The sequence below is a fragment of the Cololabis saira genome, chromosome 9, assembly GCF_033807715.1.
Source record: "Cololabis saira isolate AMF1-May2022 chromosome 9, fColSai1.1, whole genome shotgun sequence".
NCBI lineage: Eukaryota > Metazoa > Chordata > Actinopteri > Beloniformes > Belonidae > Cololabis > Cololabis saira.
The window spans coordinates 30,199,034-30,322,264 of NC_084595.1; the positions used below are offsets into that span (position 1 = coordinate 30,199,034).

Sequence of the window (123,231 nt, forward strand, 5' to 3'; positions counted from 1 at the left end):
ACAGGAGGCAGAGCTGGAGGGAGCAGAGATGAAGATGCTGAGGTTCTCTATGGGAGTGACAAGATTGGATAGGATCAGGAATGAGTCTGCATCAGAAAGACAGCACATGTTAGAGGGTTTGGAGATAAAGTCAGGGAGGCCAGACTGAGATGGTTGGGACATGTCCAGAGGAGAGATAGTGAATATATTGGTAGAAGGATGCTGAGTTTTGAACTTCCAGGCAGGAGGCCCAGAGGAAGACCAAAGAGGAGGTTTATAGATGTAGTCAAAGAGGACATGAAGGTAGTTAAGGTAAGAGAAGAGGATGCAGAAGACAGGCTCAGATGAAATCAACTGATTCGCTGTGGCGACCTCTGAAGGGAAAGGTCGAAAGGAGAAGAAGAAGTAAAGTGCATCTCTGGTGAACCTACACTACGTAAATCATCACCTGGACTGCATCCTAATCCTGAGGAAGAAAAAAAAACCCTTCTTATCGTCTTGTGTATGGTGTTTGTCCATTTCTGTTCAGCTGCGTTAGACTTTCAAAGACAATTTAATGTCAAACAAATGCAATCTAAGAAATAGAAAATACCCATATAAATCATATAAATTAAAGCAAAGATGTCATCAAATACATAATTCCCCTGGGTTTATTAGTTAGACAAGTTTAGCCCTGGAAAAGCTGTTGTCTTGACTGCTGTGCCAACAAGTCATGAATCCTTTCAGTAAAGTGTTATTTTAGTCGACACTTGAACCAGACCGCTCCCAATCGTAGTGTCTCTGATGGATTGAGTAGCTTTTCATGTCTTGCTGGATGACGCAGCTGCATTTTTGTTTAATCTCACTAACCACGATGGAAGAACATTCTTGTGTGTGTGTGTGTGTGTGTGTGTGTGTGTGTGTGTGTGTGTGTGTGTGTGTGTGTGTGTGTGTGTGTGTGTGTGTGTGTGTGTGTGTGTGTGTGTGTGTGTGTTTAAAGAAAACTTTATTGTAAGTCAACATTATTTCTTTCCTCCTGTTCATGATAGGGAAGACGTCTTCCTCAAGGCCAAAAATAGAAACGGCGAGACACCACGTGGGACTGCCGAGAATTCAGGCACACGAATACTGTGGTTTACACTTCGCAGCACAAAAACATTGTGTTTGTTTAAAAAGGATAAAAACTTTAAGAAGAAGAACAGAATAATGTTACGTTAATGAATAAAGTCATAACCATTTAGCTAGAATTTAGCTTTCAAGCCTAAGTTTATATTTTAATTACTTAAGTATGGCCACAGAATATCCTAACCACTAAGGCTCTGCTGCAGTTACATACATTTGAAACTCTCCATGAAGTAACTGATAATATTATGCCTTTTGTTCCTACAGGTGATATTTCCGCTTCAGCAGGGAGGAGTGACGCATGCCAACTTTAAGTTAAAAATTTCAGCCAATAGTTTTGATTTTACTTCATAGTGTGGTACAGCACATATGCAACACAATTATTAATTCAGTTTACGATATATGTAATCAAGTAATGTTTAAAGAACCAAGAAAGAAACCAGTTAAGCGATGAGGATTTGCATCACGTCCTTCTTTCCACCACTTTTCTTTATGACAGATTTATTAGTTAAAGCGACAGAGAGAAATAAAGAGAAAGGAAAGAAACACGAAACACACCCACAAAATGTACGGTGAAGTGTTCTCAAAAGTCACCTTGTCTGATGCTGCTTTGTTTTCTGCTTATTGTAAAGATGACAACCTATTCATCTGTCATCAAGAAGAGTGATGGAAAGAAGGAAGTCAAGCTAAGGTACAGAAAGAATTTTCCGCCCGCATACATGCTATATTTTTAGACTATTACAGAAGAAATTACTTTGTCCGTCAGACCTTCTGCTTTATAGTCACTTTAACAATCAATGCTAGGCTACTTATATCTAGTAACTCATTCTAAATGGATGATCTGTTGTAGCAGAATATAAAAAAGTTAGAAACTTCATGTCTGTGAATTAAAGTTGGTGGTGCATCAGCTGTCCCTGAAAGCAGAAGCGGAAATATCACTTCTTGGAAGCAAAGTGATGGCATTGAGCTTTTACTTGGAATATTTATTCCTTATTGGTACCGAGAAACATGAGTTTTTTTTTTGTCTTGTAAAGGGTAAAGCATCAGGAAGCCTTTTTATTTGTCTTTTTTACATCAGCATCTAACTTTCAATTATTTATTTTGATTGCCCAATCCACAAGGAATTGATCTCATCCTCAAATTGATTATGGAACCTAATTACATAAGTAATAAGATTATCCCACAAAGTCATAGTAAAAATACTAACAATTCAAACATATCTCATGTAAAGGCGTATTTACTGAGACTTTGACTACCTCACTTTTGGGAACGATAGGAGCGCCAATTTATTGTGTGCTGTTTCCTTTACGGAACATGATTACGTATGACTTGAGTTGTCAGTTTTTTTTGTTTCGATTGGATCTCGGCACGCTGGAATGCAGTTTGACCGGACGGGCCAGCTGTCTGGGTGTTCCCATGTGGGGTTGCCACTGACTGAATGTGATTTTCAGCAGTGCCATTGTGTACAGTCAGGCATCAGAAACTGCAGGAACATCATCTTCATTATTTCATTTACTGTAAAACATAATGACAAAACACTGACTTACTCTTCTGGTCATGCAAGTTGTTTAAATGAAATCTAGTTATGTCATACACAATTTTTCTTACAGTTTTACAGCAAACGTGTAGCCGCGGCAGTCTCAATTTGGAGTGCAAAGTATGCCAGAATCCGAAAAAACTCTAAACACAGGAATTAAATATAAAATCTTTAAAATATTTCAGTTTCCCTTTATTTTAAAACTCAATTAGAAATCTCATGCAAGCACCTATGGTAACAAATGGGAAATAACTATGGCACGTTATTGTTGCAAAAGGTGGATCTACATGCTAGTGGAGGGTACTTAGTCTTAGTCATAAGGTAAACGGTGCATTATTAGATAGTAAGGATTGTATATGACATGATTCCAAGCAGTTATGGAAAATAATGGAATATGATTTGGCAGCAAAATGGCAAATCATGTTAACCCCCGGCAGACCAGCTGACAGTCTTGCTGGGGCCCCGGACAAAATAATCTAAGATGGGCCCCCCTGCGCCCGGATCCGATGGACGTTAACATTAGAGCTAGCCAGTTAGGTTAAGTTACAAGGTTGGTAAACGTTGGCTGCCCTGTTTCTTACCTTGCTCTACGCTGACTTTATTAATTCCAGCTTCACCGTCCGTCACCCCCTTTTTAAAATATTTGTGTAGAGAATCTCTGAGGCCTCTATTTTCTTCTTCTCTTCTTCTCTTTTCTCTTCTTTTCTGAGCACCGGACTTGTGCTGACCGGACATTTTGACCATTCTAATGGTTGAATTAAATGATAACATCAAATTTATATCAGCGGCCAAACCATTTTTGTGTTGGGGGTTCTTGACCACAAGGACAATTAGGAAGAAAACAAATAACAAGCTTTTATACAACTCAAATACTACGTATTTTTTCCACAAATAGGCATATATTGAAACATTTTGAAAAATGATTTCATAATTTAATGAGAATTAAAAAAAAAAAAAATTATGATTTTTTTATTTATTTATTTTTTCCAGTTCTGGGCCCCCCCCTACCCTGGGCCCGGGACAACAGACCCGTTCGCCCCCCCCTATCGGCGGGCGTGACCCCCGGGGTAATACTTTTAGGTCAAAACACATTTCTATTTTCAGCCTCTGACTAGAATTCAAAATATGACTTCACTTATTCACTTCACTTCACTATTGCAAAAATCACCACAACAAATTCCTTGTGTGTGTTAAACACACATAAAAATACACAATAAACTTCTTTCTGATTCTGATTCTGATTAAGTGATGGTGTGGATACAGTACCTATAGACAAAACACGGTCATTTGAACTTTTAATGTGTACAGAAACGTGCATAAAGAGGATTGCTTATACATGCATCTCCACTTGCTGGTCATAAGTCTGTACAAGTTGAGCCCCACTGAAATCTACTGTCAGCAGTCTGTACAGCAGGAGAGCTCATGACCTCGACTTCTAACACTTGCCTGTTTTTTTCATTAATATGTAGATAGTTATTCAGTTCAAAGGAACCATTAAACTAATCATTACTAGACTAAAAATCCACAGTTTTTGAATTAATGTTACTGATGATCACACATTCCTTCAATCAATTTTTTATTTCATTTATTAGTTTCAAAGATTAAACGATTGGACTTAATGGTGCTTTAGTAGTAGCACAAACTTCCTTTACAATTCTGCTTATACACTTTTTGTACAAACACAAAGTTAAAATTAACTCGGATGGATGGACATTTACAATGAAAATTGTAAAAGTTTAATTTGCACTTCACTCATCAGAGAAAACTGTTGACAGAAACAATTTTAACAACAATAAAGTAAAGATGAGTATTTTAGGGGTTTCATGCTCAATTTGAAACTAAGACTGCTTTGGAGTTTCCTTGTTATATGAGACAATTTACTTGGACCAGCCAACCCAAAGTTGTTCAAAAGAGAAAAACAAGGGAATGTAAAGGGCATGAACTGAATATTTGCAAATGCTCTTAACATTCACCCGTTTTTCTTTTTCAAACAACATACAGTTTTCTGAAACTTGCTGGTCAAACTAAACTTGTCTCATTTGACAAGGAAACAATTTGAAATAAAAGTAAAGTCGTCTTAGTCACACTGAGCATAAAACCCCTTATTATCTTTGAAATAATAAATACTCAGGTTACAACAGGAAGTAACGGTGAAGACTTTCTAAGTTCCCCAGTCAGACAGCTGTCTGGTCTCTCAGAAAACTTTTCACTGGAAAAGTGATATGACCTTTCCCTGTATATCTCTACAGTCAACCAATTTTACTGGTCTTACGGTGGTATGTGGCGAAGAATTTGTTTCTTTTTTCTGCATAAATCAACGGCGTAAACACGGATATTTGATAAACACTTTCATTCTCACAGTATTTGGATAAAGTTGTTTGTTAAAGTATGTTGTATGAGTTTTAGTGCAAGTTAAGTCTAAATACTAGGTAGTTTGCACATTACATGCACAGCGTTAAGTTTAATGTGCTGTAAAGAGAAATTAAAACAACACAGAACCCAATCTGCCTTAGATATAAGTGTTTAGGGCCACAACATGCATGTAGAGAATAAAAAATAATTCATGTTTTTCTATCTTAATGATGCTTCTGTCTAGTTTGTTTTGAGTCAGAAAAGATAAAAGATAAATTGTTTAAACAAAGTTGATTTTTTTATTTTTATTAAACACTGTTAGATGTCTACTTACGTTCACTGTGATATAGTTTCCTTTTTTTCCCCCTGACTTTTTTTATACATATAAGGAAAAGGAAAGTACTTGCACTCTGACAGCTTTGTTGAGGGTGTATTTGGAAGTTGTCAATTTGGATCAGATTTGAGTTGACTTCAAGTTTTTGAGTTATGAATTGGTCATTTGCAGAAAGTCACGATGATGATTTTTTTTTTATTTTACTAAGATACAGAATTAATAAAAGTGGACATTCCTTTTTTTATAAAACTTCAACCCGTTTATTGGTCATTCTCGTCCGTGCAGCCATACCTTTGGATCATGTGTGATTTTTATCTATCAGTGATAGTTCTGAGCTACAGTGTTGCACACACTTCTGAGTCTTGTTCACCGAAAGTTAACATCTCCAGACTGTTCACCTTATCTCATGGTTAGAAGATACTTCCTTTTCACAACTGCAGTTGACGTGTAGATCAGATCAACATCGTTGCTCTTGTTTTTTGAAAGTGTGTGTTTACGTTTGTGTGTTATCGCAACTTCATCGTTGTGCATGTCTCTTTGGGTGTGTGCATGTGCTGGTATGCTGGAGATAGAACATTTTACAGTAATTCCTCATATCTGTTTCTCTCTGTCTTCATCTCCAGCTACCTGTCGATCAATATGCTTCTAAAGAAACCAGTAAGACTTCTTAGAATCATGATAGTAACATTTATCACCTTTAAAATCCACGCGGATGTGTGATTCCTATAAACCTGACTAATGTTGAAAAAAAAACAAAAAAAATACCATAACAAAAATATTAGCAAGCAGCACAGAAAAAGTGCACCCATAACTTATTTACCCAACTTTACCAAACATACACTGACTCACGCATTGATCCGTGCTGCAATGGTCCACTAGCTTGCAATTGTCTTCCTGCCTTGAAAGTTTTGTATCTGGCAAGAACCTGGGGAGTTTGATTTCACCGCCTCATGACACTGAAACTGCTCTGACCAAAGGGTTTAATGACATATGCTCGAATGTCAGTCTTAGTTCTACCGGATCGCAGTGCTGCATTTGATATAGGTGACTACAAAACAGTATATCACTCAAACAACTGGAGCTTTTACGCTCCCCACCTGTGGAACGAACTCCCAGAATGCATCAGGGCTGATAAAAACTCTTTATGTCAAGGTTTAATGCACTACAACCTTTATTTCTTGCATCCCATTTGTTGAATTTGTTTTAACTTATGTCTGTCTGTCTTGATTCAATTGCTGCTTTTAAACACGTTTACTTTTAAATGCATTTTTAAAGATCTTTTCATGAAAAGCCCTTTGAATTGTCCTGTACATGAAATGTGCAACACAAATAAATGTGCCCTTGCCTTGATTTGCCTTGTCTTACACATACAAGGTTTTGGAATTTGTGGGTTAATATAATTAGAAATTACTGATATATGTATCGTATTAACACTATAAGCAGAAGAATGGTACACCAATGCTGCATCAAGTACACATTCCTGTAACTCGTTTATACCTCTCACTTCTCAATTCACCAGTTTTACGTGATTTCATGAACTGGAATTACTTCTTGTTAATTTTACATGTTTGTGTAATTTATAGGTACATTCTTTAGCTCGTGCTAATGATGTTTCACAAATTAGAGAATTTATCATTTCTGAATGTTCTGTGTGAAAGAGAGGCAGCTTTTCACCATCCGTATAAATCCTAGTGACTTAATTATTATGAGACTCAAAAATGAAATGAGCATGTAGGATCTCAACATGAGTTAATATTCAGTGACGATCTAAAAAGGTTAAAGAAATTACATAATATAGATTCAAAGTGGGTTTTTTTAAGTAACAATTCCAGGTTTACAATAGTTCCTGAATGTATATGTCCCTTAGCTGCCTTTTGTGGTGTGGTGTAAGTTGTGTATAACGTGCAAACCCGGAGGGCCCCAGGCAAAGTCAAAACCTGCCGCTGTGAGGAAACTGTTTTTCATGCTGCACTATTATGTCGTCTTTATGATATGGTTTGTCATTTGAAATACATAACTACATTATGCTTAGTTTTTATATTAATTTTAAAAATCTGATGAAAACTGAAAAAAAATGTAATAAAAAAGCTGAATTATGTTTCATCCAACATTCTTTGAAAGATTAAATATATTACAATCCTCCTAAATTTGGAGGCAACATTTAAATTGTTTTATATGAATTAAATGATCAATTAAGTTCAATTTAATTATGTTTTATTAATCTCAAAAGTAGATTGCAAAGTAATAGTTTACTGGAGTTTTTTTTTTTTTGCTGCGGTTGTAAACATAAAAATGCAGATGGACCTGCACAGCCACACCTCTTACAGTAAAACATGTACGGTAATAAAACAGCTCTTCCGACACTATATCATGTTCTTCCTTCTGATATTGGGCGTAGATTGACCGGTAAATCGAGAGCTTCACTTTTCGACTCAGCTCCTTCCTCACCACGACGGTCCGGCACACTGATCGCATAACTGCAGACGCTGCACCGATCCGTCTGTCAATCTCACGCTCCATCTTTCCCTCACTCATGAACAAGACCCAGAGATACTTGAACTCCTCCACCTGAGGCAGGACTTCTCCACCCACCCGGAGAAGGCACGCCACCCTTTCCCGGTGGAGACCCATGGCCTCGGTCTTGGAGGTGCTGATTCTCATCCCTGCCGCATCGCACTCGGCCTCAAACTGCCCCAGCACCTGTTGAAGGTCCCGGTCCGATGAAGCCAACAGGACAACATCATCCGCAAAAAGCAGAGGTGAAATCCTGTGGTTGCCAAACCGGATCCCCTCCAGCCCCTGGCTGCGCCTAGAAATCCTGTCCATAAAAATTATGAACAGGACCAGTGACAAAGGGCAACCGGGAACATGTCTGACCTACTGCCAGCAATGCGTACCAGACTCCAGCTCTGATCATATAAAGACCGGACAGCCCTTCATAGAGTCCATGTCCCTACTGCGACAGTTTTGGTCCAAGGGTTGGGTCGCCGAGGCACCCCGCCATGACTGCTACCCAGCCCACATTGCACCAGCCTGTCATAGTCCTTCCTGCGGGTGGTGGGCCTACAGGAAGGCGGGCACACGTCGCCGTTTTGGGCTGAGCCCGGCCGGGTCCCATGAGCAAAGACCCGGCCACCAGGCGCTCGCCTTCGAGCCCCAACCCCAGGCCTGGCTCCAGGGAGGGGCCCCGGTGACGCCGATCGATGTAACGGTTCTTGATTTTTCTTTTCCATGATAAGCTTGTGAGCCACACTTAGTCTGGCCCGTCACCTAGGACCTGCTCGCCATGGGAGACCCTACCAGGGGCGTAATGCCTCTGACAACATAGCTCCTAGGATCACTCGGGCACCACAAACCCCTCCACCACAGTAAGGTGGCGGTTCTAGGAGGGGGCTCTTACTTATGCAAAGAGAAAATCCTTATGAGCAGCAGAAGTAGGCACCAGGAAATTTAAAAAAATGCTAAAGACAATCTCAAAGTTTTATGACTTTGCTAAGTTAGATGAAAGACATACTATTTGGAACATTATTAAAGTAATAATTATTATAAGACAGATATATTTTTACCAAATTCTCCCTCGCCATAAAGGTTAATTTTGTCTGATTTATGGGAGAATAAACCCACTTCTTATATTTCTATTGACTCTTTATAATTTGCTGTATTGGGACATTTTTTAATCAGCGTCTATAACAATGTACTAGTGTGACGTCTATAAAACGCTGCAATCGGTTTAAGTCGACACCTCTTCTCTGTTCTTGTACAACACACATTTAGGTTTTATCAGTATAACAGAAACCTTCCCATGAAATCAGATGAGATTAGAAACACATGAGATATAAACTTGGTGGATCACGGAGATATGAACTTTTTTATGTTGTAGAATTAACTACTGAGAAAACACATTTCCTTGTACAACTTACTGCAACTTGTTTGTAATTACGTGTATACAGAAAACATGAACTTTATCCATGGACTATAGACTTTTGTATGGTCCTAGACGCTCATATCTTGCAGCCACAAAAACCATGAGTTAAATTCAAGTATAAGACTATATTTCAGTCAAAATAGCCCTGTCAGGAGAGGCATTTTCTGGGAGGAGCCCGCTCAATATTTCTCGTTGGTTGAGTACTGCCAGCTCTGATTTCTTCCAACATTGTCAGTCATGTCTGGTGAAGCCACAGTCCGACAATGTCAGTTTCCCTCTCTATTGTTTATTCGTAAAGTTATCTAATAAGCAGATGGTGGGAAAGGTTAGGAAACAGAATATTCAATCTGGCCAGTCGAGTCTGTTTCAAAAGGACACAGCATAAACTGAGGTGTTAAAGGAGACCGGCAGATAAATGGAGAGAAGTAGCTGCTATCATAAGAACAAAGCAGTGGCAGTGGCTCAGAAAAATATTACTTTATTTCCTTTGTTTCACAGGGAATATATTCTAGATTGCAAAAACATTCACACTTCAGCACAACTCCTTAAAGAAGATGTAGATTTGTGTCATTGAGGTTGAAGTGCTCTCCTTCCTCCTCACTGCTGCGTAAGAGCTTTTTGTACAGGTACCTCCAACTGACACTTGAGATGTAAATGCTGCTTTGTGTCAGTGACTGTATCTAATCACAGCTGCAGCTTCCTTAGACCATAAATATGCAGAGATGATGCTATTTGGAAATTTGTAGTCAGGAAGGGCATCTGATATAAAGCCTATACCAAACTAAACATGTGAATCACAAGACCCATGACAGACGGTTTGGACAGCAGAGGGATAGTGAATGTATCAGAAGGATGATGAGGTTGGAACTGCCAGGACGGATACCTAAAGGAAAACCAAAGAGGATATCTATGGACGTGAAAGAGGACATGAATTTAGTTGATGTGAGAGAAGAGGATGCAGAGGATAGGGGCGGATGAAGGACTGGTGACCCCTGAGGGGAACACCCAAATGGAAAAGATTGTGTTTTTTACAGAATCATAAAAAAAAACTACAAATAAAACTGAACTGGAAGCACCTCCATAACATGACTGGGCCTCCTCCATGTTTCATAGTAGCTACAGTCTTCTTTTCTTTGAATCCTTCCTTTTTTCATCTGTGAATATAGAGCTGATGTGACTTCTCCAAAAGCTCGGGTTTTGTTTAATCTGCCCAAAGGAGATTCTCCCAGAAGCTTTGTGGCTCTTTGTAAAATGTATTTTGACTATTTCCAGTCTGGGTTGATGTTTTTTTTAATGATTTGCTGTTAACAGTTTTAACAGTGATCACAGACTCCTCCTCAGTCATCCACTTTGGCTGAAACTGTGATGGATGGTAGGTGATCTGACACTGCACTGCACTGTGTTCATTTTGTCAAAAATCTTTGTAATGCAGTCACTTCCAGGGAGGTTGGCTCCAGTCCCATAGGTGCTAAACCTCTGAATGAAATTTACAACTGCAGTCACAAGAACATCAAGCCACTTGGATATGGCCAACAGATTATATTTTCACTAATTTTTAAGTGTATAAAAATGGTTAAATGTATTAAACCAAGTTAACTTTTAACCTGGAACCAACCGCCAAAGACAATCGCTCAGTAGCCTAGGTCTGTTAATCGCTGGCCGAAACAGGTTCTTATGTCTGAAGTGTTGGTGTATTGCAGGGCTCTCAAGTCTGACGCATTGAACGGGAGACACAGCATTTCAACAAGTTCACACGGTCAAGTGCCACACATGGCATTTCTCAAACTGAGAAATTAACTTCACTGCACAGAAATCCCCACAGCCCGGTTCTGAAGGACATTAAAGATTTGTCAATTAGTAAGTGGCAGAGCTACGCACCCTGTTGTCCTGTGCATATGCTTATATAGCAAGATGTGAATGCTGTGTATTTGTTATTGTTGTTTGCCATTAGTGAGTATATTTGTTTTGATTATTGTTTCTTTATTTCTGTTACACTACCACACATACGAACACTTTTCTGCTCACATTGAACGATAATAAAGGATTTAAGGGGAGTCAGAGGAACAACCCTCAATTTCAGCTAAACCAATTGATATGTTTCTCTTTTTCAAAATTCCAGTGTAGCAACATAAGATGATACTGGATAAAATAACATGGTTTAAGAAAAATCCCCTGTTTAAAGTTAGATGTGTAAAGCTTTACAATTCATCTTATTTAATCTCTAATTACAATTAACCACATCCTGTGGTACAGAAACAGTGTTTTAGCTGCACTTGGTAATTTTGTCAGTTTCTTTCATGATTTTTTTTCAGACATAAAAATACAAAGGCGATGCACAAGTGCAACCTAATTTAAAGACACTCCCTATAACCTTCCAAGGAGCAGCATTTCCTCATACTGCGCTGATGTTGTCCCACACCACCCTGTATAGACTTCCTACCTCTTTGCACACCAATCTAAAATATTCTAGATCCATTACTGGTCTAGAATTTTCTTTTTTATCTCCTAAGTCAACTCTTTCCTTTGCATTCTTAGGTCAACATTCAGTATGGATGAATTCCATGATGCCAAACAACAGAGGGATGACTTTTCACCATTTTAATACTCTTGCTTTAATTTCTAAGAGCACATTTTGAAATGCAAGGTCAGAACAGGGCCAAAAAGGTAAAGACAGGCAGGATAATATACAGGAGTTGACGAGACACAGAAGTGATACACACATGGAAAAAACCTTTTAAAAGTAAAGAAGGAAATTCAGCAATTTTAGAAACAGAGGCATTACCAGTAAATGAAGACTAAACACAGAAAAGCACAAAATCAGAAGAACTAAAAATCTATACACCACCATTCCCTCATTCCAGTCCTCAAGGGCCACTGCCTTGCATGTTTTAGATGTCCCATTGCTTGACCACACCTGATTCAAATGAAATGATCACCCTCAGCTTGTTACCAAGGTTCTGCACAAGTCTGTTAAGACCTATTCAATTAAATCAGGTGTGTCAGTGCAGGGCAACATGTATTCCAAGGCATGCAACACAGTGACCCATGAGATGTCAGATTTGATGAGGGAGGTCGCGCTAAATACCGATTTACTTGTAGAGTCATTTAGTGTATGAATATTGTGTGTTTTGATTTCATCTATACATTATCTTGAGCTCAGTCAATACGGGTTTTTCTATGGGCAATGCCATGGGAAATTTCACAAAGAAAATGTCATTTAACAGCCGATAGATTAATCAACCTACCTTTGACATTATGAGCTTGTCTCCTAATAAAGAGACTAAAAAAAAAAAACAAATATGGCTGGACATTAAACTTTAGATAAAATCCACAAAACTGGGAGTGACGTGGACTTTAATAATACTTTTAACTAAAAAGATCTACTACATAAAACTCAAGACACTCAATCACTGCATTTCACTTGCTCTGCTGCCATCTAGTGGCGACGTCAGAAGCCGGTGTCTACTGATATTGTTAAGACGTGTTGGTCATATGATCGATGTTGAACTGCAACCTGTTAAAATAATGATTTTCATAAGAGACTACAAACTATATTCTTTTTGACCCTCCATATATTTGAAAGCTTTTCAATTGAAATTAATTTTAGATACATTTTTGAAATTAATATATTTTCCTGGTATATAAACGTTGTGATTGAATGAGAATCCACGTATCGTTTATGATGTGGAAAAGCCCATTAAATGCTCTGGACTGGACTAAAACTGAGTGACTTAGTTACTGAGCATAAGACATTAGAAATGATCCACATTTAGTAGATTTAATGAAACTGATGCATGCAAAAGAGTCACAACATACATCAGGCGTCTCGATGCAGAATGACAATGAAATAAAGGAAGCATAATGATTTTAAGGCACAAAGGATGATTCATTCTTACGATTCGAGTAGACAAAAACATCTTTAAGGTCATTTAATCTTTTTTGAGCAGACCAGCCTGTACACTTAGTCAGGCCAAGGCTATATTTTGCTGCTCTCAGTAGTTTTGGTTTAATCAAGTTGCCAAGGCTAAATTTTCCATCACAGTTTATAGCAATTTTTATTTCCCCAGGGGGGAAAAAGAAAGCAAAAGTAATTTCGTATGTAGGAAGATAGGTGTGATCACAGAGACTGTGTGTATGATCCACGTGGGGCAATACAATTAGTTGTTTGATAAAGTATTTCGTGACTGTTTTATTTTATTCATTTTTTTAGTTTAGAAACTAAACTCATTTTAATTTCTACCATACCAGCGCGTGCGCCTTGCGCGCAGCGTCCTGATTGGTCCAGGTATTTCCGGTGCGGCACCAGCAGGGCGCTGATGTTTTCATTGTTTTTATCGCAGCGTGTCTTTCTGAGCTGGATTCCTTAAACCATGTCGCCTCCGGGATTTCTGCTGGTGATTTTGGCGACGTCTTTGTGGCTTGGTAAGATAAAGAAACCATTTAAATGTCTACATCACTGTCACATGACCAGTCGCCATTAACCCTATTGCCCAAGGCTGTATCTGCGCTGTATAAAATATTGCCATTTTTTAGATCTGAAAATTTACTCTTCCATTTTGTCTTTTCTCTCTCTCTCTCTCTCTCTGTGGATTTTTTTTTTTACGTTTATTTGTTTGTTTTTTTCCCCACCGAAGGTGACTCCAGGTTTATTGCTGACCCTTTGCCTTTAATTAGTCAGGAATCTCTGGTAAGCCAGCTGCCATGTTCATTTAGAAAAAGAGAAGAAAAAATTTATTTAAAAGCTGCAACATCATAAAATCCAGATAAACATGGTTTAATGCTTTTAAATAATTAGTAGTAAGTAAATTAACCTTTTGGCCTTTTCATATCAGACATTGGACACCTGTCCAGAATGCAGTCAGGTCATCCAGCTGTCTGCCAACATGATTTCCGGCAGTGACACTAAGGTAAAGGGTTGGGTTCTTATTTACTAACCACACAAACAGGGTTTATGGAATTGCTCAAAAAGAAAACGAATCTGGCAAAGATGTCCATTCCAGCCAGAAAACTAAGTTGTTGGTTTTTGCAGGTGAGTGCCTATGAAACCTTGCATGGTTTGTGCCAGCGCCTCCCAGAGGACCAGGCTTCAGAATGTGAGTCACAAGTGAAGACATACCTACCAAAAGTCCTCCAGCCAGCACCTGGTCACTTGGTGAGCTCATCCTTGGTTTTATTTATTTATTTTTAAAGAATGCACGCACTGGCATTTAAGAAAAACTTGAAATTTTAAGGATTATTTGCATTTTTGTAGAAACCAGAGGAGATGTGTGTGGTCTTTGGACTTTGTGCCCCAAGCAAAAAGGAGGGACTGGAGAAACTTCCCCATCGTGTCACCAGCGAACACATATCCAGCTCCGCACTCGGCACCTCCGCCAACACCCAAGTCAGTTTAAGAAAGCAGAAATGGACCATGAAATGGCAGTTGTGGTGAAATTGTAATGCCCAATTGGTCTGCTGCAACCCTTTTTTTTTTTCTTCTTTCCAGGAGCTGTTCAACCCAGTTTGCACCATGTGTTTAATGATTATCAAGAAGCTGGAGACGTTGCTGCCCAAAAACATGACTGAGGTGACACTTTCTTATCATTTTAAGTTGATTCAGATACACATCCTCTTACTGGCACCACATATTAAAGACACCATCTTCATCTCCACCTGCAGGAAACTTTAAAGAAGATCATGGGAGAGGTCTGCGAACTTATACCTAAAAGCTATAAGGAGCGATGTGATGATTTTGTTGAAAAATATGGCGTACAGATTGTTGAATTCCTTTTATCATCTGCTGCACCTCACACAATCTGCACTCTTTTGCACCTCTGTTTGTTTGAAGAGCAGCCTGTCCCAGGTTAGTGCTGTTGTATTTTGTTTCTCCATACAGTTACTCTATATGGTAAATTGTTTCAAAATTTGGCCCATGATTCTTTTTGGAAATTCTTTTGCATATAACTTGAACAGACCAGCAATATGTAAAAGTTGTAGATGCTTTTGCAACTTCTGGCCCATTAAGTCTGAGGCGAGTTCAGAGCATCCTTTGACATCAGTTTTCAGCACAGAAAACATGATTAACAGTTGATCAGTTAGGTTTCTCCATTTTTCACTCGATATGTTAAAGGTTTGATCAACCAAAGCATTTTGCCCCATATGAATAACTGACATATTTTAACATTAGGAATCAGGTTTCCTTGGCAACTGATCCCTGCTGAACTGCTTGGCCCATTTAAACCTACATTTGATCACAATTTGTATATACAATATTTGAAACAAAGTCACCAAGTTAATGCTATGATTTCCCAGAGGTGCTCTACCCCTCAGACTGCGAGTCGTGCCAAACCCTGGCTGCACTGAGCCGTCTGCACCTGGGACTGAACGCCACAGAGTCTCAGCTGTCAGGTTTTCTGCAGTCTGTGTGTGACCATCACCCAAATGCCGTCCCCAAGGTCAGCTTATCATCTCCTACAAGAAATATCTACCACAAATGACCGAGATTAAAAAAAATAAATAAATAATACTCTAATTCCTACCAGTATATAAACGTTGTCTGATTCATTTATGCAACATTTCCATGTGTTGTGCTTACTTTAGTTGTTAAATTTAAGCTAATCAGGTGATATTTCTCTACAGTGCGATGCTTTCATCAGAATCTACGGATCTCAGCTGCAGAGGATTTTGGGAAACCAGATGGATGTTTCACATCCTTGTGAAGTAAGTTGAAGCTAACCATTTCCCTAAAAACAAGAGAGGAAACACGTCGTTGTGGTCGTACTTCTGGGTTTCTGTGGTAAAAAGCAGAAGAGATGCACTTTCAAAAGTCAACTTTTGAACACCACGACCAGTATTGATACCAAATATAAATATTAGTACACATCCAATAATCTATTACTATACAGCGCAACATGTTTCCCAAATATCTAAAATAGATTTTGGTTTAAACAGTATGGAGATGATTACATCAGCAATCGTGAAAGTAATAGATACATTTGGACATTCATGATTTCCCTTGAGTACATTCTCAGGATATTTTGTTCATCTGTCCTGCAGAAAACGGATCTTTGCAATTCCTCGAAGATGACGGAGCCACTTGGAAAGAATCCTTGTACTTGGGGAGCAAGCTACTGGTGCAAAGACCCGGAAACTGCTCACAAGTGTGATGTAGGTGAAATTCATAATTGCTAGTTTAGCAGATGATCAGCAGAAGAGTTTAATCTAAGAAAAAACCCAAATGATTATAGTGTACGTTAGCTGCCTGCAATAATCAATCTCAGCATGAAAGGGAAAGTTTCACAGCATCTAAACCTGATCCAGGCTTTTTGTCTTATATGGAAGATGGACGACTTCTCAATGATTTGTTCAAACACAACAAAGTCAGGAATCGAATGGCTCTACTAGAAATATTCAGTATTTACAGTGACCTCCCTCAAAACCAAGGAGATTTAACTCACTGAAAGGAAATTGTCCCATATAATTTGCAATATTACATTGGATACCATTCTGTATTACAGAGCCAAGTTCTCATCAGTATTGTTGTCTTAAAGTGACTACAAAACAAATCTGTAATATCCAAAACTAGGTATTCCCAAGACTTTTAAACAGCGCTGTACATTTATGCAGGTATCTGCAGTCTTGTATTCTGACATTCACAGTACCACTATTTTAAAGAAGTGTTTTGATTCTGTGCAACTTCCAGTTTCACATCCATTGTTTTGTTTTATTATACAGAAATGGGTCTTCTGTGAGAAATTCATGTGGAAGAATTAAAAGAACCCTCCAGGTCTGAAACGACACGTGAAGAAAGTACCAACTACAAGTGTTCAACAAACTATCAACTGGTAAATATTTTATAAATGTAATACTTTTTGTTTTTATTGTGGAAATGATTAATTCCCCCATGCGATTTCAGCTATTAAATAAATGTATCATGAATGTTTCTTCTTGCACTGAATTTGGTCTAAAATGTAATTTTCTGCAGGGATTTGTTTTGTGAACAGTGTTATTCTGTATATTCATTTGCTATAGTGAATGTAAATAAAAGGTCAGAAAACTGTCCCAGTCTAAACCAAGAAAAGAGGCATCTTTGAATTGTTGTATCTGTTCATCCTCATGCTTCACGGTTTGCTGGAACAGGTGATCACATACAAATAAAACTCTTGAGATCAAACTAAACTTGACAAAGACCAATGTCCATGAATTGTTTTCTTTAAAACTTTTAATTGGTAAAAAAACAAAAAAAAAACAACTGTGGGTAAAGAAGGAAAAACAAACATTTTCCTTCTTGTGGTTATAAAGAATGTCCTGACACAACTTCCATCTTATATTCTGCTCTTATTGTGAATCACTCAAGTACTTCCCTCTGTCTTATAGTATGGCGTATCCTGCATCGATTACGCCCCTGTGTGGTTGTTTGTGTCATCACTCTCTTGTCTCTTCCAAATCTGCGCAAAAGATAAAAAAGGGGGGGGTTGCCAGATTGTTAGGTTAAATGACCAGCACTGCTGCAGCTCAGCATACCAGTTTAACCACCCTGAATACATTTCAGCTCAGAAAAAGTCAGGAGGAAGCATACTGGAAGGCTTTACAGAAATCAAATGATCAGTTACCATATGATCTCCACAGATGTATAGCACGACTTTATATATGTTACTCATTACATGGTTTTAGAATTTTGAATTTCATATGAAAGCTACACAGCATTTTTTTCATTAGGTGTGCAGTTTTTGTAAATATTTACGTATGCATTCTTTTAAGATTTATCCCTAAAAATGATATCACAGTTAAAAAGTGGATGACAATATATATTCAGATTGTTATATCCGCAAGGAGTCTGGTGGTGGTGTCCACCTTCTAGTGTCTTTGCTATTTATTCAGAGATACTCAAAGGGAGAAAAACTGCATGATTATGCAAGAAATACACAAAAATCATTGTTAATTTGACACTCATTCCATTAGCTTAATTACTCATATTTAGAAAGATGTACACTCTGAAAATAATCCATAAGGTCTCCAACCAAGGATTGGCACCAATGGTTGCTTCTCAAACTGCCTTTGCACAGTTTTAGTGTTACAACAATCAGAGCGACTTAAACAAGTCAACAGGGAGTGACTTGTGTAGAAGAGTAAGTTAAGCTTTTGCCAAAGCCTGTTGGCTAATACATCTACCTTGCAAAGGCATGATTTGAGTGCCGTCTTTTGTTCAATTTCTAAGAAATAGTCTGTATCGACGATGTCAAACATGATTCAAATGGCTTAATATTCAATAACACGTGAGCTTAAAAAATAAAATACAATCTAGCACTAGCATGGAGCACCTGTGTCCCACTGGACTCACAGCCGTCTGACCAGCACTTATCCAGCTGTACCCTCCTATTTGATTTCTTGCTTGTGTCGTTCTCTCAGATGCAAGTGACTTTGGATAAAAGAGTCTGCTAAATAACTGTTGTAGTAGTAGTAGAGTTGAAATTTCAAGTATTTTATTGACTGCCCTATAAAAAGGGTTAAACCTGCTCAGATGGATTAGATTGGCTGGCCAAGACTTTTGCATATACTTGAACCCCAACGGGTGGGAAAAAGATGTTCCTGCATAACAAATTTAAATTTACCAGCCGTACATGTAGATTTCAAGGCTCTTTTTATAAAACACACTTGACAAATATGTAGTGGGGGTGAAATCTTAAAATAATTTGTGATCTTAAACGGTGCTGGATAATTTTTTTCCCCCCTTAATTTTTTTGAGACTCAAGACAAATTTACACCAGCACCTGAGACTGCTGGATATTTGAAAAAAAGTATAAGATATCACCTAAAATTGCAGGGAATCATTAAACTAAAAGCAAATGCAGTTAAAGCTGTAATGAACAATGTTTGGGTACTAAATTCAGTCCACTACTGCAGTTTCCAATATAGGTCAACACACAGTATTCAAATGCTGCGGCTCACTTCAGTTCAATTTATGTGTTAAGTCATCCAGGTACTGTACACAAAGGAATGCAGTCCAGTTAGGTAGAGTCACATTTAGTCTTTTCTAGTAAAGCGTTGTTTATTTAAAAAAAAAAGAAGCAACCTGTTCAAACACACCAAAGCGGGCCTACGAGGTTATTTACCTGGATGTAAGCCTCTGACAGCGTGATCATCTGTGGGAGAATGTCGATCACCTGCAGGTCTTGCATTTCATACCACTTCCCCGTCCCCTGGTTAAACACAATTCATGACAAACCATTTTCACATGAAACTGTTTTGGTACAACAACTGAAAGGATCTGAAAATAATAAACCATGTCTGCCTTTATCATAAATTTGAAGGTCTAAATGATAAGAGACCAAGTCCAATATTGTTCAAGAACACCAAGTAGCAAAACACAAAACAGCTGGGGTATTGCTTTGCTGATGTGTTTTTTAATTACCTGACATGTTCTAAAAAAAAAAAAAAAGCTGGAGTATTTTGCACATCCAAGTCATATCGAACATGTGTTAGCTGCACGAGGATTGTAGCTGCTGTATATGTGGCATCTGCTCTAACAAGTGAACCATATGTCACCACATAAGCAACAGTTCTTGACCTCTAAATAAAAACACAGAACTGGCCCAACTGTCAAGGGTTTACTAAACTATAAGAGCTCCTCCTCCCTCCTCGTGTGTTTTGATGTGATGGTGCCACATGACTCCGTGGCGCCAGGCAAACAAGCAGGATCAGCAAAGGAAAAAGGGGCTGCATGGCTACATTTTCAGACTGAAAATGAAATAATGGTGGCGTGCTGTATAAATTCTAAAAAGGCTGGAAGATACAGTAGTAACAGATTTATCCCAACATATGAAAAATTATATAAAAGAAAACAAGAGCAACAGAAAGATAGCTCTTTGTAAAGTGTTAAAGTCAATGCATTTACTGATTTACAAATATACAAAATATAATATGGCTCAAATTTGAATATAATTACCCTTATGGGTAACTGAAAGGAATAATGTATGATTATCTTTAAACTACAAGGGGATGTGCCACAGACTTAATTTTATTTAATTTTTTTTTAACTTTGGCTTTATGATAATTTTGTCTACTTTTTTATTAAAGAAATAAATCAAATCATGACAATGTAAAGGGAGAAATTGTTTTGTTAGTGTTATTTGTCTCTGAAGAAAAACATTTATTGTAAGGTGTTTCCTATTTTTACCTACACGCTTTGCCCACAAAAATACATTTAAAAAGGTCATGAAAATTCATTCAGATTTATCAATTTAATTATGTAAGCTCTTTAGTACTTCAAAAGTATCAGTATTGGTGATACTGGCTCTATATTTACTTGGTAATGGATTGATATCAAATCTTGCAGTATCACACACCATGATTGGTCCCACTGATGGATGAAACCACTCTAGTCCATACACTGCACCTAAAAGGCCATTTACAAATCACCATTTTGAAAAACTGACATTAAATTAGTTTATTCTCAATTAAAACGCTATAGCATAAGCAAAAAGATCCATAGCAAAGTGTAGATAAGTACATCAGTTCAAGTTATTTTGTGATTTGGCACCAGGAAGTATAGAAGAAGAAAAGAAAAATTAGACAGGGAAAAAGCAACGAGTTCGCAGTTGTCTATTTTAGTGTTCGCACTCAGTATTGATCAGTTACAAACATATTTGTTCCCATTAATGATTTACATCTATTATGTGAAAAAAAATATTCCCTGAGTTTAAGGAAAAAAAAAAAGTAATTATAACAGAAGTGTCAGAAATTTCTGGCAGCAACTTACATGATGGAGGACGTGTATTCTGTATGATCCTTCAGTGGGTTTCCCATCATGCACGACATTGGCAATCAGGTCATAAGTTGTGTTCTTCTCTGTAACTTGAGCCTCTTCTGTCAGGTACTCACGGAGATCTACATTCCTGGTAAAAAAATAAATAATAATATTTCATAATTAACCCAAACAAACAATTAGAACAAACCACACGTGGTACATAATAAAATAATTATGAGCAGCAATTACTATCATCAGCACTTCATGGTCACGTCAGAAACCAAAAGTCTTATTGTATGTGAATATGTCTTACGTGATTGGGAAGTTTACAATCGTGGGGTTCTTCTCCACAAAAAAGTTGTTCTTGGTGAATCTTTTGATGCAAAAGACGAGGTAAGGAGGCAGTTTAGTCAGCTGGAACCTTTTGAGAAAATTCTCTTTGTACGTTTTGTATTCCTGTGTTAAAAAAAAAAAGAAATTGTCACAATTAATTTTTGAAAGCTGTGTCAAGCTCATCTCCCAGATACAAGTTTAAGCTTGTACACCAGAATGTTACAGCAGATTTAATGGTAAACAACATCAAAGTCAGTAAAGGATTCAATACCTTCTCTGTGTTGCCGTTGAACTTGGACAGGATGTTGAAGAGCGGGACCTGTGGGATAATAAGCTGCTCCTTCTCATCTTTGTAAAGAGGAGCCGTTGGGAGGTCAAGGGTCAGAAACAGGAAGGTGGACTCAGACATCTGCTCCTGGTACTCATCTGTCAACAGCAGTGCCTCTTTTTCTTCTGTTGGCTGGAGAGTTTAAAGAAACACCAAGCACATCATAAAAAGAATCAGAAACAGGACTCACTGGATGCATTTCATGATAAAATAAAACGCATGAGAATAAAATTAAGTGTGTTTAAACTTAAGTAAAATACATTTGATTTATTTATTTTTTAAATCCTTCATACTCAGGTGTTAGTAAATACTTTCATTATAAAGAGCAATAAACTCACCAAATCGGGGTGGGGAAGTTTCTTGGAGAAGATCCGCATGGAGCCTTGAAATACTTTTGTAAGGATTGCTGAGAAGAAAAAGAAATTGAAAGTCAAGCTAAATTATCCTCAGTATGTTCATGCTTTAAAAACCAAATCTAAACTCCAAAATCACAACATAAATAAGAGAAGCCAAAATATAAAATGTACCATAAATGTTAAATAAGCTACTGTACAAGCTTTCCCCCCCCAGACATTTTAAACCTCAGGAGTGAAAAGCCTACTCACATGGCTTCTTCTTTGTGCCTCCGAGAGCACCATGTAGAGCATTTAAGAACCATGTCATAAAGTCTACCGCATCACCTGCAGACCAAAACAATGATCAATCAACACCAAAAACTCATGTCCAAACAAAAATAATAGTGTTAAAAGCACATTGGAGCCCATTGTAAGAGTACAGTTCACTGCATCAGAAAAAAAATCACCTTGCTTTGTGATTTGGAAGTTCTTCTTGCTGCACAGCACTACAGCCTGCAGCATCTCATGGGGAGAAACGTGGGCCTTGAAGTTTCTTGGATTCCAAAGTTTGCGCATCAGCTCACCAAACCTTTGCACCAGAAGAAACATGATGTCCCCTGGCGGCCTACGGATTCCTCTGTAGTTTTCCTCCTCCAGGAAGTAGTTTCGCAACGGGGGGACATTGGAAAAAGCCTAGATAGCCGAGGTAAATGTGAGACATTTGGTATTATTTGAGTTTATGCCAAAAATCCCAATAATATCTACACTGTCAATGTTTAATACCTGTAATACCACATTGGCATAGTCATTGGCTTTGATATTGTTAAGTCCCACAATGCCTGGCAGGTAGGTTGTTCCATCATAGGCTCTGTACAGTTTACCCTGCTTGTCCAGCCCTGCAATGTGCTGCTTGGTGAAAGTGGGCTTCAACACATACTGATGTAGAAGAAATGGCAAGACATTAGTGACACAAAACTTAAGTTTCATAAAAACAATCTTGACTGTCTACAGAATAAAATAATATATATATATATATATATTTATATATATATATATATATATATTAAAATCAACAATGTGCCAATCATAGAAAGAAAGAAAACACTGCCATTGTTGATAATATTGTCCAGCAGGTGTGATTGATTGTGTAATGAGTGAGAGCAGAACTGACTATTTTGGACAACCACATTGTGTTACACAACTCAACAATTTAATAAACTGTTAAATAACTAAATAACAGCTTCCTCCCATGTGAAAATGTTATTGTAGAGACATCCAAAAACAGTATTTATTTATTTATTTATGGAAAATGCCTGAATTTTGTTGAAATCAACCCAAACAATATGATGTAAAGAAGAAAGTTAAATCATTCTTCTTTCATATCATTGCATTCATTTAAATTTTGAAACAATGCCAAATGTATACTTTTACTACTAGTAGTCCATGGCCAGAGCCCAAAATTTCACTTGTCAGACCACCCAGTTTGTGACATCAGCCTAATGGCTGTTATAGTTTCATAGGAGCCCAATGATGCTCTTCTAGTTTAAGGCTCACAATGACCTGTAACAATGATATATTATGGGTATATTATACATTTCCTGAATCCTTATGGTCCTGTGAGTATTCCAGTTTTTGTATGTTGTGTCTCTGTTGTTCCTAGATGACACAGGGCTAAAAGATAGTACCGGTATATCATTTAGGCGAAAATGGTGTAAAAATGTGTGTTGTTTATAGTTTAAAGAGCTGCAGTGACCTCTATGTTGGTCAGAAAGATTCACATCTTAGCTTGAATGAATGCTTAAAACGTCCCCTTTAAAATGATACCAAAGACAATATTGTGAAACAATGACAGATATCCTTTACATGAGTCTAAACCAGGATATGCACCAGCATCTAAAATGTAATTTTCTGAAGGGGGTGGGTGATTTCATGAGCTGATAACTCTGATCCAGCTGCCACTCAGGAAGAGTTATCATACCAAAATATAATCTATGGACGTGGATCTTTTCAAAAATTATAAGCAAGTTTTGTCACCTTGAGTGGTACTGACATCAAGTCTGGCCCATGGACTATAGGTTCATAGAAGCAAATATTGCACAGCACCTAACAATATGACAATATTGAATATAACACAATCATTGCTCACCGTGATATCTTCCAGTGACGAGTCAATGATCTCATAGTTATCAGGCAGACAGTAAAACTTGAGTGTATGCAAGTTGAGGAACACATGATGGGTGAACTGGACACTGTGCGTGTAAGCGTGAGACTTCAGACCTCTGCCTGCAAGAAAACCAACACGAGTCAGTCCACCTGCATCAATGTATTTGATTACCTACAGCACACAGTCCTGTCATTACCCTACCTTGAAAGTACTTCCCACATATGAGGCAAGCATAAACATTAATGTGGGAGAGAGAGATTGAGCAAAGCTTCTCAAAGTCGAAATCCAGCACACTCCTGCAGGAAGAGCAGAAAAAACATCATCAGGGTGAAAGGAACATATGTTTTTTGCCTTTTCTTTACCACTATCGTTTAGTAATTTTTTTACATATAATTCTCAAATACATTCATATAATACTAGACGGATTAATCATCTTCATCTTCCTTTTTATAAAACTAAACACTGCCAGTTTTCCCTCAGATATCGCGGTGTACAGATATGGAACTTCAAATCTCACATTATTTCATTTTTCATTTCATTTTATCTTTATTTATTCCATATCATGGAAATAGTTCACATATGTTCCATTCCATGATGGAAAAGGGGCAAGAAGAAGAAAGCCTTATATACCAAGCCCCTTTCTCAAAAAAAAAATAAAACAATTCATATGAAGATGGTCTGTCCGTCTGTTCAACAATCACTACTTATATAATACAAAAAAAAAAGAAATAATGAAAAAACAAAACAAAAAAATAAGAAAACATACACACTAACTCACCAACAATATTATTATTATCAAAAGCTCTGCTTCTCTAAAGATTTTTAAAAGAAATGTATCATCTCATTTAGTTCACATTTAAAAAATGTCACAAGTTTTTATTATTATTATTTTTTGTGTGTTGATGATCTGTAACTACTGTATGTAGTCTAACCTTCTTTGTTCTTTGTTTATAGCCCTCGTCTTGTTGTGTTTTGATTTTTGATTTTTTGTAATTACTGTTTTACTTCCTAAATTGAGGGGAGGTCCGCTGCATAAGCCTGTTGGCTTTTTGACCTCTCCTGTCACATTTGTTTTACTATTTTGATTGCAAGTGTTACTTTTATTGTGTGCAAACTAATAAAATAAAAAATAAAGGTGCTAACTTAAGCCTGATTTATGGTTCCGCGTTACACCTACGCAGAGCCTACGCCGTAGGCTCTGCGTAGGTGTAACGCAGAACCATAAATCAGCCTTTAGCATTTAGCATTAGCAGCACACATGTCCAGCTGCTCTCACCTGTTGATCGTGTCCAGGTAGGGGCAGTGGCGGCTCCTCCGGTCCTCTACTGGAGCTCCTCGGCCCGGTTTCACCGTTACTGCAGAAACACGGGAACAGAAGAGCGAAAATCAACCAGAATGTATCACAGTGAACTAGCCACACATGCTAGCTGGAGATGGCTGTTTATACACCTATATGTGCTGCAGCCACGCTTGTTTGAATTAAAGCTGTACTTGCAGAGCCCCCGCTGCCAAACACATCACTTATATCCGTACAGACTCCACTTTAAAAGAACTACTCGTTAACACGCTGGAGATAAATCACCTTCTTCTTCGTCGTCGTCCACCAAAACTTCAGGCTCCCGCTTCCTCTTCACAGAAGTCATTGCAGCAGATGACTTGGTTTTGAACACAAAACCACATATAAAACACGATTTGTGGGTTATTTGTGAGTTATTCGTGAGCTCTGTGTGAGTTCGACCGGTTCTGACGGAACAACGTCCAAACCCGCGCTGGTCGGGGGCAACCAGCAGCTAACCCGGAGTTTGAAAGCAGCTCTTTACCATATTTCATCCATGAGATCACTGCCAAAACCATTCAGTCACTAGCATATACAGGACTGTCTCCGAAAATTAGAATATTGTGATAAAGTCCTTTATTTTCTGTAATGCAGAAATGTCATACATTCTGGATTCATTACAAATCAACTGAAATATTGAAAGCCTTTTATTATTTTAATATTGCTGATCATGGCTTACAGTTTAAGAAAACTCAAATATCCTATCTCAAAAAATTAGAATTTTCTGGGAATCTTAATCTTAAACTGTAAGCCATAATCAGCAATATTAAAATAATAAAAGGCTTGCAATATTTCAGATGATTTGTAATGAATCCAGAATGTATAACATTTTTGTTTTTTTTAAATTGCATTACAGAAAATAAAGAACTTATCACAATATTCAAATTTTCTGAGACAGTCCTGTATATAAAGAGTGTTTTTTTGCGTTTGCTCACTGGTAAATGGTGCAGATTTCTGAGTGTTTCATGTAAAGTCCTAACTTTGTGTGAACCTGGTGTGAACTCCGGGAAAGCTACAGTTGGACAACTATATACCGTTAGCTAGCAATTAGCTTATTGTGGGTTCTGTGATTGAGGCTTGTTGTAAGCAGTCGCTCTACAAACACTGCCCTCGTACTGGCAGTTTGGACGAAATGGATATTCTGAGCGATAATGGCGAGCATGATCTGAAATACAAGCCCGGGTCCCGCTTGGATATGAGCCACGGCTTCCTGCACCATATCCGGAGGAACCAAATCGCGAGGTGACTCCTGCTCCTGAATCTAGTAACAAGAACAAGAACATCTACACCAGATAATGTTCTACTGGTAGTTCAGCACATGGTTCATCAGGGTCAAGGGGAGTGATAACTGCACCGGGTTTAAGTTTAAACACCAAATGTAAGGGAAGGTCGTCTGGGCCTTTTGGTCCAAGTTATTAGTGTAAATGAGACAACCTAGGATGGATTAGTCAAAGTTGTTTGGTTTATTTAAAAGGATCCCCATTAGCTGACGCCAAACGACAGCTAGTCTTCCTGGGGTCCAAACGTTAACATACAGGACTGTCTCAGAAAATTTGAATATTTTGATAAAGTTCTTTATTTTCTGTAATGCAATTAAAGAAACAAAAATGTCATACATTCTGGCTTCATTACAAATCACCTGAAATATTGCAAGCCTTTTATTATTTTATTAATACTGATCATGGCTTACAGCTTAAGAAAACTCAAATATCCTATCTCAAAAAATTAGAATATTCTGGGAATCTTAATCTTAAACTGTAAGCCATAATCAGCAATATTACAATAATAAAAGGCTTGCAATATTTCAGTTGATTTGTAATGAATCCAGAATGTATGACATTTTTGTTTTTTTAATTGCATTACAGAAAATAAAGAACTTTATCACAATATTCTAATTTTCTGAGACAGTCCTGTACAAACTCAAACATTACAATGTCAATTCATAGAAATACAATTCTAAATAGAATCACAAATAAAAACAAGAAACAACATCATACATATCATGTAAACTTATAGTGATGTCAACAAATACATTCTTAGTTTCTGTTTAAAACTAACCTTTCTTTTAATGTCACGAACTTCACCTGGAAGACTGTTCCAATGTGTAACTGATCTGTAAAACACTGTCCTCATAGATTCAGACCTAGGTAAGGGTAATCTGACCACTATTTGCCCTCCGAGTGTTGTATGAATGAGTGTCTGAACAGTAAGTTATTTTATTATAAAGAAATGTAGGAATTTGAGTGTTAATGATTCTATGGAAATATGTAAGCACACTAGCAGTTAGCCTATCCTCAACCCTCAGCCAGGAGAGACGTTCATGCATTTCTACAACACTTGTTCTTGATGAACAAAGTTGTTTTCTGTATTACATTTAAAGCACTCTGTTTGACTTAAGAGTTGTAGAATATATACACATATTTCATGTGAATACTTAACAATCCCAAAGTTTGAAATAAATTGAACTACCATAAGCAAGAAAACACCAGATAACAAAGAAAACTAAATAAATAAAAGCTGTGTTTGCACGACAGAGCTCAAAAGTTGCGTTCCGTATTGAACCAATACGGACACATATTATGCTCTTATTTATTGATGTCATAATCTACAGGTGAAGTTCGGAAAATTTGAATATATTGCAAAACTATTTTCGTAATAAACTCAACTAAAGGTGGAACAAATATATATTATTTCCCACTACATTCAAAGTGAGATATTTCAAGCCTTTATTTGTTATAATTTGGATGATTATGGCTCACAGTTTATGAAAACCCCAAATAAAAAATCTCAAAAAATTAGAATATTTTATGAAATCTATAAACTATTCAATCATCAAAATTATGACAAATAAAGGTTTAACATATCTTGCTTTGCATGTAATGAGACTATGTAATATATTAGTTTCACCTTTTAAGTTGAATTATTGAAATAAATTAACTTTTACACCATATTCTAATTTTCCGACCTTCACCATAGGCTATATTTATATTCACCTGCAGACAGTACTGGCTGATGTGGACATGCATAGCATAGGAGCATAGGCTATTTCAGTTGCTAGTATGGTTGGCTGTCTGTACAGTCAATCAAGTTCAGTGCTGGGTCAAAGACGTGACGCTTACTTTTTCTGTCCGATGGAACTTTCTACCTAATAATAAACATAAAAATGAATAAAAAATATAACATGTATGTCTAATACATTCCTTCTACATGTGCCCACTCTTATTTTATTTAAACATGTTGGTTATTGGTCATTTTCTGCCATCTGAAGTGTGAAAACATCATGTGGGGTGACCGTCCGGCCTTGACTTCTGTTTGGACAACTGGTTTTAAATCACATTAAAACAATTTAAAAATAATGCTTGCCCTATTGGGCATACTTTCAAACTTGTTTTAGATTTATTGACAAAGTTATGGAACATTTGTACACACATTTCAATCATAATACACAAACTTATCTTGTCCGAATATGTTCATTGTCTGAATTATCATCTGGGGTGACCATGAAAAAAATACAATTGAGGGACTTTTATATTGACAATCATCTCAAAGAGGATGTTGCATCAGCCAGTTACTCCATGAGGGTCCCAGAGAGACAACCTGCAGGTCAGTAGTCTCTCTCTCCTTTACAAATAAATCCTCTTTCTAACTGCTGCAGTGTATACGTCACATTTTGATATCATGTGGGGTGACCACCCTATTCATTTTGAGATAAATGGTCGCCCCAAATGACGGTTTAAAGGTTTAAAAACACTAAAATACCTTTGTTTGAAGTTTTCACATACATGTATGTGTACACTACATTTCAAATGTTTGGAAAATGGCCAAAAATATCTTTATTTTAAGTATTTTAAAAATGGGCTACTCAAAGGCCTTATACGTCTTTGACCCTGCTATTAAAGCACTTTAAACTTTAAATCAAAGCATTTTGTTTTTTCATATAAAATAAATACATTTCTATGCATTTTAGAGGTTTTGGGGATGTCCCTTTTTTTGGCGCCTGCGCTGCTGAAATCGGGGCGTCCCTTATTTCTATTTCTGAAAGGTGGCAACCCTACCAATCAGGCCAGACTGGAAACAGATTTCGAGCAGTCTTTTTTAAATGATCAAGGCTCTGGGCTACTTCACAAATGTGTGTCTGCCACCTGCACGGCTCTTTCACCAGCTTTAAGAGCCTGCTCTGGTGTAGGATTGACCAGTAGCAGCTGATTCACGGACCTCCATGTTCTGGCTGGAGTGCAAGGCTGTACAAGTTCATACAAGTTTACCACCAAGTCCATGGGAAAATATTTACAGATAGAAAACTTGAGTTAGTTTAAAGTGTCACACACTTAAGGATAAACTAAAATGTCCAGTTATTGTTTTTTTTTTTTTACATCAGCCATGTGACTAACATTCCTGCTATATTATTTGTGTAATGGTGCAATGTTTGGCTTTCATTTAAAGAGATGATTATGATAAAGAAGTAAAGAACGCCAAAGAACTTCAGCGGCGGAGGCACACAACAACCCCTAGAAGACCCCGTCGACCTGACATCCAAGTGTATAATCCCAGACAAAGACGTAAGATTGATGTGATCCTTTTTAGGTTTGTCCTGATGGCGACATTACTCAAGGAAGAATAATGTTTGTGTGCTTCCTCTTTGCAGATGTTTCTGAGCCAGGGAACAGTGCTGATGCTGAAGAGGGGAATGAGAGCGGGTCAAGCACAGAAACCGAAACCCATGGGACTGAACTCTTCTGGCTTGACTATCAGGCGGACTCTGGTACCATTACATCCTTCCTTGTGCACAAGGTTAATGCACATGCCTTTGCTTGAAGTTCTAGCTCTTTGATTTGAGGTCTTTTGTTTTAATCCCTTTGCATTGTTTTTATTTTTCAAGGAGGATGAACCTGAGAAGGTGGCAGAACGTGTTGCGGAGAAGAACATCCTGAATTCCGCCATGAGGGCAGCTCTAGAAGTTCGAATTCGAAAGGAAATTGACAAAAGACGAGACAAACGCTGAATTATGTTCTCAAACTGAAAATTATAATGACGGATGCAGACGAATGCAATGCTGCATTTGCAGTTCAGATCCCCAAATCCTCCACAACTTTGACATTGTTGTGTGAAAGGGGTATGGTGAGGACTCTGCTATTATTGCAGTGACGATAGAGCCATCATTTGCTTTTCAAGGAGAAGGGAAAGCATTTATCATCTCTTGATGTTTACATTTTTTTTATTTATTTATTTCTTTTATTTTTTTTACCAACTATGGATTGTTACATTATATCTCAAGCCACAACACTCAAATGTAGCTTTTGACAGAGAGCCCAGGAAACCTTCCTCCTCAGTTCATCAGGTTTTGAGTTTTTTATTTAAAAACGATAATTCTGTACACAAGATATACAGTTACGATGGTGTGCTATCAAAGGAGAATCAGCAATATCAGCAATATCGTTTATTTTCTTAATTCTGAACATCTTTTTTTTTGTCTTCTTTGTAGGTGAACCCTCAAAATGTGTTAATGTGGCAACTGTGCTTTAAAATTTTGAATGTTCTAATTTATTTTGATTTATTGAGAGACATATTTTTGATACTGTAATTGGAGAACAAAACTTTACATATAAAATTTCATATGCATAAAAGCCATTTTGTGCTTTCCAGTTGTGTCTGGATGTGCAATTTATGATACTGACCAGCCATAAAATGCGAATGTGTTTTTCTTACCATCTTGATATTATACATATTTTGTATGTTCGTTAAAGACAAAATACAGGTTAACACATTTATGTACTACAATTATTTTTATCCTGAAATATTTAGTGTTTTTAAAACATTGGCACCAATGAAACTAATCATTTGGCTTCAGTTGACCCACATGCTTCATGTCTTGTCCACAGCAGGTGGCGCTATCAAACAGCTTTATAACTGAACTATATTTATGTGCCTTAGCAGTTGTTGTTTTTTTTTACCAAGTTTTCATTCTTTTGTTTGGTGAACCTGCATTTTATGCATGGCCTCAATCCATTACTTAAAGGTAAAACAGTAAATGTAGAACTGAGGAGCTGAATTTGAATATTTGAATGACAGGTTTGTAGCAGGGAGTCTTTGTGCCACCTAAGTTGCGACTTTACTACTCTTCTACTATTTCTAATAATGGTTCAAATTTTCTGATAAAAACAAATATGAATATAGAGTTACACTTTTGAATATCGAATGGGATATTGTTTGCTGCATGAGTGATGAACTGTAGACACAAGATAAGAAGTTATTGTGACATGAGCCAGGGTGACCTCCTCCTATGTGCAGGTCGACCAAGAGATTTGATATTTTACATGTGCACACAGGACTCGTGCACATGTAGGAGGTGGTTTCACTTCAAACTAAAATATGAATATTAGTTAATTTTCTTACAAAAAAAAAACTGATGTCAAGAGTCAAGCACTTTTAATATTTTTTAGATGATTGTTTTCCCACATGTTTTGCAAGGAGTAGTTAATTATCAGCATATTTTCTCACCAGAAACAACCGTGCAAGCTAGAACCGGTTTGTTGAAAGACCTGCCTCCGGTCAGATTCTCAAGACTTGTGAAACACGAGCCTGACTTGTGCAACACATTTCTTGCAAAATAACAGGACATGTGATTATAGATCATTTACACGTACAGGTGAAACCTTTAATTGGAAAGGCTGTCACTTTTTTTTAAATTTAACAAAAAAGTAATAATGTCTCTGCGTGGGTCAAACAGCTCCCATTCAATATTGAAATCACTATGTGTGTGTTAGGAGGGAACAAAAAGTTCCACTATCATTGTCTGGCCATGGAAAAACACTATGTTGATTTTACTGTACTTTTAGGGCAGACAATCTGTTGATTCATACCATGGCGAGATTTAAACTCATTGTTTTCATTAATGCTTGAAAATATGCAAACTTCATCCTCTAGCCAAAAGGCGGGCCAAGTCTTTACAGTGTTATGTAAAACTTTGCCAAGGCAGACAGGGGTCCGGAAAGCTATTGGAGCAAAGGAAACACTCCCCTTCTGACTGTCAACACCCTCCTGCAGCTTTCCTCATTCCACAGCAAGCACGTGTCTCAAGTTAGGAGACCATGAACACTCTCACATGTCTCCTGCTCAACAGAATACTTCCAGTTTTTTTTTTCCCCTCAATTTGCTGATAATGTACCAATCACAGCTCACACCTTTACAACCACCACTACTAGTTCAACTCCACATATTAGCTCATAGCCTGCAGGGAAACACGTTTTTGAAAGCATGAAAATTAGAATTTTGTGAAAACCCGCTTAGGCAGCAAATATTTGGCAATACTTTAATTACAATCTAATTTGGCTCATTTTACACATACTAATGACACGTGTCACTACCAGACTCAAAAGGTTGTGGCAAAGGAGGGAGACCACACATGATGTTCAATACAGCACCATAGATTTATTGAAGAAACGAACTGTATGTAGATGGTCTATCAATAAGTCAGGGTGGAAGCAGTATCTGCGCGAGTGGGGAGTGTGTGTGTGTGTGTGTGTGGATGAACGAAAGAAAACCAACAAAAGATGCAAACGGAAGTCAGCCAGCCAGGGGAGAGCCAGAGTGAAGCCTGAAGCCCTGATTTATAGACTCTGGGCCCAGCCTGCTCAGGTGTGCTGCATCTCCAGATCATAGCTCTTCCCATCCACCTGCTGCAGCAAACAAGCACAGCCAGAACTGGGGCAGAATAGAGGCCGTCACACATGAAAAAAACTATGAGTGGATTTTTAATTCATCCCAGTCAAATGAATCAGCCTCAGCTATAGGTTTTGCATAAAGTGCCCTGGATTTTAGAATGGGTTGAATACAATGACACACTGAACATAGAACCACGTTAATAACAGGTCAGAGATTATTGTGGAACCATGAACCACCATCATACCATGTTATAATCAGATATTGGACACCTAGGACACCTAGTCAGAACTACTGACTAAAAAAATATCAAGGTCACCCTTGGATATGTAAAAAGCAAGGTGTATGAATATACATAGCTATCCTGTTACACTTGATGTATGTTTCCAATGGGTTTCCTTTCACTTTGCTGTATCTTCATGTGAGAATGGTTGCCAAACCAAAATCAGCTCAAAGAAGTTTGTACACTAACAGTTTAAAGTGGAATAATTCATCAAATGGAAGATACTAGAGGAGGAAAGAATGAGCGTCATTTCAGTTTCCTGTGAAGGTACAGTACGCCGCAGCAACCTCCCACTCACATTGCATCAGCTGTCACCTAATACTTAAAACAAATCCTACTGACCTGAGCTGAGCAGTTTGACCTACTTCAGCCTTTCACACTGTAAGAACTGCATTAAATGTGAGAAACTTGACCGTGAGACAGTCCTTCCATCATAATCTTGCTTCGATAGTGGTTTGTTTGGTCTCATGTGAGAGCTAAGCACAAGTGGTGGCCATGTATCTCTCTGTTTTGGGAGGGGGAATGAATGTTTTGGTTGGGGGGGGGGGGGGGGTTGTATCATAGAGAAAGAAATCTCACTATACACCTCATCAGAGTGAAAGAAAAGTTTAAGCAAGTAACATAAGCCAAAATGACTCCATATCACCAGTAAAAAAAAATCAAACATTTCATCAGTGTGTTTTTTGTGTGTACCAGTGGCATTTCCCTGTAGTTGAAAACCCCCATCACTGGTGCTGCACTATTGTAGTGGTCAGTGATCCTATCCCTTCATGGCAGTGGAAGTTTAGCCTGCACCCTGAGACACTACCATTCAGTTATAAATAGGCTTTCAGTAGTGGAAATGCACAGCTGCTGTAGCTGCTCTGAGCTCTTTGATGGTGTTACTCGAGTATCACTCATACATAGCTGGGTGTACTGTAACTGTAGTCATTTACAGCGCCACATTTAAGGGTGAAGAGGTAAATACTTAAGGTCATAAAAGGGCATAATGAAGGAAGATGTTTCTAAATGAGATGACAGATGTAGTGTTATTTCTGTTCATGCTATTCTGTTGCTCTGTATCTTTTCAGCAGTTTTGGTCTACTGTGGGTGTAGGATGTCATGAACACTCATGTTTCAAGTTTGAATTTCAGCCTCAGAACATCTCACAATGACAAAAATGCATAACAAAATAAATTTTATCTGTGGAGCAGATTTAACTCAAGTAAATATAACAAGTTTACAAAAATATAAAATGTTTTAATGCTAACTGCATGTCTTCAATTCCTAACTCCTAATCATTTGGGAATGACTGGAACTGGAAAAAGAGTATTGGAAACTTTTCAAGTGATATGGGTCTAGAATTCGGTTATTCAGTATATAGTTGGCTGACAAACACCTAACCATCCCTCTTACCTCTTACCTGCATTTGTGACAAAATCCGCTGTGTTGAATGTTAAAATTGTCATATTAAAACATTGATATTGTAGTAGCAAGAGAGACAAACTGCAACATTTTCCACTGTGGTTCAGTGTAGCCATTATACTTGCTGTGGTTGGAGACTAGGAGCTATTTTGAGAAATTTGTTCAAAATTAAATGAACCTGTTGATACCATAACCAACACAAATCCAGAGACCTCACTGAGAGAACAGTATCTGGATGGCTTCCCTTCAATATTACCTTGTAATTGTATTTCAGCAGTTGTATCAAGAGGTTTGGGAATACCTGAGGCAAATGACACATCATAAAGGTGTCGCTGTGCTGGTACACGTTGTTCCTTATGGGGAATATTAAAGAGTGTTTGCTACAGGGGTTACATATTAAACAATTTAACAATTTAAACAAAAATACAGATAAAAGTTGTTTTTCTTTGTACTACAGCTACAAGCAAATGTTTAACATTGAAATATTTAACTGACTGACAAGAACTGGCCTGTCTTCACAGCCCGAACTTCGTACATATTCCACCTCTCACAGCAATTAACATTTTTGTAATAATTTCTTTTTAACTCGTGGTGAGATGTTTTCTGTGAACAGGTTCAACCAGCCAGACCAACTTAAAACAAGTAACACAGCAGGATACTATTACACAGAAAAACATACAGGGGACATTACAGTGTAAGTTTAACTCTGAAGTTACTCCTTGAAAGGTTTAAAGATCACAAAGTATCATTGCACAAGCCTACACATCCTGTAAGGCAGGGGTCTTCACTACCGGTCCTCAACGGCCTGTGTCCAGCATGTTTTAGATGTCTCCCTGCTTCAGAACACTGTGATACAAGTAGCTGTGTCATCATCAGACTTGTGCAGACCTCGATAACCTGCTAATTATGACTATTAATTAGAATCAGGAGTATTAAAGTAGAGAAACACCTAAAGTGTGCAGGACACGGGCCCTCGAGGATCCCTGCTGCTGCTGCATGGGATTTATTCAATCTTGCGATTGCACTGTGTAGTGGATAATGGAGGCTTTTTCTTCCTGGTAATACGCTCAATCTGTGTGCAACGTTTTCAGTGGTTAATAATCACCGCTGCAGTTTGATCAACAGCTAAATCCCTTCCAAATGAACTAAACCTTAAACTTCAAGGTAAATCTTTAAACTAACATTTAAAGATTTGTCCAGAATTGCACACACAAATAAAATAGCTAAGACTAAAGTAACACTATGATGAATTTGCTTCTTAACATTAAGGATTTATTAATGCAGACCAGTATATTAATAATGTTATGTTAATCTTGCTCCTTAAACAGAAATTATTCTTTCTTTTCTTTTTTTACAGTTCTTATTTACACATTATGTTCGTCCCTTTTGGACAGCAGCAGCATCCCCATCTTATCATGGGGATAGTTTGGCTTGAATTGTGATCCGTCGCTTAGGTCACCAAGAGCTATATAAGCAGATTTAAAATCTTACCATTTATTTGTTGAGTTGCAAAGAATCAGTACATTGAGACCAAAGGTACCCCTGAACAATCAGGTCAATATATTTCACACTACAATGTCCCTGTATTGTTGAATTGTTAAAGTGCAGAGTGAGCATACCGTAAGTGCCAACAACCTTTTCTCAAAGTTTTTCCCAGTCTTACAAACAATAAAGCCAAAATATAGCCAGTGTGTGGTGAGAAAACACAGTAACATGATGTGAGTGTTGGTCCCAGGAGATAGATCTGACCTTGTCGCCTCTTTGGTCCTGCACCCACAGCAATAAGACAAAGAGCAGTAAGATAAGACAAATCTTTGTTTGCTGTCCTTGAAAAAGTTAGATAAACCTAAAAGATATGTGATTCCAGACAAGTTCCAACAACCTTTCGCAAACTGTTTGGCTTTTCAATCAATTATTCATCTACAACTTTGAGTCATTTCCATCTATTTAAGAGATGGAAGTAAAATTATAGGCAAATTATTCAATTCTGCTTCCAGAAGTAGTGCATGTACTTCATGTGAAATACGTACTCTGCTCCCACGTTAAAAAGGTTTCTACATGTGATTCAGACGATTTACATATCAGGAGATCATCACCTAGTTCTGATCAGGTCTTTAAAATTTGGTAAATAAAATATCATAAAGATCCCATATTTCAGTGCATTATTATTTATTTAACAAAAGTGTAAAACAGTGTGTGAAAACTAAGCACAGTGTTAAGCTTGATTCATGCGGCTTCATCAAAACTGTGCAGATTTGATATAAATGCATTTATTCCACCATTCTCATGCTCGCTTCATTCTGTAATTACACAGCCAAATGCTACTTCGTGCTGAGCCTCAGTGCTCAGCTTCCTTTTGTTTGCTTCTTTCATATACCTCAGATATGGTGAGACAGTTTTGACTTTCTGTGATATTGTTTGAGCTGATAAATGTTCAACAGCAGTTACTTTTACTGAAATTACAGAAATCCATACATCTGGTTTGAATATGGAGAACAATTCAATGCAACCTCGTGTACCAATCACTCTTGTCACAATCTTTGTTGACCTGACCTATAGTTTACATTTCCCGGAGAAGCTGAAGCAGGCTACAGCTCTGCGTACAGCATGGTGTCTGTAGCCACACTTATACCGTAGGCACTGAGTTGACGTGATTAAGTATAATTAAGTATAAATCCTGCTCTCATAAGATTTAAAAGGATAAGTAGCAGACAGCAGCGTCTAACAGATCATCGTATATGTTTGAGCACTTCTATGAAAGCAGAGGTATCAGATTGTTTTAAGTATTATGGTGTGTGTTAACACAATGGCAACAAGGGAAGACATCAGCAATGATACAACAGAATCAATTGCTCCTTTTCATCAAATGTAAATTCCAACTAACTTATTACAAGAGGACAGGTCCGAAGAGGGAATATCCCAGAGTTCACCCCAAGGTCAGACTCAATGCTCTGAGAAAATATAAGGGGGGAGGAAAGCAAGCAAAAAATATAAAGCACATAATGTAAAGGTATCAGGCACATTAAATGGACAAAAAGTTTAAAATCATTACTGTGTAGTTAGTATAAGGTGATGGAGGGGTAATGACATGCTTTTTTTTGTGGCCACATGACCTGGATCACCTTGAAGACGTTGAATCAGCCAATAACTCTTCTGACCATCAAACTATACGAGACTTACGAGGCTGTGAGCATAGCTAATTTGGATCACTTATACCATATCAGATTCATCCAGTAGCTCTGTTGATCCATGAATTAAGAAAGGTTGTTTCAGAGCGCCAGTGGTGCCAGTCAAGTGGCTGTGACCAGCATTCATATTCTGCTGTTGCTAATCTCTACTTTCCAATCCAAAATTCACTTCAAAACCTGCATTTTCATGTCAACTAGAGAGCTGGTGGTAAATTGTTAACTGCACATAAAGAGACAAGAGAATCAGATGCTTGAATAAAGAGTTTGACACCTAAACTACAAATGATTAATTGGAGTTGCAAATGTCAGCATAGTAACTACTCATCAGTAACTCCAGTCTATGTACTAGAAAATGCCATTCAATCTAGATGCTAACCTTGTTTGATTAAACTGTAAATTTTGTATAATCCTTAACAGATTTGTTTTGTGACACATGTAATATGTATACTGTATTTTGGACATGGTGGCAAACAGCATAAAAGCAAACAGTACATGAAAACCACAAATGTGACAAAAATGCTATTGATTTTTACCATTAAATATTTATTTTATATAAGGATGCATCTTCAATCCTTAAGATGAACCCTTCATGTATAATCATGTTAATAATCCCTGACATGAGCACTTGAGCCAGTCATGTAAATCTGCCAAATTTAGCCGTACACGTTTTTATTTACAGTACCTGCCAAATGACACCACATAAATACTCAAAATCTGTAAAAACGCAAAAAACAAGGTGTAGAAATGTACCTGACAAAACACTTAACATGTTTGATTAACCATTATTTGTTTGAAATAAGAACTGAAAGATGTGACTAGTATGTAGTCGATTCTGTTGCTTGTATTCTAAATCTTGTTGCATATGATTTCCTGTCAAGGATTTACATATTACATGCTAGTGTTCTTTGGTAACATTGTTTTAAGTTTAGGCTAAAACAGATGGATGACTGTCAAAAAGCACTATGAACTGTTGCAGTCCCCTAGTTATTACAATGGGAGACCATTTTTGATCGTAATATCTTGATTATGTGGGCCACAAACCATTTTCCTGGACAAGTAGATCTCCAAATAAATTGAAGACCTTTGACACACATTCAAAGGCTGCTCAATCTGTTTATTGCTTTGTTTTCCTGCTAGTATCTACTTATGAAAACAGGAATTTAGTCAAAGCTTTGATCAGTATTTTCCTTGATATGTCAATTATATTTTAGTTTCAGACCCTTTTCCTTCTTAGAAAGACTAACAGCAGCTTTCATATTAATGCAATATAAAAACCTTGTCAAGGCCGTTTTTTCCAGTTTATGAGTCACTTGAAAAATATGCTACCTAAACAGAGTGCACAACACACTGAATATTTTCTATATTATTAAAGAGGGACATTACTGCTCTGGAACCTTATTACAACCATGGAGGTTAAACTGGCATGACACGACCTTGCATCTCATTGATGCAGGCCAGTGGCTGAAAATGGATCTATAAAGCACTTTTCTATATACACCACAACACTTTACAAGAAGAAGAAAAAAAAAAAAAAGACCCATCAAGACCAGAACTTGAAATGAAGTGTTTATTACAGAGCATCAGGAAACAGGTCTATACATGAAGCATATATGATCTACTTGTTCCTCTGGGGAGGTTCAGTGTTGGTGGGAAGGGAGAAAAGCAAATTGGTTGTCGAGGAAATAGAAAAGGCACTCTTACACTTACTGTAACCAACGGGATGACCTCTGAGTCGTTAAAGGGAAGAATACCAAACTTGAAACCTCCTTACTCTTGGGATGGCTATGTAAACAATGCTGGTTACTCTGTACTACACCAGCAGAATGTTGCCATCGCATTAATGATAGGCAAGAGCAAAGAAAGAAATTGCACCGGGTATTTACTTATATTTTTTTTATTGGGACTTCCAAACTAACCCACTCACAAAAAATAAAAAAGGCAGGGGGGGGAGGGGTCAAAAATAAAGGGCTATAATAATAAAAAAAAAAAAGCGAAGTCATTTACAGTTGTCAGTAACTTTCTTGAGGATGTCCAAAGCTTTTCTGTACGACACTCTGGGGCCTCAAGACAAACACTGAAATGATCAAGTCAAAAGGATTTCAAGAACCGCCTGTTTAAAGCTGCCTTCTGAAACATCAGCTTCTCTGTAGCCATGCCACGTTTCAGAGAACAAATAAATAGTGTACAGGTTTTTATTCCTAACCAAATAGACCATGATGAAGCCACATTCCTTCAAGATAAAGATGGGAAACAGGTTTCTCTGTAGCCACACCTGCCATCAATTACCTTAAGGAACAACTTCGTAACCATAAAAAGCAATTGAAACTACACTTAAAAAAGATACTAATTTAAAAATGTTATTTCAAATGCACAAACAAGCATATTTTCTCACCACCAAGTATATCCAATACCTCTGCAGACCTGAGCAGTGACATAGCAGCTTCTGACTTTTCTGTATTACGCCAGAAAACAGCAAAGGTCTGTAGGGGGGTGTCTGAGGCCGTATGCTCATTTGAGCTTGTATAATTAAGATTTGGCTTGGCCCTTGCTCTGAAATGCATAGCATTTTAATTTTTTTTCTCTTTTTCAAGTGAAGACCACAACATTTGAATTTTATTTGTGCCGTTCTAGCATCCTCCAGTGTGAGGGAGTAAAGGCAACAAAAAGGATAAATTGGACGAGGAATAACTGTAGGAGACTTATGAAGGAATGTTTGAGGAAAAAACTGCAGGAGGAGATGATACCAGATCAAAAAAAAAGGACCCTCAAATTTTGTTAAAGAAAAAAAAAAAAAGGGGGGGGGACCAGTAAACTTTAAGATGTCATGTAGACTCCTACAATCAGTAACACCAGTAAATCAAGAGTGGTGTTGCGTATTGACAAATATGCTACCACAATGGCAGAATTAAAGACTAGTGATACTGATGAGAGCGGAATGCCAAAAGGATAACGCTGCTATTGTGAGAAAGCATGACAACGAAGTACTATGAAGCATGAGTTCATGGAACCCATCCAAGCCTTTACAAAGTTTTGAGGCATGCCTCCTAGGACCCAGCACAATGGTGCAACCAGCAGAAAACAGTAACACGACAGAGGAAGAAGATATGAGAGAGAGAGAAACTCATCTGTCATTATGAAAGAGAGAGTAGTGCATTTCACCCCTGGAACCTTGGAGGCTTCTCTGTAGTATACACCAACAAGCCTAGGGGGAAAAGCTTAACACGTTTAGTATTTGAGCTTTTTGGGTACCTCCCATGGGAAGGAGTCTCGGCCAAAGTGGCCATAAGCTGCTGTCCTCTGATAGAAGGGTTTCTTCAGATCCAGATCCCTGGAATACATAATCAACACACTTAGCAACAGAAACACCCTAAAACCTGAAGTACACATCCATACTCACACATGCATAATGCTCACTGAATCCAGAGCAGTGTCAAGAGTGACCGCAACACCTGGCTGGTAAAGATGGGAAATGTGAAGTGTCACTTACCCACCAACCTACAAGGCACCACTGTTTTCAGATGGAAACCACTCCAATTTACAAAAAGAAACATCTACCTGAGCTGCATGGCCTCTTTTCGCCAGTTACAAAACATGACACTTGCCACAACATGCATTAATGCACTATGCCCTTCAAATAGGAAGTGATAAAATGAACCCAGTTTCTCAATAGAAAAAGTAATGCAGGGTGATGTGATAAAGTGATATTCATGTCAATGATTTTAAAAATGTACTTAACCATAAGCAGGGCAACAGTATAAAGACAAAGATACGAGACTGGAAACAAAGGATCCGGGAGATGTCATTTCATTTAACATCTGATGCTATACATTACCTGACAATGACTCCGGGACGAAGGTCAAAGTTTTTCCTCACAATGTCAAGCAACTCTCTCTCACTCTTGTTGGAGGTTCCATAGTGGAAGATAGAAATGGAGAGGGGATGGGCAACTCCAATGGCATAGGCCACCTAATGTAGCATACAAAAGTATCATATCAGACATTAAAAAAAAAAAACACACCACACTCAAACATTTAAAACAAAAGCCTGTTTTAGTCTCTTGCTCCAAAAAGAAGACACCACTAACCTGTACCAACACTCTCCTGCAGAGCTCAGCCTTGACCAGAGACTTGGCTACCCAGCGTGCTGCATAAGCAGCAGAGCGGTCCACCTTGGTATAATCCTTCCCAGAAAACGCTCCACCACCATGAGCTCCCCAGCCTCCATAAGTGTCGACAATGATTTTACGCCCAGTGAGGCCGGCATCTCCCTGTAATGGAGGAAAAAAAGAAGTTACCTGGAGAAGTAACTTGGAGGCTTTATAGACCTTTTTAACTACACTTTGAGGCACTTACCTGTGGGCCTCCAATGACAAATCGCCCACTTGGCTGCAGGTGGTATATGGTGTCATCATCCAAATAAATGCAGGGAACGACAGCCTTGATGACCTTTTCCTTCAGAGCATCCCTCATCTCCTCCAGGCAGATGTCCTCATCGTGCTGAACAGAGACGACAATTGTGTGCACTCGTACAGGGAGCATTGCACCACGGTCCTGACGATACTGTACAGTAACCTGTAAAAGAAATAAATGTAATTTAGCCTCTCAGATCTTCTGGAAATGTATAACAAAGTGCAAAATAGTATGACAGTCCCACCTGTGTCTTTGAGTCTGGTCGAAGCCATGGAAGGGTCCCATTGCGGCGCAGTTCAGCCATCTTAGCATTCAGCTTGTGGGCGAGGACAATTGTGAGAGGCATGCACTCCTCTGTCTCATTAGTTGCATATCCAAACATCAAACCCTAGAAACCATAACATTTAGTCAGCAGTGATGGAGCGTAATACAGTCAGTAAACTGGAGTATGCAACACCCAGAGTACACAAAATCATGAAACAGCAACAGACCTGGTCCCCTGCTCCAATGTCTTCCTCATTGCGGTCAATGTGAACACCTTGAGCGATGTCAGGAGACTGCTGCTCCAAAGCCACAAGAACATTGCAGGTCTTGTAGTCAAAACCTGTGCAGAACAAAAAAAAAACAAAACATATTGTTAAACTCCAAAAATAATCTTCATCTGCTCAAGCATGAAACTATAAATACAAAAACATGCCATACCTTTGGCAGAGTTATCATATCCAATTTGACGGATTGTATCACGCACAACTTTCTGGTAGTCCACTGTGGCACGTGATGTGACTTCACCTGCCAGCAGGATCATCCCAGTCTTGGCAACAGTTTCTGAATGAGGAAAGATGGACAAAACACATGCATGTATTAAAAAGCTCTCTTTTTTTTTTTTAACACCTTTAAGAGTCCTCAGGTGAAAAAATAGAGACTATTAACTTCCTTACCACAAGCAACTTTGGCATCAGGATCCTGTTTGAGATGAGCGTCCAGCACTGCATCACTGATCTGGTCACAGATCTTGTCTGAAAAACAAGATATGACGTTGAAAACGGAAAAAGAGGAAAAATATAGCTGCAGTACTGCTTTACCGGATCTAAAAGAGACTGGGACAACCAGTGCGGCTCAGCTTCAGAGGATGACTGGCATCTTAGCAGTCGCCATTTCACTACATGTGCTGCAGAGAGCCCGCCAACTAACCCAGAGACCGGAAAGCAACCACGATCAAGCTTACTCTGACAATTAACTAATTACATCTAGACTACTTACCAGATAATAACCATGTTCTGGCATCCCCTACACTGTGGGCCAGTCTAGCGCTTGCTATGCCCCGCTCGCTTCAGTATTAGCCGGGAGATTCAGGCTAACCGCATTAGCCAATAGCACATGCTCCGCAGACCGGCCCGGAGACGATCAAGAAAATAAAAAATGCTTAAAATGCCTGTGTCTATAACACTAAACGTATGTAATAAATATTAAATTGAGAGCGTGCTGGCCAAGTGACATCATCAAAACACGGTTGTAAGCCTTATTTCGTGCAAGTAACCGACAAAAGGCCGGTGTGCGACTCTTACCGGGATGTCCTTCTCCGACCGACTCTGAGGTGAACAGAAAGCAATCCTCCTCGATGAGGGAGTTGTGAAACCCGTTCATCTCGCCGTTCATCATATTGGAAGGCTGCTGTTGATAACAAGGTAGTTCTGTGTGTGTTTTTCCTCCGGGCTCCTCGCTACACTACAGTAATGAATGACTGCTGGTCGGGGGACTCAGCCTCGTGGCGCAGACCTTCGCTATTTATGCTCCGGACCCCACGTGTTGAGGCGGAGGGGGCGGGGCCTAGCGCTCAGCCAATCAGGAGCTCTCTTACTGTAACCGAAAAGAAGGCATTAACGAATTTGTTCAGGGTCACGTGCTAACGGAACCTTACCGTTCTCATGGTTACGGCGACTACCTACCTTATGGTGTCATTTCACGTCGAGTTTCTATACAGAAATTGTTATATATATATATTACCATATGTTATGATCTACTTCATAACTCATATAATGTATATCTGTTGGACTTTTTCGAATTTAAAAATGTCTCATTTCTGTCTTGAGTCCGCCACCATATCCGCATCATCTTTCTTCATTTCGTTTTATTTGGAAAGCACATCTTGTCATGGTCATCGTCACGATCCTAATGTAGCAGATGATGTTTTTAAATTAATAACATAAACTAATAACATCAAATTTGAGCATAATATGTTTATGTAGTTTTTGTGCTTTTTTTAATCTGTTTTTATTTAGTCTGATTGGTGTCATTCATTTCAATTATCATAGGAACATGAGAACATGTGACTCCCTGTCAGCCAGATTATATGCAGCAAAGAGCAAACCTCGACGTGGAAAGAACAGATATTGTGTCTCAACAGGATGTAATTATATTTACTCAAAAAGCCCTTCTACCTGTTAAGCCCCAGGCTGTGTTGTGCAATGTGTAATATGATCAAAAACCATGTCTGTATACATGTTCTACCTTTGTGGGTCAGATATGAGCTTAATTATTGTCTTTATCATTGGCTGATGTATTTTGTTTTTAAACATAGTGGACATTGGCTTTACATAAGGACATTTTGCATAGGTCCTATTTTACAATGTTTTTGTAAATATGAAAACATTGATCTCCGCAATGACATAACATTTCTGTATGTGTAAACCACCAACACAGTGTCAAATTGTAAGATACAGGAACCAACTGTTGTTTTTTCTCTTTTCGAAATTGCGTAACACTTTTATAGTGATCTAGATGAAAAGAACAATAGGTATCTGTTAAAGTAGGAGAAAGTGAGCAAAGTTCAATGTAATTAACTCAGGCGGAACAAGAATAAAGAATACAATTACCTATAATTTTCATTGATGAGCATTATTGCTCATTATTCTTTATCTCTTAGTATTCTTTATCTCTTATTATTCTTTATCTCTTAGTATTCTTTATCTCTTAGTATTGGAATCCAAAGAGAGGACAAACGTAAATGTTTAAAGTAACCAATTTTAACAGCATCTACTGCCATTCTTTATAGTTCAGGCAATTCCTTCTCTGATTTTCACTATTACTTACAGTTGTGGTATTTAGCGTCACTTACCAAGCAACTCAATACCCGAGCAGTGTTACATCAGCTTAGTATAGACAGCATGAGTTTGCAGTGATGACCCTTCTGTTTCAGAGTGTAAAAGCATGATGCAAGACGCACCTGCTGTTGCTGTCTGCAGGATGTGGCGCTTGTGCTTACATTTATTCAATACATTTAAATCTGGAAATTAATTATGGCATAAAGAATGACTAATAAATTAATAACGCTTGTTTAACAGATAAATAACAGACTGGATCTGTCAAAAACTGAAAATAGAGCACTCTCTTTACTATCTGAAAAAGAGTGTAAAGAGTGTATAAAAAATGTATTTATGCTTTTGACCTTTACAGATACTGGTGAAGTGAAGTTCACCATTCTCACAAGGTGTAGAAAACCAGGTTGAATAGATCCAGGGTACTCAATTTTTCACTAAGCCATCATCTGCTTTGTAAAACGCACAGTCATGGTTAGTCACTGCTTTTACGTCTTAGTTTAATTCTCACCAATCCACAAACACACCTTTCAATTGTTTGGAAAACTGTCTCAGCATGATCAATCACAAAACTGTTATATGCTTACACATATATAGATATAGAGAGAGAGCGAGAGAGAGAGAGAGAGAGAGAGAGAGAGAGAGAGAGAGAGAGAGAGAGAGAGAGAGAGAGAGAATCAAGAAACAGACAGAGGACAATTTGAATAGTATTTCTTTCTCTTCAAGAACAAAGAAAGCAATCCATCATCAGTCTTGTCAACGCTCTGCTCGGTGATTCAGTGATTTCACAGAGATTGGTCATCATGACTAGCCAAATATCCAACTCTTACAGCCTTGCAGTATTTTTTTTTGTCATTTCGATCATAACAATGCAAACATCCGTAACTATATAACCAACACTTTTGACAATAAAATATCTGAATTCACGAAGATTAAACCAGGAAAAATAACATGTTATACAGTTCCTATATATATATAAAAGAAAACCAATATCAATATTCTTTGAAATCTCCGATTTAAATATATCCACTGAAATAAAGCTCTGTTGCTGGCCTGCAGAATGTAGGATCATTATAAATTTAAATAAGAAAATAAATACAATATACATACATATACATATGTATACACACACACACACACATATATATATATACATATATATACGTATACATATATATGCGCTCACACACACATACATTTATAAATATACATATTTATGTGTATATATATTTATATGTATGCATAATATTTCATCTTCATCTTATTGTACTTTTTTAGCTATGCTATTACAACACAGTAACATTCAGCAGACATGTCACATGGATAATCACTGGTCATCATGACTGCAGTACTGATCATACGTGTCTATATTAAAGTAGGACAATCTTTTCCCAAACATATTGATTTAAATAAAGCTCTAGCAGGGTTTTTTCCTTTCCAAGTCAAGAAAATACATAAATGCACTACGAAAAGATTCCCAGTCTTTGTTTTTTTTTATATATCTAAATTTAACTACCTTCCGTTTCTTCATCTTACATATAAGCTAAATCAACATTTTCATACTGTCCATAGCATGTTTTTTAACAATTTTCACAGCCACAAATATGACAGAGGATTCAAAAACAGCACTTTTACGCCACCAAAAAACCATAGTACTGGAATGTACAGTTTCTCCAATGGCAAATCATGCAAACACAGCCCCAACACATTCACCATTGCCAGTTATTCACACACACGCACACTCACACACCACTTTCATCCAAAACACACAAAAACACAAGAGAAACACAAGTACTGGCAGCTAAACACAGGCATACACACCAAAGTTACAGCAACAACACTGTCATACATTAACAGCCCAACAGTACAGTGTCAATGATGGTGCATTAGAGGTCACACAGTAACACTGCAACATCACTATTGTGACAATTGTTACCATCAGCTAATCAGCAGGATCATTAATGGAGGATCTGAGCAAGCGGGAAAAAAACAGATAACATCAAGTTCACCTGAAAAGAGAACAAAAGCATCTAAATCAATACTTAGTTAAAAATTAAATATTCAGCATGAACATTTCATATACCCAATACAACACATGAGAGTATTACACAAAAGTGGAGCATGTTGGTTTTGTATGACGTAAAGTAAATCCCTGTAGTAGCTCTACACAGCAGAATTTCAGTTTTACTTTTGTTTTACATCCAGTTTACACAATGTCAAGTTTTGGGTTATAATTGTAAGAACCTTAAAAGTTCAATCAAAACCAGTTACAATATTTTAATGCTGTGGGTAATCTGTCTAAAAGGTGAAAAAGAAAACTTTCACATGAGGCTCATTAACTAAGACCAGGGCGCCTGTGTAAAAGCAACTCACGTTAGGTCTGGTATTTCTGCAGTTGGCTGGCCAAAACCAGCACTGAGTGACTGACTGTTAATCAACTAGTTCTGGCAGGACAGCTGTGGCGTATCGGCTGGCATGGCTGACATGGTCCCCTACAGCCATTATATCCTGCTACACTGATATGGTGGTCTATTTAAAGGCCTTTACGCTCATATTTACACTTCACGCTGACATGCTGCACTGCTACCATGCAGTTTCTCCACCTCTTTTGGTTCTGCTCTGTTTTCATGCACCCAGGCATGACTTTAGTCCTTTTGAGGGTTCTTCTGAAATGCTCATTGCATATTATGTGTCATGTTGTCATGTGTGCTAAATTTCCAAAGCAGGGAATATCCACAAGACCAAAACAGAACAGTATATTGTATGTCATTGATTCAAATTTCATGACTGTCTCCATTTGCAGAAATTAGCAATGGGGATTTTGTACGAAGCTTGAAAATTATTCCATAAATGATTTATTTTAAAAATCAGAATGAGATATTTTGTGTCATAATAGAGATATTCAACTAAACTAAACAGTGAATGACGTGAGCAGGTATCAAGTATATAACAATTCCATGTTGCCTATTATTTGCAGCCTACTGACTTGACTGCCTCGTAAATCTGTGCATGGTTTAAAACTACTGTGTTTGTAATAGGGTAAGTTGTCTTCAAAGAATTTTAAGTAACCACTGTTTCACTTGACATGATTGTGACTCCTTGAGTAATTTCTAATGCAAAAAAGTCAGCTCCCTGTACTATCCACACCTGAGAATGGACAAAGGTATAGGAAACATCTGGGAAAACATGTCCAAATAAAAAACATACAAAGTGCACAGTTTAATACAATAACTCAAGGCCCAGTAAATCATCTGCACAAAACAGATGATGTTCCTGAAAAGGACGGCATAAAGACCTGTACATTGTCAGTACAGAAGACATACAGCTTAGTGGATGTATGGAATAAAAGACACAACATTTGGCTATGTGAACTGAAACAACAGCAAGACTTAGTGGTGCTTCACACTCCTGAATCCTCAGCGATTTTGTCTGTTTCCCCAGAACCAGAGTGTAGACTGCTGCTGCCCCCTTCTGGGTGTCCTGTAGGCAAATTCTCTGACATGGTGGTCTGGTTGGTCTGTGCAGGACTGCCGTGGCGGCTGCTGCGGCTGCCACTGCGATGTCTGCGGTGTTTGCCCTTACGTGGACTAGAACTGCGGGACCTCATCTTCATGACCACAGTGCTGTCATCTTCTGAGCTGACGTCAGAGCTATCTGAAGAACTGCTATCGTGTTCTGAAGTGGGAAGCTGGATCTGAGGAAAAATATTAATAGAGAATAATAATAATATTAAAATGAAGAAAATAAAAAAAAGGTAAAATGAAGGAAAGAAACATAGAAAAAGAGCTGCAAAGTGCCAGTAAAGGGAATGAAAAAAAGCAGATGAGCCTGTCAGCTAAAATAGGTCTTGGGTGCTCTAACCTCAAGAAAAGAGCAGGTTTATGATTACCTGAAATGGTTCTGTTACACCCACAATGGTGCTCATGTTGTTGCTATAGTAACCCAAGATAAAGTCCCCTGAGCCTTTGGGCAATTCCTCCTCTGTAAAGGTTACCTAGAAAAGAGTTAGTTAGACATTTATAAAATGTGATAGAAAAATAATCTTTGAGGATACACACGTATACACACACCCAAATTACCTGATGTTCCTGGCGATGAAAATCTGATTCCTCCTGCTTGGCCCAAACATACCCAACATAATCCTTGTGGTGCTTGAAACCCACCTTAGGGTGCAGTAGAAACATCAAGTCATTTCTAAGAATATGGTGTTATCTAGTGTGTTAAAGGTAAAACAAGTTACCCTGTATAGTCCAATCCAGTCCCATGAACTGCGAGAAAAGTTGGGTGCCAGTTTGAATGTTGCTTTTGCATCATCAATGCTATTCCACTCATCCTCCACCACGATTATGACAAGGGGAATGTCCACTTTGTATGGGAACTACAAAAAACATTGAACATAATTAACTGAATGCTAAAGTGCTGCAAGGTCTTCAAAATGAATTTAAATAACAACCTCAAACAAAATAAGGTCCATAGGATTAGTTGTCAAAACATTATGACAGCTGATGCAATTTGAAGTCTTGTATACATAATAGCACCTAATATTGTGTACATAAAACCTTCCTGCTCTGAGAGCAAACTGCATCTTATCTGGGCCAAAGTTTTCTTCAGAAATATGAATTCAGACATGTGTTTGATTTCATTTTGATGCTGGCAGGGAAACTAAAGTAACCATCCTACATTATTAGCACCATTAGTTAACATTTTAAAGGATGCAAGAGCTAATGATAATGATCATCTTTACGGTACGTGTCTCACCTGCAGGGTAAAGATGGAGGAGACTGGTTTATGGTCACTGACAGTGTACTCCATATGACTTCGGTAGCAGTGCTGTGTCACTTTGGTTCCGCTGGTCAGCCCTGAAATTGAACCACGCTTCCCAACGCTCTGACCAGCAGGTGCGGTTGCCCTCAAGCGCCACAGGATCCGATCGGTCCAAGCGGGTTTACGTTTCTTCCCACTGGGTTGATGGAATTAAAAAAAATTAAAAAAATGCTTTAAAAGATGCAGCAGCTTTGTTAATCAGAACAGTGAGGACAAAACATGGTTGTGCATGCTTCCTTCAGGCTAGTAAAGGCCTTTCTTCTATGGAGGTGCAATAACTTTAAGCCAGACAGTGATATTTATTCAGTGAATACATTTACAATATTTCCAGCCATCACCAACCTTGTATCATATGTATTTGTTCCAACGTCAAACTTATAGGTGGGAGGGAATTTCAGAGGCCCCTCTTGGAATCCCTCCAACACTGTCTCGCTGTCTTTAGCCATGTTAAGCTGTAAACATTGGAATTAGTGCAATTTTTTTTTTTTTACTTATTACTCAATGTTCAGACAAGAAGAGTGAGTCTCTCTACTACCCTCTAGTGGAGGTAGAGAGGGTGGTTTTTCATATTTAAAATAATAATAATAATTTAAACTTATGAAGTTAGAAACAGGCATTCTGATATAAAGTCAAAAACTTTAAGAGTTAAGAGTCTTTAAGGAGTCAATTCTGGAAAAGGTTTCAGTGTTTAGACTACCATTCCCTAAAAAATATAAACCATTGAAATGTCAAAATAATGAGTTGCTATGGATACACACACGTTAAAGGATAAATTGTCCAGTGCTTTTTAAGATGAATGGATGCAGTGAAGTAAACCATACAATTTTATTCTTACCTGATCTTTTTCCAACAAGATGGAAAGCTTGTTGTTGTCAATGGCTGATTTTACCACTTGCATATCTAGGTCATCAATACGGAAATTGAGATCCCCTAACCAGAACACAACACTGAACATAAAAAGGGAAAACTTTGTAAACCCAAATAAGTGGAGAAAAAGAAAGAAAGTGAATGCTTTTATCCAATCTTGAAGATTTAATTCATAGCGTTCATGGATGTAGAGAGCTTTGCATTTCCTGTTGGTGCCGGGAATAGTGCATGTAATTATGTCACCTGTGGTAATAAATGGGTTTTATAACCACAAGAGAGGGAATTCTGGGGCAGCAAACAAAATACTGCTATTGGATGTCAAGTGAAGTAATGACTGGTGATTTGAGTTTTCATTTCATGTTGTACAGCATAAATCTGCAGGCAGCTGGTTACAGTGAAAGCCAAAGGGGTTTAATCAACCAAGCTGTGGTTGTGCAGCTCTTCACCTAAAATCCCAAAGTTGTCACTTCCAGTTTTATTATTACCTCAAACTTTTAAACTCATTTCATCACATATTTCGATGAACAACAGTGTTCAAAGTTCCGTGAATGCAGTATATTGCATTTCCCTGTGACTACTTTTTTAAAAAGAGACAATTCACGTGTTGCCAGTTAAATTTCCTTTGTAAGCCATCATCCTCATCATCACGTTCAATTACGTACCTAGCTGAAACATGAAGTTACATGTGTGTGTTCGCATGTGTTAAGGTGTACTGACTTACTCATGGTCAAGAACACCAGTGGCAGCCTGACCCTCAAACTGTTGCTGCTGCAAGATGCTCTCGAAGTCCTCCATCCGCTGATCAGAGTTTTCCATGTGAGCCGGCAGGTGGCAGTTTAGGAAGCAAACGCTGTGACCAAACGCCAACATGCGGGCACTAACACCGCCCTTATTTCCCTGTAACACAGACAAGAAGGAAAGTTAAGGTCAAGCTGACTATGTTAGCGTTTGGCACAGCATATACAAAGTCTGACTGAACTGAAAGTAATGTGTTATTATTAGAAAACCAGCAGCTATAAATGAAAGAGGAAAAGATTTTATGCATCAATCTCACCGTTCCTAGAAAAAAATTAAATAAGTGGATGGATGCCAATTCATCAGTCTGTTTTCTGAAGCCATTGGGGTTGCAGGTGGGGATACCTTTCATTTGAATTCAATTCATCCAATCTAACGTGCCATTTCACAATAAAGCCATCTCATGGCAAGTTACAGAAAAAACACACACCATAAATTAAATTCAAATTAAATATAGCCCAAGTCAGTTTAGTTAATAATAGTACATTTGATATTAATGTATTTATAAAATGCCAATACATTAAAAGAGGCCTAATCTTTAAAAATCCAGTGGATCCAATCAAATATTAAATGTGATCCAGTTCCTTCCTCCTGAATATGCACAGGGTCAGGATGACATTGGAGAGAAAGAAACTCCCCCCGGGCCCAGACCCGGGAGATCGGCATTATGAAAGGAGTATTCCCGGATATAAAATGTATAAGGACAGCAATTTTTTTACTTTTTTTTTTTTTTAAACTGCATTTATTTGTCTCTGCAACAGCGAAACAGGATAACTCTTCATTAAAGAATAAGCAGTATGAATACTTAATGCAAACATGGAAGTGCACAGTGGGATAAAAATGAGTCAGGGCATTTTCTCTTACTATTTTTTGTTTGAACTACTTCCAGTATAAAACATCCCTATTTGGACATGTGGAGAAAGTTTTAGTTTCATCATTATGTAAATAAACATGACAGTACAGACAGTCATTCATTGTGAAATTAGTTTTCCTGTGTGTGAGACTCCAACATCTACTGTATCTCCTCATTTTCATAAAACTGGATGAAGTCGCATTTGACTAACAAATTACAACACCTGATATGACACATTATAACCAGTGTGTTTTTAAGATATTGGTCAGGGTATCATTTACAGGAATATGAAGCGAAAACTGTTACAGAAATGCATTCCACTTTTTAAGTGTTGCTCTGCTGCGTAAAGTTTTTGTATAACAAAGTGCTTATCATAGCTATCTTACCCAGTAACCCCCTAGGCCCGTGCGGGTGGTTTCAGTCTGGACTCCACGGAGAAAGGGCAGATGGAAGTATTTGGCAAAGACCAGCAGCAAACAGCCCTGCATCCGCTGTGATGTCACCTGAAGGGCAGACAGGCAAAGAGTGTGAGATTGGAGGAACTAAATATGGGTAAGATACGGGAGAATTGGAATCATTCTCTAAAGAGAACAGTATCAAAATTTCCCTTGCACAACATCATAGCTGTATAAATAAAATATACATATATCTTGACCCTTTCTCACCGTGTCCCTTTTTTCATGGCACCCTACAGGAGCCAGTGGCTTCTCTCTACCACCATTTTACACCATACACTACACTCTACGCTGCACGCTTGTGGTCTGCACTTGCTGTGGTTGCAAACCGCTTTGTGGAAAGAGGCCTGCAGTGTTGGCTCTTCATGTTTAGACCTTTCCATTTTCCAGTTCCTGCATCTCCCAGAATTCCGTTATGCAGATCTGGACATTTGTGCTCTGACATGGAAAACGCTGTAGATATCTTTTTACTTGTGAAAACGGGCAGGAATCTCATGCATACATGTGTTATAGGAGGTGTATCCATGTTATGTCAACCCCTTTCCATGATATGCATGTTCAGCCCTCCCTCACCCGTCATCCTGTTATCTACACATACCAACCCCCTACTGCAGTCTGATGCACAATCGTACCCAAACTGAAATGCCCTGTGGACAGTAACAGAGGCATACACGTGACAAAACCCTCTTGCCTGTATACTGAGAGGATATTTGAACAACTTTGTTGCATAATGGATTCCATTGAACCGTAAAGGCGACTGACTTTATTTCTGGTATGAGTAAAGACAAATGAATATCTGAACGTATCTGTGCCAGTTTGAAATAATTTGCCTGGGTGTGCTGCGGTGTAACAGTATTTCTTATGAGCATCAGTGAACAACGGAAGCTCTTGCAAAGCCTTAAGAGCATGAGAGGCACTTAAGCCCAAAGACAAATCTGACAGAGAAGGCAAGTGCTCAGACTCCATGTTTTCTTTGTAGAACAACGCACAGGACTACATAAATCACATGTGAAACAAGTTGATGTAAGCAAGGAAGCTTGGAAATTTTAAAATAAAAAATAAAATAATCAGAGTTTATTAATTCCGACCTAATGCAAATGACCACCAACGCATCATCGTCTTCCTTCACTGTTGATTACACAGAATGAATGAACAAAAATAATTTGCTGGATTGTTGATGATTAAATCTGTTCTTCTGCGCATAAAAAGTCAAATTCAATGGACTGCGTCATAACACTGACATTTACAATTGTAGTTTTCATTATCAAAAAATATGACAGTAATCAGTCCAAATTGTATGGTGAATAGTCAAAATAAAAAATGTCCTTTTAGCTCTGCAGTGAAAGGCTCACAGAGGCTTTCTTGTGCTTGCAGCCATTACAACTAGTGCATGAAAATGAGTCTTGATGAGCAGTCTCCAAGATGGTTACTGTTAGATGTCGTCCACCCCAATGTCATAAGTATACAACTTCCTATAAACATCACCCTGCATATTGCCCTGTTTGGGAGCTTGACAAACTTGCAAACCTCAGATCTGCTTACCATATTACTATCCACTAGAATCGCACAAAGAAGTCCCATCCAGATTATGAAAACAAGGTTTAAGCCAACGTAGTAGACCATGAAACAGCTGGAGGACAGCATCAGTCTCACAGTCAGAGGCCCATCAAAACTGACAACAACGCCATCCAAAAATAAAACAGCACCCTGGGAGACATTTGTCTAGCACTTTCAGCTCGACAGCTGATTCACTGGCTCTAGCCCGATGTGCCAATGGAGCCATGCTTTGTTTCATACGCAGCAAGCCCAACACTTATCACAGCTACAATGTGTGCTCTTAAAAAGGATATATGTGAAAATAACAACACTGCAGACAAGTATTCTACAATACAGATATTTTACATATATTAGTATAAGTATGTAAGTAAGTGTATTTATTTATATATAGATATGCTGTAGTTACAATGGTTTTGACATGTGTGGAATGAATCAATAAATGAAATGAAATATTTGTGCATTTAATGTTTAAACGTAAGAAATCTATATATACTATACATAATGTGCAAGTTGTAAATTAAGACACAACTTGCTGGATTTTGTTGGTATGTGTAGCCATTAAAACAGTGACTCTCAGCTATTAAGGTGCAGAGGAAGACCAAACGTGGGTGGGAGATTGACGTTGCACTAACAGCTTGGCTTACAGCGGAAGACAGCAGATACGCTGACATTTCACGCCTGTTATAAATCATCACCTCATCAATTGCTCAGGGAACAAAATGAGCCGAAGCAGCAAGAAATACAGATCTTCCCCAACGATAATGTAGTCTGTATAATTCTACGATGCACAGCAAATTACTTTTGACTTTGTGCAGATGTATTGGCAAAAACCAAAAAAACATTACTGACCAGCACATAACCAAAGGGACTGAGTCTCTCCATGCAGACCTCGCTCCACTGGTCTGTGAACAGGACGTCTTTCAGTCTTTTGTTAATCATTGAATTCACTTCCTGCAGACTAGATGTAAAATGACAAACAACAGAGCAAAATGGTCAGCAGCAGACAGATGTCCCAGAGGAACAAAAAGAAAGAATTGGATTTAAACCATAGATTATTAAGTAAAAAAGAATTTCTGCCACATAAAGAGAGACATTAAAAACTAATCCTTGCAGTCCATTAATGATATTGACTGCAACATCGATGTAGGATGGGTGTGCATAAATTGTGTGACCAACACGTCACACTTACCCGATAATGTACATGTCTGTGTTTCCATCTCCCACATTCAACCCCAGTAAAGCAGTGATGTCATCAGGTGGCGTGGCAGAGCCCACATTCCAGGTGATGATGTGCACCCTGTTGGAAGAGGGTGTTACATAAACTCCCTAAACACTCATCCCCTATACGCCTGTGTCATAACTCACAGACTCTGAATGAGACAACAGAACCCCATACATTATGTACCATGTATATCTCTACTGTAATGAATGAATTGTCTTTATTTCGGTCATTGTAAAAGTTATTTTGCAAAACAAAATTAAAAAAGTAAAATAAACATTGCTTTTGCTGAAAAGGTGTAGGCTGAAGCCGTAGCTTATAGTGCCTACCCTTTTTATCTTGTGATCAGCTTAAATCTGAAACATTAGCATTAATCTGTGGAAACAGACAATGCATAAAGAAGACAAAAAATAAATAAGAGAAAATATAAAATTGACGTTTCACATTCTAGAATGTTTTTGATAATATACTTTATAGTTAGTGTTTTATATTTATTTACAATATTTTCTTTAAACATTTTCTTAAACTTGTAGATATAACTGCACATTTTTAAGTCGTTGTCACAACTATTCCATATTTCTCTTGCCTTAATTGATGTATATTTCTTTTTAATATTTCTTCTTGCTGCCGTCATCTCAAACATGAGTTTCCCCCTCAGGTCATAGCGGGTTTCTTTTATTTGGAACAAATCCTGAATGCAGTTTAGAAACACTTTCTGCTGGGCTTTAAAGGCAAATAAAACAGTTTTCTGCTCTACTATATCATGGAATTTTAGAGTATTATATTTAATAAAGAGATTATTTGTTGGTTCATAATAGTCAGATCTATTAATTATCCTTAAAGCTCTTTTCTGTAATAAGAAAATAGGGTTTATATTTGTTTTATAGGTGTTACCCCATACCTCCACACAATAAGTCATGTATGGAACTATGAGTGAGTTATACATCAATAACTGTCCTCTTTGATCATTTAAGATGTGACTATATTTATTGTTGTGTCTTTTTGTAATATTATGATGCAAGTATGTATGCATGCACACAACGTTTTGAATAAATGCTGGAAGTAAGAGATGAATAAGCAACAAAAACAGGAAAAACCCTAATTGTAACCCTGTTTGTTCTGGATATCCTACTTGAGCCAGCATAAACAGGATTAGGATAAAGTGTTTGGGTGGAGTTAGTTTGCTTTATTACATGTGTGAGCTGTGAATTTGTAGAAATCATGTAGAAATTCACACTGGTACTGGTGACAAGCCTTCTGTCTGATACTATAATGGTTTTTAGAACCCTGACATGAAAGCACGTGCTTTCATGTGTGTACAATGCTCACTAACTGGAAGAATGTATGATTGTCATCGATACTCTTGCAGCATTAAAACATGTAAGATATATCAAATTTAAGTTGTTGCCTTTATAGTGACAATTTGTTAGAGTTCTGCAGTTGTAATTTCATGGCTCATCATCCCCCTGAGAACTAATCCAGATATTGTCAATCAATTCTTTTAATCAACATTCCTTCCAGGAATTCTGTTTAGTACAGCAATTTGAAACCTACTGAATAATTAAGTTATTTTTGAGTAAAAAGACACAAATGTTATATGGGTCATTTACATACATTAAACATGTTATAATTTTATATATATTATAAAGCTAGGAAATGCTTTAAATGTATACCACAAAACTTGAGATGAAGGGAGAAATCATGCAGAGGTTTAGTGTATAAACTTTACTGAAATCATGCGACCTTGCAGCATTAACTATCAATAATATATATTCTTTTAAAAAGTAAACCATGTGCATGGCTAAATGCTGTCTGGTAGTGAAAAGCCCTGCAGAAGCAAGCTGCCACATTACTGTCAGGATGCATGTGGAGAGCAGGAGACCCACCTGAAGTCTTCCACAGTCTGAGACTGAGTGTCAGCAGTGCCTGCGACGGAGAGGGCTCTCTGTGCGTGAGGATTCAGGTGAGGAGCCGCCGGCCTGCTGCCGGGTGGCTGGGGAACTGAGGCAGCCCTAACAGGGTGGAAACCTGGACGTTTTGGACCAGCCTTAACACTGTCCCCGCCGCGCTCTTCTGTTGGTTTGACTGTTGCAGGGTGAGAGCCTCTGAGGTGGCTCGGGGCAGAGCCATCAGTCACACTCTCCTCTTGATTGGTTAGTGGAGCAGGTTTACCTTTGACTTCTGAGATGTCAACAGAGCCCTCAACTCTGGGGCTTCTCTGAGGTCCCCGAGGCCTCAGGGGAGCTGCAGGTTGGTCAGCCGTCAGCTCAGCAGGTGGATTCACTGTATCTGGAGCTGGAGTTGCTGTTAAAGCCTCTGCTCTGCTGTTTGGATTGTCTTCTTTGTTTTTGCTTTGGCTCAGCTTATTTGGATCCATTTCTGGGATTCCTGTGACAATAAAAGGCAGAGCAATGTTGCCACTGTTTCCACTTCCATTACACACATTTTATTTACAGCTTAGGAATTCAACATCCAAACAATCTTATGCTACTAACTCTAAAGATCCTGCTCATCTCCAAGAGCCCAAAGGACCAAGATGACATCAGATAGGTAAGGTAGACACATTTTTTTAAAAAAAGGAAAAGGAAAAAAAAAGCGGAGCTACCAGGCCCAAAGAAGATTTTTTTTAAACACACACATCCACTCAGCCGAATGAACAGATGAAAAACAAATTAAACAAGTTATATTTGTAACAAACGACAGCTGTAGAACAGTACAACACAAGAGGAGACACGTTCTCTCCTAACCCCAAGAACACAATTTATCATGAGCTCAAGAGCTGCCTAAGCTGTCTATTGATCTTCCAGTGACAACTGAGAGCTTGGTCAGTTCATTTCAGCTCAGAGCTCCTGCTGCACACTAACATGAGGAACCACTGCATGGACTACAGCATCACAAATCAACAGCACATAGAGGATTTTTAGAGAGATCAAGCAGACACAGGGAGCTGAAGAGAAGGAGAGAAATCCAGCGAGGATTTTTATCTAACGATACTGCGATATATCTTCAATGTTTTTATTTAACTGACTGATATAACACAATGACAAGCCAAGTTATAAACCAGAGAATTGCAATATTTTGAATGAAAAGGAATAATAAAATTGAGAAACAACAAAAAGGAAGTAATTATTTTTTAAATACAAAGGAGGTTAAAGACAACTGAGTTATACTTAAAGACTTTTAAACCTTCAATTAAACCGTTGCCACAAAATAATTAGAAAATATAACACATGGGGCCCGATTTACTAAAGGTTTGCGTGCGTAAAAACGTGTGCAAACTTGACATCACCTGCAAACCAATGTGCAAGCTGATCTACTAACAGCGTGCAAAGAGGACTGCGCCTCTCAAATGAGCAAAATAGCACACGCAATTCATTTAGTACTTTTGCCCTGATGAATAATCAATATGGGGCATACCCGCCAGAAATCGCTAAATACTGGGAGGGGAAGATGCAAATTGGTCCATTTACCACGCGCAATGAGATTTACCAAGCCTGAAAGTTTTTGCGGGGATTGTGATTGTGTCTGTATTTAATACGTTCGAAAGGAAGGTGCTAATCTGCCCAGCATTACGCACCGATGCTTGTTGGTGCCTGATTTGAGGACTGGGGTGGGGATGGCTCAACTTGTGGTGAGGATTCTCCACATGCAAAAGGAGAAATATTTTATTTGAATGTTAAATCAAGTATTATTCAGCAAAAGGTTGCCACAGGAGGCACATTCATTTTTTTATTTGTGATAATAAATAAATCACGTGTTTTCATGGAGAAAAAAGTGTTTCTTATTGTGCGCCTATACTTGTTCTGCAGTTGTCATACCCCGGTGTTGTGCCGTATTCAGCACCCCTGCCGTGAAAAGCACCCCCTCGTCTGACAAAAATTATATTCTCATTCCGTGTCATGTTCTGTTTAGCGTCCAGTTTTGTGTTAATGATTCATGTTTAAATGCGCTCATGGATTCCACAATAGTCATACTTTCCCACAATCACAGTCACAGATAACAAAAATCGGGTAAATGGTTATTGATGTCATTAATTAATAGCCTGCTTACTGTGTTGTCTTCCATAATATTTGTAAATATATATAATATAAACTCCTAAGTATGTGTTTGTGTGAGTGTGTATATATAAATATATTGAAGTGTCAGTGTGTTGTTTTTTTTCTTGGTCTACTTATCATTGAATATACGAGGGGGTGCTTTTCACGGCAGGGGTGCTGAATACGGCACAACAATTTGCCTCGTCCACTAATATCTCTAACTCCAACTCGTCAAATTTCATTTTGCGCTTGCGACTATATCCTGCTTTCCATCCAGACTCTCCATGGCGCAAAGTTTGCGCCGCAAACCGTAAGACGCGCAACACCTCATTTAAATACTGCTGTTTGCACCTGTTATCAATCTTAGTTGATCACCCGCAAACCACGCAACAACAGCACGCGCAAACTTTTTCAGTGCACACGCAATTTAGTACTCTTTATTTAGGATCTTAGTAAATCGGGCCCATGGTGTAATAATTGTTCATCAACCAGCAAGGGAGGCAAATACCTAAAACTAAAATATTTGACCACATAGGGCACGTGGATGATTCATAGGTATAAGCTTTAAAAGAGCTGATTTGTGAACAACACCAAAGCAGCCTGACGCAGAACCAACAGTCAGTGGTCACTGAAAATTGACTCATGGGAAAAGGACAAAACATCCCTCCATCCATTTTATATATCAACATTACACTGTTAAAGATTGTGGAAAGCTGGAGGACTAAAATGCCATAGTCATAGTTTTGATGAGGATGTGGAACCTTTAAGGAGCAGATTATGGCAAACACTAACCTCGTGCATTTTCCACATGGTGGGAATTGTATCCCATGCCTGACATACACACAGCTTAAGATAGTAGGGAGAGCGGGCTTCCTGCTAGGGGACAAAAAAAAACGACAACAAAGCTCTCCTCTGATTATTCACATGACCTTGAGAGGGACTACGGCTTTCATGTCGAGATTAGAGCTGCCTCTGTATTCCACATGTGCCCAGAAATATTCTGGTCTTCCAGTCCACCAATAACCTGACGCTTGGCTGGGCATAATGTATTCCTGAGGTCCATCTATGGCATTTAGAGTGGAAGGGGGTGTGTGTGTGATGGAAGGGAGTGAGTGGGCACACGTGGGAGTGGGTGGGTGCAAAACGAGTTGAGGAGAGCGGGAGAGATAGTCAACAGAAAAAGCCCCTTCCCCTTCAGTGACAACACTGTCTTTTCGCAGAATGTCTCTACATTGATCCTCTCCCACTTCCCTCTAGCGCTCTCTGTTTATCCAAGCTTTAATCCCTCTTCTCTGGCTCATTTATCACACCACTTCTCAAAGCTTTTCTCTTTCCACTTCTTCCCCCAGATCCAATGCTCCATCTTCCCATTACAATTCCTCATGGAAAAACTATTTCCATTCTCTTCTCCCCTTATCCACCCCATGCACTCTGAAGTGACACTTAACATTCCTCCTGCGGCATGCTCTGTATTGTCTGCCTAAGCCAATTACCACACAATCACCATCAATGACGTCAGGACACAGTGCCAACATCCACCACAACAACAGACAGACAGGGATCATAATCCGCAGTAATGTGTCTTTCTGAGCTCAAAACCAGAAGAAGAAAGATGTCCTACATTAGCTTTTCTGGGAACACTTGAAAACTAAAGCTATTTTTCCCACATTCAGGTTGACATAGGACCAAGTGAAATGATTCGATAAAAATGCATGTTTCCCTACTGGGGGTGTGAGAGCCGGAGGAACCAGGAAGGATGTAGTGTCACCCAAACAGCAGGCTCCAGCCAGTTGTTATGGCTCTTTTTCTGTGATTTAATCAACAACAAGGGTCGTTTTGGAAGATTGAGTCAGATGAATGTTGAGAAGCTAATTCGATTTTAATCAATAGCGGTGAAAGAGGTAATCTGTATTTTCACATCGAATTATCTTTTCTCTTACATCACCAGTTTTTGGTGGCCACGTTGTGTTGTTTCCTGTCACATTTTGATCTCTTTGGTGTTTAAACTGGAATTACCACCAAGCCGTGTGTTGGTGATGAGAGCCTCCGGAGCCACATGCCCTCATGACGGGGACTGTAATGATGACCCACCAGCAGCTGCTGTCTAAGCTGGAAATGGCTCCTCCAGGTCATAATGCAACCCTGTATCCACAGTAGGAAAGGGCGATATTTTACCGTTCACGATAAACCGTCAAAAAAATTCCTCACGATAAGAATTTGTCATGTCGCGGTAAAAACGATAAATTCCTGTTGATGATGTTTTTGTGTAAAGCTGATTTTTGGAAGGAAGGAAGGAAGGAAGGGAGAAAACAAGGAAAGAAGGAAGGAAGGGAGAAAAGAGGAAGGGAAGAAGGAAGGAGAGAGCAGGAGGAAAGAAGGAAGGAAGGGGAAAAAAGAAGGAAGGAAGGGAGGAAGGAAGGAAGGAAGGAAGGAAGGAAGGAAGGAAGGAAGGAAGGAAGGAAGGAAGGAAGGGAGAAAAGAGGAAGGGAAGAAGGAAGGAAAGAGCAGGAGGAAAGGAGGAAGGAAGGGAAAAAAGAAGGAAAGAAAGAAAGAAAGAAAGAAAGAAAGAAAGAAAGAAAGAAAGAAAGAAAGAAAGAAAGAAAGAAAGAAAGAAAGAAAGAAAGAAAGATAAATTCCCGTTGATGACAAACATGGCGGATCTGAGAGCGTGATAGATTCATAGTTAAAAAGGTGGAGTTGAATTGGTATTTTTTTTTATCATCATTTTTATCGTTATCGGGATAAATGCCAGAAATAATCGTGATACATTTTTTTAGTCCATACCGCCCATCCCTAATCCACAGCGCCTCATCTTCCTGATCAGGTCATAGCCCAGGCTGCAGTTTGTCAAGATGATTTTTGCTTATGACCTAACACTCAAACATGTAGACAACAGGCAGTGTAATGACTGTAATGCAAACTGCCTTGTAAAGCCAACTAATGGGACCTAACCTAATTATGGAGTCAAATTCAATGACAAAAACTCACGAGGGGGATAGAAATTGTAATCCTCTGTACACAAGTGTCTGCATATGCATGAAATTACAACACTCTCGGTTCACTGGCCATGTGTTACTTCCTACAACAGAAGCTCGACAGTGCAGGGGCTGCTATTCCCGCTAATATTGAGAAAGCCTGGGTAATAACTTCTGCATTTGAAATAACACCCATTGTTTTGGACTGCACTGCTGCCACCAGACCATTATATTTGCAGTTAAAATACTCCCAAATACAAGTGCTGATATTGTATTGTATGTACAGTGCTGGGAATGATCTGATACAGATCCTAGAAGAACATGGATATGCAAATATTTATACCAAACCAGATGGCAGTTTGTCAGGATATAACATCTGGATTATGTGTTTATGCAAACACAATGACATATTCATCCAAACACAACAACACGTCCTACTTTGCACACTTCCATTTTAGGTAGAGACCATATTTATATGCTGTGATAGAAATGTCTGAAGCCCCTGCTGTAAATGGGAGCAGGGCAGAGTATTTGGCCTAATTACACCCCATAAAGTACGATTTATAGCCGTAAAGGGTATGAAGGTCATCCTAACTGTGCTGTTTTGCCTACAATTATCTCAGACATGTGAGTGGTAGCGTCTGCAGGTGCTGGGGAAAGTGGAGAAAAAATATTAAAGAGCAACTGTGTCAGTGTGATTCATCAGCATGAGAGTTGTGAAATCCACAGGATTATTCTTAATTATCAATATTAAGCAGTAAAAAAACATGTCAACACGCTTCTCTGATCCCGGTATCAATGCACATCCTCTTTTTGCGAGACAATCTGGGTCTCGGGAACGTTTTGTGGGATGGATGAAAACAATAACAAAAATATTGAATGTCTTGCAAAACAAGCATGTCCTGCCAGACTGTAAATGCTGATTTATGGTTCCGCGTTACACCAACGCAGAGCCTACGCCGTATGGTACGTGCTACGTTGCGTGTCGCCGCGTAGGAGGGTACGCGTCGATTTAACGCGGAACCATAAATCAGGCTTAAACGCCAAGGATCGGGATCGTGACGCATGCGTGAGCCGAGCAATCATCACCTTTACCTGTTTGTGGTTTCTCTCTCGCAAATGGCTGTGACAGCTCTGCTGGCTGGGCTATCTGGAGACGTAGAGGTCACTCAGTCCGGACTGAGTCTATCAGACTCTCTGTTACACGAAAACACTCTGAACTTTCCTTCCCCGCTGATTCCCAGATGAAACCATCGGCATCTCGGCGGCTTCCTTCCTTTCCTTCCTTCCTTTCCTTCCTTCCTCACGTCCTTCCCTCCTCAGCGAGGAGATGCAGGTGCAGGTGGAGTGTTGCAGAGATGCTGGGGAGAGAGGTTTATACCATGCAGCCTACATCTGCCCCGCCGTGCCCTTCAAACCCGCAGAAGACAGCAGAAGCGCTTCCGTGAAGGAGCAGCTGCTGGCAGCGATGCTGTCGGTCGGGCTGATGATTACAAGAACAAGCCGACTCTGAACCGCGCAGAACCGCGCCAGCTAGAACGGGACTTTATCGCGGCAAATACGAATAAACACGGTTTCCGTCGGCTGTCCGTCAGAGGTGCGTGTGGACGTTCGTCACTGGTTTCCATGACAACGCACCATCCGTCAGCCCCCACGAGAGAGCGAGCAGACGTCCAGCCTGAAGTATGGTTCGTTACATCTACGCAGAGACTACGGCGTAGGGTACGCGGCGACGCGCACCCTACGCCGTAGGCACGGCGTTGGTGTACGCGGAACCATAAATCAGCCTAGTGTCGCCGGGCAGCGCAGCTCTATGTGGTCCCGCTCTACACCGAGGCAACAGCGCCGCACAGTGGGCGGTGTGGGGAAGTGCGTGGTATAAATAAACAGCGTTTACCATGCAGGTTTTTATGAACTGCATGGTTGAACAGGCTTGCCACCCGTCCCTTAAAATACGGAATTGTTACGTAATTGGGAATTAAAAGTTGCGTTCCGTATTGAACCAATACAGACACATATTATGCTCTTATTTATTAATGTCATCATATACAGGTGAAGAACTTCATTCTTAGTAAATTCAACTAAAGGTGAAACAAATATATTATTTCCCACTACATTCAAAGTGAGATATTTCAAACCTTTATTTGTTATAATTTTGGTAATTTTGACTCACACTTTATGAAAACCCCAAATGAAAAAATCTCTATATTATGAAATCAATAAACAATTAAATCATCAAAATAATAATAAAGGTTTAACACATCTTGCTTTGCGTGTAATGAGACTATGTAATATATATGTTTCACCTTTTAAGTTGTAGGTTATATTCTACATCTGGGCTGATGGACGTACACATCATGGGAGGCTATTTCAGTTACTAGTATGGTTGGCTGTCTGTACAGTCATGCAAGTTAAATGCTATTAAAGCACTTTAAACTTTAAATCAAAGCATTTAGTTTTTTTATATAAAATAAATACATTTCTATGCAGTTTAGAAGTTTTGGGGATGTCCCTTTTTTTGGCGCCTGCGCTGCTGAAATCGGGGTGTCCCTTATTTCTATTTCTGAAAGGTGGCAACCCTATGGTTGAATTATCACACGAGCCTCTGGTAGCATAACTAATAATATGTATATTTGTTCAATTCAATTCAATTTCAATTCAGTTTTATTTATATAGCGTCTATTACAACAGAAGCTGTCTCTAGGCGCTTTCCAGAGACCCAGAACATGAGCAATTATTACATAAACATAACATAAACAATGGCAGGTAAAAACCTTAAGCCAAACAGTGGCAAGGAAAAACTCCCCTTTAGGAGGAAAGAAACCCTTTTTATAGCAGTATTCATACTGCTATTAAAGAGTTTCACCTAAAATGAAAGGAAAGGTGTACAAAACTGTGGTGAGACCAGCGATGTTGTTTGGTCTAGAGACAGTGACACTGAGGAAAAGACAGGAGGCAGAGCTGGAGGGAGCAGAGATGAAGATGCTGAGGTTCTCTATGGGAGTGACCAGATTGGACAGGATCAGGAATGAGTCTGCATCAGAAAGACAGCACATGTTAGAGGGTTTGGAGATAAAGTCAGGGAGGCCAGACTGAGATGGTTGGGACAAGTCCAGAGGAGAGATAGTGAATATATTGGTAGAAGGATGCTGAGTTTTGAACAGCCAGGCAGGAGGCCCAGAGGAAGACCAAAGAGGAGGTTTATAGATGTAGTGAAAGAGGACATGAAGGTAGTTGGGGTAAGAGAAGAGGATGCAGAAGAAGAATATCAGTTTGAGGCGATAATAATAGGCCAGCCTTTGGGGATCTGTTAGTAGCTACTATGTAACAGCAAACATCTCAGGATGCACTGGGCCCTTTCCTCACTTTGCTCTCTTTGCTCTGTATGCGTGTACAGTATGTACCATTATTAGCTACTGTCACTGCCAACTTTGCATTTTTATTTGAAGTCCTTTTCACCTCTGACATGAATCCCTCAAGTTCAACCAATCAAAGATTTAAAAAAAAAAAAACAGGCCCTGTTTGATATATAGTTTTCTTAATGGCAGTGATGATGGGGTGGGAGGAAGGTCGCTGGACGACTCAAGAGGTTGATGGGCTCATGTGAGCCAAAGCAGGAAATAAACACGCAAAAATAAGGTCAAAGCATCTGCCTGCCCTTTACATACAGGTTACCTGCTTCTTCTGAAGGCGTCTGTTCACAAGGAATTAAGCCTTGGGAAATGTTGGCAAATTATCATTGATCATGAATTGGTCATAGCTGAATCTGTGAGGAGAGAAAATGATGATCTAAAAGGACAACTGGAGATAATACGCTCCTAGAAAGCTACAACAATTATCACTGAATTAATCAGTAATAAAACGTGGCCGTAGTGGTTTGTAATTATTCTTTATAATGATATACTTATACTTTGACCTGTGACTTAACTGTGGAGAATACAAATAAAGTAACACGAAGGATAAAAAATAAAAGATAAAGTTTGAAGGCCACTAAATTCAATTCAATTCAAAGTCTTTATTTCGAACATGATAGTGTGGTAACAGACATGCTTGAACATTAACAATGAATGCAAGAGAGACATTTCTTTTGGTAGCAGCAGCAGTCTTGAAATGTTCGACAAGGAGTAGGAAGAAGTAAAAAACGTATGAACTCCTACCCCTTGAACTCAATACAATGTTTTCAGATGGACCCTCATTATTAGATATAAGAAATCTTGACGTATTTAGAAGTTACATAAATTAATAGTAATAATTTACACAGTACAAATATATATTGTGATAAACTTGAATATAAATTAGTGGATACCTGAGTGATTATTGCCATGTGCAGTTATATGTCACTGTATTTAAACATTATTTACCCTGAGTCCCTGTATTCATCTATACATTCCAAAATGATCAAGAATCTATAGAAAACATCAGAAACCTTATGAATTCTGTTTGAGGCAAAAACTCCCAAAAGTCAGCAGAATCCTTCTGCAGCTACTATTCATCCCTGAGGCCTTATGGACTTGTGTCTGTGACTTGTGTGTAACCAGAACCAGAACCCAGCCCCCGCCCCCCCCCCCCCCCCCCCCCAAAACACACCTCAATTCTAATATAATTCAATTCACATTAAATAATTAAAATTAACTTTACTTTAATGTTTACAAGCATAGACAGTTCATTTTCCTCTACTAGAACCTAGGAAAAAAGGGGTCTCCTGCACACTGTCAAGTCACTTGCAAAAAACTTTAATATAGGGACCCCTTTTTTCCTTTGTTCACTCCTACCTACTCCATCGCACCTGGTTTTCAAGTTTTTTTAGGTGTGCATCAGCCTCCAGATCTTTATTTTTTTATCCTCTACTAGAACCTCAAATAGAGTCAGTCATACAGTCCAGATATGAAAACAACAGTGCTCCAAATGTAGTCATGCCTACGGATTAACTGCAGATTGCAGGGACAGGTCAGGTGATCTTGGCTGCTCTTTACAATACAATCCAGGTCCAGGGTAGCTGCTGTAGATCTCCATGACCCTCACGTGACTCCCACTGCCGACTCCCTGCAACAGCTCATCATCAGTCTGGTGAATGCAAACACACATCAATAATTTCAGTCTCTGAGAAGAAAATGTCTGTTTGCTAGAACATGCAAGACCTGTGTTTTAACTTAACCCGTTACAGGGCAGGTAACCATGGTAACCATTTATGATAACTGTAGATCCATATACCACACTTGTTTCCAGTATTTGTTACAAGAAGAGAAAAAAGAAAGCTGGCTCCTTTATTATTGTCCAATAGCCCTCTAGAGTTGAAGTTTTAAAGGACTTTCAGGTATTTTATTTACTGCCCGTGAATGGTTGAAGGAAACTGCTTGTGTATCAGGTTCATGTCAGTCTTGTTTTGATTTGTTTTCATTCTATTGAGTTTCTGATTTTGAGTTTCTTCTTCTGAGGCTAACATTACTGGCTATTTTATTTTGTTTAGATCTGCTAGAGATTTGGATCATTTGTTCAATCACACAGAATTCCACAGAAACAGCTGGTACCATAATCTATTAACTTTAGTTCATGTTTTGCGTGTTAAAGGAGCATGAGGCAGGATTGAGGCAGGATTTATGAAAAAAATTCGTATACATTTTAAGTTTTCTAGTAATAATGTTAGATGAAGCGTTCCAAACCAAAAAGAATGAGCCCTCTAGCGTATCTCTCCGTTGCCTTGAACAGGCTGTGTGCTGCAAAATGTGCTGCAATTCCGGTCCCGAATTTCCCGCGCTGTCCTGCGGATGTGACGTCACATGACGCTGCATGCACGTTCTCCCCGTTCTCCCGTGCCGGCTTCACTGTTGGCTGCAGTACCCCCGGCGGCCGTCGTGGCAAAGGTGGCGCTAATGAGTCTCATTTCTTAAAAGGAGCCTCATGCTCCCATAATGGTTATTTAGCAATAAACCTTTCCGTAACCCTCACTCCACCTTTAGGTACCTGAGGTTCTGGGAGTGTTGTGCGTCTTTACGATGGACATTCAAAACGCCTGTCTGCATGACAAAGGTCATTTACTGGTGCACATTGTTGGCACATATCTGCAGGTCTGAATGTACCATTTCTGAGTATTGGGTTGTGATTTGACTCAAATGTTTATTTGATGTTGACATGGTTAATTTTGACATGGTCCTAATTTTTTGTTTTCACAAACAGTGTGGATGAGAAGGACAAGTCCTGGGACACAGCATCTGTGACCTCACCAGGACTGCTACATGTCACACATCCACTGTTCCTGTGATTATTGATTGTCTGTTTTGAGTGTTTCTGGTGTGTTGACCTTTTTTGATAAAAAAAAAAAATAATAATGTGGCTGGGCCAGTGTGTCGTAGAGAGGGTGTGTGACTTTGTCCAATATGGACTGAGGCCTGGACAGCTTCCTCCCCTCGGTCACGGTTGTCAGGGTGTGCAGCTCCTCCCTCACGACATCACTGGCCCTCCTGATCAGTTTGTTTAGTCTGCTGATGTCTGCGACCTTCACCTGCCACTTCCCCAGCATGTGACGGTGAAGAACACCAACTGGAACTGGAACTATAACGTTGGCCTATAAAACCGCATGTTGATAACTTAAGGTGGTGTTTGTTGGTTTTCATATAACTACAGATCCATACTGCACTCATGTTGACTCCTGGGATCCTGTGTCATTGAAAGAGTTTTACTTAAAGGATATTGGGATGTTACTTAAGTAGTTCTTATCATTTGGTGAGTGGTTCTCGTGTTTGTGTTACTGTGTGAGTCCTTGTTTTTATAAGCTGATAATGGGAGCAGCCCTGATATCAACTGCCTTTATAATGTTCTGTCTTGAAACAGAAGCAGAACTGTTATGTGTTTTACTTCCTCGTTTTCTTTGTTTTCTAGTTAGTGTTCATGAGTTTTTTCCCCTAAGTGGTTTTACCCGATAGTGAGCGTAGATAGCGCCACAAAGTCTTTTACAAGGCCTCTTAAGCCTTGTGGGGCTTGATGTTTGGCTTCTGGTGGCCACAGAGGTAAACCATGTTGTATTTTTGATTTCCTATTGGCTCGTGTCTTGTGGGCATTCTGTGAACTTCAACTATGGCAACAGCTTTTTCCTCTGTGGTGTAGTAAATGATTGTTGAGGACGGGAAAGTATGGAATTGTGGTGTAAATTTAGCCTTGGCCATTTGATTAACTAAATCTATTGATGGATGGGCCTGGGTACCGAGTGTGCAAACTGATATTTTGTTCCTAGAAGATTGGCTCTGGTGTTACAAAGACCTGTTTATCAGAATCGTAAGGATTAGTTATCAATTGTGTTGTTTAAAATCAGTATGCATCCCTGGTTCTGTGTCATTTCTTGCATCAAGATAAATGATATATTACCATGACTTGGATGACAGAGACTCTACGTCAGCATATTGCTGTGCTTATAATATCCCTTTAGTGTTCCTTTATCTGCCCTTTTTCTCCTTCAGATCTGACATCTCCTGATCTGAGATGGAAAATATGGAAAAACACTGAACTTTTCAGCAGCAAATTTCAAAAAGTCATTTTTCTATATAAAAGTCAAATATAGGGCAGTACAGTGGCTCGGTGGTTAGCACCTTGCCACAGAGAAAAGAAGGTTCCTGCAATCCCAGCAGGGGTCTTTTTGTGTGGAGTTTGCACATTATATTTGTGCTAGTGTGGATTTTTTTCTCTGTGTACTTCTGCTTAGATACCTCAGTAGGAACAAGCAGATGGATGGATGGATAAACCAAATATCATCATAGAGCCCTAAATCAAGCTCTCTGATCAAAAACTATATCTACCGCAGTGTCTCAAAAATGATGCCTAATTTTGATGTATAGCACGGTATACATTAAGAATGACATTTTTGAGGTACTAACTTCTCAAAATTTAAGCTTAGTACACTGAAAAAAATAAATCTAAGCGCATGTAAATATAACATATTTAAATCTGTGATATTAACAATTAAAAATGAAGTTTGTTGCTTTACATGAATACATCTAGATTTGAACTTAATCAGCATTTGTTCAAAAAAAAAGACATTGTGCATTTTTTCCTTAACAAGCAGTATTTATGTAATCCCAGCAGGTAATCTTTTCATTTACACACAAACAACAAGCAATGATCTTGTTGTATTTACTTTTCCTTTAACAATTTTAATCTATTGAGCAGATTGACCAACGTTTAGATGAAACATGCTTTATTTGTTTAAGTAGAACACCACAGTAAAAAATATCTTGCTTGATCTACTTTAAAAAAAATTAAGGCAACTTTTTCGCATGATATTTTTATGTAGATCAAGAAAGACTAGTCTTTGTATAAACGACTTAATTTTTAGTATGTACAAAATTAATTTGCAAGTAAAGTCAACTTAATTTTTTAATTATTTACTAACTTATTTAAAATAAGTAAACCTAACACAATTAAGTTTACTGTACTTGCAAAATGTATTATTTACATACATAAAATTAAGTAGTTTATACAAAGACTAGTCTTTCGTGATCTACATAATAATCTCATGCAAAAAAGTTGACCTTTTTACTTTTTTAAGTAGATCAAGTAGAATATTTGTATCAGTGTAGGACGAGAGGTCTCACTATCACTTTTTCTACTCCTTGTAGACTTGCAAACATTCAGTAATGTTTGTAAATCCACGATTAGATATAAATCTATATATATGAATATATATAAAGCACTTTGCTTGATGATAATAGGCTGTACGGTTTTCATAAGACTGTGCGGAGGATTAGTGAAGGGTTGCTTGTGGGGATCCCTCAAGGTTGATTTATGGTTCCGCGTTACACCAACGCAGAGCCTACGCTGTAGGGTACGCGCACGCCGTAACCCTGCGACGTAGATCTGCGTCGTTTTAACGCGGGACCATAAATCAGGCTTCAGAGTCGATGACACTCCTCTCCCCGCCTCCCTTTCTCCTCACAGAGAGAAAAAAAGACTTGACGTGGCAGGAGGCCCGGACGTGACATAGCTGCTCATCATCTCTCCTCCTCCTTCTCGTCGGGTGGATTATCCTCCGACATCTGTCCGCAGCGGTGTGGAGGAGGTGAGTGAGGAGACGCTCCTGGACGGGAGGATGTGGCTGCTGCTGCTGCTCAGCGCGCTCCGGGGCGCCTCGGCCTATGATGCGGACCCGCACAAGCTGGACGGGCTGGCGAGAGCCAGGGTGGAGGTAAGCCGAGCTCCTTCTGCTGATCACTTGTTTTCCATTGTTTAAGAGGGCGCTCAGGCTGTGTAACAGCAGCACATACTTCAGCACAAAGCTCCTGAAACTCTACCCCTCTCTTCGTGAAAGACCAACCCTCCCCACCCACAGGGTGTCTCTCTGAACACCAAATTGCCAGAGTAACTGGATAAAAAGACACTGTCTGACCCTATTGTTGTGCTTGTAACCAGTACTCGAGTTGTAAAAAAAAAAGGGGGGATGGTGGATTTTATCATATGGGGACAGATAATTTGTGCTGATTACAAATAATATAATATATTATAAATAATAGCACTGACCAAAACACCTGCAGAAATACTGCAGGAATGACATAGGTAGCAGTTAAATGCAGCCTTCTGTAAGCTGTAAATATCCACTGGGCTTACATCAAATACATCAAAACACAACAATAAAAAACACTGTTCTGAACTTATCAATATGCCTCTGCCCTTCACAGGATAAGTAACATGGATCACTGCAAAAACTCAAAATAAGAATATTTGTCCTATTTCTAGTTAAAATGTCTCATTTTAGTAAAAAATCTTATTACACTTAAAACAAGACTCATCACTGGAAAAAAACAACAATTGTCACCTGTTTCAAGTAGATTTTCACTTGAAATAAGTAGAAAAATCTGCCAGGGGAACAATATTTTTTTTGCTTGTAATGAGAAGATAAATCTTGTCCCACTGGCAGAATTTTTCTACTTATTTCAAGTGAAAATTTACTTGAAACAGGTGAAAATGGTCAAATAAGTTATTTTTATGGTGTTATTTTTCTGGTGATGACTCTAAATGTTGAAATAGCAGTAAAACCACATTCATTGATGAAATGACATAAGGGATGGAAAGAGGGGATGGCAGTTTTACAGGGGGGATGATTTTTACTGTTTTTATTTCAGGGGGGGATGCCATCCCCCCTCTACTCCAGTACTGCTTGTAACACCCCATACTTGCAGGCTCAGATTTCTATCAAAAATTAGGTTGGACTTCACCCAATAAAAGGGTCGTTCTGAGTCTGAGAGGTTTACTGAAAAAGGTTACCCAAACAGCACAGCATTGGTCTATAATTTTATAGATATATGCATTACACATTGCATAAGAAATATAAGCCTCAAGTAACCTTACTTTTCTTTTACACTAGCACTGTCTGTGACCATTTAGTCTAATATACTGTCTCTTTCCAGACCTGTGGTGGATGACAGCTGAATCGGCTCGTAGAGGTAAGTTATCCCGTTGTAATCAACAGCTCAAAAACTGACAATACCTGCCAGTCAGAGGCAGACCCAAGCTTAATCCCTGCTTAAAACTGCTCATTCTCTGTTGAAATATTTTATGTCCAGGGATTCATTAATCCGCAAACAGTCACTGAAACCAGCTTGGAGTGAAAAACATTAATCCTAGCCTCTGTCTGCAGGTCAAGGCCTTCGTGACCCAGGATATTCCTCTTTAGTATCCTTTGACTTCCAATACATGACTGTTACATTGTGATCAACACAAATTGTACTCTGTTATACTCTTAAAAGTCCTTGACTGCCACCACCTCAGCCATAACTTGGTGATGAAGCACATTCCTGGAGCTGATCCTGAGCTTGTCCTCCTCAACCACTATTATGAAGAGCTGGATGTAAGTCACGTTTGCCAAGTTAGAAATCTATTTATTGTTTTTTGTTGCTCCTTTTACAAATAAGAAAAATAAAAATGTATGCAGTTCCGACTCTGCATTGCTGCACTGCCCTCCAAAACCCTCCAAAGCAGCTGAGGATGCCGATTGATTGCGGCAGTTAATGCAAAATTATCTCAGAATCAATCTACAACCACTTCGGCTTAATACCTTTAAGCACAAGGGTCACCACAGCAGATCATAGTCTGCACATTGATTTGGCCCAGTTTTATGCCGGCTGCCCTTCCTGACGCAAACCCGGAAGCACAGGGTGAGACAAACAACCATACACGTACGCACACATACACCTACAAGCAGCTTAGAATCATCAATCAACCTAACATATGTTCTTTGGACTGTGGGAGGAATCTGGATACCCGGAGAAAACCCACACAAACACGAGGAGAAAATGCAAACTCCGTACAGAAAGACTCCTGCTGCGTCCGGGAGTCAAACCAGGAACCTTTTTGCTGTGAGGCAACAGTGCGAACCAGTGAGACACTGTGCTGCCCTAAAGGAAAACATGAGGATCGCGCACCCCAGCAAAATGTACTTTTTTGAGCAGAGAGTTCCGTGAAAAAAAAAGACATCTCCAAGGTCAACATCTGATCAAACGATCTCCAGGAGGCTTTTGTATCCGTTTGTATCAAAGAGCTGCAGCCCCAACCACGACCCCTATCTATTCAGCTGACACGGGGCACATCAACTAATTTGAAGTCACAACATTAGTTTTATTTTGGCTCCTCACGCGCTTCAGCATTTAATTACTGCAGCTTTTATCAATAAAGCAATGAGGGATATTTTCCAAAGGAAATTACATGCATGTTTTTTCTTTTTACATAGCACACATTTATTTGATGCAGTTAATATAAAACAAGTAACGTTTTTCTGTAATTAAGGCATCCAACTAAAAACAGAGTATGCATCTGATAAAACATGCAGTAAATGTACAAGTTGTCACTTAAACGTGTGCTTCCTTCACAGCGGATTGCTCTGTCTGACATGACGCGCTTTGAAATTAATGACCTACTGAGGGAACTGGGTTTCTACAAAAAAGCTGAACCAGAGGATGAGGTGCCGGAGGAGTTCCGCTTCTCTCCTGCCAAAGACAGCCCATTCAAAGATGAGCCCACCTACAAATCCTCCACCTCCTCTCCAGACACAGAGGACACTTCCTTAGAGCCTGAAGCACAAGTCCCACGCAGCGATCTCTAGGATGCAAGAACAAACAGAAGTAGCAGCAGTAACACGATGCCCCAACGTCAGCGGGTTACTGCAGCTGATGACGGAAATGTTTGTAATTTCACAATAAGGCCAGCTGATCAAAGATCCACCTGCTGGGGAATGACAAAACCCTTACATTCCCCTGATGGGCTTTTAAAAGATAAAATCTGATTTTGCACTTAAACCCAATAAGCCATTCTGTGAGTGATTTGTGAGCGTTTTATTAGTGGTCCATCATGCGTACGCTGTCTTGAAAATGTTTCCCCCTTTTGATTCTTCTGTTTACCTGTAATTGCTGCCATCCTGCTGTGACACTGAATGAAGCCTCAGGCTGAAAAATCGCCCAAATGGTCTGAGGTTGATGCTACTTGTTTTAGTGGGTTGGACTGATACACACAAGACTCAAAAGGAAAAAAAATAATAAAAACTAAAAAAACAACCAGTGAGCTTTGCTTCATTAACTGCGGATATTCTCCGTTATGCTTCCAGCTGTAGGTTTGGAGTTGCAAGTTTTCCTCAAGTATGAAGGTAACCAGAAAACTACAGTGTTTTATGAGATATTTCAAAAGAAAACTTCTAAAACAAATTCATTTCTCATATTGGTTTAATTGTTAATTCACATTTAGCTGTGGTGCACAGAAACATGAAATAATACCGTGTTTATGCTCTTATATACACACACTGGCTCATACACACTCACTGCATTGTGGAGGTTTTTTTTCCCCCTTTTCTTTTTTTCAGTTACCAGAAAGTGGGTACTTATAAAATAAATTCTCAAAAATCCACCAAAACAAAGCTTTTAGAAATAAGTTTCATCAAAATATTCTCTGAAGCCAACTTTGAGAATCCTCTCCAAGGGAATCTGAGTTTTACATGTGAAATAAAAATCTTGACTTACAACCTTTTCTTAGCTTAATATCGATAAATATACAATTTTCACGCCTCAGCATCGTTCGCGCATGTTTTTACTGAAAGCCGGCTTTCAAATGGAAAGCGAGTCCAATTTGCTTCACAAAATGCTGTGGCAGTTTCAGCTTATCAACTTACTTTACACAACACTTTAAAGCATAAATGTACACACTAAAATAACAAAAAATTGTCTTAAAAAAAAACTACTGGAGCATTAATAAAGAGCTGTGTGTAAGTGTGTGTGGCAGGGCGATGCAGAGGTGTGACGTGACCAGACCGTTTACATATCTGCTGCTTAACTTAAAAAAATGACAATAAATTAAAAAACTTTGAGCAAAAAGAGTTTGAGTAAATATGGAAAAAGTACCAAAATAGCAAATGATGCATATGTTAGGGTTAAATTTTCCTTTCACATGGATTTACCAACAGAAGTGCTCATAAAATTACAAAAAAAAATTACAGAAGCACAGCAGAGAAATGTCAGTATAAATACTTTAAAAGCGGAAATAACAAAAAAAGACCCCTCCCCCCAGCCCCCCACCCAATTCTGTTTGTAGACGAATACAGTAACAACTCCACACATTAAAGCTGTTATGAAGCTGCTTGAAGTGGGTCAAGTTCCAAAAGTTTCAATAAACCTGAAAAGGTCTTTTTTTAAACTTAGCCCTCTTTTGTTGGAAAAAAAGATTTTATCGACAAAATCAGTTTCTAGAGGAAACTTAAATCATGAATATGCATCGCCACTGCCAACAAATATGATAAAACTGAAAAAGACACACACACACAAACACACAAGCTTGTCCATCACAGATGTTCAACTAATTGACTCAGCCTGTTGGAGTGGAGGTGGGGAAAAAGTGTTGTGGAGGAGAGTTTGGGAAGGGGTCAGGACTGCTGAAAATAGAGGAGGGAACGCCCATCCGCTCTGAATGTCCTCTGACCACTGGTCAGAGGTCAGAAAGGCGGCCCATCTTCAGCTCGTATCTGCGCAGGTGGTTGACCAGAGACTGTACGTAGGTGAAGACGCATTTGGAGTCTGGTTTATTACCCATGATCATCATGTCTTCCACTTCCAACAAAGGCATGCAGTTGACGTGGGTCCTGGGGAACAAATGTACAGGAATGAGTGGATGAGACGGACGAGGAGCAGCAGAAGATGATCAGAGATTGATGTTGAAGGAAGATACTTTCACACTTCAAAGTCATAATGCCTGGCCATGGCTATTCCTAAAATACTCAAAGTGTGTGTTTTATTTTTTGTAGTAACCAACCAAATGTATATTACTATTCGGATACAAAGCTCATTATTTTCCCATTTAATTTTTCTTTAAATAACTCTTTGAATAGCCCTTTTTAGGAAGGCGTTATAAAAGTTTTCAAATAAACTTTGGAAAGGAAGTGCATTTCAAAAGTAACGGTCTTGATACAATCTGATCTATGAAGGTAAGTGGCCACAAGGTGGCACCGTCTCCTTACAATATAAACCCTCAAAGATGTCCTACACTACAAGGACAGAAACGGCATGGAAGTGAAGAGAGAAAAGAATACCAACATGAGCTCTGTTTCATCAGTCAACTGTAGAAAAAGGTTAGCCTGCACTTAGCTATTAAAGTGTCTTTAAAAGGCTTTACATGCCAAGAACATAAACACTTCACTTGTAGCCTCACACTTTATCAAAAGTCAGGGGACAACAAAGCTTTTTCCTTCTCTGCTTTGTTTCTTAACTCTTATGTTTGAAACATTGCAATACAGCAGTTCCTTTTAAAGTGTTGAACTGCAGATCATCCTGGCTGTCAGCCTGGACCATAGTCTGGTTATGCATGCACGCACACACACACACACACACACACACACACACACACACACACACACACCATGTTTGGTGCTATGGACATGAGGAGCATCAGATTAACATGAAGCATCCGATATTTAAATAACCGTCCAAATGAGGCTCTGTATGGTTAGAACATGGAGTTACACACACTTCTCCACCTTTGTCTGTCAGAACCAAGGCGAGGTTCCCTCAGAAGCTTGTACTCTGTCTCACCAGTTTTAGTTTTAGTCGGGGTGCAACTCTAGGAGGAATTTTTGGTTTTAACCAGGCCCTTCGTCACCAGACCCCTGTAGAACTCCTGCAGGTATGTGTACACACACTTCCAATCCGGCTCACGCATCTTCACCATGTCGTCCACATCCAACAGCTGGGGACAATCCACTAGTTTCCTGCGCCCATGCCCAAAAGTGAGGAGGGTGAGAGGAGAGGATGGGAAGAGAAAGAAGGAGCCAAACAGAGAAGAGATGACAGACAAGAAAGAAGGGATGAAGAAAAGATTACAAACAGAGAACAGGACAGAGGGGTGGAAGACGGAGAAAAAAGGTGGGGGAAAGAAAAAAAACAAACGGACAAAGCCGTGAGCAGCCGATAAAAAAAAGTGAGAAAACAGAGAAAAAGAACACACAAAAAAAATAGCAATATTACATTTTGTGTTCACAAATGTCATGCTTCATAAACAGTACAACACATAAAGTCTGTGGCAAACAAAACAGTGTACAATGAGCATCCGGAGATGCTCATCTAGTCTTTTTGTTTGTTGTTGTTGTTTTTTCCAGTGCATTAACTTTTCACCACATCAAAATGACTTTGCCAGAAATGCAAGACACTGTGAAAAAACAACAGTTTTGACAAACAAAAACAAAAAAAACAACCATATATAAAACACTGTGGCTTTTTAAGAAAAAGGAAAAAAAAAAAAGAAAACACACTTGTGCACAGGATGGTGTGTGTTTGAGTGTGTGTTGAGATTTCAGATCACAACATAGTGTTGGAAGGATCTGCAGTGTCTTGGGAAGTGAGTGATGATGCAAAACAAAAAGGTGGGAAGATGGAGCACTGTGGTTGGGTGACAGTCCAGTGCTGAGCGTCGGAATAAAGAAAAAAAATACAAAAATAAGTAAATGAAATCAGCAGCAACATCATCCTACTGGGAGCACATGAACACACACGAGTAACAAGGTGTGAAGCAAGAAGTATGGGAAAGAAAAAAAAACAGAAAGAAGAGAGATGTGGAGGTGGAATATATCAGGCACTGCTGAGAGCCTGTTTATTAATTTTTTTAACCTGTTGTTTTATGGATGGGTTTGCTCATGGATCTCTGATTTAGTGTCGCTCCTTATCACAGATGACAGACAGAGAGAGGAGCTTTACAGGCAGTTACTGGAGTAAAATGTGTCTCACTCAGTTTTGAGGGGGGCTCGATACTCCTAGGAGAGACATGGAAAATTAACACTGATGCATCAGTCCAGGAAGAAGGTTGATCTTCTAGACTCTAGTACATGCTGGTTGAAAGCAACACGTTGATTTCATTTTACAGATAAAAATAAATGGAAAAAAAAAGTCTGTTTATAGTGTTATGAGTGTGCTAAAATAAAATGGATCATATTCATAAAGAGGAGTGACTCCTTCAGCTGGTTTCTCTTCGTGCTCTTCTCTTCGCCAAGACCACCTAATCCAAAGCTCAGAGCAGCTGATAAGGTTTCTCCTTTCTTTAGTTAGAGCAGATGTGAAGGCAATTACGTCTTGTGTGTACTCACTCTGCAGCACTAAAGGCCACCTCGAAGTTTTGCCTGCGGTTGCTGGGGCTCAGGGAGTCGTAGTCAAAGGCTTCAGGGAAGAAACTGTGCACCAAGGCACAGAACGCCATGCCGTTGCTCCAGCTAGAAGAAAAATTCTGGATCTCCACATGCTGAGGGAGCAGGCAAACACAGCAGATACAGAGGCAATGATAAATCAGAGAGGACAACATTCCCAAAGTAGGAAAATATTATGTCAGGCCTGCGTCAGTTGCCATTTTTATGGCCGATTGTTAGAGATCAGCGCTGAACACACAGAGGAATTTGCTGTGACTGGCTAGCTCACCTCATACGTGCGTGTCTTGGCTCGACACCAGTCCAGCAGCATCTGCTTGATGGAGTTTGCGTTGGGTACACCAAAGCTGGTGGAGCGCTGGACCTTGTTTACTTTGGCAACTGCCTGATTTCCAGGGCTAAAAGAAAAGCCAGTTCTGTGTTAATATTTACATGCTTTGACGTGTTCCTTTCCTACCTGTGATTGCTCTGCCCCTCAGTTTACCCTTACCCTCCTTCCTTCTCCAGCTTCTCTATCATGGCTTTGCGAGCCGACATGGCAGATGTTTTCGGCAGGGTTTGGGCTCTCATTAGTTCCTTGCGCCTCTCTGCCTGCCGTCGGTCCATAGCACTGCTGCCACCTCGAGTGGACGTGTCGTCCTCGCGATCAAACACGCTGAGACCGTGACAAGTGAACAATGTCATTTGTAAGACATGTTATGACAGGGTTTATACAGCAATCCTTATGTTAAATTTAATACCAATTTAATACCTTTTTCACTACCTTCAGATTTAAAAAAAAAACTGTCACAACATTAAGTGTTAATCATGGACCTTTTAACATTAATACAGATTTTGACCTACTGTATAGAACACTATACAGAACAGATTTATAGACTCATTGATGTTGACCAGATGTTTCACATTTATTTCACTTTGTGAATGACAATAAAATAGACTGCTTAAAATGTAAAAGGTAAAAAATAATACCAATTTAAAAAAAAAAAAAACCTCTGACAGTGAATTTAACACTTTTAATGACCTTAAATTTGGCAATTTTCATTTATCACTTTTTAATACTTTTTAAAACCCCGCGGAAACCCTGTATGATTTAAGCAATGTGTCGATGCTTCATCACCAACCTTCCGACTTTTCTGCTTGCATTAGAGGAGGAGGAGGAGGAGTAACTATATGATTGTGCCTGGACTGTTCCTCCTGAAAACAAAGAAACAGACATATGAATTATACTGTGTTATTATTACTGTGTATGATAATAAAAGATATTCAGGGAGAAAGGTAATGACTTACTGTCTGTTTTCTGCACATAACTGGTCTCCACAAGTGTGCTGCGTGTTGATCTGTTCCCATCATCTGAAAAGACAAGTACAGTGCTTCATGCTTCATTTTTTTTATCCAGTTTTGTAGTTTTTCTGCTTTTGTAAGATGCTTTGTATATTTTGGAATTGTGAATAAAAATTAGCACTAGAGTGACTTGAATGCTTAATACAGGCTCAAGAGAAGTTTAGAAGTTCAGGATAAGAAAGGCAAGGAAAACATACCAGACTGTGTAAAGCGATTCGTCTTGGTGACTTGGCTGAGGGTTGAACCATCTGCTGTTTTCTCCACCTTGCTTATCGTCACCTCTCCCGCCCCGGGCCCGGTACGAACTTTCTGCACGCGCTCTTCTCTCTGCTGTCGTAGCTCCTGCAGACGAGTCTCACGTTCTTTTTCCCTCTGGTCTGGGGTGGAAGAGAGGGCGAGAGAGGTCGTGTCAGGGAGAATTACAACAGGACCTCCAGGGCGGAGAGCAATCCATTCCACAAGTGTTCCCACGCTCGTGTGAAATCTTTTTCTCAACACACAATCATAGGTGAGCGGTTAAGCAGGCAAGCAAAAGCTGTGAAATAACGTGTTCACAAAAATATCACACACTAGAAAGAGGGAAAATATTCTTATTGTGCTTTGTGGAGAAACTGCTACAAATTTAGAACTGCCCCAAATACTTGTACTTGAACTACCTTCACCTTTTGTCTGATACTAACATTCATAATGTGTAATCCTGTTTGATACTTGCCCTAATGTTACAGCAGTAAGGGCAGACTTACAAAAACTACATAGAGTACGGCAGAGGAGGCACTGATTCAACCGACGGGAAAGATCAGGCACTTGAGGCAACTAGTTACCTCGTAAAACCAAATGTCCTCTGAAATAAATACAACTGTAAATGTGGAAATGTTTCACGAACAATGTTAGAACACTGAAACACATGACTCATGCAAAATTAACGCAACGCCTTCATCATCCACCACAAGTGAGAAAATTAAAATTGCAGTGGTCTGATAAAGATGGGAGGGTGCAACCAGAAAAAACAAATCCAGACAAGAATCAATTATTAAAGCGCACTGCACACCACCCGTCCTACCCATTTCCTCTTGAGAACATCCCAGCATGGCCTCTGAGGGCAGAATGGATACAGTTTTATCTTTTTTTTTTCTCAATGTATAAGCAGAGGAAATGAAAAAGAAGAAAGAAATGCATATTTGACAATAAACAATTTGTGTTTGCCTTTGATGATTTTAAATGAAGAGGGAAAAAAAAGCTTTCAGGTAGAAAGAGATAAAAGTTCTATTTTTGCTTGTAGGTCACCTCTTTTTTTTTTGCGAAGATCTCTCATGGCTGCCCGGATCATCTTCCTCTCTTCAAAATCTTTGGATTCATCAAGCTGCAAAATTATTTAAAAAAAAAAAAAGAAAAGGAAGGTTCAAAGGGATGTTGTTCCTTTTAAGCATGTGGTTCTGAAAGTGCACTGCAAACACCATGAAGAGCTGAAAAAAGCTCTCTGAACATGTTGTATTCAACTCAACATGGTGTTTTAAATTTAGCACGTCCAGTATGAGGTCACGGTTGTGGAATACCATTTTATCTAGAAGCTCTTCATCCTCGATTGCAGTGAGCTTTTCGGCGGTCAGTTTTCCAGAGCACTCCACGGATTTGGCTTGAGTGTTGGAGTCGTTGGGGGTGGCAGGGACGTGACACGCCACCTGAACAGATGATCCAGCTGAAAACACTGGCTCATTGGCAACAATCGGCTCAGTCTCCATCTGCAGAAGAAGGACAGCAGGAGCAAAGGCCATGAAAGTATTAACCTGAGTTGCAAAGATTAAATGTATTGTTTTCATGGATTTTAGAAAGAATCTTGTGACCCAACAGAGCTCAGACTACAAGCTGCACACAGTGTAATAGAAACTATTTATTCCTCAGAAAATACTAGTTACTGAATGCCTGCAACAGACTTATGGTTCAATGCTTTTGTTGAAACTGAATCCAGGTTCAGATATAGCTCAGACAGTTGGCCCCATCCTTATCCACAGTTGCTTTTGCCCTCCTCTCAGACCGGGCCTCACGAGGGAGGAACAATGCCCTGCACAAGCACAGAGTTGATCAAAAGGTGGGCCCTGGGTAAAAGAGTTTTCTGGAGTCAGAGTTCTGACCCCCATGGGACAGGCTGTACTGAGAAGCCCTTGACCGATGAAGAATGTTTTGGGACACAACACGGCCAAACAAGAGGTCTGAGGCAGCTGATGGAGGCATGTGTGTGTCGTGAGAAACTTGCAGATAACCTAAGTGCTCAAGTCAGGTTTGATAGAGCTTTAGGGTTCCCTTGATCACTGGAATCAATGCAGAGCAGAGTGGCAACAATATTTTTGTTAGTTTCTGCTTTAAGGTGTAATACAGTCACTCAGAATGGAAGAAATGACTCATACTGGACAAAGTGAAATGTAGTCACATAAGGTCACAGATCCATCTGCTGGAGGGATTAATACAACAACCCACTTATTGAGATGGCTGATTGGCAGATGCAGCTGTGTGCAGGATTAGAGTGTACCGTAATATGAATTGGCTGATGCTGCAAAACACACAATATCCCTAAAATCTTATCAGTGCACATACATGGTTCGTTATGGGATTTCAAATGCATAATGAGGAAACAAGCCTAGAAATTAAATGGTTATCCTGACAGACCTGAAACTGTGCTTCATTATCTACCTTACTTTTATGCCATTCCTGTTCTGAAGACAGAGAAGTAAACTCTCCTCATCATTGGTTTGTTTTTTTTACTGAGGGTTTGACACAATCTCCAAGAAGCTAAAATGTCCTCAGCAGCTCTTTCATGCCCTGGCTGGACCTTTGTCCTCTCCGATTACTTTCCCCAAATTTCCTCTGTACAGAAACATACCAGTGGCAAACCACAGACCAGAACCACTGCAACTGTTGAAATGCAATCACTTTGTCCTCTACACTGAAAAGTAGTCACACTAGACAGCACAGAAACATGACACTGAGCCAGGACCCATTAAGACAAACATGGCATTGCATGTTTGGAAAACATCTGTAGGAGACCACTTGAAGTCTTCTACATAAACACCGTACTGTATATCAATACTGACTGACAGATGTGTTTTTTTTGGGTCAGACAGCATCACTGGCATGGCACTTAAAAATCATGACCAGCTGATCCACAGGCACTTGAAGCAGTGGAACAAGGGAACTCCAGCTGTTGAAGAGGCATATTTGAATGCAAAGGGGATACAGTCAGAAGAACTCACACTGCTTGAAGAAATGTTTGCCATGAGAGATGGAGCAGAAAGGGAGCGGCACGTTGCAAAGGTTGCTGGGTGAGGAACTGATGCAGGTTCTGACAGCTGAGGAGGGCTCGTCTCAGCAGACGCACTAAGTGAGCCCTGAAAGCATGATACAAGCTCTTGGAGAGCGCTGGAGGAAGAATCCGAGGGAGTGCTGGTTGAATTTTCATATGGAGCTTCAACTGCAGTCTCTGGATGTGTGAACAATGAAGTATTATTGGATGTTTTTTTAGTCTCACAGGGACTTTCCTCATCAAGTTCATGTTCTACAGGGGAAGGCAGTCTCATCACCTTGCACAATGCCTCCACTTGCTTCACCACTCTTTCCTGCTCATTTCTCAGCCTAAGGTTCTCCTTCTGCAGCCTAGCAATGGCCTCGAAAAGAGGAGTCAATTGATCTGCTGCCTCCTCCAGACGAACATCCACTTGTTTCCCAAAGGCTTGCAGGTCAATGTGGATCTCCTCCACAGCACACCGCAACGTTGATTCAAACTTCTTCTCGCAAAATTGTTCCTCTTCCTCATCAACTTCTGCCTGAGCAAGAAGATCTCCAATTTCTTCTTCCAGGCCAGACTCGGCACACGTGCTACCTGGGCTGCCCAAAGTCTCCTGAGGCTGTGAGGCTGGGAGAAAGTCCAAGTTCACCCCAGGCATGGCAGTTCAAAATGTCTCACAGTTTTCTTAGAAATGCCTTATTAGCCCAAATCCACCCAAGATTCAGAGAATGTTTGGTTTCAAGTGTAAGATCACAGAATAAAAAGGTTATGGCCTCTCTTACAACAGTAGAATCTGTTTCAGAGACTTTGAGAAGCAACCACCGTTCTTTATACCCCCAGCAATACCCTCCTCTTTACAGGCACTCAACCTGGCAGCCAATAAGCATGCAGGGAGTCTGGTTTCCCAAGCAGCCCCCGCCCGTTTATTTCCTGTGACCCGACATATATTTATCTCCCACCTGACTATTATTCCACAAAGCAACACTCTTAGTGAGAAGAGCAAGAGGGGGTACAATTTAGAAAATTCCCCCCTCCCACTTCAACTCTCCCTTTAGTTAGGCCTCGTCCTTCACACCTCGACTGGAAGGCAGCAGGGGTTTAGATGTGGCTTTAGGCCAGGCCTGTGTTGACAGAGTAACACATCACTTTTTCTCTCCTCTTAAAACTTGCTTCCAACAAAAAGTGACTGAGTCTCGCTAATCAGCTCAGTATTTTCCCCCAAGACAGTGACGAAAAGTCAATTTTAGTAGGAAGATGCTTATATACTAAATATTTATGGTTATGGCAGAGCAACGTGAGTTCTCCGTGAGAATGAGCTGGGGTCCAGTTCCCAACAGCTGTAGGTAAGAACGTTGGGGAAGGACGTCACAGTCTTCCCAAGTTTGCCTTTGGACTTACTGACAGATGAGCAGCAATCCAGCTGCTCCACACGTGGAAGCTTGAAGTGGTGCAGTGTTAAACATGGAGTGATGACAGAAGTCTGCGCATGTTCCTAATCTTATTTTTTGTTTTTCTTTGTTCAAGTACCCTTTTAAACGTATACTGATACATCCTGACTGTCAAAAGCATAAACAGGACAGCGTACTTCATTGTGTCTTACAACCACCACATTTGACTTTTATTTCATTGCAAACAACCTGAAGGAATTTTATGTTTTTCAATTTGAAAAGTCTTCCTGAAAAATACAGAGAAAAATATGTCTTTCATCACATGCTGCTCTAAAACCTCAATGTACTTTTTTGTGTTTATGCTGCCATCACACAGGGGTCAACCAGCTTTCCAAAGCTTTTCCCCACAACGTCACAGATCTCGGTTTTTGGGGTTACTTTGCACCGAATGATGATTACAACCACCTGTGAACATCAACTTCTTGAAACCGCTTTTTAAAACTTAATTACTATCCTTAGATTTCTATCCTTAGACTTTTAATTTGTCGCAGGGCTGAAATATAGTAACTGATGTCATATAACAAATTTATTTGATGGGAAAAACATGACATATTGTGGGTTCATACTATCTAGAATCTAATAAAAGTCAAAGTAAGTCAAGGAATCATTGCAATTTTTAAAGGGTGATTCAATATAACCCAACGTTTTCTATTTTGATGTCATATAAACTGAGTTCTTGGCTTTATAATCAATATTTGTATTTTTTTTGTAATATATGAACATATTGCATTTACAGTCGAGAACAATATGTCAGAGAAACAGTTTGGACTTTGTAGGTTTTACAGGAAAAAACATTATTTTTAAGACCATAGTCTTGAAGCAACACCTGACTGAAGGAAAGTGGGTCAACCTCAGGACACTGCTCTAGTATTACCATGAAACAAAGCACAGACACCACCTGACAATAGGCTAAACCGAAAAGGAAGAAAAGGAGGAAGTCTGTGCAATTTCCCCAAGCGTGCAAGCTGTATCTTTATTACAGCAGCAACGGGTGTAGCCGTTTAAACGCTCACTGTGTCATGACAATACATCTTTGACTATTTTCGGCCTTCTGCTGCCATTTACACGAGTTTCCAAAAATAGCGTTACGCCAAATCCAACACGACATAAAAAGAGGACCAGATTTCAGTCTACAGAATAGTCAGGATTGTTGGAAAGCAGGTATTAGATTCCCTGCTGTGTGACATATGTGAACTGGTCACGTAATAAGCACGTCATGCATCATCAGCTTGTAAACAAAAAGGTCTTTGTCTATCTGCATGTCAGTGAGACAATCAGTCAGTGACCGTTAGTTTTGTGTCCATGTTCAACACAATAGCACTTGGCCAATGTGACCTAGAACTTGGCAGTAATCTTTGTAACTTCAGGAAAGACTGACTGTACTGTCATCACCATGGATATAAAATTAAAGCATTATTTACATTTGTGTTCAAGGTCGAGTGCTGGGATTAGCATGCACTGGCTGCTTACAAGCCGGAGCAGCTGTGATAACAATAACTAGCTGCTGGTCTCACCTATCTAACGCTAAAACACAAAGAATCTCGACTTATACTTATATTTTTTTTTCTTTATTATAAATATGATGCAGCAACTTTGTGGTTTCTTTCCATTTTTATAAATATCGAACATTTGAAGTGACACTGATGGGAATCCAGCCATCAGTATCAGAATGTTTAATTAGGATTAAAAAACAAAAAAGAGTAAAGAGTAAGTAAGTAAAGAGTGGAGGTTGTAAGTACTGAGGTTAGACCACCAAGAAGAAGCACAGACCACCCAAATGGATCAGAGTTTCAGACAGGAACCACGGTGGCATAGAAACAAACAGCGCCACCAGTCTGGAAGAGCGGGTTAAAACTCCCGTTATGCACCGGTCATTGGCACTCTCTACTTGCTATAATGAACATTTTCGCCGTGGTGAAAAGGCTACATTAATATGTGTCATGTGCCCTTCTCACAACTTCGCACATTTAATCAATCAGCGAGAGTCAGATAAGAGGTCGTCTCTGCATCTCCACAAACTCAAAGACAAAAACAAAGGCTTATGGTTCATCAACGAAGGCATTCAAGTCAGGCCTACACAATTAAAACGCAGCTGCTGTTATGTCCTTGTCTGTGATGTTGGTGGTAACACCATGCCTCCATGACTTTGCAGTATTATAAATGGCAACAGTGTTAAACTCCATCGGACACTAATGAGAACTACATTAAAACCTAAATACAGGAGTCTGATATGAAAGGCAGCATATAACCTGTACTCTGTTGATGGTTTTGCCATGTTTAACATTTTTAATAATTTTACAGCATTTTCAACTACTAATATTTTCACCATCAATTCCAGTGCAGTTCTTTAGAAATAATTTTATACACATTTACATTTGAACTTTGCCTGCACTCTGTACCACCACAGAAAATCAGTCACAGAATAAATCTCATTTTCATCCAAAATGTTGCCTCTTTCTTGTAAACATTTTTATTTTTTAAAGCCATTGTTTTATTATTTTTTAACCTTTGTAGTTCAAGCCTTTGTCTAAATGACTGAGACATTCTTGACCCAACACCTTAAATCCACCCTGCAGCCACGTGGAGCCTCCTCCCAGCGCTAATTAACCAGCTCCCTGATCCCATAACCAGATTACCTCTGCACTCTGAATGCACAGCCATTAAAAGAAAGAAAAAAAGAGTAAACAGGACATTGCTTAGCGTTTCCTCCCTTTCTCAATGCCCTTCTATCCATTCATGATGCCGCTCCTTTCATGGAAGAAAGACAAGTTTAAGGTATTGGCACAAAAAAGAGAGCTAAGCATCAATTTGGGAAGTGATTGGTTCGTTTCCCTCTCTACTAATCCTCACAACACACGAATCAGACCAACCAATCACAGAGCTTGCCGAGTTACATCTTTCAGAGCAAGAAAGAAAGATGAAGGGACAAGACTTTTGTCAGCTTTAGCTACAGCGCATGTGGAGTGTAACTGCTGTGGATGAAGACAAGCAGGTGTTATTTAGGAAAACATTTCCCTGATAAATCTCAGATGACATGGACTGCTGAGAGAAAAAACAGGAATGCCCAGAACACCTCCCTTCTTCTCACTGTCTCTTACACATACCTTACAAGGACAGATGTGACTGGCTACCCACTCTGTGTTTGATAAACACTGTTCTTCCCTCCTCTCCCTCCTTTCCACACACTCTTTCCACCCTTCATGTTCCTACCCCGCTTGATTTTAAAGCCCCTGTAGGTCACTGCCCAGACAGGGACACAGCAGAAACACCGGTAGATGGTAAACTGAGATTAAATAAAAAGATTTAAAAGCAAAACACTAATTTCAGTTTTGAATAACTAGAAGCAGGTTGGACGTGAGGATTTCTGTGGAACCTCAGCATTTGCACACTGTACCTTGGTGGAGGATCCAGAGGAGAAGGTAGATGAGGTGATCTTAAATGGAGTCGCTCTAAGGCCGAGAGTCAACTCTGAAACAGATACAGAAAAATTGATTTGTAACATTATCTATATGTTATAAGCTGGGGTGAAAAAGATCAACCCTCAAAGAGTAAGGATGTAATTAAACCCATCTGCTTAATCTTGCATGATGTTGGAGGGAGTCATTGCATTAGCTGCTATGGTGTCATAAACAACACAGACACATGTCTAATGGAAGACGATTGAGGGAATTTACATGGCGCCAACTTTACCATAAACAGTTTTGTTCATTGGTCTTTAAGAGTACACATATGAATTTCCCTCTGATTCATTACTTCCCCCATCCACAAAAACATGCACAAAAGCTCCATCATAAAACACATGACTGATACAGCAAAGCTTACATTTACAAGTCTTTATAGTGCTTTGGAGGGAAACCTGAGACACAGCCACAGGCTGTCTTTAGTCAGACAGGCAGGTTCCCAAAAAAGGAGCTCAAAACCATTAAAGCAAATTGTGCTGAAAAGAAGCTCACAAAATCATCCCCTGGAGAGTTCACATAGTGCATGCTGGGTGTGGGGGAGGGTGGGGGTTACTGTAAGAGATGAACATTGATCTTGGACAGGTCCAGCTTTTGTTTTAAATAAACAGTTTGTGTTAGAGATCCCAGCTGCTGAGAAGAACAGAAGCCTGAGAGATTGTAACTGGACAAAGTGCAACAGCAGCTGGAGCAGACTTGCTCTTGACATGGACTGATATCCATGCCACCCATGTTCTGTTTCACGCAACTAATACATCTTGTGGGTGGTTTATACTCTGCTGACATCCCTCAGCTCCTAAAGGACTAAAAATATAAGAGTGCAAACATCTACGCTGCACCACTTAAACCCTACCTGTGGTTCTTTAATAGTCAGTGTTTTACATATTTTAGTAAAAAGCAAAAAAGCAAAAAACAAATAATAATAACAACTTTTATATTACTATTTCTAGATAACAACTACATCCTCAAAGGCAACTTTATGTTTACTTTAAGAGTCAGTTCCCCTCCAACTGGAAAGTTGCCAGATCAATCCCTGGCTGTGTCACATGCAAAAGTGTTCCTGGGCAAGACACTAAAGCCCACAGTCAGTCATTGCCCAGCCACTAACGGTGCCCAAGCCCGCATGAATGGGGAGAGCTGCATCAGGAAGGACATCCAACGTAAAACCCTACGCCAAATCAAAATGTGGAGCACAATGCTGTGGTAACCCTACTAAGGAAAAAAAAAGTTTGTAAAATATACATTTGCTCTCTCCATTGCTTGATGTTACTGCTTGTCATTTTTTGACCATGATATTGAAAAAAAATGTTTTTGTTTAATTTTTGACTTTTTTTTTTTTTTAAATATACACAGTAATATATGTATTTGCAGGGAATATTAAATAACCATAATCATACGCAACTGTTTTAGGACTAAACACTTCCAAGATATTAAAAAAAGGTATCTAAAAGATAAACTGTAACCCCTTTTTACACCAAGTCACCAACACCAACAAGCTGGTTTCCAAAAAACATTTTCTCATTAGAGACTCATGCTAATTAATGGTGGCAGTAAGTGTGTGTTGATTTATTTAAATAGAGGCGGACAATATACAGAATAAAAGAAACAAAGCATTGTACTGCTTGGACAGAGAGGCATGTTGATTCACTCTGTAACAGTAAAGCTGTTCAGTTTGGAGTGGGAGGGCCAGTTTTCCTTCTCTACTGTTGAACAGTGGCTTTGACCGCCTCCACATTGAGATACTCTATAACAATGAACCTTTAGTTAACAATCCAACTCATCTATCCATGTTCTTTGCTCACAAAAGCCCTCGTCATCATCCCACTTGTGCCAATTCCTTGGTACTGATAACCGCCCACAATGACTGGGATTTCAATGACAATAGTACAAACAGCTGCTAAATTCAGACTCTTACTACCAGAAACTCAGTGGGACACAACTGGACAAGGTTGAAAAGCTTCAAAAACATGTTTTGCTGCTGTAAACCTGTTGTTCCTACCTGGCCTTTGCCCCAGGGTGGCGATGCGTGGGGTCATGTTGGTGATGGGTACTGCGTTGCCTCTTGATGAGGTGGATGTGGTGGTGGTGGTGGTGCGCCCATCCTTGATCTCAATTGTCAGAAAAGTCTTCATGTCGGGGTCTTCCTCTCCCTCAGAAACCTTGGTTCCAGCTGCTCTCCCTGGGGTCTCGTCTTCCTTTGACTCACAAGAGTTGTGCACATCTTTTTCATCTGAAAGCTTCGTCCCGCCCATGGAATTCTGCGATTGGTCGGCTAAGGACAGAGTTGTGTTAGCCACACCTCTTGACTGAGGCGTAGCATGGCTTTGGGATGCAGAAGAGGTGTAAGATGCCGAGTCTGCACGTGGCTTTGCTGGCCGGTCTCCAGAAGGCGCAAGGGATGCTGCTGTATGTGTAAACAGCTCAGTAGCTTTGAAGAAATTTGTTTGGCTGCTGCCAGAGGTGGTCACGTTCCTCAGAGGGGTTTTCTTCAAAGCTGGAACATTTGTGCTCTGGCTGGATTCCGTAAACTTGCGCATTCGATCACGAACAGAGTTAGTGCGGTTCAACTGTTCCAGTATAACATCTTTCTTCTCAGGTACTGTAAAGACAAAGAAGAGAGTTGAAACAACAAGATTATCAGATAAAAAGGGAAAGTCAAAGGAGATGAAAAGCCCAGATCCCCTTCACTGTTCAGGCTGAAGTTACACAGTTATTGCCTTTTGCTCACATTATCTTTATTTCAGAAGCTAGATCCCAGCTTTGGTTTGACTTCTTAAACTTATGATTATTTTTCCTCGTTTCATTTTCTATACTGCTGACAGGTGATGTGTCTGACACGTGAATGGAAAAAAAATGCTGGTGACTGAGGTCATACCAGCAAAAGTAATAAAAAAAAAAAAGAGTATCTATATATTTCAGTGAACAAAAGGTAAGAGAACTGTGTGCTTGAAGCAACACAAGAGATTTATACGACTACATGCTCATTCCAAAGCCATCTGTCTTGTGAGGAGCCCTACAAAGGTCACACTAATAGAGTTGATAGTTTTCTCAGCCTTTGGTCCAAGGGGATATGAATCCTTTTGCAAAAGTGTAGAGTAGAAAATAAAGTAAAAAATCTTCACTTTAAAATATCATTTTCGTACCAGAATCCTTTGCTTTGCCATGAAGGAAGGCCAGATTGCTGTTAACCGTCATCTAAAAAAGGGGGAAAAGAAAAACAAAGAAATATCTAAAACAGTCAGTAGAAGAAGTGGATGAGCTAAGAGGTCGACATGTTCTGTGCTTGGATTGACAAACTCAGAGCTGCTTTTCAGACAACTCCAAGGTTAACAGGACAGCAGCGCACATTCATGAAGTGCTGGAGTCTACGCATCTACACCATCGACTGGTGTTTTTCATCATCCAATGTTTGTGTTTGAAGTGACACTGGGAGAATCTGTTTTTTCTTGGTAGCATGAAAGCAATGCAAACACTCAGAGGTCCATCGTGTCAATGGACCGCTGAGTGTTTGCATTGCTTTCAGAATCTGAGTACATTTCAGGGAACAATAAAAGAAATCCGGGATCATCCCTAAGTAAACACATTTTTTGGAGTGACGCAATGGCTTCGTGCCAATCCGCGTCCCCTAGATGGAAGATATATTTCAACAGTTATCAGTTGGCGCAAAGCAGAAGGTCTGCTTGTATACATGTTCTCAGATCTGTGAGATGAAGGGAGACAGAATCTCTGGCATGCAATCCTATTTATCCCTCTCTGGCACCAGGTGAGGCTGACACACAGATGAGGTGAAGCAGAGGCCATCAGGTGCACAGTTTGTTTGGGTAACCAAGTAACCACGTTGTAAAAGGTTAAACAAACCGAATAGAAGCCAAGTGTGGTGCGTTTATGGATGCTGTTGGGACTTGGATTTCACTGGCAAATGGAGTTGTGGAGTTTCTTGTCAGGGAAAAGTAAAAGAGCTAGAGCTGTCTGTAGACTTGACTGTGGTAGTTCAGCTCAGCACCCCACTCTAGTGGTGCAAATATGATAAATGCAGAGTACTGGAGCTGTTCTGCAAACCAAGACTGTCATACACATGCAGCAGACGACAAATTAAAAACCCTAACACCATTGTGTGTCTTACATGCCCAGCTGTAGCACGACTCGGGATGAATTCCAGTCGTTAAAAAATGGCTTAGGCAAGCAAATGTTAATATAGCAGCAACGCCTACGCATTGTAATTTCAGATTCACTTTTATATCGACTTGTCTTGGCCTTAAAGTTCGGTACCACTTTTAGTTTTGTCTCAGATTGTTTTGGATGTTCTAGTCTAGCAGTTTTCTGTTGGGTCTATAAAAAAGATCCTTCCTTCTTATGTCACCTGTTTACACAGCACTTTCAACATAGAAAGACATCCTGCATTCACCTGATAAAAGCAGTGTGTACCCCACCTTTTGACTCTGGAAGTCCCTTTTTCCCTTGGCACTGCCATTGAGCAGGCCGTTGACAGGATCTTGCCGAGATAAAATGGCCCCATCCAGCTGGTCCTGGTCGAAAACGTTGTCTTGAATAGACTGAGTCTGCACGCAGGCTGGACCTTGACTTTTATCCGTTTCTGAATCTGTGCTGCAAGTTGAAGCACTTGTCTTTACTTCCAACTCCTCCACTGGACCCTGTTCCTCAGAGGACATATTCACGCTGTGGTCCGATGTCACAGAGTCCGTCCGTTTCCTTGACAACAGGTTGATGGTGTCAGAAGTCCCAGAACCCAGACGGGGTCTGACACCTGAATTGGAGACATCTGAGCCCAGTCTCTGCCTGGTGTGAGACAGAGAGCTGATACTTTTCTCTGATGCACCAGAGTCTAGGCGGCCACGCTGGGAGGAACTCTGGCTCTTCTCTGAGGATCCAGAATCAAGCCGGGCTCGGTAGTTTGAGCCCAGGCTCTTGTCTGAGGTCACAGAATCCAGATTGGACCTGGAGAGCACAGAGGTCCCGCTGCGGTCTGAAGCTGTGGAGTCTGACCGTTGACGGTGAGACAGAAGCAGGTCAGTCTCTGTGGTCACAGCTTCTCGCTGAGGCTGGATCAACAGCGGCTCGGAGGTTTCCTCCTTTACCAGGTGATCAAGAACTAGCACCATGTCTGAGTTGGAGCCTGGGGGGAGAGTAAATAAGTAAAAGATGAGGGGAGGGAGAGAGAGAGAGCTTTTCTGATTTTCATGTCACACAATTTCTTCCACTCACATCAAAACTAAACCAAAGTTAAGTAGGTTTTACCATAGGAGATCAAAGGAAGCATTAGGTGGTCATGTCTGAACTGAACTGATGTAAATGAAATACTTCCGCAGTACTGGCGCTGTAGGAGAGGCCAGGCTAGAAAATGTCACTCTGGATCATGAATGAGGCATGTGGAGTCATGAGGGGATGTAGACATTTCCTCTGGACTGACCTCAGTTCCTGAGTGAGATTTGTGAGGTGGATGTGCGTTTAAGAAGAAGGAGGAGGTTTCACAAGTGGAGAAGGGGAGGATGTGCCACAACCATAGGTGGTAAGCAACAAGGGGTTGGGAAGAAAGTAGAGGAAAAAAAAAAAAGAAACTCAAGAAACAAGTATTTCCCCTCCCCTCCCCTCCCCTCCGTCTAAGCTCCTTCTCTCAGGAAACCACACTCCAAACAACAGAGGTGCCCACATCCTCTCCCTGTGATAGTTTCTACCTTCAGCACTCCATGTTGGTGCCACATGATCTTATATCTGAGGTTGTGAAGGGACCACAGATCAAGAAAACAAGCCAGGAGTGTATTCAGTTGCTGCAATGCATACACAGAAACGGCCCTAATTTGGGGCTCTCCAAGTGTGTGTGTTTGTGATTTCCAACCAAAATCAAAGAGCGCAACAAACTCTTTCAACTTTCAAGTACATTGGATCCAGGGTGAACATTCACAACTTCATTTAAAGCAGCTGATCTTTATTTATTCATTACTGCATAATACCCCCCCCCCCTCCCCCCAAAAAAGGACTTCATGAAATTAAACAGAACCCGTTTATGAAATTACTTTTACTTACATCGCCATAGAAACTGCTTTAGAAATGCAGCACTTTGCCAATTAAACAGACCAGATGATTATGCAACAGTCTAAGCTGAAAATGTAATTATGATACACAATGTAATACTCTGGTGCCGCTCCCACATGTAGCCCAGTGTAACAGTATTATGTTCTAGTGTAGACAGCTTATATCTAATGATGCATCACCTCAAACTCAATTACTGGTCACCTGTAACTGAAGTGGAGACCCAAAACACATGGTTTCTTCAGCAAACTCTCTCGTTATTGTTCATGCGTTTGCCGTGGGGAAGCTGTCGTTTCTATTGTGTGACAATTTCTGGGAAAATCCCCACTGCTTCTTTATAATGAAAGACTTGTTTTAGGCTTCAAAATAGCTACGTAAACTATGTTTGCAGTGAATATATATAGAGCACAAACAAAGGAGAATCATGGGTTTTATATTTATACTGCCTTACAGTGAAGAAATAACCTCAAGTGTCCTCAATGTGAACTGGTCCAAGATTTTTTTTTTGTTTAATTTCAGCTCAAAATCTCATGTCCAGCATCTAACAAAGATTCATCATTTATCAGCTTTGTCCTAACAGATTTAACATTTCATTTCTGAACGTGATCGTCACTGAAACTGTTTTTAGGTACTGATTTTAGTGGTTTTCCATAAAACTCTCAGGTTTTACAAAGCTTTGCCTGAGGTCTGAAAGGGTTAAACTGCATTTGTAGATTCAGCAGAAAAATGTGTTTACAGACATGGTTTTTTTGGGTTTTTTTTTTTTTTTCTAGACGTGTTCCTGATCCTGATCTAGTGAATTCCACTACAGCATCAAGTCTGATCTCAGAGCCGTATCAGGAGTCAAAGATTTCAGTCGTCCTCTGCTGATTTCTGTCTCCGTCTGCTGTGTATGGAGATTACTGACTTTCTGAACTTTTTAACAATAATGTATGCAAGCTTGAAATGAATGCAATTTCATTTAATGGAACATTGCTCTTTAATTGTTTAAGCAACTGCCAAATTGTGGGTTCGGTATGAAATTACTTTGTTCCTGGGGGAGGGGAAGGAAAAATCACATCTCTAAACATAATGACGGGACTGGAGGAAAATCTAGTGGATGACCAAAACAAGATTATTCATCTTCTTGGTGTAATAAGTAAAAGATTTCACGGAAATGCCTTTATTTTTGCTAAACTGTTTAAATTGTGAGGACCAAAGCGGTGGATAAGTCGCAAGGCAACCACTGCCATCCTACTGGCAATGTTCAAGACAACACTGAAGCAATAACTTCACAACACGAGAGCAGTTGAGAAGATTGTTTTTAACATTTAAACTAATATTACAACACTACGGCTTCATCGTGACTTGTATTCAGCAGACTGAAGACTTGTGAACGACAGGGATCTGGTATTTATGGTAACACCAGACGGGCCTTCTCACTCACTTGTTTTAAGAGTGTGAAATGGAAATAAGTGCATTAATGTTCCTTTGGGAACTCTTTCAGGAGCTTAAATACAACATAACAGCCACAGAGTCTCTGGAAACTGTAATTTCATAAATAACAGGCTACGGTAACCTGCTACGGTTTGAACTGAAACAGCACAGCTGGACACAGGGTCACTGAGGTAAAGCATAAAGATAGGCTTTTTCATTTGGAAGGTAGAAATATGTGTTTGTGGTACGTTCAAAGACCAAAAAGAACTGGACACCCATCATCTCATTTTCACTCTGCTGAAAACAAACAACTCCTTCAAGAACCACACCGGCTATGCAGTCCTACGCCAGCCTCAAAAGTGCAGCATCTCTATTGACTGGTATTTGCTTTAAAATATACCTTCCTCTTTTGCTTTTCTTTGGTGGTCTTTTTTTGAAAATAAATTGTGAGGCAGGGATAAATCAAAAGCAGTGGGGCGTTTCTCTGCCATGTAAAGAAAAGCTTGGTTCTGTTCTGGTATCAGCTTTATATAGCAGAGGTGTGGTTGTTGGGTTTCCCTCTGTTCCGTCCCGTCACCCCACCACCAACCCCCGGACCAAAGGAAGTATGCCGAGAGCAGGGCCTCGGCCAGAGCAGACCACACAGAATGACATCCATTTTGAACGTCAAGTTACGGCTAAGCCAAGTGGAAGTTTAAATGAAAGATTAAAAACAAAACAGAAAAATTAAAATGTTGAACTTAAGATCCAAGTTACATTTCGTGTTCTGTAAGGAGATTTAAGGTTTTAAAAATTGACCAGCCACAAAAAGGTACTGTGCAGTATATAATAATTTTCTTCAATGAATCAGTCATTTTATAGGATTCACTCCATCACTTCTGTAATAGGTGTTTCTGCTCAGTTCCACATTCTCAAACAAATAGAGCACATTCATTTCCTCTTGAAGGCATACATTCATACTTTTTTATTAATGGCTGGACTAACAGAGTGCGTAATGAAATCACTTGACACTTAATAAGGCAAAGTCTTTAAGCCAATGGCTGTGAGTGACTGCAAACACTTAATAAAGTTAGATGAAGTAGATTAAAGAGGCTAAACTAATATGACCTCCTGACCGCCACCATAGGAGAATGGATCCTTTGGTTGACTGCTTCAATGGGCGCTGAGGAGGAAAATGCAGCTGCAGTCACAGGCACACGAAACAGAGGTGGTCAGTGTTGGTTTTGTGTTATAGGAGCCTACCCAAACCTGACCTTTACGAGAATGTTTACACTATATACAAGCCTTTTCATTTCAGCAATGCCAAAAGAGAGATGTATAAATATGGAGCGCGTGGGTGTGCATGGTCGTGCGGTTATCAACGTGCAAAGACATGGCGCCTTTTCTACACATCCATTTTCTGAACTGGTTTTATTCTCTTGTGTGTGGTGTGTGTTTGAGTTTTATGGATTTTCTGAAATGTTGCACCTCTGCTGCAGTTTCTTACCTCTCCTCTGCAGGTCTCTGCTGGGTTGCGTCTGCTGGCTGCGTAACTCCTGGATTGGAGATCTGATGCGCTCCAGCTCACTGTGTCTCTCCCGCTCTGTCTCCTGTGGAAATGAAAATAGTTCTCAGTCCTCTTCAATGCAGCTGTGAAAGCACTGTGCTTTTTAAAATCGATCTCAAAACATATCCGCAACTATCACTCTGTCAACCAGCAGCAGTTCCAGGTCTACTTCAGGTCAACAATCTTTTATTGAAGGTTGAGGTCAAAAGCTTGGCCAGCTGCAAAAGTAAAAGCTCAGTTTCTTTTTCTTTTGTGTCTCTCTAGAGAGACACCCTGAGGGCTGACACTTGAGGGCTGACACTTAAGAGTAAAATTGCGATACTGTTTTAGTCTCTGATTTTAAGTACCATCTGCACCTTCAGATTAACTACAATAAAAAGTTGCTGCTTTCAGGTGCCAGTCAGCAATGAGATGAGAACTGTAGAAAGCCAGTGATCTACAAAGACAAGTGAGGAGGAAATAAATGAGGTGTGGAGTGGGGATAGCCTTGGATACCTATACTACTGTTGGAGCTCTGGTGCCTGACCTTGAGGCTCTCCACAGGAGGATCAGCTGCAAAAATAAGGCTACTCTGAACATCTGTTTACGCACTCTTTAAATCACATCTGCACATATTCTTATTCCACTTTACTCTTTAAGACTTGCAATATTTTCTGGAAAGGGGCAAACATTTCTGATGTGTAGATTCACATAGTTTAATCCAATGACAATCAACATCACAACACAAATTTGTGTTTTAGAAGAGGGATCTGGATTAAAAAAAGTTCAACGAGAGTTCTGGTGGATCCCAGAAAAAAAAGCAAGTCTTGATCCTCCATAGCGATAATAGTTTAACCAGATAGCCTTTAACTCAAATATTCTTCAAGAGACACATTCAGAAATCTCTGAACCAAGGAAAAAAAGCACACAAAACCAATCAGACAATTGCATAATCACTTTGTATGTGTGAGCAATCCTAGACACGAGGCTGACGCATCCGAAACAGCGTGAAGGCCTTCCAGAAGACTCTTGATCAATGCAGTGAGTGATCAGGGCAGACGGAGCTTGCGTGTTGATGTGGTTGAATTTAAATACAAGTAAAAGGCAGATGTGAAAAGGCACTGAAGAACTCTGCTCTGCTCTGTGACCTTTCCCACGTTGAGCAGATTAGAGGGCAAAGCGGCTCAGTCGCCGAAGAGAAAACGTAATCAGACACTGGTACAGGAGACAGTAACACAAACAGGAAAAAGGAACCTGGAATTGTGCAGCTGAGCTTAAGAAAAATGATTAAATCTGACACATAATTTATGGTGTAAAGCCAGTCAAAAATGCCAAGCTGAAGTCATCCAGGAAAGATCAGCTTGAGACGGTAGAAGGGAGTTAGACCAACTATGTAAATCTAAATGACAGCTGATCCGATGTCATTTTTTCCAGCATCGACTTTTTCCACAAGGAGCAAAAACGTAGTACAGAGTCTGAAGTGTTAAGTGCCTCCTCAGCTTTTCGAAACAACAATAAATGTCACCGCATACTTTACCACACCACAATGGAAAAGAGCAATTAAGTTAAATGCTCCTTTAATGAGTGATTAGTGTCGAATGTGTTTGGAGCACACAAACAAAAGAGGAAAGGCACTACAGTGAAATAATGTGAGAGGGCTCACACAACAAAGGGCACAATCCCAAGTGGAGTCACAGGGGGAGATAATTGCGTTTGAGCCGTAAACTCAATTAAAGAGAACAAGCCTCTCCTCACCCACTCCCCCTCACCCTCTCCTGCTTCTACCAGCACTCAGACAGCCAGCCATCATTTCAAAGCTCCCAGTAAACCACAGGGAACATATTTCTCACAGACAGTGAAGCAGGGCAAAAAAAGGGAAAGATAAAGTGGAACTGGAGCTGGAGACCAGAGCAGAGGACCTGCTGCCAGCCGCCGTGCTGTCATTAGTGGCTTCTCCCTGGCCCCAACAGCCAAGACCATCCCACTCGTCCCATCTGGCTTCAGGAGCCTGTTCGTGTCAGATTATGTCCTATCTCATGACCACAGAAAAACCCAGGCCAGCAGGACTCCTCTGATGTCCACAAAAAACAATACGCCACACACCTCCTTTTCTCAGCCAGTACAGCCATCTGAGAGCATAGGTTGGTTACCGCGCTGAGCTGCATTCCTCTGGTTTTCAGTTAAACTTAAATTCATCACTCCACTGGTGAGGTCAGACCACTTGAGGGTCTTCCGTGCTTGCACGTGGAATAAAAAAGTATAAACCTGGCGTCTCACTTTCCATTACTGCATCCTGAGGAACCGCACACTCGGCTTTGCCTAAATAATTGCAGCATAGCAATCGTCTCCGTATCACACAGTCTGGACTGAGGAAACCCACAGGAGACGGCAGCACAGAGTCTCACTACAGTATTTACTTGCTGCAAATGACCCCAATCGGAATTTTTTCGTTGTAGCCTTTGTGTTGTTCTTTTGTTTTTTGTTTGTTTAAAAAGAGGGAAAAAAAAAAAAACTTTCAATGTACTTTTCTTTCAACAGCATATTCTCTCAGCTCATCTAAAAGTCTGTTAAGCCCCCTACATGCCCTGGGTGTTTACAGTTCATTTTCGTTTTCCTCGGGTCACTTCTTGCAACATTTTTAAAGATGAGTAATAAACAAAAACTCAATCTGGAGCCGCCACAGTTTACCTTAGTTCGCCTAAGCTGCATGCAAACTTCCATATATGCAATTTAAAATACAAGCATTTTAAGCCAGTATTAATGTTACATTTTCTGAATTGTTATAGAGGATCTAGCAGGTTGTTTTGCTGAATGAATTTCACATCAAGCATCAGGAATTGGCTCCCTCTAATCTGAGGGCTACAAACAAACACTAAATAATTACACAACAATAAAACAATTTGTACACAAACCTGAAATACAAACAGGCAGAGGTGAGATATTCTCTAGCAAGGTGGAAACAACCTTTGAAGATAGAAAAAGACATTTAAGTTTTGTTTAAGAGAAACAAAGAAAAAGTAGCGCTTAATTTTCCAGATGTCCTGTAACACAGATCAGAATTATATTTACCTTCTCTTCACAAGACTGACTGTTCTTCCTTTCTCCTTCTCTCACTCTCTCTGCACTAACCCTCCTGGAGTCGGGACATTCACTGTTCAGCCGCTTTACTCCCTCAGCCACATCATACACACACACACACACAGCCACACACACACACACACACACACAAACATCTACGCCACCACAAACACCACACACACGTATAATACCAACAGGCCACTCCCTCAACTTCCCCTCCCTCCCATTTTGTCTCCAGTGGGATCTGACCCCCATCCCACTCTCACACTCACGTGCGCAGAGCCACTTCCCTACAGGTTAATGGGTTGGCTGGATGACACATTAACTTCTGACACACTCTGCCTTCTATTTGACCTCTTTTTGGTGCTTCATGGGAAATATTTAGGACCTGCCCTTAAAAATCCTTAAAATTTAGTGCCTTTACACATTAGTAGAAAAAGAAAATCTTGGTTTAAAAAATAATTTTCTTCTGTAACACACACCTTTTAGATTTTTTTTATAGGCTGTTAAATCAAAGTTTGACATTATAAATAAGCAAAAAAAGAAAACCTTGACTTTACTTCAGGTACACCCATCCGCCATACCATCTATTTCCACTAAATCATCATCAACTTCTAGATGGTGCTAAAGAGCAGAGGAACAGCAACACATTAATCTGGAAACTGAACAGTTTTTAAGGCGCTACCACTGCGCACATATTGCGTGCATCTGTCTGCTGAGGAGACCTATCTGGGACCACCATCTTCCACAGGACAATTGCAAACAGCTCAAAGAGATCCGCCGCTGTGATGTGAGAGGAAGGAGCCCTGCTGCTGCCGGCTGATGTTGTTTTTGGCCACGTCCCCATTCCAGCACAGACAAGACTGCTGGGGCACAGCTGGGGGCCTTCTTCTCTGCCCAGCTAAATATCCCCAACCCCCCCACTCAGTCATCGAAACGCCTATGACTCACAACTCAACAACCACTGTACAATTCAGCTATCTAAGGCCAAGTGGGGCAAAAAGTTTGAATGTCATAGCATCCTGTTACACCAACATCCTCCTATCTGAGAAGAATACACAAGCACAAACAAGCAAAGCCCAACCTCTAACAGACAATGGGACTGATGCTAACAGCCTTTAATTTCTTCCCTTTTCCTGTTTCACTGTGGTTGGAAATATGGATGCTTTCAAATGAAGCACCAGATCTTTGATAATATGACTGGCTGTATTTCCTTTAGAGCGCAGACACAGGAGGCGGACTGCAGTGCATGTGAACAATAAGAATTAGCTTTCTTTTTCTAACACAACATCCCACCCAGTACAAAACAAAGCATTCATCAAAAAAAAAAGATCACAAACAGAAGATAAGATAACATCCGGCCTCTGGAAAGCACTCAGTTACGCCTCGTGTCGTCACATCATAAAGCTCTGCCAGTGGACCGCTAGAGGGCGGGTCAGCTGGGAGAGACGTACGAGAAAAGCCACTGAAGTAGGACTCAGACAGATGTAACACTTCATCTTTTCAGAAGTGTGAATTTTTGTACAATTAGATATGTGTGAAACTCTCTGCCAAAAACAATTTACAGCCTTCACAACGAACCAAAGTCAAAGCTAATTGTAGCTCTCCCTTATTTCTGGCCAAACGTGCATGAAAATGTAAAAAACAAAACACATTCCTAACTCTGTGGCAATGAGGCATGTGTTTTGTGTGTGTGTGCTCGTGTGTGTGTGCATGTATGGCGTGGCCACAGTCATAACTCAGGCGATAGTGTTAGTTGTTCTTTGCTGCATTCTTCCATGGGGTAGCAAGGAAACCTCAGTTGTCACTGCTGCCTTGCAGACAAAGTCAGCATTTATAATCTGCTGTGTGCCTGGCTTATTTCAGTGCAAGCTGACACAAGCACACACTAGATCTGAGACATCCTACCGAACTGCTGTAACGATTATCTTCAGAGTGCATCACAATGCAACATGGACATATCACATCCCCTCTTACAATCAATACTAGCTGCTTTATGAACTCTCTTCTCTACTCACCTCAGTTCTCATGCCGTTCTGGGTCTCTACGCTCTCGCGCTCCAGGCAGCGACCCGACACTACACCCTTCTCCACGGACCCTAAACACACACGCACAAAGACACACATAGTTCAATATTTGGGATGAAGGAGGTATTCCATCTGATGTGATGTCAACTTTGAACAAGTATGATGTCAGATACAAGATGAGGGGATACAGGCGATATTATCTGAGAAGTCCTGACATAATCTCAGAACGAAGCACGAACAAGGTACTTTTTTCCTGTTTGTTTTTCTTTTAAATCTCTACTTTCGAAAGTATCACTTTGCTCACGCAGGTCTTCAGACTAACGGGTACCTTACATAGCCCAAAGAGTACAAAACAATGTCCAGAATGCATTATCTTAACTTTCACTATAGGCTTGCATGCGTTTCCACCCGTTAGCGTACAAACACACTTCCTGACCAGCAGAGAGATAAGTAAGCTTACTTTTCCTTTCTAACTTAATCCATTATGAGCAGGTGGTAAGAATGTTTTATTTTATATTTTAGCGCCCTCAACAGGCCAAACTTTGTAACTCCTTTCTGCCATATTAAACTATTACGATTTGAGTTTTCCTTTGAAATTCCAAAACTTTCTACCCCTACTGGGCCAAGACGAATTAATAACCTTCTCCAAAGTAGCGCAAAACAAAAAAGACTTGCATCACTCTCACCTCTACATTTTTTTCAACAATGAAAGAAAAAGTAATATCCATCACATACCTGCGGACATATGTTCTCTATGTTAGGTACATTTTTATGACAAACCAGACAGACATCTCAGCTCACCCTGCAGTTGCTCATCTCTGATTCGTCGGATAGCTGCTCTGATGATCTTCCTCTCCTCATACTCGCTGGCAGAGCGAAGCTACAAGTAAATTAAAAAAAAAAAAGTTGACTGTAGTCAGAAAACTGAAGTGAAATTGTCAGTGTTACTATAATTCTATACATCTATATATTAGTATTCACCATTTTAGAGAGCTCATCAGTGTCCTGGATCGATTGCAGTTTCTGTGAAAGGATGTCCAATTTCTCACTGGATTCTGAACTGAGAGAAAACAGGAAAGATGCAGACATTTTAGAAAGCCATCAGCACACACACTGCCTGAGACAATCTGGGCAACTTAATATGATAAAATATTGAAATGTTCTTCATGATTTTCATAATCTCTATGCACGTCATCTCAGTTCAAGGATAACGCAGTTTATCTTTTTTCTTTTTCTGAAGAACATCCAGGAAAAAGCAATTCCAAACTGAGCAGGGGAAAAAGTGGGACATGAAAGGAAGAAAATTCAAAACAATGACACAAACCGCCTGGAAAAAGCTGTGCTTATCCTCCCTTCTTTAAATCTCATATTGCTCCATTTCACCGCTTACTTTAGTTGGTTTCTATTACCCATACAGCTCTTCAGTGCCCTCATTATCTTCACTCTCTCCATCCACTGGTATTATAGGATGTGCTGGATTTGGAATATTTCACATTCCAACACCGAAACGCACGGGACAATCCCACTCTTAGTTAGGTTTTAGTGTATGCAACAAATGCATGCGTGAGAGCCGGTGTGTTTTCTTAAGCGACTTCAGTGATGCACATCCACTGTTTTTATAACCCATGCCACCTGAGATCAGAGGTGAATGGAAGTGATTAGGTCTCTCCACTGTTCTTCGGAGGATTCAGTGACAGAGAGAAAGAAAGAACGGCTACCCCGCACATCAAAGGGTGCTCAAGCTTTACTTTGCTTTATTCCAGGTGCTGGGATTACACTAAAACCTTTATCTTAAATTGACAACTAATGGGACTCTGGCCAGCCCATTCCTGAAAGTCAAAATTTTACAAAGTAAAAAAAAAAAGATACCATTACCAAGTTCATTGGTAGTAAATTGAATGTCCATTTAACTCGCTGTATTCAACGGCATGATTGGACTGATTTCAGGATTTGTTTAATGAGCATAGGATAATATGTTTACACACATTTACGAGGAGAATACTTAATTACTCCCCCTCCTAAAATTACATTTAAGATATCCTAAAAATGAATTGAATATTTAAAGCAAAGGACTAATACTTAAAGTCAAAAAGTCAGTTGTGAGAATGTTTACAGAGATACAAAAATGATCCTCTCTTAATTACTTCAGCCTGTTTGTCCTGTTTTTCACCGAGTCTGCCAGCAAAAACATTGACAAAAGAGGCAATGGTAGTATAGTGTTACAGCTGAGTTATCAGTTTATCTACAGTCCTCTACAGTGCTGGATAACAGGTGCGGGGAACGGTTCATTTATGAACTGGAAAATTACTGAGAAGACGTTTTGTAAGGTAAATAACTAAATTATATGATAACTATTTCTGTTCCGATCTCTTGAGCTGGAGGCAAAGTTTCTTTCAAAGTATCACAGAATGAGCACACAAGATGGATATTGGAAAATTTAGTGTAGCAGCAGTTTCCCATCCCTTGCGACTTCCTGATTTGACTTTTCCAGACTTTTCCCCCTGGAGCCAAGGAATGCTGCATCTGGATTTGTGAATGTTTTTCCTCGACATCTTCAGTTCACCTGGTCTCGTACACTTTGTCTTCAAAATAATTGTGTGTGTGCTCTCACCTGTGGTGGTTCTCCTTGTCCTCTTGCTGATTCAGACGTGTGGGTCGAAATCTCTTACTGGCCAGAGCGGCCTCCATGTCCTCGATCTCCCTCCTCCTCAACTCCCGGATGGCAGAGCGGATGAGGCGTCTCTCATCCAGATCCACGGTTCCATCCAGCTGCACCAAAAAAAAACATGTAACGAGAATAAGTGAAAGAGTAAAACAGCACTACCATGCAGCAGCAAAACATTTGGCTTGCAAACTCTAGTCACTTGTTGCTCTTAAATTTGCATGGTGCACCAGGGCCATATGAGGAAATGGCCAAATAATTACATAAGAATGCGCAGCATTACAGAGTCACAGGCTTGTTCTCAACGCAAGTACAGGGCAGTGAATAAGTTGGACTGAAGGTCAAGGGCTGGATGTAGCCTTGAGTTCTGTAAGTTGTCATTTTTTACTCTCTGTAATTACCCGCATTTACAAGAGGAGCCAGCTGTTCATCTGGAACATCCTAAAAACGCCTAGGAATCAGCCTTCATTGAACTCAAGTTTGTGACTTTTTAAAGTGTCTAGTCTAGTCAAAGCCTCAGCTAATGTTTACGTGATGTCCAGACAGTGTTGTAGTAAAAATCTTAGGGTTATTTCTGAACCTACGAGAGGGAGTTACACGGCCAGACGGGCAAATGGGTGCCTCGTCGATTGGTGATGGCAACTGATCCGACTTCACTAATGAGAGAAGACAGATCCACCTGAGCGGGGAGCAGAGGACGGGAATCAGACGCAGCAGCAGCAGCAGCAGCTTAGCTTCAACAAGCAAGTGCGTTCACACTCTCTAGGTCAGCCTGTCACTCAGGTGTCTTCCTCTCTCACACAGAAGCCAGGCTGCAAGAGCCCCTGCGCACTCTGCTGTTGAAGTGGCCCACTCAAAACCCTCATTGAGCCATTTCATCACTCTGACTATTAGTTAAAAGGTCTCTTTTTTCCCAAGCAAAAGGAGAGTAATTTAAAAATGTTTATAAAAGAGCACCTGCAGAAACACTACCCCAACAAGCTGGATACTTTCATCTTAGCAACAGCCCTGAGCATGGGAGGGAAAAGGGAGCACTCTCCTGTCACACTTGAGATGGATCTCTCTTTCGGTCGTCAGCAAGAACCTGTCAACACACGCCGAGACGAGCATCACCTCAGAAAGTCTTTTCTTATTAGACGCTTATAACGCTGAAACACACACGCACAAGTTTTCCTGCTGCGCCAGTTAAGTCACGGAGACAGTTTTTTACTTGATAAGTACTCTTTTTTTTTTTTTGTTTTGATATTTTTATTAGGGGGTAAGGCACTGTTGAACAGGAATAAACAAAAAAAGATATACAGTCTACCTCCTTTCTTTTCTTTTTTTTTTGGATTAAGAACAGAACAAAAAATCCACACAAAACAATGACAAATACACGAAAATTTATGGAGCCAAATCAGGGCCAAAAGTTTTGCTAATTTGAAAATAAAATTTGAACCTGAAATTTTTTTTTTACAGTTTCAGTTTTATTTTTTTCAGTATCAGATCTTTTTTTCAGTTTCAAATCTTTTTATTTCAGTTTCAAATCTTTTTTTCAGTTACAAATCTTTTTTTTTCAGTTTCACGTCTTTTTTTTTCAGTTTCACGTCTTTTTTTTTCAGTTTCACTTCTTTTTTTTTCAGTTACAAATTTTTTTTTCAGGTTCAGACTTTTGGCCCGGATCTGGCGTGGGGGGCGTGGCATCAACTGAGAGGGGCGTGGCATCATGAGTGACAGCAGAACAGAGAAGGCGGGGGACGTTCTTCAGTCGTGTTGCCTTCAGGAATCGTAGGTTGCAGAAGTTATCAGTAGAAGTATGATTCAACACTGTATATACACCATATTCACGTGATTGGCAGTGGAAAAAACTGATATTAGTGACACATTTCTGTTTGAAAGGCTGTTTTAGACCGTACTTGGCACCAATCGCAGTATAAAAGCAATAATCTATGCCAGACTGTACAGTTCAACAGCCACACTTTAAAGTTTGACATTTCCCACTTCCACATACTACCAAGTACGGTCTAAAACAGCTTTTTAAACAGAAATGTGTCACTAATATCAGTTTTTTCCACTGCCAATCACGTGAATATGGTGTATATACAGTGTTGAATCATACTTCTACTGATAACTTCTGCAACCTACGATTCCTGAAGGCAACATGACTGAAGAACGTCCCCCGCCTTCTCTGTTCTGCTGTCACTCATGATGCCACGCCCCTCTCAGTTGATGCCACGCCCCCCACGCCAGATCCGGGCCAAAAGTCTGAACCTGAAAAAAAAATTTGTAACTGAAAAAAAAAGATGTGAAACTGAAAAAAAAAGATGTGAAACTGAAAAAAAAAGACGTGAAACTGAAAAAAAAAGATTTGTAACTGAAAAAAAGATTTGAAACTGAAATAAAAAGATTTGAAACTGAAAAAAAGATCTGATACTGAAAAAAATAAAACTGAAACTGTAAAAAAACATTTTCAGGTTCAAATTTTATTTTCAAATTAGCAAAACTTTTGGCCCTGATTTGGCTCCATAAAAATTATTATATTCTTATATATAAGTAATATTTAAGTATTTAAGCTAAACAGTATGAATTAAAAAAAATAGATGAATAAAAAGGGGGAGAAAAAAAGGAAGAAAAAAAAACAAAAACCCAAAAACAAAAGAAAAGTAAATAAAAAGATAAATAAAAAGGAGGAAGAAAGAGAGGAATGAGAGAAGAGAGGGAGGGGGGGGGGGGGGGGTCCGTCAATCAGGAGGCAGGGACTGGCTTGATAACTACTCTTAACATAAGAGATCTGGATGCAGTTGTTAAGCCGAGCTTTAGACGCTGATGGGTTCCATAGTTGGGACGAGAGAAGGTTGAAAAGAAGAAGAAGGCCAGCAGTTTGAAACGTTTCGCTGTGGTTTGACAAAATATGCAGCCAGGACTGCCTGGGCTCAGAGCGACTCTTCTATATGCTGTAATTTGTGGAAATTTTAAGTGCTGAGCCGACTGAAAAGAACGGTTAAAGAGAAAGAGCTCTGAGATGGTTGGAAAAAGGGATTTGAGAACAGAGAAGAATAAGGGCCTGAGGATGACAAAGATGGAAAAAAAAAAAAAAGCAGTCTACGCTGGGATATGCCTAAAAATGGGCAGATGAGAGCTGGGTGGGAAAGGGCCGGGCCTCGCACAGGTCATTCTTCACATTCCTGCTGACTCACAAGGAAAAGGGAAAAAAAATTGGTAGTGAAATGCGTTGAATTTGGTTTGGTTGGAGTCCAGCAGTTAGATGATGTGACGACAATGAGCAACAGTGGCAAGTTTAACAGTGAAGAAGGAAAAATAATCAGAGAAACTAAAAAAACACATCTCTTATTTTTTTAAATCATTGGCCTGTGTGTGTTTCACATGCCCACACAGACAAGCACACTGAGTCACACGCTTAACAAACACTCAGGGGTCTGTTACTACACCCTCATACTCGCGGCTGAGTAAATGTCATGACGCGATTACACAGCCTCAAACCTAGCTGCCGAGTTTTAGGTCCAGCTGATTTGTTTTTCATCACTGAGATATAACAGAACAGCCTCAAGCCCGGACCTCCACTTCAAAACCATCTGCTTAGCATTTTATAAAAGGTTGTGTTCTTTGAGCACTCTGTCCAGTTTAAAGATAAAGCAAAGTCACAAAAAAAAGAAACAAGCTAAGGCCTGGGACAGCTCCTAAACACATAAGCATGTGAGAAAGCACAGAGCCGTCAAGCTCTGTTAGAGTAATCTTTTTTAAATATAAGCACAGCGAGGGGAATTAAAGTCATGATGTGATAATATGAGATGAAAAACAATCCCCACAGTCACGTCAGCACCTGCTCTGACAACATTACTTAAAGTAGCAGCGTTTGACATTTACACAAAGATTTAAAAAAAAATAATATTAAAAAAATGAGCCAATCAGTGGGTAAATGGTCTCATGTTCCTGCTTGGATTGGTTGCAAAGGTCATATTTTTGAACTCAACCAGCCAATCCATTTGGCACAACACCAGCGTATGTAACTGACTTTTCCTGCATATCAGAGGGGAGGAAAATAAAAGTCAACCAATAACCCTGCACAGGAAAGTAGCGAGGGGGCTCAACCCAAGCAAACAGAACACACCTTCGACCTGGACGCCTGCCAAGTAAAACAGAAAAACCGTTAAAGAACCAGAGACGGAAACACACGCACACACGCGCGCTCGTGCAGACACAGAGTCCAGTTAACAGTATGACCATGTGACAGTGGCCTCAACAGAGAGGGAGTTGTGTCAAAAGTAGGAAAGGGGGAGTAAAATAAGTTACACAATGACGTCAGCTTGCATCAATGACCGTTCTCAAAGGCTTTCTTTTCCAGACCAGACCATGCGCCTCCACTGAACCAACTGTCACTCTGTCTCCAAATATAACCGTGACCCAGAGCAGCCGATACAACCAGACACAAAGCCTCACTCACACGAGCCTGAATCAGAGGTCACACATAAACAACATCAAGATGTCACAGACCTGTCAGCGCCTTTAATAACGGGAGAGTAGTCATAGTATAGTCTGGTCTACTGTTGCTCACCGCCTCTCACAAAGTTGCTGTCACACCTGTTAGCCTGAACAGGGTCTACCTGACTCACCTGGGGAGATATGATCTTTCAAAAGAGAGGGCAGAGGAGCTGGGGAGGGTGACGAAAGTAAACACAAAACTGTGTAAAATGGAGCTAATGCTTCACTGCCTCTTACAAACACCACACACACAAAAAAAAAAAATCAAGCAGGAAGCACAATGACGTAGGAGTGTGATTCAAGGAGAAAATGTTCAATGCTTCACAAGCAGACTTGATAAGGCTTGTACTGGTTTCGAGTCACTCCCTGCCATGCAGCAACTTCCTATGGAACAAAAACCTCAAGACCTCCACAGACTTCTCTGTGAAGAAGCTCAATCAATCAAGGCCAATTAGAGAGCGCTCAAGGTTTAAGAGTAATCCCAACCAGCTGGTGATAAACTCCTAAGGATGGAAACACCCTCTGAACTCATGCACTACACATGAGAAACAGATTTGAATGTGATTTTAAGTTTGGGAGGTTGGTTTATTTCATTGAGCCAGATGTGGAAACTGCATCACAAGCGGCAGGAGCTCGGCGTTCTTCAGGTGATGAAAATACACAAAGCTGCTGTGACGTGGGTTTACCATCCTAACTGAGGCAAATGGTTAATACAGGATCTAACTGTGCAAGAATATAGTTTTAACTTGAAACTTTAATCGTAGAAACGTAAGTCACATTTACATTACAGCATTTATTCACTTCAGTGCATTTGTTCACATTACACAGATCTTAGAGCAGAAGCTACAGGCCTTGAATGTCCGAGATTTTTCAGCAACTGAAACTGTTAATAAATCCCTCTAGATCCAAGTTCCAACTCGTAAGCAGCGCACATCACCTTTGTCGACACTAAACTAAATGTTATACAGTTTTAGTCTGTGGTGGGGATGCAAAGTTTTCCACATTTTAATATTTCAGACCCAGATTCGGTCTATATTGTTACTATATCTTGTCTAAATGTAAACCTTTGCACCCTGGAAAAGTCAATATTTTAGTCAGGATTGCTTTAACTGTTCAGTATCTCACGTTACCTTCATTCCAACTGGTCTTCCAGTCCCTATTGCAACATTTCCGTCTTAGACTAAAGCCTTTGTTTTTATGAGGTAACGGTTTGTCTGGTTTCCGCGAGAGGATTTGGACTCTTACGATGTAAGAGTCATTCAGGTTCCTTTTGGTTGTCTGTCTCCTCTCCTTCTCCCCCCGTCCACACGGGATTATTCAGTTTCAATAGGCAGCCAGGTTTACAAAGTTTATTAGTGGTTATCAAACTTTATTTATTTGACTGTGTGAACAACAAAGTAAAGAAACTAAGAACAATATTTTAAATAAGAACAGAATATCGCAAAATGTTAACCTGTAGAGAGTTTGAAAAGGTTTCATCTGGAGAGTTCAAAAAGGTTTCATCTGGACTGCACATGTCCTTTGGGATGTTTCATTTGTTGAGGGGGGAAAAAAAAAATGCAACAAATATACCGTAATTAATAACGCTTAAAATAAAAAAATGCAACTATGCAAGTACTGCAACATTTCTAAAACCCTGTTCTACATACTACACCATGTTATTCTCTCCGGTTGTATGTCTCAGCCTGGTGTGTGGAGGACTTCTAACTTCACCTTCCCACCCAGGTCTATCTCGGAGTACAACGACCCCCTCAGGCCGCGTCCTGACCCTTTGACTCCCAGTGGGTGAGCGCACGCCGTTTTCATGCTTAAGGATTTCTAGAGCACCAACATTATGGGCTTGACATGAATGGAGTGTGCATGGGCCTGAGAAAGAGGTAGGGGGTACTGGGTTTTTGTGCATGAACTAATCATTTCCAGAGCGGGCCATGGTTAGCAAGCAGCCAGGCTGCAGATTGGATCAGTGTCTTAAACGCACTTGTGTCAAGCCCACAAGTGCGTTTGCCCTTATAAGGAGATGCAGGACACTCATGCAACAGAGCTGAAATAGATTAACATCTATCACTGAAGACGCTGGACTGCTGCAGACACAAATAAAACACAGACACCTCATAGAAAGGAAGCCAGAGTTCCTAAATATGATCAACTTTAAATCTCTATTAATTACCTTTGGCACAAGCATCCACTATGAATCAGGTACACACTTGTAAATCATTTCTCAATGCCTCAGGAAAACAACACATGCATGCAAATGGCCTGGCACACACCCACTGGAAAACAGAAATATAATGAGGATATACGAGAATCCCTCCGGGGCATGGGATACCCGATTTCTCAGAGCAGGGAGTTTCAGTCACCTCTCGGATGAAATCGAAAGAGAGTCAAACCAGAGCCAAGGTTAAAACTGCAGCACAAACTGAAAATCCATTGTCTGTAATGAAAAGGAGGTTGTAGCTATGATATATAGTAATAGAGAGAGTAGAGATTACTGTACATGTGCCAACGTGCGCTCTGTGAATGCAGCTGCACGTATAGTGAAGCTTAATCTCCCCTAATAAACGGGATGGCAGGACTGTGAGCAGACCTGGGAAAATGGCATCCTCCTTTACACTTGAGGTAGCAGACATAAAGACAGGAATGCATGTAGGGGTCAAAGGGGGATCTAATAATCAGCAATGTCCTATAAGGCTGTAATGATGTGCTGAAGATTGATGTAAACCCTCACAGGGAATGCCACATGATTGCTGATGAATGAATTGGCACCCACTTGACTGTGTGCATGTGGTTGAATATACTGATCTTTCAGCTGAGCGCAGGACCTCAAAGTTACTTCCAATCTTTGCTGCATTGCTGCAAATCAGTGCACCACAAACCATTTCACAATATGAGAGCACTCCTTTGGGCCTCTGTTAGCTACCTCTGTGTAAATGGGCTGGCCTCTTTGGGCTGTCAGCACCGGCACAGTTTATCCCACCTGTGTTTCTCCTCAGACCTGCAGGCCAGGCCAGAGTGACGTCTCCTGGTTCAGCTTGTTCAGGACAAGACTGACTCATATTTGAGCACTGGCCTCATGACAGGTTTTCATATCAGCCAACCTGAACAGAAAGCAATCTCACTACTTTTCTATAGCTATACAGACTATATATCGGACTAGCCAAGTGGTAAAGTGTCTTTGATAATCTATCAGTAATTGTGAAACCTTTGTTTATTATTGATTAAAGTTTACAAAGAAAGTATCTTTAAAACTAAAAATCCAACCACAGTCCTCTGACTCTCCAAGTTGAACTTAGAGCAGAAATTTCCATTTCTCTATCTAAAGCTTTAAAAAATAAATAAATCTCCACAATGAGGGAACTGCCTGTAGTTTTATCTTAGCTCTGCGTTCATGAGCACAATATGGCAGATTTCAGCATAAAAGAGACATCATAAAATATATGAAAGAAGTTCAATGAAAGCAGACAGAGAAGGTGCTAAAGAACAATGAATTCCCTCAAATTATTAGACAAACTTCCATTTGATCATGGAAGAGCCAAGAGTGAAAAAATAGGTGTCAAGCAGGAAGAAGAGGAAAACAAAAACAGCAGCAGGGGTTGAAGCCCCTGAGATTATGGAGGGGACAGTCTGTTGACTGTCACAATCGATGGCAGCTTCTGAAATTCACAGAAAAAAAAAAAAAGTCCAAAAGTGACTGAGAAAAAGTGACTGAGCCAAGCAAAATTTAAGCGATCAGCAGTGGATATCTCGAGAAAGCCACGACATTAACAACACTGAGATGGAAAGCAAAACATCAACATCCGCCTGATGATGTTTAGAGGACTTCAGGAAATGGCTCTTTCCTGAGGGAGTCAGTGTAGAAAAAAAAAAAAAAGTGTTTCTACATTTCTAACCATTTCAATATTTTTATATATACACACCATACATAAACATACACACACACGCGTATAAAGATTTCACCCTTTATACAGTGAGCAAATGTTGCACATTTTGCTTTGTTGTTTTTAACTGATTGAAGTCAGTAATTACTAATTATCCTGAATCATTTCTGATAAAGCAGATCACTGCATGTTGCTTCCTGTGCGCCATTTACTTTATAAAAAAAACAGCCACACCCAACATTTCCAAAGTAAAGCCAAAAACCGATGATTGTATGAACATGCTCCTAGGACGCCTGCATGCAAATGGACACTAAAACTAATGGAATACATTCTCTCTTCTACTGCAAAAAAAAAAAACAAAAAAAGGATTTAACATCATGAGATTTTAGTAGGTGTTCAAGCATCACAATTTTACACAAAATCTAAAATCTTTTCTTATCATTGCAACCAAAGTGAAGCACTGTATATTGAATAACTCAACAAGAACTTGGAAGAACCCAAATTAAAGGTTGAAGCATTAAACTCAGGGGAGGGCTTCACTTGCTGTCCATCTCAAAGGCGCCTGGTGGTGGTGAGAGATGAGGAGGGAAAAAAAACACACCCTCAATCTCTTATCCAGACCTTTTCCACTTGGCAGAATGATGGCTCAGACAGATCAGTCACAGAAAGCGTCTCTGCTGGATCATTTACCATAAAGACAGAAAGGACAGAGCAGCTGTGACAGAACACTCCTGTCTCATGCTCACAAAGATCGTCTGACGCTCAGTCGGCAGCCCCAGAATATAGTGTTTTAATATGTTCAATCTTTAATTCAGATACCAGCTCACTGTCGTTTTGTGGGTTTGTAAATCTTCTCCACCAGGCTCGATGTCCCACTTTTGACTGACCGCTTTGACAATGCATTTTTATTTACTGCTGCATTTGAGTAATCCACCATAAGGCACTGCAACCTTTATTTCTTGCATTTCATTTGTTTAATTCTTTTTAACTTATGTCTGTCTGTCTTTAATTACTGTCGGTAAACTCTTTACTTTTTCATGTTTTTTTAAAACCTTTTTATATAAAGCACTTTGACTTGTCTCGTACATGAAATGTGCTAATGTAATGTGAAATGTACAAATAAACTTGGCTTGCCTTCCCTTTTACACACAAGACAAACAGTTCATACCTTGCTGATCAACAGTCAGAGGTGTCAAATCATAAAGAAATAAAAGTGGGGAAGGCAAACAAGATAACGCCCGATACTGGACGTCACATCAACTGTTGCTAGTAGAGATAAATTAACAATTTTTTCCCCCGACAAACTGAAGAGAACATCTAGGCCCTCCTCTCAAAAAAAATAAAATCATCAACACAACATTGAAACTCATGAGTTTTTCAGCACATAAAAACATAAAAAACACATAAAATCAACTTGAAAATGCTCTAAAAACAGGCTATGTCCTTTTACATATCACATTTGAACAAAAACAAAAAGTTTTTCCTTCTTATAGAAGTCTGGGTCTTGTTCTAAGCCGATACAATCCTGGAAAAGGTACAACTTGGACACCAAGTACATAAATGTCAACTGCTTACAGGAACTATAGTGATTTATTGACAAACGAGTTAATCAGTAGGTTAGAGCCAGCATTTTGTGCTTCACATTTACATATGTACACTTTTATTGCACTTTAGTCTAAATCATTTTATCCATCTATCTATGTTCATTTTAATGTTACTTAAAGTTTTCATGTAATCATATGCTAATGACTTCAAAAATGTAACATTTACTGAAAAAGGAGTGCATTCTTTAGACCTGATGAGTGCATGCCAACTAAAGAGCCCAACAGTACCCTATTTCCCCATCTTGAGTCTCTTTTTTTTTTTTCAAACTGCACATGTTGTTTTTTTAACTTAAAATCTTTACATGTACAAATATTTCATAATCTCTTGATTCAAATCAGATTTGCATAATTCACAGACAAGGACAATAAGCACCCATGGGCAATGTTTACACCCCAAACACAATCTAACTGTGATCACAATGACACGGTGACACAGTTACCATCAGCCTACTATTCTGTTGGGATTGTTGCAACGTTATTCTTTTACGCATCTTTAAATGACTATGCAGTACTTCTTATATTTAAATTGATTCTTATGTTCCAGTATCAGCCAATCCTCTACCCTCAAACAAGTTGACAAATTCTAGCTAAAATGCATTTAAAGTTGATTTAAATTATCTTATTCGTCCATGGTAACAAACTGGCAAAAGGCCAAAGACCAGATAATTTCAAAGTTCAATGCTTACGTTTTCTTGCCCTTTTACAGCCAAATAATCACAAGCTATTTAAAGCTGAATCTAGACACAAGTTTCCATTTATTCCTAGTAAACATGGAGCTTCTTATCTTGCTGCCCTCTTGTCATTTATTTGAATATTCGCTGACAAGAAGCTGAAACGGACAAGCTGCAACAGTGTTGATAACTTGAGATGTGTCAGTTTACAGAGGGAAATTAAACTGTTTACAGTCAATGTCTTCATTACAGTCAATGTCTTCATTACCTTCTCACCGACACCTTACAAAACTAATCATACGTAACACGCTGTGCAGAAATGTGAGAGAAGTAAATAACTGAGAATGATGACAGACTTGGCAGCGAAAATACAGGTGTTCAGTATGAAAACTTTTTTTCCTCCCCAACTACAAGAGAAAGAAACACCTGCAGAAACATCACGCAAACATCCACAGAGGTCTAAGGTAGTCGTGTTCATAAATCATGAGTGCTATTCATTGGAAAGTAGCGTAAAAAAAAGAAACGACAGCTAAGTGGGATAGGTGGAGCATTCAAAGGAAACTCTGCAGCATGCAACAGCTTGTACCCGCAAGTTCACTTTTAAAGTACACTTGGCTTTAGGAAAAATTATTTTCATAACGGTTGACTGATCCTTTTACTGAAAAAAATAGGAAGTCAAAGAACTGCAGTCTTGCTTACTTTTTCTCCGAGTGTGACACCTCAAACACAGATTTCCAACCCAAAGTCAGAAAAAAAAGGGAAGAAAAAAATTACAGCCTATTTAATTAAACTTATTTCTTCAGATGAACCTGAGCTGTTTTATGTTTTTTTCCCTCACCAGCCTTTATTTTGTCTCATTCTTCCTGCAAACATATGTTAAGGTGTGCAATACAGGATAATTAGTGTCACGTTATTGGTTTTAAAATTATCTGAGCCTCCTCTATTGAGGACGGCAAGCAGGAGCCAGTAACTGACCCTGACCCCCCTTTCAGTCATATCTTCATAATGTATTTTGCACTCTTTCTGAAAAATGCAGGAATGTTCTGGAAATAAAAATGTAATCTTGAAAGCAGTACATGTTGTTCTAAAAATCCTAGACATACTTTTCGGCACTACTGCTGCCATCACAGAGGTGTAGATGACCTTCAGCCGGAGCTCCGATACCCCGTATCGTAACAGAGCCCAGCTTTTGGACTTGTTGCTGATAACAGTCTGGATGTTCCTTCGTCGTCTTTGGTCCAGAGCACACAATACCCATTTCAAAAAAGGGATTTGTTTAAAAACATTTATGCCCTCTTTACTAGCTCTACTAGTTGCACCCACACTAATCTTTTGGGATGTGTTATAGACTATGCGTCTAGGTGAAAATGTCTTTTTTCCTGATTCTGATTTGGGGTTGCAAAGCTATATAATGCAGCAAAATTGTTCACATTTATAACCTTGGTGATGATGAGCTGGTTGTTTTGGAGAATCTGGAGGTTAAGATCCTACTAAATGAATCCAACTTACCTCCCCGGCTGTAACCACCGAGCTCTTGTCAGTGGACAAAAGGGCCTGGAGAGCCATAAAAACAAAGCCCTGAAGTCCCATTTATCAGCAAAGCTGGACCACAGAGTTATATTGCCCTATTTTAAACATGTGTGAATGCCTCTCGCTCACCAGGGAGAGACGATGGTCAAAAGGTTGGAGGGCTGACGAGACTAGTTACAAATCATTGTGGTCGGACATCTCGCATGTGAAATCAGCCCAGCAGGCGCCACACACAGAAGAGTCTCCAGGTCAGATCAATGGAATGAAAAAATAAATATGTACATAAATAGTGCAAAAACAATAAGGACGAATGCAGATATTGATTTACATTAGGCCCATTTCTACAGTCTTTCTGTGCTGCAGTGCATCTTTGAGAGATAATTAGGGGGAAGAAGATCACAATGCAGCTGACTGACGCCAAAGTCATGCTTCATTCTCAGTCAAGTAGGTTTATGCACCTGTACCGGCAACAGACACCTGTAGGCCCGACTGGTCCTGCAGGTCTGACACACCAGGGGTGTAATGCCTGATAACCATCTCCCCCTTCAAGTCAAAGTGGTTAGAGTCATTATCTACAAGAAAGATTTTCTCACAGTGCTCCCAGCAAACCCCCCACCGCACCCTCCGTAGAAGGACTAGTCAGACAGACGACCAACTACAATCTTAGAAAAACTGGGGCACCAACTGATTATTTTGAGGATATTTCAATAATTATGATAGCAAAGACAAAAGAAAAATGTTTTTCCTGGTCGACCCGGACAGGATTAAATGGTTAATACAAAAGGGTGTCCAGGTTCTGAATAGAAGTGTAGAAATAGGATTAGCAGCGTTAGAGACATTCTGACTGCTAAGTTCATTAAGTAAAACACAGACCCAGAGTTTCTGTCCTGATTCCTGTTACCAAACTTCTGTTTAATAGCAGCTCCTCCACCCGCCATTAAAACCGCTCAAGCTTGAGAATCTCCAAATGTCCGTCATGTTTTATTAGTGTCCTGAAAACATAACCCGCAGCAATTCCTGACCGAAAATACCACACAATACAGTGTTAAATGTCCTGAAAAAAACTAAACATGAAAGGCCCCATTCAAGACTGTCAAGTTGAATTTAAATTTAATCACAACCTCGAATAAACTTCTGCTGTGGGTTTGTGTCCTTTGAAAAGTCCCCCAATGGAAACCCCTGACACTCAAGTCACCACAAACATAATCAGTGAAAATGTGGGATCCCAGTGACCTTAAAGCTGGTGGTCACATTTTAAGGGAGGGATACTTCACTGCCCAGGAACGGGTTGAACAATGGGTGTCACATGAAGATAAAAACCACCAAATTCCAGTGTCTGCGTGCGGCGCGCTATATTCCACGACAACTTTCTGGACAATGGCGGCATTTTAGTTCCTGCAGGACGTAGACAGGAAGGATCCAGCATGCTCTCTAAAAACAATTAAGTGAGAAAAAAAAGAGCAGAAAAAAAAAATCTATGGTTTTGCTGAGGGATGTTTCCTGATATATACACCTGTCAGAGTGGAGCTGAAACTGCAACACAGAATCTGAAAGCTTCAAAAAGGTCCCCCGAGAGCTAAATATGTCCTCATTCTTTTCTCTCCCACAGACCACTCTGCACCTCCTCTTTTGTGTTCAGTTTAACTCATTCTTTCCTGCTGTGCCCCTCTTTAAACAAACACACAAACTGACAGATTGAAGCTTTCAACACTCAAGGTAAAAATAAATCATCATGCTGACGGAAAATAATGCACTCTTGGCCGTGTCACCCGTGGTAAAAATGTGTCCTTTAAGTAATTTATGAGACCAGAGGTCTTGGCGGGAGAGTCCCAGACTTTGGGGAAACAGAGGATGAAGTTTAAAAAGCATCAAGCAGGTCAACTAAACATGGCATTTCCACCATGCTCGGTTCCAAAGTAAGCAGCTCTTCCTTGTCAGGTTTACTGATATTTAGGAACAGTAACAAAACTGTTTTCCCTTCCCCCAAAAACAAATAGTGAAGATGGCGACAGAAAAGTGACAGTGACAAGGATAATCTAATATTACAAATAGTTACCAACCTACCAGATGCTCAGAAAACAATAAACATGAGACATGACTTCAATAGCAGCTTTCAGATTTCACTTTTTCCCTTGGACAGATTTACATTTTCATAATAATATTGTGTAAGATTGTTACATGCATGTATAACTGGGACTCAGACAAAGCTGCATAAAGACGTCTGAAAGAGGAGTGGATGACTCACAGTACCTTGTAAATGTGTCAATACAGGTGTCATCATAAATGTTACACTGGCTACCGCTTCACACAAATATGTCTCGGGAAATAATTAGGACGTGACTAATGTGACTGCCAACCAGTAGGAGTTGTTTCCAGACTTCCTCCTTATGATGCATTCCTACTGACAATGATCAGCTGCTGCTTGCCCTTGTGACATGATGTACCTCCACTAAAAGACATGTTCTTTAAACAATTTCCTCATAAACGATACAGTCAAAGCTCTTTTAATTACCAGATGTTTGATAATTATGTAAGCTTCTCATTAAATATGAACTATACATCAATTCAAACAGACTCAAAAAAGAAAAAGAAATCAAGTAAATGCAGCAAATCATGACATAAGTTGCAATGGGCAAGTGTTTTTGTGTTGCATAGTCAAAGAAAAGAACTGAAAACTGTGCTTCATTGTCTCCTAGATTACTTGTGGGAAACTTGGGAGGCGGACTTTCCAAGCAACCTCCTTTGGATTAAGACATTGAGGATTTACTGTGCAGACAGAGAGCAAATAAAGCTCTGCATGTGTGCAGCCCACCGTCAGGATTAACCTTAATACTGTACACATCCTACCTGCCTCTCAAGTCTCTTGATTAAAGGAGGGAAGATCACAGAAAATTCACCAAAATATTACCCTTTGCCATTGAAAAAGGATCCTACAAGTGTTTTATATTAGCATAGGTTGTGTGCATGTGGTTACTAATAAACTGAGCCTCTGAGCCTTAGAAGACAAATAGTAGAATGTATTGTTTTAATGATCTTATCAACTGAAATGTCTGCAAACTGACTTAAAAGATAAAGTAGGACAGATCACTCACCAGGGCTCGGAGGGAGGACTCGTCCAGCGCTGAGTAAGTGTCCAGGGACATGTTGATGCTTCTGTTCAGGTTCAGGTGAGACCAGGTGAAGGCTTGATGAAGGAGAACCGGAGAGCCTTGTTGCCAGGTCAACAGCGCGGAACGCCTCCTCCGCGACGACTTTTCTGTTTGCTTTTTAGTCTCTTCTCTATTTTCTGCCCGACTCCAGCCTCTACCGGTTCTTCAACCTAGTTAGAAGCTCCTTTTTTTCCCTCAGTTAACTTTACTTACGCTGTGTTTCACCGGTGGTTGGCATTTCGTTGTGGTCTGGTGAGTCTCAGGGTAGAGTACTAGCAGCAACGCTCACCGCAGGGCCGTTGTCAGCTTTTTGAAATGTGAATTCCCACTGAAAGTTGTAGCCCCGCCCCCCCCCGGTCACCGGCGGCTCCCGGCGCTCATCAAAGCGCGCGGCCGCGTGGGCGGGGCTTAGCGCACCGTGTAGGTGTGGACCAGGCCCCCAGTCTCGCGCTCAGCAGGCACGCCGATTTTTTCCAGTGGCCAGCCGCGGTACTGCAACAAAAAATCCCATGGGGCCCAGAAAGCTTTTTTCCCATAGACCGCAATAGTAAAAGAGAAGCCTCTAAAACTGTTCACAGGACACCTCCAGCTGTAATCACCGGCAATTACTAATCTTTGTATTCTATATTTTTAAGTCATGGACTTTATATCCGTCAAAAATGTTTTATAACGGCCAGAAAAGTCAAAGAAAAGTCTCTTTCTGGGCGTGACGTCACGGCTTTGTCCGTGCACTCGCAAAGCGCGGTCGTGTGTGTCTCGGGAACGAGCATGGCTGAATCTAAGCCGTTCGGCGGAATAATCACTCAGAAAAGTGGAAAACACGGCTCAAAGGTGTGTTTTTGTGGTCTCTTAATTTTCTTTTCCATGACAAAAGACATATAATAAAACCTCAGTAAACGAGGGGGAGCTGCTCTGATCAGTGTTGAGCGGCAGCTGAGCAGGAGACCCTCTGTCATTCATTGAGCTGGAGCTGCGCGCTATGGCACAGAGCTCAGGTGGGACGCTCAGGTCACACTCGGTCTAAACGCCCTGACCAGGGGGATCACAGACGGAAATGTTTAATAGCAAGAATAATAATGGTTTGTCATTCTTGTACTTAAACATTTCCGTTGTAGCCAACGGTGTATGGTTTGTGAAAATAAGATATCAGGCAGGAATAACACTTAATGTGAGCCCAGAAGCTGTAAAAGAATCAGAGAAAATGCAAGTTAATTACGCCTAACATTCGGACTGCACGATCATTAATAGACAAAAAGATTTACCCAAAGGTATATAGATAAATAGCATATGACAGCTTGTGTTATTGTGGGGAATCCCATGTGTTTTTTTGTTTGTTTGTTTTTATAAAGATGACTCGTTTTATCCTTACTCAAAAAAATTAAACTCCACAAATTAACCACATTTAAACATAATATTTGACATATTTAAACATAATACTTGACAAAACTTGTAATACAAAAAATATTTGTCTTAATGTAAGTAATAAACTTGGGAAGTTTCATGGTGATACCTGCTATTTACATTTTTACCCTATTTTAGCCTATTAACCTGGGGTGTCTCATCTTAAATAAAAATGACTAGTTTTATCTTTAATTTAAAAAAAACACACAAATGAACCATGTATAGTCTATAACCATGACTTTGAGAACAGCATCGGTTGATTTGCCCTATAAATCCCTAATTTCATTGTGTACATCTATCATTACCGGTCTGAAGGACTCATGAGCGCGCAGCGCTTGTCCAGAGCGCGCAGCGCTCGTTCACATTGCCCCGTGGCATGATGGGAGGCCCCAGAGCATCATGGGAGGTGACTCAACTGCGCATGCTCTATGGGCCCGTGTACCAGGAAGTAAACCAGGAAGTCAGAAATTTTTTCGGCGGATGCGCTGGGTGAGCAAACTCCATTGAAATGAATGGGCGGCCATTTTC

General features: G+C 39.7%; 7 protein-coding genes across 13 annotated transcripts; 3 read left to right on the forward strand and 4 right to left on the reverse strand.

Moving 5' to 3' along the window:
- The first annotated feature begins 13,493 nt into the window (after positions 1–13,493).
- sftpbb (surfactant protein Bb) lies at positions 13,494–17,385 on the forward strand. Its single transcript, XM_061729183.1, has 11 exons — positions 13,494–13,650; positions 13,863–13,915; positions 14,061–14,135; positions 14,258–14,380; positions 14,480–14,611; positions 14,714–14,794; positions 14,887–15,070; positions 15,520–15,662; positions 15,847–15,927; positions 16,264–16,374; positions 16,942–17,385. Exons 1-11 carry the CDS (start codon positions 13,599–13,601, stop codon positions 16,978–16,980), a joined length of 1,074 nt encoding a protein of 357 aa, XP_061585167.1. The 5' UTR covers positions 13,494–13,598; the 3' UTR covers positions 16,981–17,385.
- Positions 17,386–17,429: 44 nt separating this feature from the next.
- On the reverse strand, positions 17,430–25,885 carry usp39 (ubiquitin specific peptidase 39). The gene is made up of 13 exons (XM_061729182.1): positions 25,696–25,885; positions 25,390–25,468; positions 24,315–24,409; positions 24,096–24,232; positions 22,733–22,885; positions 22,417–22,642; positions 22,220–22,294; positions 21,953–22,020; positions 21,558–21,746; positions 21,267–21,409; positions 20,966–21,101; positions 19,320–19,406; positions 17,430–17,654 (listed from the first exon to the last, which is right to left on the reverse strand). Exons 1-13 carry the CDS (start codon positions 25,754–25,756, stop codon positions 17,604–17,606), a joined length of 1,500 nt encoding a protein of 499 aa, XP_061585166.1. The 5' UTR covers positions 25,757–25,885; the 3' UTR covers positions 17,430–17,603.
- A 633-nt stretch (positions 25,886–26,518) lies between these two features.
- Positions 26,519–31,791, forward strand: c9h2orf68 (chromosome 9 C2orf68 homolog). The gene is made up of 4 exons (XM_061729194.1): positions 26,519–26,691; positions 29,893–30,008; positions 30,095–30,240; positions 30,329–31,791. Exons 1-4 carry the CDS (start codon positions 26,582–26,584, stop codon positions 30,449–30,451), a joined length of 495 nt encoding a protein of 164 aa, XP_061585178.1. The 5' UTR covers positions 26,519–26,581; the 3' UTR covers positions 30,452–31,791.
- A 7,745-nt stretch (positions 31,792–39,536) lies between these two features.
- Positions 39,537–44,155, reverse strand: mat2ab (methionine adenosyltransferase 2Ab). Of its 2 annotated transcripts, XM_061729185.1 has the most exons (9): positions 43,958–44,155; positions 43,331–43,408; positions 43,095–43,217; positions 42,884–42,996; positions 42,637–42,780; positions 42,336–42,554; positions 42,068–42,250; positions 41,816–41,949; positions 39,537–41,311 (listed from the first exon to the last, which is right to left on the reverse strand). In XM_061729185.1, the coding sequence occupies exons 1-9, from the start codon at positions 44,049–44,051 to the stop codon at positions 41,209–41,211; spliced, it is 1,191 nt and encodes a 396-aa protein (XP_061585169.1). In that variant the 5' UTR covers positions 44,052–44,155; the 3' UTR covers positions 39,537–41,208. The 2 variants fall into 2 exon arrangements, with proteins under 2 accessions (XP_061585169.1, XP_061585170.1); XM_061729186.1 differs by having other exon boundaries at positions 39,537–41,949.
- A 1,172-nt stretch (positions 44,156–45,327) lies between these two features.
- Positions 45,328–64,679, reverse strand: inpp5jb (inositol polyphosphate-5-phosphatase Jb). Its single transcript, XM_061729193.1, has 13 exons — positions 64,165–64,679; positions 57,944–58,445; positions 56,028–56,135; positions 55,688–55,796; positions 53,213–53,329; positions 51,900–52,075; positions 51,147–51,258; positions 50,654–50,763; positions 50,246–50,447; positions 49,728–49,865; positions 49,567–49,650; positions 49,377–49,481; positions 45,328–49,181 (listed from the first exon to the last, which is right to left on the reverse strand). Exons 2-13 carry the CDS (start codon positions 58,432–58,434, stop codon positions 48,888–48,890), a joined length of 2,046 nt encoding a protein of 681 aa, XP_061585177.1. The 5' UTR covers positions 58,435–58,445; positions 64,165–64,679; the 3' UTR covers positions 45,328–48,887.
- Positions 64,680–71,994: 7,315 nt separating this feature from the next.
- Positions 71,995–75,608, forward strand: selenom (selenoprotein M). The gene is made up of 5 exons (XM_061729195.1): positions 71,995–72,241; positions 73,461–73,496; positions 73,691–73,725; positions 73,822–73,900; positions 74,921–75,608. Exons 1-5 carry the CDS (start codon positions 72,146–72,148, stop codon positions 75,149–75,151), a joined length of 477 nt encoding a protein of 158 aa, XP_061585179.1. The 5' UTR covers positions 71,995–72,145; the 3' UTR covers positions 75,152–75,608.
- A 138-nt stretch (positions 75,609–75,746) lies between these two features.
- smtnb (smoothelin b) lies at positions 75,747–121,617 on the reverse strand. Of its 6 annotated transcripts, XM_061729188.1 has the most exons (21): positions 121,246–121,617; positions 105,944–106,101; positions 104,314–104,392; positions 104,134–104,212; positions 103,324–103,403; positions 98,189–98,291; positions 93,669–94,372; positions 92,382–92,433; positions 91,238–91,837; positions 89,175–89,248; positions 82,609–82,794; positions 82,340–82,415; positions 82,116–82,148; positions 81,253–81,432; positions 81,002–81,064; positions 80,836–80,908; positions 80,205–80,369; positions 79,986–80,112; positions 79,661–79,812; positions 78,117–78,292; positions 77,034–77,170 (listed from the first exon to the last, which is right to left on the reverse strand). In XM_061729188.1, exons 1-20 carry the CDS (start codon positions 121,294–121,296, stop codon positions 78,145–78,147), a joined length of 3,183 nt encoding a protein of 1,060 aa, XP_061585172.1. In that variant the 5' UTR covers positions 121,297–121,617; the 3' UTR covers positions 77,034–77,170; positions 78,117–78,144. The 6 variants fall into 6 exon arrangements, with proteins under 6 accessions (XP_061585171.1, XP_061585173.1, XP_061585175.1 ...); XM_061729187.1 differs by lacking the exon at positions 78,117–78,292 and having other exon boundaries at positions 75,747–77,170; XM_061729192.1 differs by lacking the exon at positions 82,116–82,148.
- Between the last annotated feature and the right edge of the window lie 1,614 nt (positions 121,618–123,231).

Excerpts from the sequence above, each read along its gene's own strand:
- sftpbb (XM_061729183.1), top strand. The coding sequence starts at position 13,599 with ATGTCGCCTCCGGGATTTCTGCTGGTGATTTTGGCGACGTCTTTGTGG. Across the intron at positions 14,795-14,886 it reads TGCCCAAAAACATGACTGAG|GAAACTTTAAAGAAGATCAT; the intron begins GTGACACTTTCT and ends CTCCACCTGCAG. Across the intron at positions 15,071-15,519 it reads TGAAGAGCAGCCTGTCCCAG|AGGTGCTCTACCCCTCAGAC; the intron begins GTTAGTGCTGTT and ends ATGATTTCCCAG.
- usp39 (XM_061729182.1), bottom strand. The coding sequence starts at position 25,756 with ATGACTTCTGTGAAGAGGAAGCGGGAGCCTGAAGTTTTGGTGGACGAC. Across the intron at positions 21,102-21,266 it reads ATTGTAAACTTCCCAATCAC|GAATGTAGATCTCCGTGAGT; the intron begins GTAAGACATATT and ends TTTTTTTACCAG. Across the intron at positions 17,655-19,319 it reads TGTCAGAGGCTTACATCCAG|ATTTGGAAGAGACAAGAGAG; the intron begins GTAAATAACCTC and ends TCTTTTGCGCAG.
- c9h2orf68 (XM_061729194.1), top strand. The coding sequence starts at position 26,582 with ATGGATATTCTGAGCGATAATGGCGAGCATGATCTGAAATACAAGCCC. Across the intron at positions 26,692-29,892 it reads CGGAGGAACCAAATCGCGAG|AGATGATTATGATAAAGAAG; the intron begins GTGACTCCTGCT and ends TTTCATTTAAAG. Across the intron at positions 30,009-30,094 it reads GTATAATCCCAGACAAAGAC|ATGTTTCTGAGCCAGGGAAC; the intron begins GTAAGATTGATG and ends TCCTCTTTGCAG.
- mat2ab (XM_061729185.1), bottom strand. The coding sequence starts at position 44,051 with ATGATGAACGGCGAGATGAACGGGTTTCACAACTCCCTCATCGAGGAG. Across the intron at positions 42,555-42,636 it reads GACCAGACTCAAAGACACAG|GTTACTGTACAGTATCGTCA; the intron begins GTGGGACTGTCA and ends TTTCTTTTACAG. Across the intron at positions 41,950-42,067 it reads GCAGGAGAGTGTTGGTACAG|GTGGCCTATGCCATTGGAGT; the intron begins GTTAGTGGTGTC and ends ATGCTACATTAG.
- inpp5jb (XM_061729193.1), bottom strand. The coding sequence starts at position 58,434 with ATGGATCCAAATAAGCTGAGCCAAAGCAAAAACAAAGAAGACAATCCA. Across the intron at positions 55,797-56,027 it reads ACAGACATGTACATTATCGG|TCTGCAGGAAGTGAATTCAA; the intron begins GTAAGTGTGACG and ends TTTTACATCTAG. Across the intron at positions 49,866-50,245 it reads CCTCCATCTTTACCCTGCAG|TTCCCATACAAAGTGGACAT; the intron begins GTGAGACACGTA and ends TGTTTTTTGTAG.
- smtnb (XM_061729187.1), bottom strand. The coding sequence starts at position 121,296 with ATGTCCCTGGACACTTACTCAGCGCTGGACGAGTCCTCCCTCCGAGCC. Across the intron at positions 80,909-81,001 it reads TTATGTGCAGAAAACAGACA|GAGGAACAGTCCAGGCACAA; the intron begins GTAAGTCATTAC and ends CTTTGTTTTCAG. Across the intron at positions 79,813-79,985 it reads CCAAGACACGCACGTATGAG|CATGTGGAGATCCAGAATTT; the intron begins GTGAGCTAGCCA and ends CTGCTCCCTCAG.